The 114547-nt window shown below is 39.6% G+C and overlaps 12 protein-coding genes across 15 annotated transcripts; 3 read left to right on the forward strand and 9 right to left on the reverse strand.

The window, feature by feature from the left end:
- Positions 1-6239: 6239 nt before the first annotated feature.
- On the reverse strand, positions 6240-16497 carry LOC306832735 (myosin-IIIb-like; the record flags this gene model as incomplete). Its single annotated transcript, XM_079357650.1, has 7 exons — positions 16176-16497; positions 10787-10970; positions 9092-9226; positions 8119-8223; positions 7746-7845; positions 7045-7121; positions 6240-6389 (listed from the first exon to the last, which is right to left on the reverse strand). The coding sequence occupies exons 1-7, from the start codon at positions 16331-16333 to the stop codon at positions 6240-6242; spliced, it is 909 nt and encodes a 302-aa protein (XP_079213776.1). The 5' UTR covers positions 16334-16497.
- Positions 16498-19131: 2634 nt separating this feature from the next.
- Positions 19132-53535, reverse strand: ubr3 (ubiquitin protein ligase E3 component n-recognin 3). The gene is made up of 39 exons (XM_079356956.1): positions 53033-53535; positions 52147-52286; positions 51784-51936; positions 51239-51394; positions 51070-51107; positions 50447-50513; positions 50238-50368; positions 49772-50000; positions 49294-49473; positions 48314-48447; positions 48079-48165; positions 47917-47982; positions 47720-47809; positions 47481-47609; positions 47352-47404; positions 47121-47254; positions 45941-46026; positions 45710-45851; positions 44875-44971; positions 43864-44005; positions 43501-43605; positions 43243-43413; positions 40706-41151; positions 39284-39372; positions 37178-37327; positions 36939-37072; positions 36432-36542; positions 36001-36201; positions 35046-35182; positions 31671-31756; positions 28825-28930; positions 27012-27112; positions 25928-26052; positions 23327-23434; positions 22989-23114; positions 22615-22794; positions 21620-21829; positions 21383-21522; positions 19132-21101 (listed from the first exon to the last, which is right to left on the reverse strand). Exons 1-39 carry the CDS (start codon positions 53488-53490, stop codon positions 20984-20986), a joined length of 5556 nt encoding a protein of 1851 aa, XP_079213082.1. The 5' UTR covers positions 53491-53535; the 3' UTR covers positions 19132-20983.
- Positions 53536-54445: 910 nt separating this feature from the next.
- On the forward strand, positions 54446-57074 carry mettl5 (methyltransferase 5, N6-adenosine). Its single transcript, XM_079357289.1, has 7 exons — positions 54446-54617; positions 54702-54816; positions 54916-55100; positions 56084-56166; positions 56376-56427; positions 56498-56547; positions 56952-57074. The coding sequence occupies exons 1-7, from the start codon at positions 54518-54520 to the stop codon at positions 56991-56993; spliced, it is 627 nt and encodes a 208-aa protein (XP_079213415.1). The 5' UTR covers positions 54446-54517; the 3' UTR covers positions 56994-57074.
- Positions 56635-60689, reverse strand: ssb (small RNA binding exonuclease protection factor La). Of its 2 annotated transcripts, none has more exons than XM_079357288.1 (12): positions 60400-60689; positions 59522-59580; positions 59327-59430; positions 58926-59100; positions 58498-58605; positions 58310-58413; positions 58120-58191; positions 57977-58019; positions 57757-57897; positions 57486-57672; positions 57278-57394; positions 56635-57178 (listed from the first exon to the last, which is right to left on the reverse strand). In XM_079357288.1, the coding sequence occupies exons 2-12, from the start codon at positions 59576-59578 to the stop codon at positions 57099-57101; spliced, it is 1188 nt and encodes a 395-aa protein (XP_079213414.1). In that variant the 5' UTR covers positions 59579-59580; positions 60400-60689; the 3' UTR covers positions 56635-57098. The 2 variants fall into 2 exon arrangements, with proteins under 2 accessions (XP_079213414.1, XP_079213413.1); XM_079357287.1 differs by having other exon boundaries at positions 59522-59585.
- A 105-nt stretch (positions 60690-60794) lies between these two features.
- klhl23 (kelch-like family member 23) lies at positions 60795-64806 on the reverse strand. The gene is made up of 4 exons (XM_079357538.1): positions 64168-64806; positions 62786-64015; positions 61958-62110; positions 60795-61867 (listed from the first exon to the last, which is right to left on the reverse strand). The coding sequence occupies exons 2-4, from the start codon at positions 64008-64010 to the stop codon at positions 61557-61559; spliced, it is 1689 nt and encodes a 562-aa protein (XP_079213664.1). The 5' UTR covers positions 64011-64015; positions 64168-64806; the 3' UTR covers positions 60795-61556.
- A 468-nt stretch (positions 64807-65274) lies between these two features.
- phgdh (phosphoglycerate dehydrogenase) lies at positions 65275-72879 on the reverse strand. Its single transcript, XM_079357539.1, has 12 exons — positions 72569-72879; positions 70332-70483; positions 70191-70256; positions 70054-70108; positions 69777-69875; positions 69440-69572; positions 69186-69334; positions 68900-69052; positions 68023-68161; positions 67716-67843; positions 67405-67627; positions 65275-65655 (listed from the first exon to the last, which is right to left on the reverse strand). Exons 1-12 carry the CDS (start codon positions 72704-72706, stop codon positions 65501-65503), a joined length of 1590 nt encoding a protein of 529 aa, XP_079213665.1. The 5' UTR covers positions 72707-72879; the 3' UTR covers positions 65275-65500.
- A 1289-nt stretch (positions 72880-74168) lies between these two features.
- Positions 74169-77570, forward strand: cfap210 (cilia and flagella associated protein 210). Its single transcript, XM_079357643.1, has 9 exons — positions 74169-74369; positions 75256-75464; positions 75556-75729; positions 75807-76012; positions 76111-76267; positions 76342-76481; positions 76578-76770; positions 76896-77060; positions 77168-77570. Exons 1-9 carry the CDS (start codon positions 74321-74323, stop codon positions 77519-77521), a joined length of 1647 nt encoding a protein of 548 aa, XP_079213769.1. The 5' UTR covers positions 74169-74320; the 3' UTR covers positions 77522-77570.
- Positions 77571-78212: 642 nt separating this feature from the next.
- On the reverse strand, positions 78213-84797 carry ppig (peptidylprolyl isomerase G (cyclophilin G)). Of its 2 annotated transcripts, none has more exons than XM_079357640.1 (13): positions 84651-84797; positions 83957-84034; positions 83451-83525; positions 83240-83347; positions 83032-83076; positions 82856-82943; positions 82711-82740; positions 82487-82626; positions 82224-82389; positions 81958-82143; positions 81778-81868; positions 81476-81615; positions 78213-80267 (listed from the first exon to the last, which is right to left on the reverse strand). In XM_079357640.1, exons 2-13 carry the CDS (start codon positions 84015-84017, stop codon positions 79256-79258), a joined length of 2142 nt encoding a protein of 713 aa, XP_079213766.1. In that variant the 5' UTR covers positions 84018-84034; positions 84651-84797; the 3' UTR covers positions 78213-79255. The 2 variants fall into 2 exon arrangements, with proteins under 2 accessions (XP_079213766.1, XP_079213767.1); XM_079357641.1 differs by lacking the exon at positions 84651-84797 and adding an exon at positions 84516-84603.
- A 374-nt stretch (positions 84798-85171) lies between these two features.
- On the forward strand, positions 85172-90492 carry fastkd1 (FAST kinase domains 1). Of its 2 annotated transcripts, none has more exons than XM_079357638.1 (15): positions 85172-85497; positions 85575-86076; positions 86159-86227; positions 86538-86663; positions 86746-87144; positions 87247-87357; positions 87551-87682; positions 87771-88257; positions 88342-88456; positions 88528-88656; positions 88748-88879; positions 88969-89082; positions 89749-89893; positions 89980-90094; positions 90195-90492. In XM_079357638.1, exons 2-15 carry the CDS (start codon positions 85742-85744, stop codon positions 90288-90290), a joined length of 2505 nt encoding a protein of 834 aa, XP_079213764.1. In that variant the 5' UTR covers positions 85172-85497; positions 85575-85741; the 3' UTR covers positions 90291-90492. The 2 variants fall into 2 exon arrangements, with proteins under 2 accessions (XP_079213764.1, XP_079213765.1); XM_079357639.1 differs by having other exon boundaries at positions 85616-86076.
- Positions 90493-90583: 91 nt separating this feature from the next.
- klhl41a (kelch-like family member 41a) lies at positions 90584-93663 on the reverse strand. Its single transcript, XM_079357642.1, has 6 exons — positions 92475-93663; positions 92242-92399; positions 92033-92140; positions 91754-91939; positions 91099-91245; positions 90584-90977 (listed from the first exon to the last, which is right to left on the reverse strand). Exons 1-6 carry the CDS (start codon positions 93558-93560, stop codon positions 90866-90868), a joined length of 1797 nt encoding a protein of 598 aa, XP_079213768.1. The 5' UTR covers positions 93561-93663; the 3' UTR covers positions 90584-90865.
- Positions 93664-94578: 915 nt separating this feature from the next.
- Positions 94579-98610, reverse strand: bbs5 (Bardet-Biedl syndrome 5). Its single transcript, XM_079358373.1, has 12 exons — positions 98420-98610; positions 98074-98156; positions 97925-97990; positions 97711-97760; positions 97317-97444; positions 97095-97230; positions 96885-96980; positions 96516-96578; positions 95801-95935; positions 95289-95372; positions 95038-95061; positions 94579-94913 (listed from the first exon to the last, which is right to left on the reverse strand). The coding sequence occupies exons 1-12, from the start codon at positions 98479-98481 to the stop codon at positions 94812-94814; spliced, it is 1029 nt and encodes a 342-aa protein (XP_079214499.1). The 5' UTR covers positions 98482-98610; the 3' UTR covers positions 94579-94811.
- Positions 98611-99171: 561 nt separating this feature from the next.
- col28a2a (collagen, type XXVIII, alpha 2a) lies at positions 99172-113541 on the reverse strand. Its single transcript, XM_079358246.1, has 36 exons — positions 113526-113541; positions 113157-113303; positions 112362-112936; positions 111852-111872; positions 111662-111721; positions 110574-110627; positions 109726-109770; positions 109613-109639; positions 109495-109539; positions 109346-109390; positions 108999-109052; positions 107950-108018; positions 107771-107839; positions 107600-107668; positions 106415-106483; positions 105489-105557; positions 105316-105384; positions 104711-104779; positions 104537-104608; positions 104359-104427; positions 104197-104268; positions 103892-103960; positions 103684-103752; positions 103528-103596; positions 103369-103437; positions 103199-103267; positions 102738-102806; positions 102401-102469; positions 102228-102308; positions 102011-102046; positions 101870-101906; positions 101066-101623; positions 100644-100954; positions 100296-100542; positions 99924-100115; positions 99172-99847 (listed from the first exon to the last, which is right to left on the reverse strand). The coding sequence occupies exons 2-36, from the start codon at positions 113290-113292 to the stop codon at positions 99840-99842; spliced, it is 3711 nt and encodes a 1236-aa protein (XP_079214372.1). The 5' UTR covers positions 113293-113303; positions 113526-113541; the 3' UTR covers positions 99172-99839.
- Between the last annotated feature and the right edge of the window lie 1006 nt (positions 113542-114547).

Here is a 114547-nt window from a genome sequence, read left to right on the forward strand (position 1 = left end):
TATTATTTTCAGTTAGTTAAGTAGATGCAAATGAATGATGTGAAGTTTCTTCATGACCACAAGTTAAAAGACTTGATTATACTATATGTGCATATTCATTTAAAAAACAAGAACTTTATATTATGTGCATCTCTAAACATTTTAATTCTACCTCGTATCTGCGCCTGAGATATCTTACCTTGTGATTATCTATAAAACAAACCAAAATCCTGACGAAACTAAAACATTTTTGAAAAGTCTATTGTCTAAGCAAATAAATAAATGGTCAAATATAAATGAATCATACAAAATCAGAATCAGTTCTTAGGACTCTCTCTTTGGACTGTATTTAGTATGTCTCTGTCTACAGAGTCCTTTCAAAGCCCCTTTAGCAGTAAACTGCATTTCCAGAATCGATAACAACAGGAGAAGGACAAATGCTGGCAGTTTGAAGTTAGAGGACACTTACTGGCTGATGAAATGGCTGAAACTTCTGCACCATTGGTCTGGACTTTGTAATGTAGGGGAAGGATTTCTGAAACAAAATCATACATACAAAATTATAGAAAAACATTCTTTACTAGTCAAATGATTCAAATCACATCATAATCACAGCTGAAATTCTCAAACTTTGAGCTCTTGAGTTAGCTGACAAATGATCCCTGGCAGGCAGAGTTTGCCCGTCAGACTCCTGTGAGAATTTTTGAGACCGAGGACGAGCTGGTCTTTGGCAGCCGCAGAAAAAGTGACAAATGATAACAGCCCCTTTACTGTCTGGCAGCAAGCATCTGCCATTGGGAGCAAAAAGTTATGGGAGCTAGTTATACCTCTGTCAGCAGCATTTACGGAGGCCATCCATAATAAGGCTTATATGTTTCAAGTGAGCAGGATGACAGGAAGCAGGTCTGTCTGAGCAGAAGAAGCTGGACGGGCCTGAGTACAATCACTCTCACAGGGATTCACTTTGGACAGCTGCTTTTAACTTTTGTCACTGTCAAGCAGACACAGTGGTACAGACATTTATTAACTATGATAATTAGACTTAAAAAAAGTGTCTCAAGACTAGCAGTGAGAAGCACGGGTTAATTAGACAAAATGCTACGCCATTAAGCTATGACACCATACAACTCTTGAAGTGATATGTGGCAAAGTATCACGATGCAGTGACAAAACGATGCGATAATCGGTATATTTTAAGACAATCAGAAAGGAATATATCACAATATCTGATTAACTGAATAAAATAAAATGCCCCTATAGTGGTAACATTCAGTATCCTATTAATGTCTCTCTTTACTGCAATTTGGCGTCAGCTTCATCTCGTAGCGTGCTTCATCCCTTCTATTCTATAACTTCTATTCATGTTACCCTCATCCATGTCATAGGCACCGCCATGAGGACTCATTAAGTTGTGATCTAGCGAGTTAAATTGCCAGTGAAATCTCTTTAGAGTTTTTTTAGGTTTAAATATCGATATTTGGCACCAGCGATAAAATAATTGTATCACACAAGTGAGGACGACCATATTTTGCTGCATCACTATTTTGTCCAATCCTTTTCCCAACAATGCCCCACAAAGCAGACCCTGGGATATCAAGAGAGAAATGAGACAGAATGCCCACTTTGGATTTGTCTCATTTTACTATCACATACAAACAAGAGGTAGATTCAGCTGCGTACGAGACAACAACAATTTTGACATTTTCGTGAACACATTTCTTTTTTGTGATAGGAAGTGTTGGATGTTGGGGAAAAAAATCTGTCATTTTCCGCAGCACTAACTTAGTCGAGTCTTTGATAAGGATTCAGGCAGGCAATCCTTTCCAAAGTGCAGATCAAAGCAAGTAACTGACTGCTTCAATGCAACCTCTAATATGAGCCTGAAGACACATTCTCGCCTTGATGTCGAACCATACTGCTTATACATTACAAAGTCAATATAGCAGCACATGACTGATAACAGTGTCAAGTGTGCTCATTGTGCTAGGCAAATTCAGGCAGTTTTTTTTTCTTCCAGTATTTGTGAGTGCTGGCTCATATTGTAAACACAAATGGCTTATTCAAATCTAGGTCCAGGCTGAGCGTTTACTGTCAGACGCTCCTCACTGTGGATTGAGGCAGAATCACAGAGGTGTCAACAGCACTTGACGGCTGTAACTAAGCCGTGAAGAAAGACAAAAATCAGGCCAAGTGTAATATTTGAATAAGATACTTCTTATGCATAATTTATAATTCCTCCATTTCAAATGTGATGATGTTAAACATTGTTATTTCTCATACAAGGAAATCTTTACTGCCACTCTTTAATCCACATGGTCAGACTTCTCGTAGACATGCTTAGTTAAAAAAAAAAACTTTCAAGAACTTACTTGGAAGTTATGCTGATGAAATTGGAGGTGAATATGAGGTGAGTGAAAACAAGACTTAAAAATTCATAATAACTGAAAAAAGGTTGATGTATTTCCTTTCATTGAAGACATGCCTGTTACACAGGCTTCACAGAATGACTAGCAGGGCTCGAAATAAAGACTTTTTCAGCGAATGGACCTCCTGCTTAAAAATTCACCTCATCCATCACTGCAACCAGAGTACCAGTACTTCTTTGCGCATACATGCATGCCAAGGAGAAGTGCTACTACATTCATCATGTCTTTGTTGGAGACATTGCCAAATACTGCAGTTTTAGACACCACGCAGAAGTGAAATAACAGCACCAAAGATAAGGCCTTTTACTCATGAGTAACCTGCCAATGAAGTCTTGTCAGGTAGTGAGACATCGAGGTGTGTGATCACTTCAGTCTATTCTTCAAGCCTTTTTAGTGGAGAGAATTGAACGGTAAAAAACAACAACTATAACATGAGAAATTAAATAATCTTTGGATTCTTAAGCGACACAGCGATTTCCTAAGGGGGAATGCAGGCAGACTGCTCAGCTTCCAAACTAGCATTAGTTGGGACATTCCTACGTTTCTGTTATCAAGCTAAATGCTTTTGTCTCAATGTAGATGATACATTAAGGAATTTGGAACAATGTGGTTGCCAGGGGCTCTAATAAAAATAATCAAAAGCTTGCATCACTCTACTAACAGAATTATCTAACTGTTTGTGAATCCACCACATGTCTAAAAACCATTAGCAAAACTTAATACAAATGTTTTGGGTTCTTTAAGTTGATTTAAGTGATCCATGGACTCCCACTTTTCTTTTCTAGCCCTAACGTGGGTTGCTGTTCTGTGTTTTTGATAGATTGTCATTTAATATTCTGCAAAAATCTCATAATCTTTGGTTTGGTTGAGTCCCGATTCCTGCTAAACTAATGATCCAGCCTCTGTACTTTGTGTCTATTGCTAACTAGCAAATGTTAGCATGCTTACACTTTGTACTGACATGATAACCATCAAAGATTATGAAAATTGTACATGTTTAATATCAGCATTAGTACCAGTTCAACAAAGATTTTAGCCCCTACAAGGGGCACATGCTCCATCACCTGAGCTAAACCATTTGCAATTATTTCTAACACCGTTGCAAGCAAAGTAAAGTGACGCACCCTTTTACATAAGTTTAGTTATTTAAAATCATAATTGAAAAACTGAAACTGACTTTAATCCAGGCTAGCATGATGGTCTAGATTTCGTTCTCTGGGATGATTTGATCAGCCTTTGTTGTGTCTGACAAAGCATCATATACTTCTATAATCCAGCCTGTGACAGATGCTGCTTATGCTCGTGGTTCAAGGTGTATTCCCGTAGGGGCAGTAAAGGATTCATTCATTCATCCTGTTTAATTTGTTTCTCTTAACTACGAGGATCTGGCTGAATAAACACAACCTTGGATATCTTTGTCACTAGTCTCTAACCTTACAACACATTCAACACTCACTTTGATTTAACATGGACACTGTCCCTGTTATGTGTGTTGAGATCACTGATGCAAGCAATTGTCCTTCCTGCATATTAAATAACACAAACCTTCTTTGTTCTGAGTGTCTCTAATTAATTTTTCAGTTGATGATTTTACCACTTTACCCTCTAATAAGGCTCCATTACCTTCATCCATGGTCACTAGGGATCTGTCATGCTGTCACACTGTGCGCCAAATATCTTTCATTCATATTGTAACATACACGTTTCCTTCTTCATTATAAAAAAACAACAAGTTCACTAAATACAACCTAACGCCACAGAAAATGTAGAATGATCTACATGACATTTCATGCATGGATCTACATTATGTCACAACTCATCAAGCATCTGATATTTCTGAAGCACAAACAGACCACGCACCAAGGTGACCCTAATTCATGGAGCTCATCAGCGTCCCCTCTGACAGATATCACAGCTCCTCTTATCGTTTATAGCCTTCTGGGATGAGAATCATTTCCACCTGTGCAGCTTTTTTCCTCAGCAAAGTCAAAGTGGTGACATAATGGCTGATCTGCTGCTTGCCCCTGTTGTCAGAGTAGCTGATAGCACTGAGTGTTTATTTGGTTCTCATAAGGAAATCTTGGGCTTTCAGAGAGGTCCCAGTTCAGGGTAACTTACTGCCAACTAAGAATGGAAACAGAAGAGGTGCAGGAGGAACTGTAACATGAAAGCGGGCTGGCTTTATGGTGCTTGAGCGTGTTCTGTAACATGAGCCACAACTGGGCATACTGAGAATATATCATGCAATGGTATATTTCTTGTTTACTATCGAGATGTGTTTCATAGAGGAGGTGGAATGATACGTTGAATGAAGCATACAAGATGAACGACTGGACAGCGAACCCTTTAGCTTGGAAACACATTACCTTGTGCACCTGTAAAACATCAGAATGATAAAAATGCTTATTGGATGTTTTAGTGCTTGTGTGGTTTCATAAGACATGCAGAACCCAAGGACAATCCCTGAAAAAAAAATCTTGTGTGAATGTTTTGTGACCTGTTAAATTGAGAAAAAAGTTTGCAATCATGGAAACATGCAAAGATGAATCACTTTGATTTGACCATGAATCACTCTCACCGCCACTGAACACCCAAAGGTGAAATTTATTTCCATACAGTAATTTATTCAGGAGTCATAATTTACACCACGCGTGCCTGTGATTTTTGTCTGCCATGCTGCTAAAGTAGGAAAATACATTTGAGAAAAAGGACATGTTAACAGAATCATTTCATGGTTCAGCAAATTTTCTCTGAATTGTACTTAAACCATGAAACCTTTCAGGTCCCAATTCACACCAAAAAGGGCAAGATATCTATTTTGATTGGAATAGAGACAGAATTAAAGCTATGTCAAACTCAATCAATGTCCTAGTTAATAGCAATGTCAAAGAGTCTTAGAAAACTGCTGTTTTGAAATAGCATTGGACATGGACAAGAGAAATTCATATGCCCCGTCTTATTACGCCTGCTATTTGTTAAAAGGAAGTGCTAACTGCTTGACAGGAACCTCACATCCAGCCTGAGGTTGCACTTTTAAAAATTAACCAATCAGACAATCCCATAGCTACATCTACTCCACCAAAAAGGTAACATGCTGCATATATACATATATTAAAAAAAGAAATTCTGAATTAGTGTCATTCATTTTGCCACAGCATCCCCGCTCTTGTAATTATCTTACATTTTGGTTGAATTTGAAGATGATGAAAAGCTACGTTAGGTACATGATTCCTGCCACACAACCCATCTGCGTTCCTCCTCTAGCTTGGCGGGGAGGAGATAACATTGTGACGGGGAGGAGGTGACAGCCTCATCTCAATGTGAATGGAGCTAATCACCAAAGCAAATTGCAATCAGAAGGGCATATCTCCACCTAACTGAGAGATAATTGCGTGATTGTGCCGATAACAAAAGGTCAACCCCGTATAGCCACTATGCTCTCAAATGATCATCAGACACACACACAATCATCTCCAACAGTGAATATTTTTACAGATTAAATTACTGCATTAATATTGGGACAAACACTATCGAGTTTTTTTTTTTTTTTTAATTTCGATTTGTAACACTGATTATTCACAATTGCTACATTTCAGATGGGAAACATGAACATATAATAAGTAAAATGAACCAAACCAGAAATATCCAGTTTAACTTCACATTTCAAGATTTCAAGTGAAATAAAAAAACATTTTCTCCAAAATCTACTCGGTTTGCTTTTTGTATCACCTCTACTATCAAATTCAGTTAGCCATTGTCTTCCTAACCCAATGAGAATCTTTGTGTTTGTGTGTGCAGCCTCCAGCTGTGGGGTAGGAGTGCCCTCTAGTGGACTCACCGTGGGATCTTGAAAAGAGCTTTAACTGGATGCATCTCAGCCAGCGGGGGATCTCCGTCTGCCAACTCAATGGCTGTGATGCCAAGCGACCACACATCACAGCGAGCGTCGTAGGAGTAGTCATACTGCTGTTCACAGGCTATGACCTGGTGACACAACATAGCAGTGACCATATGAGCAACGGATTTAGACTGTTACTGACATCCCAACATCCCATTTTTTCAACACAATACAGAAGGATATCTACTGCAAGAGAAATTCAAAGTTTCAAATTGTGTCTAATTCAATTAAACAAAAGATTTTATTCATATAAGCTAAGAAATTATGTCAAAAAGCATCATATCACCTAATTTGACCTTTTAGTTCTAGTCTTCTCTCTCACTACAAAGATCTATTTTTGTGGTTCATTTAAACACTGAAATGTGTATTGATGCAGTTTCCAGAGGTAGGAGCCTTTCAATAACCATGAGTGGCACTACATTTACAGCTGAGTTTATTCTAATTGCCCCTGAGGTCCCTCCCTACCAGCACAATCACCGCACCTCATTTCTGCCAAAGAGTAAGCAGTGGGGTCTGAGACTCCCAGCTATTAACCTTGAGGCGACCTCCAATGCTGCACCCGTGGAGGGAACTATACAATGACAAAAGGGGGAGTCCCACAACTGAGCCTCTCTCCTGCTCTTTTTGTTGCATATATAACACACTTCTCTTGAATAAAATGTCACATTAAGCCCAAAAGATGTGTGCTATTTTACTGCAGCACAATAATAGATGAACGTGTTTGTGAGCGTTTCCTCTGACCTCAGGAGCCATCCAAAATGGTGTCCCGACTGATGTGTTCCTTCGTAATCGTGCACTGGTAAGTTGAGCTGAAACACCTTTAAAAAAAAATACAAATAAAATTCAGTAATCGTTTTTAATAATAACAAAGATAATCTTGTTTATCTGCATGAATTTGAAAAGAATGGGCATATAACATAGGTATGATAGAGACTATCAATAAAGAGCTATCATATAATTTAGTGTGGCAACCTGCCAAGTGGCAATAATAATGAGCTATAATCATTTCAAATTGCGTAGGACAGATTTTTATCAGCATGGGTCCACTTCATCTCCATGACACAGAGGACATAAACATGCCTCGGGGCAACTCCAAGTCATTTGCCATAACAGCTTTCTTTTAATATGCAAAGGATCAAATAACGCAATTTAAATGAGCAATAATAGCCTGAGGTTAAGGCAATGGTCCATGAAGTAAAAATATGTTGTGGTGAGTGTGGGACTAAAGTGTGGGGCACAAAAAATGCATTTATCTTCACAAACACTTTTGCAGGAATGTGCTGCTGACACTCACCAAAGATCAACCAAAAATCACTTGTTTATCTAACAATACATTTCATAGAAGGGATTAAGCAAAGGGACGACTTTAGGACCTTAAAGCATTTGTCCTTTTCTATTCAATTCAGGAATTTCATTTAATTACGTCTTTCAAAAATCATTACCAAAGTCGACCAGTTTGACTCCTCCCTCAGTTGTCAGGAGGATGTTGTTGCCTTTGACGTCACGGTGGATAATCCTATTGTTGTGCAAATGCTGAAGACCCTTTTAAGTTAAAGGACAAAAACAACACAAGGTGCTCAGAGAGAATCACAGCCCGAGTATGTCTCATTTGTCATTAGTATAAATGAGGATAGGTGGCAAGAAAAGTTAAGCAGTACAATCTACATAAAAGAACTCCCACAGCTGTTAAGATGGAGAGACATTCATTACTTGCTGCCAAACTCCCCATGCTGAAAATAAATCCTCAGCATGCTCTCTGCATGTTTGGATCCCACTTCCCTCTAACATTAGCGGCTTTGCAGCAGGCCTTCTTACCAACAGGGCACTGTATAAGATGTATGAGATAACGGGCTCCTGCAGACGCTGGGCTCGGATGAGCAGGCCTTTGATGAGTTCTGTGACAGAGCCGCCGTTGCACAGCTGGGTGGGAGAGAGAGAAACCAGAGTGACTCGTCCATCACTCACCACTCTAGATTATGATTCATTTGGAGAGCTAGCCCACACACATACCAGCAAGAGGAAGCAAGCAGAATCATATGCTATGTGAGCCTTTCGTTTCTTTAACTTTTTAGTTCTGACAAATCAAACATGGTTGTGAAGCAGTTATTCATTCAGGGTTCGATCTCCAGCTTCTGCAGCCACATGTCCGATGTGTTCTTGGGAAAGACATTTAACTCCAAGTTGCTCCAACTGCTTCAGTGGCACAAATGAACGAGTGTGAATGGGATTGGTAATTAAAAAAGTTGGACACTTCACCTCTGCCATCAGTGTGTGAATGGGTGCCCTCAGAATAAACTGTAAACCTATAATAAATACATATATACATGCAAACATATATAACTTTATCAATAATAAATATGTTGACGGTTTAAATATTTAGTTCCCTGAATGCCTGATAGGGCTGAGGTTTGTTTTGTTTTTCCCTTTCTTTATTGCTTATACTTTATTTTATGTTTGTATCACTTTATTTTAACATGTTCAATAAAATTGACAAAGCATAGCATGTTGTAACTAGAACCACTGCATTCCTCATCCTTCAAAATGTAAGATTATTCACTGAAATCTAGATCCTACAGTAGGTGGTCTGGAACTCAAGATAGATATTGCAACCCAAATTTCCGATATTTTTCAACCAATAAGATTTATTCAAGCAATAACATTTATTTCATGATTTATTTCCACCAGATGAAAATGACTGCTTTAACGATCATGCTGACACGTCTTTGTAAAAGAGTTGATTGTATTCCAGGATTCTTATGCAGAATAAAACACTGACTTAAGAGCTTACCTCAAGCACCAGCCATAGTTGTCCTCCTGATAAGTTGTCTGACTTGTAAAACATGCCGTAAAACTTGACCACATTTGGGTGGTTTGACAGGGACCTCAGGATGTTGTACTCTGCCTCGATCTCTTCATCCACATCCTTTCAAAACACAACACAGTCAATCAAAGTGAGTAAAAAGAACAAACACACAAGTAGCAAAGCAAATTAAAAAAAACACAAAAGACAGGGTACAATATAATAAAATGTTATATTGATGCCTAAATCTATCAGGTTGTTTTATTTAAACCCATAGATTTAAACCAAGCAATACAATGACTATAATCAGACTCCTTTAGACAAGGTATAAACCTTGCAACAAAGGAAGGGACGGCCAGGGGAATAAACTATTTCTGGAAGTGCTTTTCTATCAAACTAAATCTCAGAAGAAGGGAAGATCTGCAGTCAAAGAGGCAAAATGTCTCTTCCTGGATGTCTGAGTGATAGTGTCAGCACTCTAATCAGGGAGAGGGATGAGAGAGGAGGCAGCTTCATCTTCACAGCCATCAGGGGAGCCTCATGGTGGATAGCAGTGCCAGGATGGGGATTGTTCCACTGACACAATCACAGGCAGATTCAGACCAAGTCCCACTAGCACAAACGGATGCCAGTGCAGAGTCTTATCAAACAGACAAATGAACGGATATACTGAGAAGAAACATCCGATGCAGGAACTACATTCTTTGGTAAGGGTTTGTTGGACTGAAGATGACAGGAAATAAATGAAAAGGGGAAACATAAGGGGATGTATATGTCACTGGAGCAACTACAACTGCATCGAGATGAAGAGAAGAAAAAAGTATACGCAACTTACTCTGTTTGTATGGCTTGTATGCTGAGACAAGTCACATTGTTACGAAGAGAAAGACAAGGGGTTAAGTCTGATTTTCTTTTTTTTAAATAGAATTGATGCACACGTGGGTGGCATTGGCCTGGACACTTATAAGCTTCAGTGTTTAGTCAGCTCTGCATTGTGTTTTAAAACCTTTCTGTGTTATTACCTCTCTCTCTCTCCAGCATTTTAATATTTACAGTATATTGGTTTTACAACCTTCCTGGTCGTGGAGCTGGTGAATCAGTTATAGCTGAAGAAGTTTGCTCGCCTGCTCCCATCGCAGCCTCACTGCAGCCTCACCGGCTGGTAAACCATTTGCCTAACAAACTGAGGGGCATCCAAAACCTGCCTTAAAACCGCCTACCTTCTCGGGTCAAAAAATTCAGGACTGGATTCAAAACGTAGAAGGAGTACACACTGGCTGCTGAATTGTTGTCGGAGAAGTCAGCACATCAAACTTGTTTCCATAAAGTCTGATGACATCGTAAGGTCATTTCAGGATTGAATTTAGTAGAGATCTCACATATTGCTCCTTTAAATGAGCAATGAATGATTTTCTTGAAGCCCTGATGGATTACAGAGTATTACAGTACTCACACTGCATACCTTTTACAATGAAGTCCTTAATGCTCCTTCATTAACCATAAAGCAGCTGTTTCTTAATAATATTTAACATAAGTACATATTCTTTGCACATGAGACATTCAGATTGACCACAGCAACGACGTATTTCTGCATCAATCTCACCCTCAAGGTAGGTATAAATGACAGAGAATTAAAGTTAGCATGCTTTTGGGCATCATTTTTGACACGTATGCCTGACTTACATTGATAGGGTCGAGCACTTTGACTGCAGCCTGACTCCCATCCTTCTTGTTGGTCACTCTGTAGACTTTGCCGTACGTTCCTTTACCGATGGTCTCCACTATATCCCAGTTCTCTGATGGGTCGTCTAAGTTCTCCATGCCAATCATGCTCGCCTTGTAGGGATAAAGTCCATACAGTGACCTCCTGGAAGAAAAAAAAAATCCCCAATGCAACATCAATGGAACAGAAACGTTTATAAGACATTGGATACTTTCATATCGAGGACAAAGCAGAAAAAGCATGATTCTATTATATGGGAATCCACACAATAACTAAGGGTGTAATGTGAATCTTATATGTCCACTTTTTCAAATAAAAGTACTTTTCTTATTATCAACTTTATAGTTGCAATAGGTTACTGGTGTAGAATTTCAAACAGGAAATAACAAGTTCAAATAACAGGGAAGGAATTAATTAAAAATGAAAAAAAAAAAATAACCGTGTAGAGCTTTGCATGGATGGCACACAACTGTACATCAATTCCCAGAGGCCTTCTCATTGAGCTCAGTGAAAGGCTATATCTGCCAAGGGAGCCACTTAACAGGTTTAACACTGGAGAAATCAAAGCAGAAAAAAAACAACAACAGCGCAGACAGCTGGAGGTGGAGATGAAAGCACTCTACTTACATGGCAAGTGTTATTTTCTTCTGACTCATCAGGGCTGAGGAAAAAATACGGCTAAAGAGACTCTTGTGACCATAATATACTAGCTCCAATAGCAATGAAAATGGCTTCCTCGAGAGGATGGACAACAAGTGGTGTTTCACACAGACACTGAATTAGCCCTTTCCACAGGGACCTTGTCGCTGGCCGCTAAGAAGTACAATCTCCTCAAGATCAATTGGATTGGACAGAGATTAACTTGACAAGAGCAGTCCTGCGTGAGCCGTGAACCCGCATGACACCTTCAAACAAACTGATTATTATGTGGAGAGTGTTATAAGGTGATTTGTATTCAGGGTATAAGACAATTACAGAGGCTTATGATCAACAGCGGTGCAAAAACTGTCATAAATCATCCTTTTAGCTGACAAATGATGTTTGTGACCCAAGAAAACATATAAGACCAATGATGCAAAACATTACATGTCAAAGCAGCTGAGACAAAATAGCATGTCAGACAAGGCACTGATGTTGCCATGCATGCATCCTATTTTTTTTTTTTTCAAATATGACAGATATTCCAGATAAACAATGGTGGAGGGGGAATGTTTGAGTGGGATCTCACGGCTGCTCCACTCGTCATAAACGTGTTGCGACCCTGAGGGAGGGACGCCATCAGGGTAAAGATCAGGAAACTGATGCAAACAAACATGAATGATGTTTAACCCTCTGACGCTTGTGAGGACAGATTTATGAATTGTTGTGCATGCTGGTTGAGAGATGGGAAAGCTGTTAGATAGGTGTGTGGAATCTTTCAAATATGCAGCACTGAGATCAGACTGATATCCTTCACTGTGTCCTTCAGGGAGACACGTGTGATAGGAGCATCTTTTTTTTTTTTTTTTTATTGTAACAAACATAAATACTCAAACAAAGTAACAATTTAACTGCCTACCTACCAGCATGGTTCCTTATTTATGAAAACAATCCACCAATAATTGTAGTAAAGCTTATACACAATCTTAAACAGCCTGAGGATAATGCATCACACCTTCCCTGTCAATCACCAACCTGTCACCAATACACTGTTGTTGTTTTGTAACATGTCTAACCTGCTCTATACTGCTTTAAGAACACAACCATTTAACTGCATAACTGTACCAATCTTTTTTTTTGTGGCAGACACATTATATTACATTCACTCCTCGTCTTAAATGACAGATTGTAGTAATCAAATGTGACCTTTGAAAAATAAAGTTTTTTGCAATTTCTAATTAAATTTTAACACCAAATGTGCAGCAGCAAGTTGTGGGCAAATATTATTTTACAGTGAATTACTGTAATCTGCATAGACATTTTTTTTTTTCATCATTGACCAATGTCCAACACAAAACCAAGACTCTTTTGTCTGCAAGAGCTTTTAATGGCTGTTGTGAAATAGGGAATCACTTTTTTTTTTTTTTTAAGTTTTAGGTTACACAGTACAAATGAGACTTTCTGTCTGAACATTCATCATTAAAAAACGTGAAAAAACAAGTGTCTCCATCACACACAATGAACTAATTGGATCATTAACTTTTTTTTGTCTATGAATAATTAAAAAATAGTCGGAAGCATCCAGAAAAGCTTTGATCAAAAAGCCAAAAGTCAACCATACCTGTTTCTGTGAAAGTGTTCCTCTCTCCCTCAGAGCAAAACTCTCCAAACTAATTCATGCTAATCTATGGGGATTAATAATTCACCAGTAATCTGCAACGTGATCTGCAGCCGTGGTAAATATGCAGGCAGCAGATGTACCCACTCATAATGAAGGCTGAGTTCCTGATAGTTGCTAAGTTACATGACTGCAGGCTGTCTCCCCTCTTTACATCATGCTTGTTACACAACCAGTTGTTTGTTGTCTTCTGGCAGCATCATACAGATTTTTATATGCCAGGCACAACAATGTAAATGGCATGTATGTGGTGACTGTATGCTAGTGAAAGATGTAGTGAGTGTGATAAAGTAAAAGGATCCCACACCACTGAAAGTGTCCATAAAGTCAAATAAAATCCACAAGTAGAGTCACTGAAGGAGTTTATAATTGAGCCTCGAACTGGCTTCATTTTAAGTACATGAATATCAACAAAGATAGCCTGCGTGTCAAGAGACTGTGACAAAAAAGAAGATCATATTCGAGCTGAAGGAAACACAACACTGGATGCTGCTGTTGCCATGACTTTGAAGCCCAGGGGAACCAATGGAGTAAAACATGGTCTCTGGAAGCTAAAGAAGGAGAAAATATCAACAGAACAAGACAAGAGCTCAAAGTTTCAGACAATTTTAAAGGAGTGGTCACCCCAACTTTTCTATCAGGCATCTCTTTGATAACATGTACAAATGTTACACCTCCACACCATACCCCCCCCCCCCCCCCTTCCCCTTCATGGATGGGTAAAATGTTACACAACAATGCAGACAAAAAACTTACATTTTAAAGTTTCATTTCATTAAAAGTGTTTAGTCTGACAGCATCATATGTATCGAATTCCTTGGTGGAATTGTTTTTGTTGGGCAGCATGTTTTGGTTTTTTACACACGTAATAATGATCTCCTGTTATTTACAGTATAATGTCCATGAAAGCAGTGCTATATAATGTGGCTCAGGACCCCCTAAATGGGTCACAAAATAAACGTAGTTAGTTCACAGAAGTGTAAACAATTCTTCTGTTTTTAAAAGGTTTGTTAATCAAGGTTTGTATTTTTTTCTAATTTGTCAAATCCTTGTTGTCATTTGTTGTAGATTATTGGATAATTTTCCTTCTCCAGACCTTTGAAAATAATCTGAATGAGAATATTAATCCTTGGTTGACCTGGTTATAATTTGTTGACTGAAGATTAGGATGGATTCTTAAAATTGTTTTAAGGGGTCAAAATTAAAACATTTTTGAGCATTATCTTGATTCTGTTTTTTTTTCTGTTTCATTGTTTGCTCAAGTTGTGGTAGCACAGATTTTTTTGTTCTTTCTTCAGTGCTACAAAGTTGTTTGGATTCAACTCTTGTCCCTTCTACTTTTTGCTGTAGTCTCTGTGACACCAAATTTGAGAACCACTGTTTCAATATAAGCAGCAACATAAAGACAAACTGACTATGTGAAAAAACTGTTTGATAATCTTTTCATCAATCGTAGATCTGCTGCAAAAATGATGTGTTTCTTTAATGTTGCAAAGTAGAGACACATTGTGTCCTTTCAAAAGAACAGCAGGCACAGCAGTGTTGTTTTAGAACACGATACCACTGGTCCTCGATGGCAAGTCTCAGATTACCCTTTGTTTACCATCCTGTGTCAGCATATATTAAAGGGGCATTTAATCTGATTAACTAAATGCAGGTCAGTAGTTGCTCATACAAATCTCTCCAATTTTTTGAAACCTGATATTATTCTTTGGTGAAATGTTGCTTTGTGATAATAGTAAATGCAAATCACTTCTAAGATTAAAAAATGCCCTGCAACATGTAATGAATCTGCATAATTCAGGGTTTCAGTGATGGTTGGAGGTGGTATTAGCTTCAGACGATGTGAACAGCTGCAGCACACGGATCGTCTTTGACACCAGAAACAGAGCAAAGTGAGAGTGAGTAATCTAATTTTCTGCTTCCATCAAACTCACACAATCCCACCCTCTCTGGTAAATGCCTCACGGGAACTCCACTCAGTAAACCCTTTGGTAAGTCTGTGGATAGAAAAAAAAACTCTGAACTATAATCCCTTTTAAGGGGATATGAAGAGGCTTTGCAGTAAACCTCCACTTGCCACAAGCCAGACCTAAAGCACGATGCCCTTGTTCTCACCCTGAATGACCAAAGCCTCGCATAACCAGACACTAAAATATTTCTTCTCAAGAATAACACGCCGAAGTTTAGCAGTGCAGCTGCCAGATTAATAACCACCAAATGATGTAGGTAAACAAAACATCAACCTCACTGACAAGAAGCCAACATCCATGATCAAAAGAATCCATCAAAAAGCACAGTATGCCATTACTCCCAGCCATCCAATCAGAAACAACACAACTGTTTTCGTGGCTCAAATGGAAAATGCTAACTCCAACTTTCTTAGTACAAAACTTTCCATGCAAAGAGTGAAACATACATCAGCAACGTCTAACCTCTAAATTCCCACTGCACTGCCGTCATTGATTTCATGCAATGCACATACTTGTCTTTAATCACACCTTAACATTATTCAAATAGTTTTTGTTACAACATTATAGTTTTATCTGTAGCTCGGTCAACTTCAGCAGATTTACCACAAGTGACTGAAATGTTGAATGTTTGATGCAAAGGAATAAAGTGGACTTAATGAGTGAGATAAGATTTTGTTTAAACCAAAACAGGGAAACTTTACACTATTTCTACTTTGTTCTAATTTGAACTTCTTGTGCAATCTATTTAACATCCTCTATCCCCATTATTATTATTTTTTTTACACTTTTAGACTTTGAAAACAGAACTTTAACTATTTTATATTTCTAGACTGTGATACTGAACAGCTGCATGCATTATTCTTTTAGACTCTCTTTTATTTAACTTCCTCAATGCTGTTTAGTGGTTTATAAATTGCTATATATAAAATACTATTTTACTGTAAAATAAATCCAGCTGTGCGTTTAGTATTGTACTGTGTTGATTATAAGTAAAGTGGAAGAAGAAAAGTAATTGAGACAGTCAAAGCAGTTCACCTGAATAGAAAACATGTATCCTACCTCGTCTTTGTTGCCACCGTATTTCCATCTCTATAATCTGCAAAACAGGGAAAAGTAATCAGACAGCAGCTGATTTCTGTTCTGTCTTGTATCCATCTCTGTATTTCAGAAACAAAACAGCCAACACTGCAGTCAGTTATACAGACATAATACTGCATTGGCTCTAACTAACATTCTTTACATGCGGCTTACCCGCCATGGCAACATATCCGAACTGATTTGCCTGTTGACTCACTGAAGCAGTTTAATTATTAACAGTATGGACACCTGAGCAGGCCAGAAGCGCTCAGCTGACCACTAACCTGTAAAGGTCTATTTATGCTCTATGAAGCAGCAGAGAACCTACCTGGACAGGAGGTAAATGACTCAATGTCCAGTGATGCTCTCCGCAGCACCGCCTGAAACACCAACATCTCTCAGCGTGAAATGTGTAACACGAACGCTGTGCTTTTACCAGGACAGAGTTTCTCCACTGGCCCATGCTAGACTAGTTTTTTTTTTCCTCTTTGACTAATTGGTAGAAAAGAGAGGCTTTGTTCAGCCATTGGTCATTAAAAAGAGGGCCTCCCTTGTTTGTGAAACTTCAACCCAATTATTCTCAAAATGCTCAGTCACATGGGGAATGCAATTCCTCTTTTGGACTCATAGAGGGGCAGTGAGGGAGAAGGATAAACCTGAACCATGCACGCACAAATACACTGTAAACCTTTGAGGAAGTGTTCTAAAAATACACACTATTACAAAAGTCTTATTCTGTTACATTTCTTCAGTATTTTCAGCTACAGCCACTGACAAATGTCATTCAAAGATTTTTCTGATAAAGGAGGGCATTCTGATATTTCTGCTTGGTTGTATTGGAACAGATTTTTCTGTAGTTCATCAGGTCACATGAACTCCTCTATAGAGGATATGATATGATGAGCTGCAGTTAACTGAGACCCCTGGTGGACACAGTGAGGCAAATGACTGAACCCACCATTCACATTTTCTCACTACACTATGAGGGGAGAGCGGATAACAGTGAGCTATATTTGGGCTTTATAGAGCGGAATACCAGAGACTCCATCCAGCATTCATGCTAGACAGGTTTAAAATAACTGCAACCAAGTCATGCCTTACATACTTACTGATGTTCATTAAAGATTAAATAAACCCTTAAAAGTTGGGACACTGTGTAAGATATGAGTAAAGACATGTGATTATTATCAACACATTAAAACCCTATTTTTGATTGAAAATAACACACGTACAACATAGCAAATGTTGAAAGTAAGAATGTTCATGTTTTTTCAAAAACTACATGTCATGATCTGGGGTCATTAGTGCTTTCCACGTGTGTTTGTTGTCTGTGTTCCCTGTCTGTCTGCTCCTCCTGTGTTTTCCCTTACAGGTGGTTACAGGTGTGTTCTTCACAGGTGCGGATCGTTGTCATCAACTCCAGTATTTAAACCGGCGCTCCACATGCAGCTGGCGCCAGATTATTGTCTTCACCTCGTTGGTATCGTACCTAGAATCAGGCTCGCCAGTATTTTTAATATTCCCCAGTGTCTCCTTGTACTTACCCTCCTCGTGTTTTTCCCCTCGTCAGCTCCTAGTCAAGACTTACCTGCGTTCCCGTCATCCTGTCGTCCACAGCTCGTCTATCTGGATTCACCTCACGCGTGCTGGAATCGGGTTTTGGGATCGTCACGAGGATTATCGTTTCACTGCTCACTACTGAACTTGGAGTCTCGCACATTTTGTCCCTCGTGTCACCTTCCCCCTGTTACATTAAATCTATTGAAGTGCTTGCTCTGTTTTGTGTCGTGCATTTGGGTCCAATTCTGAAAACCGTAACACTGTATTCCCATTTTGAATGTCGACAACACGTTTCATAAAAGTTTAGACCGTGGCAACAACAGACAAAGTTGCTGAATGCTTTAAAAACTCCATTGAACGTCCCTAAGTTAAATCTGTTAAGTGTCAACAAGTTAGTAACATGACTCATTTGACTGAAAATAGAGAGCATACCATAGAGGCTGAGACTTGAAGTAAAGATGTAAAGTCCACTCTGAAATAGTGCAACACAGAATAATACTGTGTGCGTGTGTGTGTGTGTGTGTATATATATAAAGCAATGAATCTCATCATTTCATCATAATTCATTATAATACTTGATCAAAAAAAAAAGTTCCCTGTGGACCTCCTCAGCCACCACTGAGCTGAAACAGTGTTTTTCCTGGCATCTAAACAAAATGTAAATACATGTCAGATATGAGCTTGTGCTATTTTCAATTTAACTTTTCAATACTTCCTTAATCTTTTTTTTTTTTTTTACACATCTCTACCCACCATTCTTGTGATTTTGGGTTGTACAACAGCTGGTTTAGAACATGAAACAAAGTAGCAACAGTGCAGGAACACGTTACTTGACCACTCTCAAAACGATGCAGAGAGAAGTAAAAATCAACTTTAAAATTAACAAACAATAATCTGTATGACATTAACTCTACAACATGCTTCTTGTGTAGAAGCTTATAATAAAGGTCTACAGTCATGAATACCAGTGCAATATCACTAGCTCACAATAGAAAGCATTGTCAAATAAGAAGACATTTTCTATAAATGTCTCACTGCTAACATGTTCTGGCGGACATAAATGCATACATTTTAAATACTGTGTATTTCTCGTATTCCAAGAGTTGCTAAAGAACAAAACAGAACGAGGCTCAACTTACCTCTCCAGTGTGGGCTTGTTTTATCAGTGAGCTGTTCTTGTGACAATGACAAACAATACACTGAGATGTTAATAAAGCAACAGATTTATCATGTTATAATGGGGGGAAGCTAGTGTAGTTATTTGGGGATAGGATAAAAAAAAAAGTCAGGATCTAAATAAAAGAATCAGAAATGAATCGTTTTCTCAGGAACATCTTGCGAAAAAAACAAACAAAAAAAAAACAAAGAAAGACTAAAATCAGTGGGCTTATATTTTATTCACATATGTTACATTTTGCATTAAATGTCCAAGTCAACCTTTCTGGTCAAACTCAGAAAGTTTGAGTCAGCACCTACAGTAATGTACTGTATTCTCTCTTCAGTCATACAGGAGAACACACACAAGCTTTTCAGTTACAATGTACACCCATTTATCGTTGGCTAATTGGTTGCGGTCATTTACAAAGTGGGTACTGCAAAATAAAAGAGAAAGAGAGGAACCTCAGTAAACAGAAAAAAAAAGCAGCATGCATGAGTTCAAAGAGGAAGTGTTTTCAAGTGTTAACTTAAAGATTCCTGGATGCAGCACAACGTGGCCCAGCATTTCTAAACCAGACATCAGGGAAATCCGCAGTGTGCTGTGAAACACTCGAAAATGTCATCTTGCAGGCACGACTGGATAAATTCCTCTCTTCAAGAAAAAAAACAAAAACAAATGATAACCAAAAAATGAAGTCGCTAAGACACTTAAATAATAGTAGCTTAGAGGATGTCATGCACAGTGTATCACGGATACTCAAGTCTGATATTCTTGTGATATTGGAATGCAACTATAAATCACAACTATATGACGCGTGAGTAAGGGATAGTCATCACAATAAATGAGCTATACTGCAGTTAGGACTCGACCATTGGAAGCAGAAAAGGGGATCATTTTTTTACCGCCCAGAAAGATGGAACTAGTCTCCATTTTCTCAAACAAAACAAAAAAACAACAACTTGTAATTCATGGAGTTTCATATGCAGAGGGGACATTTCTAATGGGATCGATAAAATATTCTGCTCTCAGCTTTGCAAGACACTATATCTGTGCAATGACATTTCCTTTTCTTTAAAATGTATGCTCTTCGATTCTGTGCGCTTGACTTCAGCTACTGAGGAGTGATGAATCTTAGATATTTCATTGACCAGTTGTATTTTGCAGTTGGCATTTACGTTTTTTTTTTCCTTCAAAGCCAACCAGAAAGAAAAGGCGTGGATAGAGCAGGACTATGTGAGCGTAATGAGGTGACCGCATACCTCCTTAAACATCAAAGTAGTTTGAGTCAACATTCCCAGCCATCTATTGTAAACTCAAAGCACAACCTTAGAAAAAAAAAATAACACAATTACAATGAGCAGCAGCATTTATTTAAATATCTAAAACATATTTTTAAACAGCAAAAAAAAAAGAAGAAAAAAAGAAGGAAACGAAAAATAATTCCTGAGGATGGATTGCAACTAGACTCATAAAAAGAGTCTTCGCTTGTTTGCAAAGAAAACTCTAGTGTGTTGATAGGCTGACTTGTCCCGTCTACCATCACATGTCAGTCGACTATGAGTGCATATTGCAAAAACATCGCTACACTCATCAGGAGCTTGAAACTCATGCCAGCACAGCAGAGCACATTTTGATAAATAAGAGGGATATGCATTAACATCATCGTAAATGGTGCAAAAAGTAATCAAACTCTGCAGGGGAATTCAGCACTTGTTATACTTCAATGTTTTAATAACCCCAATAAATATGACAGGCTTCAAAAGCCTGCTCCAAACCAAATTTGTTTCTGGGCAAAGTTGTGCTTTTACTTTGATGTTTTAACGAATTCTGTTTTCCCTGCTCAAAACCACACAATAAATCACTTAAACACACACACACACGTGTTAATCTTTAGGCATGATTGTACATCAAACTTCACATAAACCAAGGCCTATGGCAGCGACGCCCTCACTGGATGTTTTTGTTTTCACCTTAAGAGTTCAGAAAGATTTTTTGATCGAGGCAGAAAAAAAAAAAAAAAAAAAAATTCTTCTAGTCATTGGTTGCTGTTTTCGGAGGACTTTGGAAGATCTTAGAGTCCGTTATAGTGAGGCCCCCAACGCTTATTGATGTGATCAAAGGTGTGCGAGACCCACTGTTGCTCCAACACTCGATATCTCTCTTCACATAAGAAAAGAGGCTTGCCACGGCTGGAGAGAAGCCAGAAGGGAAAACAAGCGTGAGAAATGTGTTTATTTTCTCTGCAGTCACGATTATTTAAAAAAAATAAAAATAAAAAAAAGAAGTATGGACTTACATACATGATCCTCATACATAAGATTTAGAATAATCTATGTGTTCAAAAGGCTGTTTGCATGCTGAGTATTGTTACTGTATGTTCTGAATTTGCTGATGTTTACTTTTTTCAAGTGATGCATGACACAAAAAGTGGAGCTCACAGTCTTGTGCGTGTGTGTGTCACGCATCTTACCGTAAATCGCGGTCCTCCTCTCCATGGGCATCAAGGTAAACAGAACCCCACAGGCAGAAACGATGTCCACGGATGATGATGATGACCGAGGCATTTATCAGTAGAAAGATGCCTGTAGCTGCACCACAATGTTGGGAGTGCTAGAAAATGACACCACAATATATTGAAGAAAAAAAAAAACTCCAAACAATTACCATCAAGCAGCTGCAGCCGTGCTGATGCAACCAAGAGACTTACCAAAACACATTCACAGATACCCTGCTGTTTGCAGCACACGCCTTTGAGACAGACAAAGGCGCCACACACAAGGCAGAGCGCGGGGTCCTTTGGCACCTTTTTGCAGGCAGTGCAGGCCTTCCTGTGATAGTACTGGAAGATGATGTTGTAGTTGTCGGGGAGCTGGAGGAGTCGGGGGGCTGCCCACTGAGGGTCCTGCACAAGCAAGCTCTACAGTGGAGAAAAGAGATAAGAATTATTCAGAATACACAGTGTTCATGTCAGAAATGTTCACCACAGTGATGATACACTGTGTCCTCAAAGTTTCTTTATGTAAAAACTATCAGCTTTCGTTTCAACACAGATCGTCAGAAGTTAAAACATTTAACACAAATATTTCAATTATTATTAGAAAGGAACAATCTGGTTGTTTTTATGTCGTCCCCGTCTCACAGATGTAATAAAACCATTTTGTCCCAAGTTAAGTATCAGCAAGGTAAATTAACATTCAAGACACTCTGTCTTTTTCACTAAATGATGTATAACATCCAAGGTTGCTGCAGCACTGAATGAGGAGGGCACAAGACACACGGTTAGTTATGCAGTCGCTCTCCTCAAGAGACACTATCAGCGATGGACCTCGTCAAGCAAGGTTGAAACCAATTTCCAAGTGTCAATATCTCCTCCAGTTACATAAATCGTTTACAGGACATCAAGTTCAAAAGACATGCTTTGAATGTTTAACTGCTGAGAAAGTTTTTTTTTTTAACTGACTGAAGCACAGGAAAAACTTCTCAAGATTCTGAGATACTTTACAAATTAGCTTTCATTTGGAAGAAATGCTGTCACCGAGTGAAATGTTAGGTCATCTTAAATTCAGCAGGAACCTCTGATATATCTGGGCAGACTTTAGGGGAAAAGACTATTAAGATAAGAATTTATATCTAAAATATACTGCACATTTTTGTAGTAAAGTAAATAAGCGTTTTCCTCTTGTTGGACATTCATTATCTTACCAATGATTGCTCCGCTTGCATCTGAGAGAGCCCAGTGACCTCAGCACACCACTGTATCACCAAGTCAAAGGCGCTGACTGCCCACGTTAGACATGAGGCACTGTGCACGATGTTTGAAGGCTGAGGGGCCGAGGGCAAGAGCCCCAAACACACAGCCAGGGACGAGAACTCCTCTTCCTCCTAGTACACGAGGGGAAAAAAACACCTCGTGAGGATTGCTTTCATGGACACAAGTGTTTCATTAGAAGTTAGAGGTTGTAATCGTTGATTTAAAAAAATGCGTGGTCAGAAGAAAGCAGTGACATTTTTGATGCAAAGACACAAGGGAAATGTAGTCTTTCCGCATCTAGGTTGTCGTATGAAATAAAACATACAAGGCAGCCCGTCAGGTTGTCTCCATAGAGATGATGCTGCAGAAGGCAGGAGAGGCGAAGGAAGGGCAAGCAGAACTGCTGGAGGCTGAATTCGATCGACTGAGGGGACCACACACTGGAGATCAGCTGGAGAGGGGAAATAACAGGAACACTTGATCAATAACCGCTCACTGATAATACTGTGATGTATATCTCCCCGGGACATGAGTAAGATATTAGAGCACTGTCTCTCAGGGTAATGGCCAATTCATGTTGAAAGGAAAATGAAAAGGGGCAGAGAGCACCATCCTGAAGGCAGTTGTGTTCTGAAGTGTTAAACAGTCGTTTTAGTGCCTCACCATCGACGTTTCCTCTGTGTTCACCTTGTAGACACTCTTGTCCTTCGAGAGCTCGCTGATAACGTGACTGAGAAGCACTTCAAATGATTTCTCGGCATTTGCGGCGTTCTGTGGAGGAAAAGTCGAAATGTTAAGAACACGTAACGAAAAATAAAAATGCAAGATTTTCCCTTTGATCCAGAATTTAATATCCTCTGACAGTCAGCAGACACGAGCTTAAATCTTTTATTTCCTGTGTGCTCAACAGGAGAACATTTTACCTTGAGTTTTTTTTTTTTTTTACCTCCCTTTTTAAAAAAGTAGTTCTGTATTGTTGCAGTCTCGACCACTGACATTAAATACTGACTTCAAAAAGCTTGAGTTTATTAATGGGACATTATGCTTATGAACTCTAACCAATAAAGCTTAGTAAAGAAATGGGGATAATCTGCAGTCTCATTTAGCCCTCACGTCTTTAGTCATGTGTCGGCTCACCACACACAGTGTCACTGCTGATAAACAAAAATCACATCACTCTCCTTGTTTTAAATCTAAAAGATAGCAATGTGACATTCTCGCTTGATGCCCTAATGTAGAGAGAACAAACGTGAAGCTCGATGGGCTGGTTGTCCTTGTAAATGCCTGAACAGCTTCAGCCTCAGACTTCTTGCCCACATTCGTTGTTTGTGCTACACGTTCACCATTTTAACCTCCTACAGCAGTAGAACAGAACAAACTGAGCTTTTTACCAGAGACAGAAAAAAAAAAAAAGAAACTGGCAAACATTTGTAAATGTTAAAATTAGAGAAGCACTGGAAGGGAAAATCAGGGCTGATGTCAATACTGACGTTTGAAATAATGATTTGGATGATGGCGGATTCCGATGTGTAGTATAAAAACTAAATACCCCACTGACATGAAATGTTTGTGTTTTTTAGATACTCGGTTTGTATGGTTTTGTTTGATCGCTTTTTCAAATAATAAATACATTTCAAGTAAAAACAATAAAAGCGACAAACATAGTGAATGTTGTAAGAAACAACAACTCTGTCATCTGCATACATCATGAATCTTTGCAACGTACAATAAGGTAACAGCTCTGAGCAACCGCAAACCAACTGTCAGCAGCAGGTCTAACACATTAATCACTACGAAGACAAAAACAATCCCACTTACCGATGAGACATTGGCTAACATGAACACAACAGCAGGCTTCTAATGAAGAAGATTAAACCCATAACATCATCAGGCTAGCTGCTGGCTGTGATTCTACGAGTCTCTCACTTGATATTCTCTTCTTTGGTGAAAACGCCGTCTATAACAAAGTGTAGCTCCTGCATGTGTTTAATTACCGCGTTTAACTGAATTATGTTGCTATGAAATCCTTAGCGTTAGTGTATGACTCACATCACTGTCTTATTTAAACCAAGGTCAAGGTGTTATTAAATCTATTTTCAGTTGTCTCGTGTTTTGAATGTCACATATCAGAATTTATAAGGCAGATCCGAGTGCTTCACTGGAGCCTCTCCCTCGTCCTCCTCATACGCCCTATAGAATATAATGAGTTACGCAGATACAGAGGAAGACGACTGTTCTTTCTGCACATCATGCGATCTGATAACGAGTATCGACATTACTGAATGTGTGTTCTGATAAAAAAATTCAACTGGTTTGCCTCCTATTTTATATAGAGGCAAAAAAGCTGCGAGCATTTATCAAGCTGAAGGTGGGGGAATATAAAACAGCAGTCTTATCTCGTCTGCTGTCCTTTGTCATAGATTTATAGGCGAGGATTTTCTCCTCCATGGATTTACTTCCTCTGGGCTCTGATCTTTGTTCAGACGGCATCTATTTTAACAACTTCAGTTTAATTGACTTGATTTTATTTCACCTAATATGGATGCCACCCTCAATGTGGATTTGAAATCCATCTCAACTGCGAGAGGCGTGTAGAGAGAGCCCGGACTTCAGTTCATGACAGTATAGTCATCCACCAAAGCATTATGGATGGAATCACCCTAAAGGGGAGGTTTCAGCTATTTGTCTTTGGACATTCATGGCAGCCACTCTCTAATACAGATTTAATAGAGTGAAGATAGATAGCCAATTAATGCAACAGACTCTCCAGCAATCACACTCCTCCAGATAATGAAGATCGATACCGTCGGCTCAGCTGTGGAAATCATGGGAATGAAACTAGAAAGGGTTCAATTCATCTCAATAATAAGTGATACTGGTAATGATTCACTGTGGCGGTAGATCAGTTCTGAGGAACAATCAGAAGATACAATCAAGGGACACAAGGAGAAGTTTAACGCCTCTTATTATTATGTCCTTCAGCAGGGAGCGCACAGCAAACAATGAAACAGTCACACGGTTTCTGATCACCTCTTTGTAATTTTAACAAAATGATTCGCAACAAACATGCTTTGCAAGACCACCAATCAGGGACAACAGGAGATTAGTACAAGCCAGGAAATAAAAGAGGAGAAATGTTCATATTAATGATGTAGTAGACTCAAATTGACGTCACCTTTGTCTGGTTTTAGGAAATAAGGAAAGTCCAAGACTGGCGATTTATTATCAATGATATGACAAGCTTTCTTCTAAAGTGGCTTTTACCTTCTTGAGGGCTCCAGCTGTGCACCACGCCTGTCTTTCCTCTGGGCTGAACTTGGATGAAATTGCAGCCAGAGCCTGTGTGTACTGCAGGTTGTACAGCATCTTCACCACACATGTGAAGTGCTCTGCATGGGGAGAAAGAAACAGCAGAGGGAACATAACAGTAACTCACAGATGAATTGATTCAAGGCATTACATCAATCTTCTATATTTTTCCTCGCCTCAGGAAAATCCTTTTGTTGATGCGGTTCGCTTTGGCTTTATATGTGGTGTCTCAGTTTGACATGGAGAGCTTCATTGAGCAGTGTGCAGGGTAATTAGCCAAGCACGTCAGGTGGAAAATACAGCTGGAAGGAAATTCGAGTTTGGTGTAAGGAAAAAAAACAAAACAAAAGAGTGCAATTTGTTTTCCTCTGCAGCAAAAGACCGCCGACAGCTCCACTGTCCTGGTCACTGTGACGAGTGCCAGTGGACACAATTCAAGAGGTAGAACTAGAAAAGGAAGCAATCACTTTATATCAATCCAGTTAAAAAAAGGAGCTCTTAAGAAGCAATCATGCCTTGCCTGTTGTGCTTCTTAAACCTTGAAATAACCCTGCACAGGTAGGAAGGTAGAAAAACTGATTTTCAGACATTAGGGATATCTATGTATGATTTAAATAAGAAGCAAAACATCCACTTTCACCAAATGCTCCTGCTAGTTGTTGTCCTTATTCAGTCCTTTGAGACCGTTTTCCCCTTTTTCTTTTTTTTGTGTGCCCCTTTTTCAAACATGACTGCAATGTGTTGGGCCATGTCTCTCTGTGTTTTCTTTTTACTGAAGACTTAAGATGGAGCGGGTGCAGCAACAAGCCACATATGAAGAGCACGGTGAGGAGGTGCAGCCCTCCCACAACCAGGGTCATGGCCTCTCTGAACCTCACAGCCAAATAACAGCAAGCGGAGAACAGATAAGAGATGTGAAATGCTCCTACGGCAGCACTCAGGCCTGATTACTGCCGATAATGGGGCTGTCCATGTGGAGCAGCCAGCGAGAGCCTGCCCACTCTCTTATAGTGCTGTGCTGCAGACGTGAAAGCCGTACCTTTTCGCAGAGGCTGAGGCATTGTTAGCACAAAGATGATAAGGAGTGATGGGACATCTCGAAACAGCATAGGTACCTCAGGCCTCTCATCCTCAAAGACACTGGAACGTGATGGGAAAAAAGATTTATTTAGTTACCAACCAATATGAAAGCATGCAAGCAGATAAAACAATAATAATACAGGAAATACAGACTTTAAGCTACACAAACTCTAAATCAGGTTAAATTGAACATGTTGGTCTCAAGTCTACTATCCCATCTTTCCTGCCAACTAAATGAAGAAGAAAAAAAAATCACAGAGACCACATGTCAACAACAACTAAATGTCCTGTCACTTAATGCTAGTGCTAATGATGGAGCCAATGCAAAATAGTTTAAGTCTATCCACGGTGGCATCACTTGTTCTCACATCTTTATTAGCAGTGACTCCTTTCATATTTCTGCTGTCGATTGTTTTCAAAATGTTGGCCAGCATTTCCTCTTTCCATCAATGTTTCATCGTGGGTGAATCAAGTCAGAAGGAACGATTGCCAAATTGAGTAAAAAAAAAAAAGTATAAGTATATAAAAAGTATATATATATATATATATATTCTTTTAGTATTCTGAAAATGGCAGCCATATTTCAAAATGAAGGTCTGAAAAGGACATAAATAAAAACAATGAGTGCAAAGGCCCTGTTGTTTAAATTTGTTTAACAAATACATGGCTTAAAAGGTCCATTCACTCAACATCCTCAATGCAGCCCTAGTTACACATTCATATTGCGTGCCATCTCCATTTAAATGTCTTCTTTTCTGTTGACAATTCAGAGAGGTTCCAATCTCCTCTCTGCTCGTGAAAGGCCTCGGGGGCTTTTCATTAAGGGGGAACTGCACTTAAAGAATAATACCTTCCATTACCAAAGCACTCACCAGTTAATTCCACTGTGCATTGAAGAAAAGCCTCAGAGGATCGAGCTTTTCAACCCTGCGTGGACCCGTGCATACAAACTATCTTTACAAAGATCTGTAAAATCTTCATACATTCCTCTTGCTCTAATAAAACTGCACAAGCAACGTTGTGCATCGGTACCAAAAAGATCTCTCTCTGTCCTATTTAACTTGTTCAGGTTGACTGCCTCAGGGCGTCAATGACAGTCCTCCCTCCCCAAACCTTAACAGAGTATTTTTAAACACCAAATGGCTCCTCTGAGATTATTTGATGCCTGTGAGCACTTTAATAGTAACAAGTGTAAAAGCTGTCTTACAACACTAACAGGGAGGAAAGGTTGTTCAAGCTCATCATCTTAAGTTCTGCAATTAGCTTCTCTGTTTGCCTGGGTTTTTGGTCTAAAATATAAACACGTGTTCATATTAATAGAATCCATGTCCAATGTATGTATCATCTTAAATATTTCTGTTGACGTACGGTGGACACAGCTGGGGACTAAGATGCGTGTCGTCTTGGTGCGGTGCAGTTTTTCCAAGTACAGTGAATTTGACAGGGTTATTTGCTCTTTGTAGAGTGCCCAGTAATTTGCCAGATGCAGCAATTATTGGTATCTATGGAAACCATGGATGGTCCTTTTTCCATTTCCACTCTTTGTGCGGAGAAAAAAAAAAAAGAAGCTGTTGGGGGCAGGAGGAAATGGTGGCATTTAGAGAGAGGACAATGTGGCACTTTGATTGCATGTTTATGTGAGGAAGGAACAGACATGCGTGTGTATGCGTGTGTGTGTGTGTGTGTGTGTGTGGGGGGGGGGGGGGGGGGGGGATGTATGAGCAGATTTATAGATTTATTCTTCGAGGGGGTACTTAAAGGAAGTCACTCACTCTGCCTCTCTGCTGTGAGTGACCTGAGTCAGCTTAGTCCAGGGGTTGTAGGCTGAATCAATGCTGTACAGACGCATGTGCATGGCCAGCACATGGAACAGCTGATCTGAAAGATGGAGGGGAAAAAAAACAAAAACATTACTATTGTTACATTTTAGACACGGTCTGACAGGAACAGAAAACAGCAACAGTGTGTTTATCTCAGTGTCTGTTGTCACACTCCAGCAGCAACCGGTCCAGATCAAATGATGAAAGCCGCGGCTAATGGTTTGGCTCAGACAAAACCAGGCCAAGCCTGATGGATACATGGTGGTGATAGCCTTGAGCAATTCTTTGGTCAGGTCACACCTGTTCACTGTGAAACTAATGGAACATGAAGACAGACCCCCCTGCAAACACACCATTTGTGAGGTACACACTAGCTTGTAACAGCAGTTCATGGCCTCCATTGTCTTTGTTCTAAATAAACCTGTTACAAGCGCTCAATTTATGACATTGCAGCAAACCTGGACAAAAGGTGGGAGGTTGACCCGCTCGTTTGGAATATGTTACCTAACATCTCAAAGTGAATCAAAGTCCTTGTCTGTCCTATTAGTCCAGAAATAAATTAACCCACTTATTCAGATCATGGACTCAATCCATGTCCCCTTAATGCCAGAAATATACAAATTGCATAAGAGGGACAGATTTAAATCACATGTGAACAGCATGAACACAAAAACCTTGTGTATAACCTAAACCTTTTCCAGTGAGCAACACTAATCCTATTGGGTTTTGTTTGACAAAGATTGTGTTGCCGTAATGCAGCAAAGTGCTTTAAATAATGAGCTCTGCATTTTCACTTGCGAGAATAATTCATACTTAGAGCAACACTGCCCTCCACAGGCAAAAGAAAACATAGCACAAAGAAACCCTTGGTTTCTTTCTTTCTTTAGTCCTATTTATCCCATTTGTCTTATCCAAATCTCGAAACCTAGAAATCAAAGGGAAGGAAAGGTGCTGGAATAAAGCCAGAGAAACTAGGGCTTTCACTTGTTTCGTAGTGTTGGTACCAAAATAAAAAAAGATGTAAACAGTTGGACATATACCAGTGCTTAATTTGTGCCTGTTTATGTAGTAGATGACTGCACGTGTGGGACAATGAACCACCATGCATTCAAAGACTTTTATGTGTTGTACTTGTAACAGTATACAGTCTGTGAAAATGATACATGTATTCTCTGAATAGTGTAGTAGAGTAAGGTCAATTCAGCCGTCAAAACTCTCCAGGAAGAATTGCAAGTCTGCAGAACTATGTGCCTTTAAATTCCCATTTAAGTAACAGACATATAGTCCCTTCGATTAATTTAAAATATATTCAGATAATAAACCAAGGACATAGTCTATACTTCATTTAGCCCGTTCCAGGGGAATGGCAGGCAGTTTGCCACCGTGGTCCATCGTATCCTCATCACTTGAACAGAGGAAGTGCCTCAGAGGAAACCGGCTTAGGAACCCCAAGAGTTCTCACAGTTGGCAAACGTCTGCCATTTTCCTTCAAAGCCATTACCCTAAGAAGAAGGAACACTAATGTACTGCAACTGAGTAAATTTGGCTGTCAGCACAGCTACATGGTTAATGTAGCTCAAAAATGGCAAACCTCCAGTGTGAAATCTCTTTTCAGCCACTCAAGGATGACAGGCCATTTTACTGCAGCACCCACAGCTTTGACAGATTAAACCAACAGAAACAGGGGGTACAGTTTGAACAACAGTCTCAAGCTTTATATACACTTTTATTTTAATACCCGATTCTTTATCCACAAATCCTTTAGAATTGATTCAAATTGAAGATGCTGTCAGTAATTGACACAAAGAAGGTTGTTGGTGGATAATTCAACGTTTTCTCGTTGCCCTTTTAAGCGGTGACACAATCAACTAAAACAGCACTTAACCCACTTGACTGCTTCATTAAGTCTGCCGGCTCTCAACAGCTCACATGGGACAGCATGTCTCCCAGCCTACCATTTATAAATCGACTGTTTCTTTGTTGTCCCCCCCCCCCCTTCTCTTTCTTTTAACGGGTCCACTGAAACAAAGAACATGGGTCTGGGTCTCAAGTCAGACACTTTATCACATAGAGGTTTTCAGGTACTGATGTACAGCTTGCTACATCGAGACACGTCACTGTAGTTGTTGAATTAAACACCCAAAGAGATCTGACATAGTGCCACATATATCTGCAATTGGATCAAAAAGTGTAATAGCAGGTCATTAAAATAAAAGCCTCAAGAGACTGTTAGAGCTAGATGTAGGTCATTTCAGCTACAAGTATGTCTGGTTTTCATTGTTGAATTTTTATAAACATCCTGCTAGTTATAAATAAATCAAATGATTTACAAAAGCAGAAAGAAAAATTGGTGTCTTTTCACGCTGACCTGTAAAAATTCTCTTCAGTCAGCGTGAGTAAATGCATCAAACTAGCTTTTGTTGTTGTTTCAGTGCCACTCCGTAATTAGCTTTAGCGTGTTGAAACGTCTCCTCGTGAATAATGAGAGCGCAGGTACGTCATCTCCCTGATTGCCATTGTTGTACTCAGCTGGGTGGTTCTTCTCGAGCAGTACAAGGCAGTGCATTTAATGTTTGACTGGACTCCCATTTGCTTTGTATTTGTATTTAATGCTTTTAAATCGAAACTTATCCATTCTAGTTTCCCTTAAAATAGAAAAAAAAAATTCTATTTGAAATGTTCCAAAGATACAGCGGTATCGTGCCATGCTGTATGTTGTTCCCCTTGAAATGAAAATATCAGAATCTGTTTTGTAAGATATCAAAAATGAAAAAAATGGTGAAGGATGAAGAACTCACTGAGACACGAGCGTTTGGCAGCAGCACTAGCACCTCCGGAGCACAAGTTTCCTCCCCGGTGCACAAGTTCCAACTCCAGGTTTGTCCTGAGGAGACACAAACGTGATTATTAAAAAAAAAAAGAAAAAAAAGAAGCAGGTTGATACATTTCAAGAAGTGCAGATGCAAATAACACATCCACATAAATAAACCACAATTATTAAAAAACATAACGCTCTAAATGATAACTCTTCCTAAAAGTGCTGATAAAGCTTTCAACGATGCTCAGAGACAAAAGATTTTCATGCTTAAATACTAAAATATTAAATACAATGTTTAGTATTATTGTATCTATATTAGATACGACTACCAATGCAACTAAAAATGAAAGGACAAACACCCGCTCAAGGAGAGATAAGACCCTAAAGTACATCCACAGACAAATGTTGAATTCAACAGGACACAGGTCGTCAGCTCGAGACTACTTCAAGTCAACATCTTAAGGTGGTCTTGTAATTTCAAATCAACTTATTCTACATTCTGTTTTTACTCAAGGGTGTTCATGTGAAAACTATTTTTTCATTTGCTCAAACCAGACAGTAACAGGTACTTGTTTTATATTACTGCTTTGCTCTGAGACTTGAACACAGCACCTTTATTTTTAGTCGCTCATGTCCTCTAAATGTATTTTCCACAGCTCAAGAATTGTGTCAGAAAGTGGTGCTAATGGTCAATGCTCGTGCGGCCCCATGTAAGGAGGCTATAGGTTCAAGTCTGACCTGCAGCTTTCCATGACTTCCTTCCGTTACCACCGTCCAGTCACATAAAGACCTTAAAGCCTAAAAATACATCTTAAAATAAAATAATGGCTTCCTAAAGATATTAACGTTGTATTTAGCAGTTGGGACGCGCTAATCACTTATTACATAACAGATCCTGCAAAATCAGCATGATGTTTATCATGTTTATATCAGCAGTATGAAACCACCTCCATGATCGATCCCCATCAACATGACATACCTGCTGCAGTCACTGAAGGCAAGCGGGGAAAATAAGTGATTAGTCATGTTTGCAGGCGCCATGAGGCGAGTCTTTGACCTAAAAGTGATCCTATTTAAGATTCTTTTTGGTGGTAGTGATATAAATGTTGGTGTCATCATATTTTGGTTACAAAGCCTGCCTCTTCTACCAATAGATCAGACAGAAGACAGATGCCGCCTACTCACGCATTTTAACGCGCCCGTTTTGGAGAGGCTATTCCGTATCAAGTAAATGAAAGCCATCAATGACAGATTTCGCACGAGCTCAAACATTAGCATAAAAGCTGTTGCCAACTACAGCTCATACATAATCCACAATGTGTGTTACCCATGCATAAGAAAACACATTTTGAATTTTTTAATTTTAATTCCCCGATATTTCCCAATAAAGCGAAACCTCTCACTACTGTAAGTGCAGAGATGGTGAAAACAGATAGGCGTCACTAAAATAAGAGTGATCAAGGCCTATTTTTATTCCTCCACTGGCCATTTCCTTCCATGGGCCAGGGTGGGGGCAAATCCTCGGGTTTAGTGGAGAAAAAGCAATTTCACATAGATAATGCAGCCACGGTGAAGCTCCATCTGGCTTTTGCTGATAAGACTGCCCCTGTGACAAAGGAATTTTCCACTCCTCAGGCAATTTGCGCTGTTCATTGAACTTCAGAGAGCCAACAGGCTCCCAGACACACTCAGGGGATCCTTCTGTTCAGGGTGGAGGCTGAGGGAACCGAGGCACTGGGTGGGCAAAGGCCGGTGTTTTTGGAATGAGAGTGGGACACTTAGTGGTGAGCTGAGAGATGGTCATTATTCTAACCTGTGTCCAGGTTGTTGAGAAGATACAAATACCCGAGAATGACCAATGAGGGATTTCATCACCAGCTGATAGGTGGAGCTAGAGAGTGGTGCAGTTAACATTTCTTTTTTGTATTATTTTAAAGGTTTATTTTAGGACTTTATTATGCCTTTATTTTTTAGAGATAGGACAATAGATAGAGTAAGAAGAGAGCGGGAAATGACACGTGGGAAAGGTGCCACAGGGTTTTGAAACCCGGGCTGCCCACCTGGACGGCCACAGCCTCCACACACCGGGCCACCGGCGCACCGCAATGAAGATTTCAGGCAAAAATCAAACTGGTCCATTGACCAACTTCAACCACCAGCATGCTCTGAGTTGCCAAATACAAAGTAATGTAAGTGAGTTAAATGAACTATGTGATGCACCATTTAAAGACCGGTGGAAAGAAAAGGATTATATCCACACTGCATCAGACCTATCAGCTAAAGACAGAGGACGTGTCAATTCCATTTTACTGAGGCCTGAAGTGCCAAACCTGCTAATGCTGCTTTAGAAAGTCACTCTGCGTGCAATACCTCCGGACAAGTATGAAGAAAACAAATCAAGAAATCTTTCACAGCTCCCTGAACAAATTAAAAAAAAAAAAAAAAAAAAGTCAAGCAATCTATATGTTTGATGCAAGTACTTTGCTACAGCTGCAATATTGAACTTCAATTTCAAGCAGTTTTTGGAGTAAAACTTTTACAAACCTACAGTGACAAAGTGTTCTTTTTGCATGGACCGTCATTGTTATTCATGCTGAGGAGCTGACATTATCAGAGAACAGAAGAACAGAGCGGTATTCATCTCACTGATCTCTACAGTCAGTGGCGCGTGCATGTTGGTAAAGCCGTGTGACGTGATGCAGAAAGAGGAGCATCAAGTCACCTCCTCCATTCATTAATGCCAGTTCTTCTTTATAGACAACATTCAGCCCATTCACACTGCCGAGTGGCTTCACATAGAAGCACATAAAATTCAATGTATCAACCTATTTCATAACTGAGCTATTCAGGTCTTGATCATGCTAGCAGCGAGTTCGACAAAGCAAAATGCCCTTCACTGCAGCTAAGTCCCTCAGCTTCTTCGCTGGTATCCTGAAACCATATCAAATACAGTTTATAAGTAAAGATGCACCGATTGCAGTTTCTCTGGCCCATTCCAACATTTCGAAGGTCTGTCCTGTCAAAGCTCATTTTTGCTGATTCTGATTTTCTGTCCTCAAAGAACTATGATTGACAGAAAAAAAAATGGTGGAAATTCAATGTAATGTTCATCATAAAACACTTACTGTTGCTCTCCTCCCCTTCACAAAACACAGATTACAGGACAGCTGATTTACAATGCATGTACTGTATGTATTGAATGCATGTACTTTAAGTAGTAAGATAGGAGCTGTGGGACATGGTTCAGGATATCCACTAATCTAAAGAAGGTTGTTGCTATTGCCGTTGTCAACACATACACAGATAATTCATGTTAAGGAGGGTTTCATGCGCCCAGTCCCTTCAAACTGCTCACCTTGCCACCGAGTACATGAAGAGGAAATCATTGTCAGGAGAGCCAGGGTTCTTGCCGTAGTCCATGTACTTCTTCTGGGTCGTATTCTTAATGTCCTTTATAACCAATTCCATCTCTTTACTCAAGTTTGATTCAGTCTTAAAAAAGGGAAAACAGAGGTAAAAGTTAGTTTTTAGCTTTAAACTTTGAGAAGCCAAATAAAATGAGAAAAACGATCAAGTCACAACATTACCAGATTTTGTTAGTAACATCCAAAACCTCCTTATGTGGACTAATTGTGACCAAAAAATCTGCAGAAGGCCTCTAACACATCCATCCATAATGGTACATAATGATTGTTAGGTAAAAAGTGAGTAAGACAATGGGACTGAGCTATAATATAGCTATAGAACATTTAGACTGCAAATTGTGATGGAAATAAATCTCATCTTGTTAATGACTAATATTACCCAATTTAAAATCAATTAGCCTTAAATATCTTAAAGAATGCAAAGCAGAAATTAGTATAAAAACAAACCTTGAAATTCATTGTGATTTAAATACACTGTTACAGAAAGGCATACACGTGGTTATAAAACTACTCATGGATTTGTAATAACTCGGGCCAAACATGCAAACATAACATTGTACTAACTTACTAAACTGTTTTCAAAAAGTGTAAAGGTGTTTAGTAAATAAAATCTAAATCATTCTGCCAAACATTAGAAAGATGGGTAAATGTGGAAATTGAAGAATTCTTCCATTTATGTCTCTGAACTGTCAGATTTGTTTGTGTTTTGCATCAAAGGTAAACAACCGTCTGATTTACTGTAGATTAAGTTTATTAGCTTGTTTTGTCTCAGAATTACTATCAATGATAAATCAAAAGAAAGAGTGATTGATCACCAGCCAGCACTGACTATGTGCTCCAAATGCAGCGGTGCAAAACACACAGCATGCTTCATGTGAGACTTACAGGGAAAAGGCCGAGTTTCTCCTGAAGATCTTCCACTTCCTTCACAATCACACACGTCTTCTTGTTTGTGGGCGTGTGCCAGGCGGCAGACTCAGTGCCCCTCCCAGGGCGACAGGGAAGGACACTATTGGCAAACTGTCGACACAGTGGGCAAGTAAATTCACCCTTGTCAACAGAGAAACCCTGGAGGACCTGGTCATTCTGGGGGGGGGGGAAAAAGGTTAGATTTGACCTTTACCATCCAAACTCTGAACAACTAACTGGCAGTCTGAGCAATAAATTCAAATCAGAATGTATTAAAAGGGTTCAAAAGAGTAATGACTTCAAGAATTCATCAACGGTCAAAAATTGTGATCGATTCATTTTCTGTCAAATAACTGCTTTAATTAGCGTAAAGACTAATCATTTAATGAGGTCAAGCTTTCACTTACCCTCAGAGACTCCATGTATGACTTATGGCAATCTATATGTAAAGTGTGTCCGCAGGTCTGGACGTAGACGCCTCCATCCCAACCTATTGACACAGACTGCAGACACGAGCTCTGCAGAATTTACAAGAGAGAAATCACATCAATGACAGTCTGTGTTCAGGAATTTGACCTCTGTGTTCTTCTGTTATTTGGGATGTTGATTAGCAAAAACATATTTCTTGACATTGTTATTAAGAAAGAGAACAACATTAATTATTTCTAACTTTATAAATATACGAGTTTAGCGTGGTACATTCAGGCAGAGGGAGGCTTCTACCAGATGAAAATGTTCACATTGCTGTGATGAATGTGGACTACATGTCACAAATTTACAGACATGATATGAGCCTAATATGAGAGCTCCTAGTGCTGTTACTAAACACTCATAACCTTGATAGGGTTCTAGGTGATTTAAGCCTTTTATCTCTCCTGTGAAAAAGTAGGTCACACAGTTTCTGCGACACCTACATCTTTGAAAAACCGCTGCATGAGCGTGAGCCGGACATCGTGATCCACTCCACAAGTGTCCGCAGCGTAGATGTGCTCGTCATCAGTAGTTGGTAGATTCTTTGCCTCTTTGCTTTTGCAGCGGTGCCCGAGCACTGAAAGACAATCATAAAATTCAGTGATGAGTTAGGTTAGTTAACTTATACAGTGTATGCATTAATAAAAAGCTCTGAGAGGGAGGTTGATGGGATATGTAGTACCGGAGGATGCTTGAAGGAGAACTACGAGGCCGGTGGGTCTGTCCTCAGTGGAAGGTCCACTCTGGCCACAGATGACACAGTCATAAAGAACCTCAGACTCCATCACTTCAGACGCTCCCAGGTCCATGGCTGCCTCTGTTTCAGGTGATTCTAGTATTTAAAAAAAGAAGAAAATCTCAATAGAAGTTGCAAATATATAAGTATGAAAACTTTCCAACTCCAAAACAATGACAATGGGATACACGGGAATAGACTAATAATTCTTTTTGATAACTGATTCAAAGCAATGAGTCAGGTCAGGGCATCGGTCAAAAAAAAACAACCTGAAAAAAGAAGCTGAAAGTCTCTTGAATGCAGCATAATACCCTTAAACTCACAACCGTGGCCCCTGGTGGCAACTGGGATCATAATGACCGATCCAGAGGATGTTCACACAGACAGAGGTATTTAGTGGGGTCCTGATACCAGCTGTTCAAACTAGAGCAAACTATCTAATTATTCCAGAAAAAAAAAAAAAAAAAATTCTAAATGTTCACTCCATAAAGACAACTGAAAGATGTTTTCAAGTTTTGACAAAGATGGATGGCTCCATAAGTGAAAATGGTGATGTTCAAAGCTAAATTGATTGCATTCCGTAATGAGATTGGCAAAGGATGAAAATAATTCTCTGCCTCATATCTGCATGACTGGAAAAAGCACTCCAGCTCAATTACTGCTGTAAAATGAGTTTTAAATGTTAAAAACGCTGTTTAATTTGAGCGGTAGATCTTGTGCAGAAATGTCAAGCTGTGTTGGAAAATTGATTCATTGCTTTTTGGAGAGATTTGTTCTCGAGAGAGGTCACCGTGTTCCTGGGGAAATGAAGGATGTATTACTGTAGATGTCAACAGCATGGCTTTAGCCCCGGGCCCCATGCAGGACATAAGCGACACTGTGTGTGTGCGTGAACTCTCGTGTGAAAGGAAAATATACAATGACAAACAAAAGGTTATTCTTTCTGAATTATGGATTATGGAATTATGGATTATAGATACACATTCCTCTTTAAAGCCTCCCTTTAAGTATAGTATGCACAAATAGCACATATAGAGGTTTTAGAGGTTTTTAATTTTGTATTATCTTTCAAATATGTGCCACCCTAATGCAGCCCTTATACCAGGTCAGATATCTACAAAGAGCTTACATTGAATTCACTCTTCAAACTCTCCCCTCAATTCTAATCCTACTCTCACACAGTGGATGTAAAGCCAGCAGTGTGCTTGAAGTGAAGTAACTTCATTTTCTGTCGGCAGTGTGTAGAAAAGGCTCAGCATACAGTCCTGCTAGAATGGCCCGTCAGTTCACAGCAGCCATTATTCATTCACTAACCATGCTGTGTCAGGGTGGGCCCTGAGAGTCCGGCCCACTATTAGTGCTTTGATCCTCTGTGCCCTCAGCCAGCAGCCACCCACATTCCCAAAGGAGCCCTCTCCTCTCAATTTCTCCTAACAGGCCTACAGAGACCACAAGCTAGGACTTGGCCAGATGTCACCTTGCCCCAGCGTAAAGGCAAAGTCATGATGGGTTTATTTCAGCCACCGGCGCCGTTCTATAAGGGCCACTGTAGCCAAATGTCCTTCAAACAGAAAGTGTGTTTATTTTGTGCATCTAGTTTGATGAGCACAATCTATTAGAGCTGCAGCTGTACACAATACAGTGTTGTCAACTTAGCGCATGTTAATGCCATAAATATCCAGAACAGTACATTTGACTCTAAATATATTTTAAAAGGTTTCGTATGGGTGCATACATTTTTAGAAGTAATTATTCAGCATGGCTCACGTTTGTCTGTGAGCATACATTCTGTAGATTGATTATGTATGTTTGGCATATGTATGTGTGCCAAACAAAGATTGCATGAGCATATACAGTAAGTGCCACTACTTCTTCTACTCATAGGGAGCGTTCTTCAACGCTTAGGCAAAAACGAACGCTCACAGAACCCTGGAAGCAGCTGCTGTGAATGATGAGTTAGTATAACTACGTTTTACAACCAAGACAACAAGTTGGAAAAAACAAACAAACAAACAAAAAAAAACACACACACACAAGCTGAACTTTTCTTACCAACATCCATGGCTGTTTCCATGAAACTCTTCTGCCTGGAGGCGAATTCAGCCAGCAGCTTCTGTTGTCTCTCTCTAGCCCTCTGACGCCTGAAAGAAAACAAGAACAAGAAGAAAAGCTGTTTCACTTCAACAAGCAGCTAGTTTTTACTTTGGTTATCAAAAACCAAATCAATAGTAACTGCATGGGTAGATCAAACATTGGAATTCCACAACGAAAAAGGGACTTCATACACGTATCAGACGCATTGACTGTTGTCAATCACTTTCTCCATTGAAGTGCTTTAACCATTGCACGTCTCCATCAAGATTTAAAAAGCGTTACTGACTGTCACGTATTGACCGATGCCTTCACCAAAGACTTACTGTATCCTGGACAAAGGGCATGTTTCCCCATGATCATCACCCACAGCGTGTGACGCAGAATCTATAAAGCTGTACACGTCTCTTTTCAAACATGGCTGTGTTGTAAAGTGTAAGGGGTTTAATCATGTAACTAACATGGTGGCTTGAGCCGTTCTGCAGAAAAGCGAGAGCTGACTGTAAATTAAGTTCCTAATAAGAGGACATAAACAAATACTGACAGGAGCGTCACAGCTCAACAGTTTTCACTGATGGCTCCAGGGTTGCTGAGGAATGGACAGCCGCTTCCCACCTCTCACTGCTACAGTGCACACGGCGCTGCTGCCTCGCGGTTGCCTTGGAAACAGCACTGGTTTGTGTGAATTTGAGATATTCTTACCTTTACCTCAGTCTGTGAGGTGAAGCCAACCCCTAAAGCAGGTAATTATTAAGTGGTTATAGCCCGTTCCATCATCATTAGAGGAGGGGAATGGGAGAGACAGACTTGTGAGCGAGTGTGAGGAGAAAAGCCAAAAAAAAAACCCACCAAGTTTCTCTGCTTTCTCTAAAACAGCCAAGAGACCCCATTTCCAAAAAAAAAAAAAAAAAAAAGAAATTTAACGGTGGGTAAAATGAATATTTAATAAAGAAGTAATGTTATCTACTTCTGTTTTGTCAGCACCTCAGTGATCATTTAGATGACTGGTTGTCACTACTCAATAGCTCCCAAAAACATCTAAACCCTTAACACTTACCGTTTAAAAGATGTCATGTGACAGGCTTAGAGGACAATGCTTCCTTTTCTCGACACTATACTTGATCAAAACCTTGTGCATTTGTGTTTATTTACAACGAGAAAAAGTGTGACTTGAACCTTTCTCCATTAAGCATCTTGGCTGTTGATGCAATAGCATACTGCACTTAATCAATCGACGACAAATGTTAATACGACTTCCTTTAAGGAAAGTTGCATGCACATAATATCACCGCATAACCTTTGTAAACATCTAATGAGCAATATTAATGCATCATAATGAGCTGTGCAAATGTTCATTCATGGGGTGAATGTGTGAACTGTTACCTCTCTTCTTTATCCATGGCTTTCTTGTCTGTGGGACTGTTCTTCTTTGGTGGAACAGGAGGACAGACCTTCCCACAAATGTCCTGGATGCTACGCTTGATTTGGCAGCTGCGCGTGGCCGCCTTGGTGAGGATGCGCTCAATGGCCGTAATGCCATCGCCGTGAGCGTGACGACTCGTGTCCATGTCCTCCAGCCACGACGCCGACAGGGAGTTGTGCTTGGACGACAACTTCTGGTGGAGCTTGATGAGGAGGGACAGCATGCTTTCCCGGATCTCCAGGATCTCCGTCACCAGCTGAGGCGGCGTTCCCGGCGGGACCCAGCGTGTTGAGGAGCTCTTGGGCCTGACAACCTGGGAGGCCTCAGTGCTGCTGCGGTTGATTATCTCCTGGAACTTCCTCCTGCGCTCAGCCACAAGACTGAACACCTGAGCTTCACGCAGGTTCTAGGAAAGCACAAAAAATCATTTCATCATTTACATGTAAAACACCCCGTTGTGATTTCAAGTGCCATCCCCTGAGTGCTGCACAGTATGCACACATCATACAGAAAATGTTCAACACAAACAAACGGCACAGCAAACAACACTTGAAGTATCAACTCCACATCATGTTAGTAAAATATCCGCACAAATAGGAAAGACAAAACCCCACGTGACCAACATTTATGCAAATTGCAGTCGCAAATGGGTGTTTTGTCAGATCTTTAAGCACCAGCATCCCATCTCTCTGCATCACCTTTAGTCTAAGTGGTTTGGATGGATTGGAGAGGTGCTCCCTCATCACAGTGAAGCAGGCACAATACACGTTAAAGTCTAAGGTAAAAGCAGTTCAAATGTTCAGCTGACGTTTCACAAACACCTTCACTGAAAGCACTCGGAGCGTCCGTATTCCTGCACAAAATTCAAATCCTCCTAATGTTAAAGCACAAAAGACATCTGAAAGATTGCCATGACCTGACCTGACAGGAGTGGACCTGCGCGGCAACGTTAAATAAACATTCATCAAATAGTCCACTCTGGGCAACATCAATCATGTTGACATGCGGTTAAAAAGCATTTCCCCCCCGAACCTGCATTACACATGTAATTAGTTTCAGCAGTCGAGAGGGAGGGGAACTGCTGAAGCACAGCATTAGACACACAGCAGAACACACAGAGGCAGACGCCCTCTGAGATTAAACAAAATAAACAAGTGCAAAGAAATACTCTTAAGGTAAAGATAAACAGTCAGATACAGTCAGTTCGACAGATGAAGATCAAAGTCATCAGCTTTTGGGTTGTTGTTTTTTTTTTAATAGAAATGATGTAGATAACTACCTCTCTCCAATTTCCTGTTAAACGCCTCGAGTTCTGTGGAGCAGGTACAGCAAAATGAACACAAATAATGACAATATGAAAGAAGAGCATGAGGGAGCAGAATTATTATTATTTTTTTTTAAAAGCGCATGACAAATAACCTGGCAGAGTAAAACATGAAAATGACTGTCAGTGTCTTTGTGCGTTCATGAAAGCATGCTTGGTACAAGATGGTAACTCATGAAAGCAGGATTAGGATCTATCCCCTGAAGACCACAAACACATGTACCAAATATCATGAAATGTATCCAATCGTTAAGAAATCTTGAATGTCAGCAAAGAATGAGTCCCATGAAATTAAAATATTATTATATTACACTCCTAATTTATAAACCAGCAGCTGTGCCAACAATGACAATGACAAAGACAATTGTAAATATTTTAAAGGGAATTTTTATCTTGGGCTTAAACTTATTTAGTGTCCAATGAGATGTTTTCTCAAAGCTTAAGTTACAAATGTAACTGCAGCTCTATGAATCCTGAATGACAATGATTCCTGTCACTCAGATTCCTTGTAAACCTGCAAAGATTCAGTAGATTCAACTCCTCACAAGTGAGATATATTTTATTTCCTGAAAAATTCAGAGACGTCCCTCACATTTTATCTCAAAGTTATTTAGAAGTATCTTGGTAAATCTGATTTGAACGTTTATTTGGATCTTTTCACAGGTATTCGGTTATGTAAGAGAAACAACAGAACTGTATCAATTTAGATACAAGCACTAAATAAGTGCGTTTTACATTGTATGTTAATGATCCTGTTTTTAAACAAGGAATTTGGAATAGCACTTTCCACATGGAACTGTCTTTACACAGCAGCAAAAGCACCATGTAGCATTTTCTGTGCCAAAATGAAAAAGAGGAAACCAAGCCTGACTGCCCAGTGCTGCTTGTCTGGATGACAAAAAGAAGCTAAACTGACAGTAAAAGAAGCCTGGCATGCTTTATGCATGTAGAGTGTTATCATCCTTTCTGGAAACAACATTGGTCTTTAACTTGTTTTCTCCTGAGGAAAATATCTAGGTGTTGGGGATTCAAATGTTCACTTTCCATTCTCAGTAGTTTAAATTCACAGTTTTATACCGACAGGCTGCAAAAATCATTATAGTGTTTAAAACTCTGCTGAAAGATGACTGTGACCCCAAGGAAAAACACAACTGCTGGTAGAGTTTCCTTTACCTGTCCATATGAAGAGGCTTCAGTGCTGGTGCTTGGAGGAGCCTCTCTCTTCACTTCAGGAGCTGTCTCAGGAACTCGAACCCTCACAAAGTTGATGACGTGGTGCAGGTTGGAGAGGAGGTTAGTGCCAGGGAACCAGCTGTCATGACAGTGCTCCTCAATGCAAGGCTCCTACAAGGACATGATCCTGTCACATTCTGGTGGACAACAGAAGTCTACACAGTGAGCAGAGTGGTACGGTAAGAAGTCGTATCTGACCTCATCCTCCTTGTTTTCTTGAACCTGGTTGTCCAAGCCCAGCTCGATCAGGTACAGCACCATGCACAGCACATGTTCGGACATATTCTGATGATCCATCCAAATCTAGAAAATATTAAACAATTACATTGAAGGCATTTTCAGCTTTTGTTTATCATCAAACTGTTTAAATGGTCTTTCGTTTTTTAATTATGCTGCAATTTTCTGCTTATATGCCAATCACCAATTGACTGAGCAATTCATATTTATGTATTAATTATATATGGTAATAACTAAAAGCACTTTCAAGGCAGAGGGACCAGACTGAGATACATAGCAGTGCTGTATTGCACCAGAGGAAACGTCATTGAAACGAAGGCTCACCTTGTAGAGGAGAGTGAATATCACAATGTGCAGCGTCTTGCAGTGCAACAGCTTGATTAGACCTTTGTAACAAGGGTGCAGAGGAGTCCGCTCCTTGTAAGGTGGCCACGGGTTCCCAGTGTGGATACCAGACTGTTTTAGACTACAATAAGAAAGTAAGAAAATAAAACTGTGTTTAAAAAAAAGAAACACCTTATGTTGTTCAGAATGAATTCACTGCACAAATTGTTTGGAGTCTATGCAACAGAACAGCCGATGGGCAGCACAGTCGCTCACTCTATTAGCGATGATGGGACTATTGTTATATAAATCCAGGCTGACAGGCAATCCATCATCTTCAAACAGTGTGAATGAACAACATGAGGCTCCGTCACAGTCTGAAGGTGACAATGGCAGCTTCGATATGTTTCTGGAGGAATATGGCTCAGTTTCGAACACCTAAACCTCCCCGGATAAGAGCGTGGGTTATGAAAGAAGCTCAATCACCTTCATCAGTGATCCATTCATACCCTGACTAATCGCTGTGCTCAGTACAGTCCCATTATAAACAGGCTATCTTCACAACTAATGTTCCACTGTTCCTTTATAGAGGCACTCAGTGATGCACACTTTCCGTTTATTAGAAGTCTTCACAGGTTGAATCTCCCTCACTTCCAGCTGACTCATTGTCTGAGGAGATGTCTGTAACACAATCAAACCAGGAACATTTCCTCTATTCTGCAACAATTTAGACTGAAATATTGATTTTTCTCGACAGCTATCTAGTTGGAACCGACTTGGCCACTCTGTTGACATGGCCTTTCTTCTTATGTGCATGTGAGAGAGGAGAGCCTAAGGCACTGAACAGAGTGATTCAGGTTGGATTTGTCCTCCTCTAAGACTTCACATTGATATTTAAAATGCACTTCACTAAAAAAAAAAAAAAAAGCAGGAAAAATACCAAATGTATTTAAAATAAATGATACTGAAATACAGTTACTTTACTACATTATTGCGACAGTATAAACTTACAATGCAGAGTATCTATCCATAGCTGACTGCACGTCACGGCGGTAAACTGTTCTGAGGACGACCATGATGGGGTCAAACTCCTTCTCCCACACCTCCGCTTTAGGGAAAAAAGACAGAAATGTTTCGTAATCTTTGGTACACCAACACATTGGTTCCTTTTCTTTTTTTCTACATTTTCACCTTTCCTATTTAAGTGGTGTAAGGTTGCCCCCAAGTGGTCAGTTGGACATACCTAAAATCTAAAAATCAACACTTACACGTTAACGCTTCACTGGTTTTACTCATTTCTTTTCTAAATTTTGAGTTGGTCTGAAAATAGAAATTGTGCATTAAGTTGATATTATGTGCAATACTAAATGAACAGAGAAGCTCACCAATAGCTACTTTAGATCAAAGATTCATATTCTATTGTTGCACAGATGTAATACAAAAAAAATACTGTAGATTTTGAGAAGATACTGTATATGTTTTTTTTAATAAAGTAGAAACGACACCATTTTCTAATGTATCAATTAAAATATCTTAATTCTTTGGTTTTATTTTCCACTATCTGCCTTGAATAAAGTCCCTACACATGCAGTCCTTGTTTCTTCTAGTACAACTCTTGGCCAATAGAGAGCGCACACCACCTCCCATACACTGTGCTATTGTGCAGGTGTCTTTACTTGTCCAGTGTTTTGGAGACCTAATAACTAACATTGACACTTGACAGACATGATTATAAGTTCAAAAGGAATCAGCAGTTTTATACAAGCTCGGCATCCACATCTCCCACTGCACTTTTTGAAAAGGCTACATGATCTAGTGTGTCTTTTGTTTTTAATGGTCGCCTTACCTTTAGGTGTATACATGCCCTGCTGCATGGAGCCTCCGGGCTCAAACACTGGTGCCTTGAAGTCCGCCACATCAGACAGCATCTTCTCAAAACTACAACTCCCTGGCACAATGCCACTCTTTGGGTTGGGGTTCTCGGGGATCTAAGACGACACTGTTTAAGAAAACATTTTCGCGGCTCACTGAGTGTAACTGCTCTTTAAGTGCACTTGTTTTTGTTGTTGAAGGATACGAGGTCTAGCAGCGCGCTGTGTGTACGGTCATTCATACACAACTGCGATACCATCTCAGACCGAAGGATCTCGTCGTCCGTCATCCCTGTTAGTGAGGAGATGAAGTAGAACGTCAACATCGCCTGATACAGACTACTGGCCGACATTAAATACCAATAAGCAGAACTCAGAGTGGAGACAGTGGGGTTTAAGGAAGTACACTGTTGTTTCTTTAAGCAAATTAAGCCTCGCCTGTCACAAGATAATGACGTTTTTCTTATGAACCGTTTTTATTTTAATGGTCGACACATCATAGTGTACGCAGAGAACAGCGTCAGTGTTAATACAGTTGGTTGTAGCAGGCACACTTTAGACAATCAGTTCATCTCCAATAATTGGAAGACACTTTAGTTGAACTCTACGTTTCAACCTGCTGTGACGTTTCATCAGTTTGATGGTGAATCTTAAAAATGTCACCAAACTGCATTTTTGCCAGTTGTCCTTTCAACAGTGATAATACGTGCCTGATCACCTGCTCATGACTCATGAAAGGAAACGCACAGGTAAGGATTAACTCTGGTTTGAATGTATTCAGGCGTATTTGTAAGCTGTGACGGTGAGCCAGCACAACAAATATCACAGGCATCATAAAAAATAAATAAAAAAGCAACTATCTGGAATGTATCCATCTCGAGAAAAGGCATCTGTGAAGTAGGCCTTCAATAACACTGTTTGTGCTTTAAGATAAAACTGGACGAGTCTGACTGTCATCACAATTCACCAACTGTCATAATTTATACTAACAATCCAGATCCTTTAGCGTACTTTCATTTTGTTTACCACTAAGAACTAGTATTACCCCCTCCAATATTTCCTATTTTAATGAATAGAATTAAAAAAACAAACCCCAGACATATGGATCACAAAACATTCACAACAGCTGTGTTACTCCTCTTTGTATTCACTTGAAGTTTCATTGAATCCTAATTCAGTGTGGTGGATACCTGAACATATTGTGACGTGGTAAAGGAAAAAATGAGATAATGGGGGGGGGGGGGGGCTGTAGCAAAGAGAAAGTAAGGAGTGTGCTTCTACATGTATGACAACATGAATCAATAGAAGAAAAGTCACGGACATGTAACCTGACTGGATTCCTTTATAGTGTAATCGTTTGACTCGTTTGTCTGTTGAACAGCTTACCCAGATGAATGCGAAGGCTCGTCAGTATGACCAAGAAGGTGAGCGCTCCTTCAAGCATCGGCCTCTCCTGCTCAGAGTCTAAAACAGCATTCTGATGCTGAGACGCCATGGTCAACAAGTCGACCACTTTGAACCTGCGAGAGGGAGGAAGATGGTAACAAGACATCTAATGTGTGTTGTATTTAAATCAGGAGAAATATTAAAAACACATAAGAAGGATTTAGAGCTCACCTCTCAAAGACACTTGAGATAAAGTAGTCAGGATCTAGTCTCGATGCACAAACCTATACAATTAATGTAAATTACTATCGTTGATCAAACACGTACATCAAATGAGCAATACTGGAACAGTGTACAAACCTGGAGCAGAAAGACGTCCGGGTCAATCATTGAGTTGCAGAAGTGTGACTGCACATAGGTCATGGCCTGTCCTTTGATCTGCAAACCATTCCTGACCCACATGTTGCTGTGGATCTCAGATAAGGACGCCTACAGCCGTACACGAGCACAGTTGTGGTCAAAATGAAGCTGGAGTCATGTAGGAGATGAAGGCATGAATTCAAGGAACACATGTGCTGTAGTGTCAGATGAGTGTTTACCTGGATTTGGAGTGGATGCACCATGATCTTCATAAGCATCTCTTGGTCTGGAAGGAGGCTGTCCAGGTCCAGGCCTTGGCACTTTACAGCCTGAGAGTTTGTTTTAATCAAGAAGGAATGAAGAGATACTGTAAAAAAAAAAATTCCCTAGAATATAAAACAGTCACGTCTTAAAGAGATAAGAGCGTCCGACATACCTTACTGAGGAACATGGCATAGTAGCGGTGCAGTGGCAGGTGAAAAGTCACTTGATTTGGAGCAGGCTAAAAAAAAAAAAAAAAAACAACGCAAGAGACATGAGAAACGAGGGGAGGAGAGAGCTCATTGGCAAAGAGAGTGAGCCTTACAATTAAGTTTACCTCATCAATAAAGCCAATGGTGTCGAACCAGATCTGCAGGGTCTCCAAGCAGTAGCGTACAACAGTTTTTGTATACTCCTGTGTCTCCTATGAAGAGACAATACCACAGCATAGGAATTCACGCAGGGTTACATGGTGTGTGCACGCAGCACGAGACGCTTGTATGATTCATTCTTTATGAACATCGGGGAAGCAAAGGGGTGTGTGAGAAGTGCAAGTTCAAAAGAGAACTTACTTTGACTTTGCAGTGTGTTAGGAGACCCCACATCGGTTGTGCGCAGGCCTCCAGCTCTGCTGCAAATGCTGCATAGTATGTCTGAGACTCGAATTCCACATGCTCGTTCAACTCCCGCTTATTCAGGTTCATACCTATCCCAGCAGGAAATTGTGTAAGGTTAGGAGTCGACACATGTTACAGGGCTTCTTTGTGCTCCTGTGATCATACATTTAAAAAAAAAAAAAAAAAATCACAAAGAGAGGGTCCTCTTAAAAAAATAATAATAATAATGTAGGCTCTTTCCATGCACATTTTACAACAGATTGTCGACGAGACATCAATCCAAAAAATCAAATAGAAACATTTAAAGTAGGAGCACTGCAGTATACAATGTAACAGTGGCACTGTGCACATGACATCAGCAAGAGGATACTCCAGCCCTCTGTGAGGGGGAGATCTATTTTTAGAGTGGTGGTAGAGTACACATGGCAGATGAGCAACACTTGACCACAAGTCTAATTCAGTCATGCACTACCTAACTCCCTTTTTCTGTGAGATGTTTTTGTTTTTCTTATCAGTCGGGGAGAGAAGAGGTCTGACTAAGCATAATGTTGATGTTAAGTCAGAGTGAATATTGGTACTGAAGCAATTATCTAAAGTGTTTCTGACGTTTTCTGGATGTCATAGTAAGTCGCCTTCCTCTGCCTGCTGGATATAGAGGAGCAGGCAGGGGAGAGAGGAGGATATATAGGAGCAGGCAGGAGAGAGAGGTGGGCGCACACACTCTTTTTGGGCAGTTTGTGATGAGGAGCTTTCAGTTCGGCTGTGAGTGACAGCATACTGCGTGGTTGGCTCAGCACCTTCTCGTCTTTGGCTTCTCTTTTTGGCAGGGTTTTAAGTTGTTGGTGAATTATTTTGGTTCAGGAAGCCGTTAAAAAGCAGCACAATGTAATGTATGCGTGAAAAGATTCTATATGTGCACTTCAGTGACGTCTTACCTTGAAAGAATGACACAAAGCTCATCCATAGCATCAACAATGAATGGTCTTCCAGGAACTTTTTTGCTACACTTTGGTGTGAGAGGATGTTAATAAAATCACTAACTAAGGGCCAGTAGGTGTTGTTCTTCAACAGAGCCTCACTGCAGTTCACCACAACGTGGCGACTGTTCTCTTCATCTAAAAAGAAACAAAATGAGACAAGAAAATTACATTTCAATTTCAGTTATTAACGATGCATTAGCAACTCACACACAGACAAATTCAAGGTTCTTCTGCTCAGAGCCCACACAGTGAGAGAGGCCAGGTAGATGAAACGTTGTGTTTCTTTTCTTCATGGAGAATGATTTTAAAAAGCTGAATAAACAGCGATGTGGTAACTTTGCATGCAGTCCATGTTTTGAGCATCTTTGGACCGCAATGTAAGCAATCGCTTCTAAAACACAACATGCTTTAAACCAAATCATCAGAGACTTACCCTGAAGTTCACTTTTAATAAGGCAACTCTCCATCATGTACAGCAGGACCGTGACCATGATGTCCAGAAGCTGACACTCCTCCGTCACGTGGCGAGCCAGTTCCTCGTTGCTGAACAGCTGCACACTAATATGTACAATGCGGTTGGACATGGTGTCTGACTCGTGGCTTTTCATCAGTGTTTTCATGATGAATGCGTAATGCTGAACAAATGTTTTCGTAAAAGTGATCTGCAAGACAAGAGAAGAGGCCAAAACACGATGAAGGCTACGTCTTAGGATGCTCTTGGCTCAGATTGGTCGTGGCCTCGCAAACTAATACATGTGACATGTATTAGTTTGTTAGTGACTAGCATTGTTGCAGTTAGCCAGGAGTTTTTATCTCAAGTGAAAAGAACTTTTATAACTAAACACCAAAGATCCATCTAGTAGTTATAGCAGAATTGTATTGTATTGTAACCGAGATACCTTGTAATCTTGATCTGGCAACATGTTAAGTAAGAAGGTGACCATCTTCTGAGGAAACTCGTATTTTATTGTCCAAAACAGCAGCTCCTCCAGAAAGCATTTATGCTTCAGTGATTCGATGATGCACGGGTCTGGGGACAGAGAGGGGACATTATAAAGAACAACAGTGCATGTTACATACTACATCATGACGTTTTCTTTACATTTACCTTTGGTACTGCTGCTCAGCTTTACCCTCTTCCTCTGTCCAACAGACAGCCCTGCATCTTGGTCTTCCTGCGAGCAAACAATAAATGACGCATTTCAGCTAACAGGACAACAAGTCCATAAAGTCCATATTAAAATAAAATAACCTAGTTATGAGGTAATCCTTTAATATATGCGAAGAACAATGTAGAAAGGATGAATCCATGCCATTCACTTATCACACTAGTTAACTTTTTACTTGTGGAGTTCAATCATTGTTAAATGGTCAATCTAATGTAGCAAAGTCCTCAGTCTATGATCTATTCAGAAAAAAAAGCTGGGACTTCCTTCTCCCAGAGCCCTGCAGACAGCATCAGCAAAACGATGTAAACAGATTCCTGTCACATCCTCGGCTCTCAAATTTGTTAATGCTTTAATCTTTTAGCTAGGTAGCACTGCAGGCAAGTTTCATGCTAAATACTCTTGTGGACGTAGTTAAAATGAGGTTGATAATCAATTCATTTAATAAATACAATTGTTTAGTACTCAGGAAAAAAGAGGCTCACGATTATGTCCTTACACAAAAGTGTTGCATTAAATTGAGTTCAAACCAGTTTCTTATTCGATGTTAGAATTGTTTACTTACCTCTTTATTAGACTCGTCAGGGCTCCCTGGTGCTGCTCCTAGAAAAGAAAAAAAGTTAATGCGAAGCCACAAGAAGACACGAGTCGTACCCTTAGACACTGGAATAACACATTCAGAAGCACACAACCAATTATCAACCCATTCACACACAGGGTCATTTCTATCTTACCCAAAAGGACTATTGCTCCTGCACCTCCTTCTGCACCAACAGTGACATCAGCAGTAGCTCCTTGAGCCTTCTCTTCCACAGACACTAGACCTGAATTTTTCAACGCTGATAAATACTTGTCATAGTTCTTTTTAGCATACACATTCTCCTCCTGGCCTGCAACAGTAAAACATGACAGAAATTGGAAACAATTACAAAGACATTTCAAGATGACCAAAAAAATAACAACTTTTTCCTCCATTTATTTTGGCATAAGTTACGGAGATAAATATCTTGCCACATTATATAATTATCTTGTTCCCACAAATTATTATATGATGGACACAATATTTTATTTTTCACTTTTTGGGACTTATGTGTACATAGGCTTTGTTGTCTCAAGTGTTGTAAAATGTTTACGGGTGAAGAAGAATCGGCCTTTTCCTCTTGACTAAATAAAGACATTGCAATGCATTTCCAAAAAGGTGGCAATAAATAAATATCAACAAAGTAACATAACAGACAAATGTCGGCAACAACAAAACAACATCAGTTTTAGTATTCACCCATGCTCAAGTCCTTAAATGTTTGCTGATTGGTTAAGATCTTTGTCAGTACAGTCCTCATCGCGCCGCCCATCTTTGTTAGCTCTTCCAGGAAGGAGATCTGAGGCTCCAGCTGCTGCAGGACTTTCTGTAGGTCTCTCTCAGTTGAGGTGTCTGTTAAAGCAAGATAAGAGCTATAAGCCATCAGACACGTGATTTTGGAAGCAAACAGTTGTATAACACTGGTATCCAGTACATGCAGCAACACCTGGCTTGCATATGATATGCAACCATAGATCCATATGACATATCAGCTGTAAACATGGAGACCTTGTACTCTTTGTTAAGAAAAGACTGTTCTCGTTGTTGTTGGGTTTTTTTTACCTGGCTCAACATATCCGTCTCTCAGATACTGTATGATACACAGGATGAAGCGTGGAAGAACCATCTCAGACATCAGGAGAAGGTCTCGAGGTATTGAGGGGATGTTCTCCCCAGTTCTCAACCGATGCCGTCTGCAAAATCTTTTACACACAAACAATATTGCAAACCAAAATAAGAATCTGGAAGCTGTCATTTTTTTCCTGCCCGCACCCATTTTGTGATCAAGAGCGTTAAAGAAAATATCACATCTAACTTCAAACATTTTCTCTTCACAACATGTTGAATACTAGAGCTATTCCTGAACATGCAAGAATATATTGTGTACACATCACCAAAGTTCCTAAAACTATGATAGTACAAAAGAGTTGCAGAGAGGCAAAATATCCTCAGGAACTGGGAGTAAATGGGCAGTCAGGTACAAGACAGAGGAATTTATGTGTTTTTTCCACAGGGATGACATAATATTAAAGACAACTTTATTTTAGCACTTTAATATAATTCAGACTTCAAAGATATGTCAGATGATGTGTTTATTGCTTTGACTAACAAGCAATTTATTCAGGCAGTATGTAATCAGTCTCAGTGATGTATATTTAAAAAAAACTGGCCTCTGGTTCGAGAGTTGTTTTGGTTAGCATGGTTGGCTAATCGTAGTTGCTTAGTCAAGGGCTTCCTATTAATAAATGACAGGAGCATCGTAACATTCAAAACAGCTTCCACTTGTCACTTATAAGTACATCTCAAAGGGAATTATCTAGATGCTGTTCCCAAACTACGCAGATCAGATAAATGTAGCGGCTAACTTTCCCCAACCGAGACCTGTCAAACCCGTTACCTGGCTCACCATCAGGAAAGCCAGCTTAGCTTGCAGCTAGCTTGGACTTACCCACTCTCTCGCATGACATTACAGTCTCCACAGTCACAGGCCCCACCAGCCTGGCTCCTGAACATGTTGAAATCATGGCCCGTGTGATCCCCGTTATTGAAACACTCAGCACACAGTGACATGCAAGGGGAGATACCGCAGGTGCGGCATCGATAAGCCACGAAATTAGCCGTCCAGACCAAACCGCACAGAGTCGCGTTGTCATAGGAGCGGACCGTTTTGCAGAACTCCTCGAAACCTTCGCCTCCTGCAATCAGACATTTACACCAGTCCAGAGCTTCTGTGTCAGCCGCTGGTTTCTCAGGATTTAGCACGACGTCAAGCAGCTCCTGAAGTTGTCGGACTCCACTTCCATTATCAGTCCGGTTTAAGTCTCCCTTCAAGTGGGCGGCTGTGGATTTCTTGTCCCGGCGCATCAGCAGCGACGCCGCCATCATGCACTCTGGCTTGTTGTCCATAAATTTATTTTTGTTGTCTTGTTTCCATGTTCTCGTGAAGTCTCGCGATACAACGCGTTGCGTCGTTTTTGCTGACGAACTTCCAACTGTGTACAACGTTGATGAGTTTTATAAAAACAATTTTATATAAGCAGTTTTTTTTAAATATATTGTCAGTTCTGACATTAATGCTGTTTTTTCTAGTTTCGCAGAAATCATGATCTAAATCATAGACTGTAAAAACATATTATTATTTAAAGTCTATTATCTAAATGCACTCATAGCTGCAGGGTTTTAACTGGAGCTGGTGTGTCTTTTGATTTAGTCGGTAAAACAATCTGATAAATCATATATTTCTCGTTTGTAATCCTTAATTTGACACTAAACTAAACTCTAATCAACAATTATTTTTTCATTACTTCAATCATATTTTATTCACAAGTTATCAGGGTTTTTTCCACCTTTTCCTTGGTTTATTGTTACATTCAGACCGATACGAAATCAGTTTGTCACGCAATAACTTACATTCCCTCAAATATTTTAAACTCAGCATAAACAAATGTAAAAATGAAAAGTAAAATAAAATTAAAATTAAGGGAGGAACAGAGACTGTGGAAGATGTTATAGACACTGTCAGAAATGTGATTTAAAAATAAGACAGATGGTGGAAAATTTTAAAGAAATTAAAGTACAATAGAATGTAATGGATATTTTACAGAAGAACTCAGAAAATGAAGGATTCAGGATTTTATTGGGTTTTCGGCGACGAGCTAAGTTGATTGACAGGATATAAGTTTTTCTTTTCCTTTCATATTATTATTTACAGAAAGTAGAACACGATTCTGATACACACTCCACACCAGTAGTTGGCGGAAATGCACCAATTCGTTATTGCTAAACGCCAAAAAACATCAGAGAAGAAGAAGAACGATGGTCGGTTGTTTTGGTTGATGCACATGTCTAGCGAAAGTAGTTTCAAAAACACACATTGACAGCGACTTAAGCTGAAAAACAGTAGTTTGGAATAACATATTCGCAGTGGCTCGTTATGAAGCTAAAAGAGTTAGAGAGTTGCCTTCAGCAGGTGGATGCATTTGAAGAGCCAAAAATTCTTCTTGAACAATATCCAACCAGTCCTCATATTGCAGGTGAGGGCGATCAAGTGTGACAACTAAAGGGTTTTTTTCGGGATTTATGACTAGTTACTATGTTGTCTTTATTTTCTCCCGCAGCATGCATGCTTTATACAATCCACAATACGTTTGACGACATTGAAGGGAGACTAGTAGCTGATCTGGGATGTGGCTGTGGGGTCCTCAGTATCGGGGCTGCGATGCTGGATGCAGGGTGAGTGCATTTTTTTGTAACCCCCCCTGATGTGACAGTGATTTCAATCATGTCAGAAGATGAGAGAGAGATAACGACTTCTTTCTTTCTCACCCTCAGGTTGTGCGTCGGCTTTGACATTGACAGCGACGCACTGGACATATTCAAAAGAAATGCAGAGGAGTTTGAGATAACTAATGTGGATCTTGTCCAGTGTGACCTTTGTTGTCTGGAGGCTGAGGCTTATACCAAGAAGTTTGACACAGTAATAATGAACCCACCATTTGGGACGAAACACAACCAAGGTGAGTGAGTGTTTAAAAAAAAAAGCCTAATTATTAAATGATCATAGATTACATAGAAAATAAAGAAAACGTTTGCACATTATCCATACAACTGGCAAATGTAGATTTCTGAGATGAAGCAAAATACATGCAAGTTTAGCAATAATGGATTAGGACACCCAAACACCTGTTCATTATTTTGTATACCTAACAAAAACTACACTGCACGAATACCCAAGATCCTTTTAGCCCCACCCTACACTCCGAAAGGCCAAAAACAGGCCAAATTCAAGGCAACATTTAACCCAGAAGCAGTTGAGACACCAAAAAGATTTTTTTGGTCTCCAATGCTTCCTAACATGCTCTTTCCAATGATACCAAGCAAAAGAGGATCAAAAACTTGTGTGATAGTCAAATAGATGAATAAACAGGGCATTTTTTTTGCTTTTTTCAGTCCAAGGCCAATTTTGATGGATTTTTTTCTGTTTTAAATCTCAGTTTGTGCAAAAACTAAACCACCTAGGCCAAAACCAAGCCTAGTGAAGATTTTGATGGGTACAGTCATTTTCAGCACTACAAAGCACATAGCCACTGAGTAAAGGCCTCCTAAAAATGCCTTCATGTAAGGGCCGATCAGCAGTCCATTGTTTTGGGGGAAAAATTGGAGTACTGTATCTCAGGAATTATACCACATACAGAGCTAACATTTTGCATACGGTCATTTCAGCCAAGTACTAACTTGTATACCGAACTTCATCGAAATCTGAGATGGTCAGGTGGGGAGTATTGGACCAATTGGCATAGAATAATCCGGTTCGTTGGCAGTCCAAAGTGAGCGTAAATCAAAGCTATCTGTTCTGCCATATATCCTCACCTTTATAACAATGTTGGATGTTTTGGTGTTTACAAACTGGATACTGTATAAGAGCTCAGCAGATTACCCCTTTAACCAAGTATAGCACTATAAATTGGGTAGTTTCACACAGATTTTTTCCCCCCCCAAGGTATGGATATGAAGTTCCTGCAAGCTGCTTTAACAATGGCAAAGACAGCAGTATATTCACTTCACAAAACATCTACAAGAGAGGTAAGTTCATTGCCTACATATATTTAAAGCAGTGTAGTATCAGACAAAGCTTTGGAGGCAAGTTTAGTCTCAATGCCCTTATTACCTACAAATCTTAATGAGATTCTACATGATCTACCACATTTTCAGGCATTTGTGTAAATTTAAGTGAGAATCTTTTGAGTTAGGTAAAAAACACTTTATTTTTTTGACAACTCATCTGATTACAGCACATTCAAAAAAAGGCTCATGACTGGGGAGTTAAGATGGAAGTAATAGCAGGTAAGCACTTGTAAGTCAACCTCTTGCCTCAGCAGATGAAGCAAACACTGACTTTGTATTATCTTTACAGAACTGAGATATGACTTGCCTGCATCGTACAAGTTCCACAAGAAGAAATCGGTAAGCTTATGTACCTATGAGGGAAAGATTTGTTTCCAGAGATGTCTGCATATGAACTACATAAACCACACTCGTATAGCTCATTGATTGGTTTTTATAAATGGTTTTATTTGCTATTCACATATTCAAACTTAAAAAAATAGCAAAGCAGTTTTCATCTCTTAATGTGTGAAATCTACAAGGAAAAACTCAATGGCAAAAACTCTTGATATCAATGGGCTTACAAAACTATTTGATGTTGCTAAATTAAATTACGGTCAAAGAGCAGATTTCTGTTTAACATGTTAAAATAAAGAGCATCTTCAGAAAGCAAAATAGTTACACAACTGATGTCAGAGGCACAACAATATACAGGGACTTAAAAGGCTGAAAACTGACGAAACACTTCTCAAAATCTTCTGTAGGTTGACATTCAGGTGGACTTCTTGCGGTTTTCCAAAGCCTGACACCTTGACTGGAATGGATTAAGTTCCCTCTGTCTTTTCAATGTTTATAATAAAGGTTTTCAAAAAAAAAAGAAAGAAAAAGCAACTATGGGTGTGATGTTTTGATTAAGATCCATTTTCAGTTTTGGCAACCTTCGCTGCAGGACCATCTGCATCTTCTAGTTCTCTCTTTGGGGCTGCGGGTTCTTTGAGGGGGAAAGTACATGAACAATTATTACAAGTGTTAAATGAAATGAATATTTGGTCAATCAAAAAAAGGAAGGCTGTAAAAAAAATAAACATACCATCATCATCGCTGTCGAATTTCGTCTTTTTGCCCCTGTATTGGTTCCTGCCTTGATCTCTGCCACCTCTTCCCCTTCGACCTCCTCTCCCTCTACCACCTGATCTTCCTCGGCCACCTTTTGAAGACAGACAAGATGCATCAGTACTTCTGTAGATAAGTTAATTAACCGTTGATGATCAATGAGCTGTAAAGTGATTTTTATTTGCCTCTGCCTTTGCCCCTGTTGTAGGTTTCCTGTTGAGCTTCGATGATCTTTTTCAGCTCTTCTTTCTCCTCGTCTCCCTCGAGCACTTTCCATTCAACGCTGTTGTCCTTGATTTTCAGTTCCCCTCCGTTGGCCTCTTTGGCCTTATCAAACGCTTCCTTTGCATTTCCATCGAAAAGGAGTGTTCCCTTGTCAAGAGAAAAATAAATAAATAACCAAACAGCTCTTTATACTCGGAACAGAAACTCGAGGGTAGTAAAGAGCCGACTTACCTCTTTGGCCCCTCTTGTAAAATCCACCCACTTTATCTTTCCATGTCCAGAAAACAATTCATGAAAATCCTCTCTTGAGACATCTTCAAGCTCTCCTGAGAACCTCAACAAGCAACCAGTCTGCTCATCCAACAGTGCGCCCTATGAGACAAAGAAATGTTCATGTGCTTGGAGTTCAGTGCAGTGAGAGAAGATTATTAGCACTTGACATAGATCTTACCATTTCTTTCTCTTCTGCATTTTTCTGCTGTTCCACCTTGTCCCTGAAGAAGATTTTTTTTGGGGGGGAAGAGGGTCAATCATTTCCCACAATATACTGTATAATACACTTTTAGGTCAAGCAGGTATTCACTGTGTACTCACTGTTTAGCTTTTGCCTTTGTCTGCGCTTTGGAGTTTTTTCTCTCCTCCGCTTTCTTTGCATGGTAGGCTTCCCTGAAAGAAAAGAGCAATGGTGATTGTTATGACACACAGGGTTGTGTGAAAATGTTTATGGCGCTCATCATTTGTCCACTTGTTGATGAATCTGAAACCCATATGCTTCACAAATTACCTTGATAGCACAAGCATCTCATTGTCTTTAAAGGTTTTAATGTCTTCACGTTCAAGGAACTGCTTCGACGCCTCTTCTGTGTCAAAACAGATAAACACTGATCCCTGCAAAGAAGTTAAACCGGTCAACAAGTCTCCGAACAATTAAATGAAATACATTTGTACAAATTATACATTCAAAACTTGTACCTTGAATTGCCTTTGCAAATTTCTCCTCATCAGAATGTTCTCGATGACGCCTTTCCCATTCAGCCACTCCTGAATCTCGTCAAGAGTGGTTTCAAGAGGAAAACCTTTCTGAAAGGGGAAAAAGACTAAATTAATATTGTCACACCAAAACTAAGGACTGAAGTCATGTACAGAGCTTGTATAATAGGCCTATTGGAAACTTGACCATCTTTTCCATCTTTTCAGGGACTAAGCCTGTAAAGTGCTATAACGCAGATGTTAGCTTGGAAAACAATTTTCTATTGGGAGGGAAATAGATGATATATTATATGTATATTTTTGTACATATTCAGTGGTTGTATCAAACTTTTAGGTCTAAATTAAAAAACACTTATTGACATTATCAAAACAAATCATTAAGAATCAGTATAAGAGACATTTTAACTCACAATGTACACAGACTTGTGCTTAAGTGCGTCTTTGTATTCATCATTCAGTTCAGGTAAGGGTTTCTCTAGAGACCTCCTGACTTTAGTCTTGTCTTCGCTGATTTCCAAGAGGCCAGTCTTTGATTTCTGGAGAGCCGCAACGATGACGCTGCTTTCAGTGGTCAAAGACTTCAGTCTGGAGGTAAAAGAAAGGTGTTCAAAGAGTTTGGATTTTGGATTTGAACTCTATGTTCATTATGGCAACCCAGTTTCCTGTGTCTTTCTAACTTTACTTTGATAATAAACTTGTTCAGCTTACCAATAGGATATAATAAATGAATGCATGACATAAAACTCTAAAATATGCATAGAAACAGCTTCAGCACTGAAAAAAATCATGTGAACGTCAAGTTATAACGGACCTGTTGAACTTCAGCATCGTCTCCAAAGTGACCCAGCCGTCATCGAGTTGCAGTTGTTCTTTAAGAAACTTGTCTCTCGGAAGATTGTGATCCCCGAAGTAATACTAACAGCAAAAGTGAAAAAGAAATATTTAGAGGCATTGTTGTTTCCAATTCTCTGACTTTCACAAAGTATGCATTTCAAATGAGAGTTACCTCAATTTGTTGAGCCACTTTAAGCTCAATTGGAGACATCTCTTGATTTTCTGCCATGTCTGTGCTGTGTAGGATACACAATTAGAAAGATGCACTTAATATTTCACACATTTTAGAAGAGCAAACAAGTTCTAATAAATTCTATTCAACAAATGATTCAAAACTTTAAAATGCTTAAGATTTTGAGCCACTCAGGTTTTTGTGCACTTATAACATTGATTTCAAGAATGCGAGACGTCAATCATAATCCCTATTATAATTAAAGACATGTGTGACAACAAAGCTTCCCAGGAAACCTTTCTGATATCCCCCTGTAGAGACACCACAGAGGCTGAATGAGGCTATTTTACTGTCTTTTATTTTTCTTTTAGTTATTTATGGAGACAAAACAGTCCCAAACATCATTCAGCAGCTGATTTTATTTATTGAATCAGCTGCCCCACTAAAAAGTACATGATTGTAATTAAAACATGCACAGCAAACTCTTCATACTGTATTTATCCTGAAGTCATGCTTCTCTACAGGCTAGCCTGGTGGCTAACTGCTAGCTTAGCTTCCAGTGTAACGCAGCTAAAACGTTACACCGGCCATGCTGCCCAAACACTCACGTCAAAATACAAATCACCCATCTTAATAGTCGCCATTAAATTTGTATCAGTGTACTATTCTATGCAAGACTGTAGATAAAAGTCTTTAAGAACAGCTTCTTAGTCGGTTTCACGCTTTTAACCCCACGTTCTGCAGACGTGCTCGGTAAGAGTGTCTACTATCATATGTGGCTTTTTTTTAAGAATATTTCCAAGGTGATTAAAACAGACGTAAACAAACCATTTTACCCTGCGTTGTAAAGATATTTTACTAACACTGGGTTGACTCACCGCTCTCTGCTGTTAAATGTGTTCAAACCAAAAGTCCTCCACTCTCTTGCACGTTGTTGAGTCAACTGCGTGCTACGGAGCGCAGCGACGACCAAAAAGGGATTGTCTAACGCTTACGCGATTGTGGCTCTCTTGCAGTGTAAATCTTTGCAGTTTATGGTGCTTTTTTTTTTTTGCTTTTTTTTTTTTTTTTTAACAAAACGGTCTGTATTGTCCAAGTAGAAAGGATGATCTTATCCGGAAAGCAGACGAACTGGGTAGAAAAACGGGACGAAGGTCTGCACGAGTATATCTGTGTGGATTTGCTCACAGCCCCAAGGTGCCGCTGTAATGCAGGACATCAGTGATACTGTTAATTAGTAAAAAAAAAACACACAAAAAAACACTGTGCTTTTCTTAACTTCTTTAAACAGACACAACTGTTTCCCCTATACAGTCTATAAGGTAACCTTTCCATACATTTGATTTGTAGTATGTTTGGATTCTTTGAGTGATAAAGTTTTTAAAATTTGATTTAACTCTAGTCACTTTGTTCTTAAAATTAAGATTGATCTAAAACTCACATTGCATATTTAGATTTTATAACAAAATCCCAATCAGATATATCATGCTTTAAATAAACTTCACAGTCACAAGTTAAACCAAACATAAGTCATGGTTGACAAAACGTAGGATTCAACTTTTCTATCCATTGTAACATGAGACCCACTGATATATTTAAGCAGGTATCACATCATGAGGGTAGTAATATATTCAACATAGGTAGGTAGGCAAGGTAGACAAACATGAAAAAAAAAAAAGTTTGGACATGTAGTCTGGATTGGATGCATTGTAAATAATGTAAATTGCATTTAAATAGCACTCAGACATGATTTTCTACTTTCTCCTTTGAGTGGTTCCTTCCATCTAAACATAAATATTATGTTACCTTAAATGCTAACCGTGTAGCCCCTGAGTATTAAGTAAAAAGCTTGCTCTTTATTACATTTAGTGTTGTTAGACCTGTAGCACTGTAAACACAGTAATCCAGTGCAAAACGTATACTTCCACATACTCCCTATTTGGTGATAGTTCACCTGACATTTAACACTTTGACATAATACAGTTAATATTTGACCTTTTTTGGCACAAATGACACCTCTGAAAAGGGTTTGACACTAAACGGTGAAAACACAGACACTCCCATGTGATCTTGACGGGCTGGGAAGAGTTCCAACAACCTCCCAGGAGTCCAGCTGTGGGTCATATTTCTCAATACTCTGCAGATAAGTCCCTTTTGAATAGGAATAACCTCCTGATACATAAATACAGTCATTTATTACCACAGCCCCACACTCCATCCTCCTCTCCTTCATCACTGATATTGATCTCCACTTGTTACTCTCTGTGTCATAGCAGTCTGCGATAGTTGTCTGCCCACCAACCAAATACAGCTTGTTGTGAAGAGACACTGAACACAGTCCGTACTCTGTAAAAAACAAGAAAAAGAAAAGAGGATTCAAATCACAGTAAAAAATTCTGTATATTTTTCATTCTGTTTCTTCTTTACATTTCTTACCTGGATGGGGACTTATTGTGAAGATACTCCACTCATTCACATCTGGTGTGTAGACCTGGATTTTGTCATAGGTGCAGTTTCCTCTGTATCCATAGTGACCTCCAGTGACATAGATTTTGTCTCCCATTACACACGCAGTGGCATTTCCAACACCTTCAAAGGAAACAAATCACAAACATGATTCAATTATACACATTAATGTCAATTACTAAAGAATTTATATGGAACACTTGTAAGCACACAGTTTCTTGTTATCCAACATATTTATAGAAACATTATTGTTTGTTTGGAGTCTTATTTTGAACATCTGGCAAGGCATGCCCATTGACAGTTTTAGATTTTTAAGATGTCCTATTAAAGACATATCAGCCCCAAAATAATCTTGAAAAACTTATATACAGTACCTGTACACAATCAGATTCTGACTTAGGAGAAAGAAGTAGAGAAAACCATCTTCCTACAAGTAACATTTAGACGCTGTCCAGGAACTTTCAATTGAATAGTAACTTTGTAATGTCATCAAGAATAGACTCTAAAACTCAGTTTTTAATCAAGCATCAAAAGGAAGACCTCAAATATGACAAAATATCGAACGTCTATAAAGCAGTGACAATTAGGCAACCATGGATGACATTGTGCCATGAAAAGTTTAATAATCTAAGTTTGAACTTTCCTTGGTGTAGTATGGAATCGTAAATGTTTAGGTTTGTGTCCCTCTGACAGTTTTATAATTATAAAAACTAAATGGACCATTTGATTCTTGAGGAGAGTTTTACTTTTCAAATTCTTTGGTTCAATAATGAATATATGACTTTATATTTTGCATACCTTGGATCAGTTTTGCCACAGGGAACCACTTCTTTTTCAAAGGATCATACAATTCTGTCTCCTGCTCTGGAGCTCCTCCTCTGTAGCCTCCGATGGCATAAATACAGCCGTGCAAAGCCACAGAGCAATGGTAGTATCGAGCTGTGATCATGGGACATCCCTCCGTCCATTCATCATAGTCACAGTTATAAACTGAAACCATGTCCAGAGCCTCCACAGTGTTTGTCCTATAACCTCCTGTCACATAGATGTTTGCTCCTAGTAAACTGACGCTGTAGCTTTCTCTTGCATGGTCAGGCATGTCTTTTCCTTGCACCCACGTGTTGCTGATGGGATCCCAAATGTGGACTTCACAGAGAGGGTGCCAGTAGTAACCACCTACGATGTACATGCTCGATGGCATTTTTCTACATGTAGACACATCCTTGCCATTGGACCTTAATGCCTGATTTATCAGTGCTTTTAATTTTCCTTCACCTTTCAGCGGACATGGTCTCTGCACCTCTAAATAAGCCTTAAAATACATCTCGTCCAAGTCCAGATGGATGCAGCGCAGCAAGTCTGCAGCATGGTGCACACGGTTATCCAAGTCATGAGTTACCCATATGGCTATAGCATCTATCAACACCTCATCTCTCTGTACAGTGAGATTCTGAGCCACCAAGACTGATGTAATCCTCTCATGATCCAGCTCTAGGAACTCCTCCTGCTTAATGAGCTCTGTGAAGCTACTCAGCATCACCCTGCGGGCCTCTCTCTCCAGACTGGGACACAAATGCAGCTGTGCAAAAGCGTACATCCCCAGGCAGTTTCCCACATCCAGGAGGCGAATGAGAAACTCCTCACATGCTTGTTTGACAGAGAGAAACTGCAGGAGGTCTGCAGCCTCCAGCAGGCTTTGCACATTGCTTTCAGTGATGTGCACCTGAGCTGTGTACACATAGTTCAGCAGAGCACCGAGGACAACGCAGTCCACCCCAGTCAGCTTTATGACACTGTTGGACCTCTCCTTCATATCAGCTGTGAACATGACTTTGAAATAGGAGCTGCGAGCAGACAGCAGAGCCTTGTGACAGTTGAACACCTGGCCGGACTCTCCACACTTTAGAGAAACGTCCGTGAAGAGGCCGTTCATGTAGAAATGCCTGAAAGCATCCAGGAGCTCTGCTGGATGGTCTCCATCACAGAAGTCGTATGTGTAGATCTCACTATGGATATGTGACATTGTATCTGCGGGAATGAAAACATGTCAGTGCTCAAATTCCATGCTCAAGAACAAAACAATCAATATCAAGGTGTCGCGTGCCCAAGTCTAAGCAATTGCAGTGAGTGCCCCTTTAATTAAAAGAAGGCTTCAATCAGCTCGGGAAAAAAGGGTTTACCTTTAACCTTGTTTCCATGAATGACCCGTGCTGTTCACACACACATTCGGCTCTGTCTTCTTTTTAGAATGCTCCTCTCCTAAACAGATGAATCTTAATTTAGCTCCTGCAGGACAGTCTCATGCAGCTCGGTCCTATTTTGGTATTCCTGCGCATCGAGCATACCCCTCCTCCCTCTGTCCTGCAGCAGGTCCTTGACAAAACCAAGCAACCATTCAGAGGAATCACCGTCAACACCGCGACGTTTTTTTCTCCCTTGGTCTAGGTCTAAATATAATCTCCATCCACACACTCACGTCTCGTGAGGCATTCACTGACGGCGCTTTAGCCTACAGTAAGCAACCGGCAGAGCAGCAACAAGAACAGAAAACGACTCAAAACTACAAATGAGCGTCGCCTTCGTTGCAACACAAGGTGAAGCCAGCGTGTCACCATTCATGCTTCCTCCTTTTCTTGTCGTTGCCATGGCATTTTGAACCCAGTTCCAGGACGGCCAAGGCTTTACCTAATCCTAACAAGGATTACCAGCACAGTGCGCAATATTCATTCATGGGCCTATGCAGGATCTCAGACCACATGAGCTGGTCTCATGGTCTTTTTTTTATTTTTAGAAAATGAACATGAAATCTAAGCAAATCTAAACTGAATCGAGGTCTACACTATTAGGTTTCAAGTTAATTATTTAAAAGGGTGGATAATGTCTTATATTGGTATAGCATATAACAAGGCTTATGTTTTAGGTCTGGGAAAGTTGTACTTAAATACTATGAGTGTTTTATTCAAAAGATTAAAGAAATGAGAATTTCAGCTGGGTTCATTATTGGGAATACAAGTATGATGTTGCCAATGCACATCCAAATATCCCCCAAATGAAATATACTTTATTAAATACATCAAATGTGAAAAGTAAGGTACAACCTTGAAGAACCTGTCCTAAAGAGATCATTATAAATTGCCTTTGAATTAAAAAAAAAAAGAGGCAGTTTTATGGACTGTTGGATTGTAGTCAAACTGCAGATTCATGTGATTATTAGTGAGATGAAAGTGTAAAGTTTGTGAAAGGACAAATTAAACTCAACTCAAAGTACTTCAGAAGTGCTCTTACAGTACTTTGAGTACGTTTTCTTTATTATTTAACACAGAACATGACAGAATCATTTCATTTTGATTACTTAAACAAAGTGCATGTTAACCGTCTAAACACAGGAATGTTATCAAAAGTTCAACTTCTAAACAAGTTGTTAGTTGTAAACATAGGGACCAAGATGGGTCATTGAGGTTAGACACTTTTGAGAATATGGAGATGTTTCCAGATAGCATTTTCCACTGTTATTTAAATGGTGAGCTGAGCAGCATCCTTCACCAAAGGCTTTAAGGCACTGAGGTCACGGAGGAGGGAGGAGATCCCCACACAGTACCACAGATCCCCGGTGCGGTCTGCAGGAGCACTGAAGGACTCGATCTCCACTCCCTCTGAGGCCAGACATCCTAAACAAAAATAATTACAGAGAGTGAACAGGTGTGATTTTAACTCCCCCCTTTAAAAAAAACACTCGTATTTTGTCCTCAAAGGTCAGAACTCCACCTGTCATCCACGTGGCAATTCAAAATGATAGTGCCTAACCACCTGAACCATAATTATCACCTTCACTTGATTTAAAGTTACACGAGATACAATTTGTCTTTGTGTTTCACTGTAACACTGAAGATAATCCCTCTTTGTCAGGTTGCAATGTGTACTTTGCTAAATTTAGTTTATTCGTGTCAAAAGAAAAATAGTACAAGAGATAATTAGTCAACACTAAAACCAGGGAAAGGCATACTTTTAAAGAAGGTAAAGAAAAAGACACAACTAGCTTATCAAGATGAAAAAGGAAGTTGCACAGTTGAGAAAAGGCTTTCTGGCTCGAGCTTCCAAGATGGCAGATTTTGAAATAAAAAGGAGTAAAAACAAAATCTTTAAGCTATAAGTTATAATTTCTTCCGTACTGTATATTGTGAGTCAGTTATCCATCAAAATGTTAGATAGACCAATACTCTGGTATGTCAATACCAGACAATTACTGTTAGTTTTGCCAACTTTGTCTCAAAGGTCCAGAATATTAGGGAAGATATGTTCTCGCTCTCTTATTTTATTCTTTGTTTTGTACTTGCAAGTGTGAATAAATGGAACAGATTTTATCAGACATATATGAAGCTCTTGTAGATAAAGAGCTTAAGAATGGTCTTTTGTTTTGGGCTCTATCAAGAATTGGCTTGAAAGAGAAGAAGAAAAGAAGAAGCACTGCAGGACGAAGTGATGACAAACATACATCCATATTTTAAATTAGTGAAAGAATTGAATGCAAAATGCATTGATGAGGGACACCAACAAGTAGTGGTGCAATGGCTCGCAAATCTCACTATTTGGATTGGATAACAGATTTTGGTCTCCGATGTGATTGGTTTTCGGACCAGCACAGAAAACATTTCTACACCTTATCTAGCCATGACTCAAACTCTAATTTAACAGCAGTAGAAATCCAATAATAAGCAGTTAGAAAACCCTGAAGCCCCTTTAAGAAAGTGCTTTTTAAAAAATTTCAGTATCACGGACTGTATATTTTATTAACACTATGACTGACAACAGTGCTCAGTTTGTTTGTCGACAGATTACAACAGGCTGTAACATTACTTATGTGAAGCTGCTGACTGATGTCACATGCAGCAGCCAGTTGCAGACGTGCTCAGATGAAACTAAGTAAAGTTTAAGCAGCTTCTGATAAAAAGTAACCCAACACTTCACAGCTCGTTTAATACTTTATTTCGAGAGAACCCCGCCTCTCGCCCAATGGTAGCTAGAATTGGCTCCTGCTCCTCACGCAAACTCAAAATGGGACGAGTGGTCCAGAAGATAGATTGATAGGTGGATATTTTCTAAGACTGAACTGTCTTCCTGTTTTGTATGGCCGGTCTTCATGGTTAATACACGCACCACTTGAACGCTGCCTTCTTTTCACTCAGACTCTTAGAAGGATTTAAGCTGCAGTACATTTTTATTACACCATGCTTATTACTTTGCCACAAATTCCAAGACATCACATGTCATCAGAACCGTGGTGAATAATGTGAACAGATCACCGATCACCTGTTATCCATTTCAACGCTACCGTCAAGTGAAATTACAAACTCAAGGTCTATGGAGATTGTTGGCTTTACTTACTTCATCCCTTAAAACACGAGAGGTTCATTTCTTACCAGCCACTGAGGAAAGGAGCTGAGGATTTGCGGAGGCCTTAAAGAAAAGTAGATTTCCAGAGAGAGGGACAGGCTGTCTGAAGACACTGTCACTCAGCCCAAGCAGCACCGGCACACCACCTTGAACTGAACCACTGGCTTTGTAGCTGCAGCCGTTTGACATGATCTCCACCTTACACACACTGCTGGAAACCTCGTCTGACGCACAGTGGCTCTGGTTTACCTGAGGAGTTAATTCACACCATGTAATTCATATCATTTCTGGATACTTGTGATTTTCATGCAATTGTGAGAAAATATTGCGGCTGTACCGTGATTCCAGACTCCTTGGCAAGGCTAAGCACATTGATGAGATTCGGGCAGCAGCCAGATTTAGGATTCAGGAGTCCAACAAGGACTGAAGAAGTCATGTAGCCAGTGGAGGACTTCATGCAATCCCCTGGAAAACAGTTCAAATGTTCACTATCGAAGTACGTAAATAAAATGTAAAAAAAAAAAAATGCAGCTGCTGTTTCACAATAATGCCACCAGAGGGCGCCATACACATTTTATTCACCCTTAAAAAAAAAAAAAAAAAACCTTTGTTAACCACAAACTGGTTGAACTAGTGGAATTTACCTTGAGTGGTGATTTTGACATGACTGAACAGTTTCTCAGGAGCAGTGCACGACTGCAGCACGGCTCCGACAGCTTCACCCAGTTTGATCAGCTGGTTTGAGTCCTGGGAGAACGTGCTGGCCAAAACCTGTGCATTTACCTTAAAAAAAAACAAAAAACAAAGAAGAAATGGAAACAAAGAGCTTTTAGGAACGGTATGTCATCGTGGAATCTGAAAGCATATGTTCACTGTGTCACAATAACTGGCTGAAACAATATTCACGCATCTGGTTTGGAAGCCTTAAAAAAGGAGATCTCTTATGTAGCCTTCAAGCCATCAAATAACAAGACATACAACACACGTTCTGCATCAAAATCCCCTGATGTATTTTGCAAAGCTGCACACTTAATTTTATGTCATTGTGTGTCTTGTTGCAAAAGACACTTTCAAATGCAAATATATTTGAGAAAACTGTGAATGAAGCAAGTTCAGAAGACCCCAGTAAGACTATGAAGATTTATTTGTCAATCCTTTTTATACTTTAAAACTTTGGTCCACTTTCAGACGTTAAATTCATTTCAATCTATTTTAGAGCCACTTTAACTCATTCCTCTTTCACTACATGAGCTACAAATTCTACCGAAATGACTCGATGTTCACATGCTTCTCTCAATCATCCGTCACAGACAGATGATGTCTTTTCCGCAAAGACAGCGACTGTCACTGTCGCAGTGACGATGATCAGCAATTTATTAACCTGCCACGTGAAAGTCCGCCACAACTATGAGAAAGTGCAGCTGTCAAATACCTTTAAAATGTTTAAAAACAATAAAACAGTAAGTCTGCAAAGTTCTTTTTGAAGCTGGCTATGGTAAACAAACTCAGAGTAGAACTTACAGCTCCAACCAGCTTCTTGCCGTTCACCATATCCACAAACTGCAGAGCAATGTCCTCCCCACAACGAGCCTGAGCCTCCTTGGTGCTGGCTCCCAGGTGAGGGCAGCTGATGACGTTAGGATGGTCGATCAGTGAACGATTCTTAGGAGGCTCCTGTCACCAAACACACACACACACAAAGTAAGGCCTGAGCTACAGCATCTCTTTTATTAATAGTAAATGCACTGAGTGAACTGTTGAGATGATTTAGATTAATTATTAGAGGACATGCTTTTTGTTATCTTACCTCAACAAAGACATCTAGCCCCGCTCCTCCACACTGTCCGGTCTGCAGCGCCCTGAGGAGAGCATCCTCGTCTATGATGCCCCCTCGTGCACAGTTCACAACCTTCACCCCTGTCTTGCATTTAGCAAATGATTTATCATTGAGCAAACCTAGGAGGGTTGGGGGGGGAGAGAGAGCCATTGAAAACCAAATCTCACATTTCTAATTACAATTGCAGTGTGCGATTTATTGAGAAGAAGCCGTGTATAACTCACCAACAGTCGAGGGCATCAGGGGAGTGTGGACAGTGATGTAGTCACACAGCGGCCAGAGCTGCTCCAAAGACATCTGCTCCACCCCCCAGCTGGCTGTCACCTCAGGAGGAGTGATTGGATCGTAGCCGATAGTCTAAGAAGGAAGAGAGAAAATCTGTTTAATCAATTTACCAAAGGTCTAAAAAAATGTTTTTTAAAAACTTGAATTTCCCTTGGGATCAATAAAGTATCTATCTATCTATCTATCTATCTATCTATCTATCTATCTATCTATGGAAAATTTTACCATAAATTAGTTAAATTGCATACCCTTGTCATGTATAATCTTATTCCTTACCCTCATGCCAAATGACTGCATTCTTGAGGCGACTTCCTTTCCTATTCTTCCGAGCCCGACTATTCCAAGAACCTTTCCATACAGCTCTGCACCCATGAACTGCAAAATGAATGGGGGGGAAAAAAAAAAAAAAGTACAAAACTGAACACAACTGAGAGGTGTCACTTCTGATCAGCAATGATGGGCAAGACAATGGAGCCAGTCACGCAACACTAAATCGCTTTGTGTGCACAGGCGTTCAAATGGAGCACAGGAACAAACTGATATCTCTGCTGACCTTTTTGCGATCCCAGTTGCCCTGTTTCATCGACATCGCAGCTTGAGGCACATGTCTAAAAACACAGAAAGGCACAACAATGACACGTCTGAGGTACGCGAATGAATACGAGGCCATGAAAACGTGACTCGTCTTGCCTTGAGAGGCTCATCAGCAGGGCACATGTCAGCTCCGCCGCACTGATCGTGTTGCCACTCGGTGTGCTGGGAAAAAACAAATCAGTTACTGAACAGTAAAAGTTACTGTTATTGTTTTTTTTGCTCTGATCACAGACTTACTTCATGACAATAATACCCTTCTTAGTGGCAGCATCAACATCCACGTTGTCCACACCAGTCCCTGCTCTCCCAATGATTTTAAGATTATCAGCAGCATCAATGACATCAGCTGTTACCTTGGTCGCAGATCTAACCACAAGGCCGTCATAGTTCTAGGATGAAGAGAAATGCAAACAAGTTAGTTCAAAGAGTCGCACTGTGATCCCCTCCATAAAATTTTGTCTCCCCCTCTCTTTCTTCCCCCCCCCCCCCTTTTTTTCCTTCTCTCTGGTTGTGTCTATTGAGCTGTCTGTGTGGATGTTTATGTAGAGCCTATGTCCCTGTTTGGTTCTGACCTGAGGTGGGCGGTGGGGGGGGAGTGGTGCGGGTTTTGGGTTTATTTACAAACTACCTTGAGACTGCCTGATTGTTGCCCCTTGCTGTATATTATAAAATGTAAATAAAAAGTGTCGCACTGTGTCCGTTGCTCAGTGGGGATATAATTGATGCAAAGTTATTGACAAACAACAAGAAAAGCTGGCAAATGAAGGATAATACTAAGAAGAAGCTCACCGTGTGTCCATGTGTCCTAGAGAGCATTATGTCAAAAATATGGTTTTGGTACTTGAAATAGTCTTACTTTAAGTGTGCACCGTCCACATTTAGATTTGTGTCAACTCACATTATCCCAAACTAAGGGTGCTTTCAGTTTAAACTATCGCTTTTGTGTTTCCTCTGACAATATTTTCTTTATTGCTTTCACTCTAACTCAAATGCAGAATTCACAATTCAACCAAAACAGCCTTAAAAAGGGTGTTCGATTTGGAGTGTAAAAGCCTCTAGAAAAAATTATAAGGCCTTTGTCAACCACGCTATCTGCTGTTCAGTGAAAGTGACCTGCTTGTTCTAACAAGCATGTGTGTCAAGTCATTAGTCAGAGAATGTCTTCTCGTGTACGGAAGTGGAGGGAAGTTGATCCAGGTTTGTTTAGCTGTTGTATCATACCTGGAAGAGAGTGAAAGGCAGAACAGAGACTCAGTGTCTCCGTGAGTAATATTATGGTTTTTATTCTTTCAATTTGTGGCAACTTCTGATAGGTCCAGTTGCAGTGAACTACTGTATCACAGCAATGGAGAAAGGTTCTTGGTCAATAGAGATTCATGCTGGGTCCTTTTTACTTGGGTTTTCCTTTCTTTAAAAAAAAAGAAAAAAAAAAAAAAAGAAAAGAAAGTAAAACAAAAATGTGTTGCACCAGAACTTAAACAGCTCTTTTCTAATGAATTATTTTGTTTTTGGGACGTAAGTGAACCAAACTAAAAAGGAATGACACTGTATGGTTTTGAATTATTACTGTGCAGGACTAATTTCCTTTCCAGTGTGCAAGCATGGAAAAAAAATGTGGGCACAAAATGTGTTTATTCTCAGGTAGTGAAAATTCATCTTTGTTCCCTTATTAACATAAATTAAACATGAACATCTCTGGATTACTGATTCAGTTTCCCTCCATACACTACATATTAGGCTACTCCTGTGATGATTCAGGGGTAACAAAATATGGGTCTTTTATTTAATTTAGACCAAATGGCTCACTTTTGCCAGCTAGCCCTGGATCTACAGCACACTTAGATTAAATGAGAACAAATCCATGTTTATTATCTTTAACATCAACTATTGTTATTGTTATTGATTGTTAAGTATCAGAATCGTGTTTTATTACCAAGTACATTTACATATACAAGGAATTAGTCTGTATTGGTGCAAAAACAGTTAACATGGGAAGTAAGGCTAAAATAGCAAGTACTTAAATAAAATAAAGGCAAATAGTACTTTCCATTAAATGCACATGCACTGCATTGTGCTGATAAAAGCCTGCAGCATGTGGTACTCGGACAGAGTGATGGGAGAATCGGTAAAGTCAGGGATGAGTTGCATCAGCTTCACAGGGGGCGGTACTAACTTTTCAAGTCCATCGAGTCTTACCCGGCCTTTGCACAACGTGTCTGGTAAAATGAGTCCCCTACACCGCGTTATATCACGCACACACCTTCAATTCAACTTTGGATGAAAGAAACGCTCAGATTCGTATTCATTCATTGGTTTTAAACATTTATCCAAAGATCAGTTCGAGGGCAAAAAAAAAAAGCACGAGCCTTTTTACAATGATGCTACCAGAAGCGCCTAAACTTTCTGCAAAAAAAAAACAAAAAAAACTGAGCCACGTTCATTATATTGCATTAGCCACTGACTGCAGATCTTACCTTTATCTCCGCGATTAGGTCCTCTTTCTTCATGTTCTGTTTCTCCGTCACTCGGATGCCATTTTCCTCTAGGATGACCCTGCAGCGGGGGTCCACACTTTCACTGATTAAAACAGTCTTGATGGAGATAGGGGCCATCTTGATAGCTATAATGGGCAAGTAGTGCTGCTGGTCGGCTGCTGATGCCTCGATGAAGCGATGTGATGGACAAGGGAAGTTATTTTCCCTCTGTTGCTTTTGAATGGTTATCTTAGATTTACGCCAGCCCCTCTCGGATTCAGCGATAGACTGTCAAAGGATTGAACCCGCCTCTCGTACGTCTCCTGCTCTGACGTCACATAAAGAAGGCCATCCCGACTGGAGACCAGTTTAAAGATACATTGCAGTGGAAATAATAGTTTCTTGTCCTTTTCTCTCTTTTTTTGCATTATTATTTGTTATTTTTTCACTGAAAATAACATAGCTTATGTGTTATTAGCAAACACATTCATAAGATTTTACATTTAAAAGTATCCATTATGGTGGTAATTGTCCCTCTCACTGATATTTTAGGCTATTATTCACAAGACGGTTGCCATTTGTCATTGGCCTTTGCAAGTAGCAGTTAAAGTCGAAGCATGGTCAAGATATTTCTCCTCAACTGACTTATTTTGTAGCAATAGTATGTATCACATTTTACGAAACACATTAGGTTTGTGTCAAACATCCCAAGGTTAATCTGTAAAGCTATGTCATATTAAAATATTGTCAAAGGCTTTTTATTTGTGTAGTGCTGTGAAATGACAGGATTAAAGAAGGTTTAAAAAACGTTAGTACGCAAATGTGTTACTGTGAGTTTCCTTGTCTGAGGTCAGGAGAGGTCAATCTGTTACTACAAATTTAACAGATGCTGTTCCTCACCTGACTCATTAGGCTGCACATGACACCCCCCCACCCCACACACACACACACACACACACACACACAGACACACACACACACAGACACACACTCACACACACAAATCTTAAATCTGAAGCAAGTTCTGTAGTTTACCGTGCCTGCTTAACTTACACCGTTAGACCCATCTGCTTCAACACTTGAATTTCAATCAAATGTTTGTAATGTTTGTGTCGAGTCTATTTAACTTTAACCAGGGGAATGACATGGAAATCCTAAAAGTTTTATCATATGTTGTTATTCACTTAACTTGTTAATTAAACGTTTCTCATATGAATCTACAGCTGGATTAAAGTGCTGTGAGGCCTCCACCAATTCCACATTCATATTCACTTTCTCTGCATGTTTGTCTTATTCAATATTAATTCATGTGGAAAAATATTTAAAAAAAACTGTAATGATGTAGGCCTAAGCTTTTATGATAGGTCGTTGATATACATAGCAAAATATTATGGCCATCATCTTTACAGGTATTTCAATATTAAAAGTAGGAGTATATTCATGATTTTTGTATTAATTACAGTTTTTGATTGTTGTAGAATTGAGGCTATGTTATGACCCGACACACAGCCTGAATTGCTATCCGGGGACAAATAAAGTTTTTTGAATTTGAATTGAACAGCGTCACCTGTCGTTCACTGTGGAGAACTGCTTATGATGGTTTAACTGTTGCTTGGATACAACGCAACAAATGTAAACACTGGCATGGCACTGTGACACCTGGAAAGACATCAAGCAAGTTGTTAGTCTGTTGTTAGGAATAGCTTCATTAAGTCGGAGAATTTGTTGACTTGGTTTTAAGGTAGTAGTGAAATGGCAGCGGAGGTCCAGCACGGTCGACGAAGAGGCTCCAGGACGAGAGGTGAGAGTTTTTGATGCAAAGCAAACACAATATTTGTTTCATACAAATAATCTAAAAGTCCAGTTAAATTTAACAACGCACAACAACAAAAGGAAACTGAAGTTAAAATCTTTCTTCTTCCAAACAAAAATAACTTTAGGCTCAAATGTCGCCTTTTATTAGCCTACTGTGCAGTGACTACTGTAGCTCATCTGTCCTGTCAAAGTCCATCATTAAATATATATAAAAAAAATCCAAAAAACTTTAGCCTATGTAAAAACTTTTGATAATACTCTGAAATAATGATGGTTATGTTTATGTTGTATTTCAGAGCTTTGATTTCTTATCTTGTTTTACTTCTCTCCCAGTGTGTTTCCCTTGTGTGTCTTTCAAAGTTCCCCATTTCAGTGAAGTGTTTCCTGTTTTAGTTTGTGATTTGCTGTCCTCGTTTCTCTGTGGTAGCTTACAAATGTATATTCAGGAGTGTGTTTTGTACTTCTGTGTGTCTTCAGTGTTTCATGATTTGTCTTATAGTTCTAGTCCTCAGTGTTGTCTTGAGTTCTGCCTCTCTCTCTGTCTCCCTCCTGTCTTGTTGGTCTCACCTGTGTTTTGTGTTGTGTATTTATGTCTTGTGTCTTTGGGTGTCTTCTGTCAGTTCATTGTCCTATGTTGCTGTAGTATGTTGTCAGTCGCAGTGTTTCCCTGTCGGATAATTATTTAGTACGTTTTTGACTTGTTTAATAAATCTTTTACGCTGTTTCTACAATTGGGTCCTCCTCTCTGTTTTTCAACGGACGTGACATACGTTTCAATAATTATTATGTATTGATTAAACGTATTGTTATCAGAATAGATTATAATCATTATAACTATGCAGATTTTTGGGCTTGTTTCTCCTTGTGTTTAGTCCTTTCATCTGACGATACCAATAAAATGATCAAGCCTGCAGACCTCCATCAAGTCACTGTCTTAAACAAATCTGAGTGGCAAAGAATTCAAGACCAACTGAACCAAGGTAATCGAGAAAAGGAGCGTTTGAGAGAGGAAGCAAAGGAGAGAGAAAAACTCCATTTGCATTCGAAAGAGGTGGTGAAGACATGGTCCAACACAATCGCTGTAAGTTGTTTGCACTGTTTTATGAAGTGCTCTTAAGTTGCAAAATACTGTACTTCTTCTGCAAGTTAACACGTGTTGACATTCATTAAAGAGTCAAAGGCAAAAAGAACTAGAGGCTAAAAAGATTCGTGAGCAGCTCCAGGAGGAGAAAAGAAAACAGATTGATAAAGAACGAGTTGAATACAGGAAGCAGTTGAGGAGAAAGGTCACCGATAAAGCAAAGGCTCAGCTGTACTACCAAACAGACTGCGTTAAAAGACTACATGTGAGTATTTGAATGATTGTCTCCCTTTTCTTCATGCTCAACCTTTCTACTATAACTCCAGGTTTCTACCTCCACAGGGTGCACTTCTGATGACCGAGGTGCTGAAGGAGAATGAGGCTCAGATTGAACTGAAGCAAAAAATCCAGAGTGCCTCCAACGATGTGGAGAAAAAATTCATAGATTTGTTGAAGACCAGAGAGGAAGAGGCCTTGAGAAAGGACCAGGAGAAAGCACTTCAGAAAAAGCTTGAAAGACAGGCTGTTGTAGAGGACGTGAAAACCCAGTTAGTCCTAATTCAGACCCCAGAAGCTTTTTATTTCATCGAAGAGCCAAGAGTCGTACAGAGTTTGGTCTCATGTGAAGATGATTTCTTCTCTTTAGGATCAATGAACATCAGCAACTGAGAGCTCAAAAGAAGATGGAGAACAATAAGGAGGAAGAGAGTGTCCAACAGCTTCAAGAGGCCTATCAGTTCGAGCAAAGAATGGAGAAAAAAAGACAGGAAAAGCAGAAGAGGGACCTTATGCAAGCTCACCTGGTAGCACAGCTTCTTTACAATGTGTATCCTCATCCATCACACATTCATACTACACTGAACTTGTGTTTTTGCAGGATGCTGTCACCAATAGGAATCTCATTAAAGCAGCGGATGAACAAAAACGGGAAGCTGAAGAGCAGCAGAGGAAAATGTATCTATCTGCAAAAGACAAAATGACGAAGCTGCGAAAAGAAAAAGAAAAGCAATTGTTTAAGTAAGAACCAGACGCACAGTTTAAGAAAATGCTCTGATATCTGTCATATACAGTGAGAATGAATGTCTGTACTATGTGCGTTTTTGTGTTCCAAAGTGAGGCCCAGTCTCGCAGAGAAAGGATCTTGGACAAACTGAAAGTCACACAGCAGGAGCAAACCGTCAGTGAAGAGCAGAGAATTGCAAAGGCTGTCGCTGAGCTGGAGGCTCGACAAGCCCGACAGGAAGAGGAAGAGAACGAGAAGAAGGCTGCAATGCTGAAGTCAATCACTGAACACAGAGAGCTCATGGTAAAACCAAACGTAAAGATGCATCTGGGTCTAATCCATGTTTGGGTTATTTTCTTCTTTTAAAAAATGTTTCACCTGAGACAGAATTTGAAAATGTGTAACAGAAACCTTTTTTTTCCCATTAGATGACAAGAAAGGAGCAGGAGGACAAGAAGGCAGAAGAAATCAACAGAAACGCACAACAGGCCAACGAAGAAGCGAGCAGAATATTCTTAGAGAAACGGCAACTCAAGGCTCAGAAAATCAAAGAGGATGGGATAAAATTACAGGATTTCTATGTAACACAAATGGTATTGTTGAAACATCCGCCACCATATCATTTGAAATCTCATGTTTTAGTTTGAGCTTGTTCTGAAAGAAAACTTGGATGTCTTTTTTTTTTGTCATTGAAAACCAGGCTGAAAAGAACGAAAAAAAACAGCAGCTAAGAAAAGAGGAATACGAGTATAGAGTGAAGCAGGCCGAACTCGCCGCTGAAGAGGAAGAGCGATTTCAGCAGTATTCCCAGCAGGTCATCAACAAAGCAGCGGAGACTCAGCGAAATGTTTTTCCACTTTGTAAAGTTGCAAAGGAAGGGGCCGGAGGAGGACTGAGGCCTGTTTTTAATGGAGTCATACCTAGCTATCTTGTTCAGGACTGCACTGGTGCTCAAATGCCCAAATATGTCTCTGGTGTTAGCGACGGTTTCAAAAAGCTGAATGAGACTGTAGATATTGAAAATACGAAGATTAGACTTGGGTTTACACAGTGAGAAGTCTTTGACAGTTCAGGTATCAAGATTAAATCCCTCAAATTCTGAACATTTCAGTGGCATACTTTATCTTTCCAAGACATGCAAGACACTACTACTTCTTCACTACATTGAACTTTAGATTGAGACCTTTGATTTTTTTCAGCTGCCATTATTTTTGCATGACTCTATACAGAAGTGTTATATATAAAGTGTGCTTCACTATCTGACTCCTATTTTTTAGTAAATACTAGAGATTATAAATGGGGAGTGACACTGCATTAACTCTGGTAGGTGTGTTCAATGAAGTGTAATTCCAAAGACAGTTCAGCTGCAGGCTTCAACACTACACATTACAGCTCAGCGTGAACAATCGCAGCAGACCGGTCCTCTTTTACTTGTACCTGCAACAATGGCAATTAAACCATTGATTAACAGTGCTTTCACCTCTTTCGGTTAAATCTAAGAAAAACCCTTGAGAAGTCTTGAGGAGGTCATCGTCAGAGAAGGTCATGGAGAGTGATTTGAAATAAATCAAACGACAAAATATCAACTCATCTTGGAAAGAGTTCGGATGAATGCATTAAATTATCCTGACCCCAGCTGTGTGACACGTTACTATTGCAGAGAACATTTACTTAATATTATTGTTTTAAGTGTTCACTACTGTCATTTTCAATATTGATAATGATCAAGCTCGTCTGTGACAACGTTTACAGAATATTAAAACCATTTTAATTCAAATCAAAGTCGAGTCTTTTGATTCGTTCTACATTGCATTTGAGTTCTTAAAATCAATTTCCACAAAACACAAATTGTTTTGTGTTGTAATTACAGCATGACATTGGCATTTGTTTACATTTAAAAAAAAAAAAGAGAGAGAGACTGAAAAAGAGATTTCTCAAATCGGGTTAACAAACTGGAGTTTACAGTAAAAGGTCAACAAAAGTCAGGGTGTTACATTACATCCAATAGGACTGAGAGAAGCATGCAAGAAAGTACAACTGTTGACTTTCAAAGTGAGTTTTCTAAAACTTTAAAAAAAGAAACAAACTGAACTTAGGCACTCGTTACCAAAACTTAAATACCTAACATTAATTTCAGAAGGAAATATCCTTAGGGCAGAAAAAAAAGAATGATTACAACCTGCTTTTTACCAACAGTTTGAAGTTGTATCTATGCAAAATAAAATTTACCAACAACACAAAATAAAGAAATACCTTCAACCTGACATGTACAGTTAAACTTTTTCTAGTCCAAACAGTAGGTCAATCTTCTTTAAGTCACTTTTCATTTTCCTTTAACTGCAGCTTCAGTTTCCCGTGACAGCGGTGGTATGCACTTAATGGAGGACAAATTCACAGCTTCCATGAAACGTCCATTCAGAACTAAAGTGAGGTCCAGAGTTCAGACAAAGCTAACATGATGCTGCAGCGTTTCTATGAACAGTTGAGTGTGATTCATCCTGTTCAGTTCTGTTTTACTCAAAAGTTTTTTTTTCTCTTCGCAAACAAAAAGGATCCAGACATAGTAGATTCTAATTAACAGTAGTTTGGGAAATGACCTTTAAAAAGGGATGTGGAGCCATCACGTTAGTGTTGACTGAACTGTAGAGTGGATTACTTAGCATTGAATGAACAATGTAGTAAGTGCAACATGGGATGGAAAAATCTGGAACTGGAAACCAAAAGTGTAATGAGTGTAAGCTAGGGTCCAACTTCAAATGCCTTTCTTTTTCAGGATACTATCTCAGGGTCAGTCGCTGTCAGAGCTGGAGCTGGAGCTGGATTTCTTCCTCTTGCTGTCGTTTCTGTCGTCTTTGCCTCTGGTACTATCTGGCCTGGACTTGGCCGGGCTTCTTCTTTCTCTTGATTTTGAGGTACTGTTTGCTCTGCCTCTTTTGGTGTCTGGGCTCTTTCGGCTCTTCCTTTTCTCATCTCTTTCGCTGCTCGAGCTGCTGCTGCTGCTGCTGCTGCTACTGTGTCTTCTCCTCCTGGAGGCGGCCTCTCTGTCTCTTTCCTTTCTATGAGACGAGCGCTCTTTGCTGTGGTCTCTCTTGGTGCTCCTGCTTCTGGAGCGTCGGCCTCTGTGCGAGTCTCTGGGCTTGTTTCTGTCTGGACTTCTTGTCCTTCGTTCTTTATCCCTGGATGAGCCCCGCTTCTTACTCTCTCTTTCGCTGTTGTGTCGTCTTTCCTGACTCCTGCTGCGCTCTCTTTCCCTTTCCTTGTCTTGTTTTTCTTCCTTCTCTTTTGATGCTGCAGCTCTACTCTTATCCCTGTTCCTGCTACTAGACCTGTGCCTGTCTTTTGTAACTAATCGTTCCTTGCTCTTTGACTTTGTCCTTTCCCCATTTCTTCCTTTGGCATCCTCTTTATTTTTTTTATCCTGACCCTTCTCTCTGTCTTTACTGTGGTTGGATTCTGATTCTTTTTCTTTCTTATTCGCACTTCGTTCTTTGCTCTTTGAGCGACCTCTTCTGTCATCACTCTTGTTCTTCTGCGCTCTCTCTCTGCTCTTTGACCGCTTGCTCTTCTCCCTGCTTTTACTGCGGCTTTGAGATTTGTCCCTTTTCTTTGCCTTGTGTTTGCTCTGCTTCTCATCCTTCTCCGAGTTGTCTTCGTCTTTGCTTTTGGATCTATCTGACCGGCTTTTCTTGTCTTTCTTGTCTTTTTTACCCTCCGCTGTGTCTTCATGCCTCGTGTCTGACGTCTTTCTCTCTCTTCTTGGAGCTTTAGCGGCGTCATCTTTGGCTTCGCTCATGTCGCCTCTGCAAAGGGAAATAAAATAGAAAATGACACAAAAACAAGTCAAACGGCATCAGGCACCGTTTGAGAATTTTCTTAAAACTTAAAAAAAAAAGTAATTTATTTGCCTTTATCTTCATGACCTTAAAACATCATAATTATTTATCATTTGCTTAAACATTCCAAGTAACACCCTTTCCAATGATAAACAGTTTAGATTTAAAGGTCCCATATTTTCCACCTTTCTGATGTTCATTCCTCAAATTCATAATAAAGTACGTTCACGATCACTAATGTTCTAAAAAAAGTGTCTGTTTGCATGTACTGCCGCTCCATGCAGGCTCTCTCATCTGCCTGCATTTGTAACAGAATAGAAGAGGGGAAAAAAGGGTCCCCATGTGCGTCAAGTCTGATCTGATTGGTCAACTGATCTGCCCTCTCGTAATTGGCCAGTCTTTCAGCTTTTATATGTCCCGCCCCTTTTACCACATTGGGAATGCTACAGCCAGTCCGAGGGGAGCTTGTGCTACAACGAGCCAATGGGATTGGATTAGCAACATCTTTGTCTTGTTATGTCACTCCACACATTTTCAACGAGGGAGGTTAGGGACAGAGCCTTTCATGTGGCTGACAGGAGGACGTGGAGAAGCCGTGTTTCTGCAGACTTTACATTTTTGAAAATAGATGTGCCAAAACATGCAAAGGACACCTGATAACACACTAAAGAGAATATATAAAACCAGAAAAAAACAGAATACAGGACCTTTAAATAAAGTGTAAGCCTTGGAGTCAAAAATGATGTTTCAAATGCTCACAGTCATCACTCATGAGAAAAGATCAGATAAACGTTGATGTCCCGAGAGGAACATTTGCCTCGAGTAAGAGAACTACGCCAAAGAGAAAACACAGCTCTGCATAACGTGATGAAACATATATTTTTTCTTCCTATAAAAGGCAGTCTGAGGTTCAAAACAAACTGTTACATTATTTTAAAATGTGCCTCGCCAAACATCGTATCTTTGGGATTTTAAATGATTTTTTAATTTTTTTTTTCACACTGCATTTGACAATACTACCTGGGACCAAAATATCTTTTCACACTGGACATTTTTACTCTTACTCTAAGTGTGCAAACATAGAAACATTTTTCTGGTTTCGAGTTTGAAAAGCACATCAGATGAACAAGGAAAACACACAAAATAAATTGACAAAATAAAAGTCAGCTCCTTACTTGTCACCCTTGATCCAGCGCTCTCCAGTGACCGCCCTCATCCTCTGACGATTCATTTCCTGACGCCAATGTGGAGGGGTTTCACTGCGCCGGAAGCGATCTCTGGATCTTGAGCGAGAGCGTGATGGAGTCCGGTACCGCTGGATGGGAGAGATGGAACGTTAGTTACATCTGTTCTATAGACCCAGACAGAAAGAAACTCCACTAGTCAAGTCATCATTGATTAGAAGTTTTTAAAGCTTAACTAACTAAAAAAACAATCATTAATATTCAAGCTCTCCTCATTGGTGCAGTGTACTTACCCTTGGACCCCTGCCTTTAATCTTTCTCCCAGACCGTGTCATCACCAGTCTTCTGTTATATGTTGACCGAGAACTGAATGATATCCCAGCACTAGAGAGAGAGAAAAAAAACAATGCATATAAACAAAGTAACAAGAATTCAATGATGGAACTCTTTTCATGTTGTTGAAGCAGACTAACCTCTCTCTCTGTCTTTCGTCTCGATTACGTTCCGTCTTTTCAGGCTCCTCCTTGGACTTCTGGACGGCCGGAGAACTCCTCCTCATGAGAAACCGGTTCTCGGGGATAGGAGGAATTTCTTCAGGACGTAGAGTAGAAGTGACCAAATCTTCCTGTTCCTTTTCTTCAGCACTTTCAGCCTCAGACCTAGAAAAGCATCGTAGCTTAGGAAAAAACAACAACAACTTGTGGTAGCGTTTATACTGCAAAATAAGACAAAGTTTTACTTCTTCTTCTTCTCCTGCTTCTTCTGTTTCTTTTTTAGCTTTTTGGCCTTCTTTTTCTTCTTCTTAGATTCCTTCTCAGACTCGGAGGATGATGAGCTATCAGAGTCACTGGAGCTACTGCTGGAACTGGAGGAGGCGCGCTCCTTCTTTTTCTCTTCTTTTTTCGCTGAAAACATTACAGAGCGGTTTAGAAGCACTTTTTTTAAAATGAAATGAAGAGTGACAATCTGCAAGTTGAAGATTGAAAATGTTTACAAACAAACCTTTAGATTTGGGAATGAGCTCTCCACAGTTCAACACTTTCACTTCAGAATATGGTCGGCTATTAGGGTCCGTTTTCTGGTTCTCCATGGTTTGAACAACCTCTTGGCCCGAGATCACATGACCGAAAACCACATGGACACTGAGAAATAAGAGGTTGTTTTGTTAAAAAGTTTTGTGAAGCAAAACACTTTGCAATCAGGTCGTTGTGTCGAGCAGCACTTACCCATCCAGATGTGGGGACGGCTTTGTTGTTCTGAAGGATCACAGCAGGCAATCCAAAAACAAAACAAAGGCCGACATCATTATTCGTACAGCTCGAGAATAAACAGTGTGTCGAACCTACAATTTGAAACAGACTTAATGCTTACATGAAAAACTGTGATCCATTAGTATCTTTGCCCCTGTTTGCCATAGACAGCAGGTACCCCTTGTTGTGTTTAACAGCAAAGCTCTCATCTGGGGGAAAAGGAGAAGATTGTACTGCCATCTTGAAGCCAACGTCGGTGTGGATAACAACTGACAGCTTTCACTGTGGCCTCTTTACCTTCAAAAAAGCCTCCATAGATGGATTCACCTCCTCTTCCGTTACCTACCACAACACAGAAAGAATTAGCAAAGGTGATGGATTTTTAGTATTTACATTAGTGATAAGTTATAAACTTCATGTTGCTCCTAAGGTTTTAGGGAGGGCGATAATCAGACCATACACGTTTGTTAGTTAAGTACACTATATAGACCAAAACATCACTTACCTTCACTGAAGTCTCCTCCTTGTATCATGAAGTCTTTGACAACTCGGTGGAACACACATCCTTTATAGTGGAGGGGTTTTTGGGTTCCTTTCCCGATGCCTTTCTCACCTTCATGAAACCCACAGAACATATTCATATTTTGAGTTTTAAATATATATATATTTCAGAGTTTTCAGATTGTATTCTTGTGGGAAGACAAAACAATATTCACCTGTGCACAGGCATCGGAAGTTTTCACAAGTTTTGGGACAGACGTCTGAGAACAGCTCCACCACGACTCTGCCGACTTTGAGGAAAGAGCATTTGTGTATCATGAGAAAAATCCTTACGATTTAAAATCACACACACACACACACATATATATATATATATATATATATATATGTGTGTGTGTGTATATATATATATACACATACATATATATATATATATATATATATATATATACACACACACACACATATATATACATATACACACATATATACACACACATATATATATATATATATATATATGTGTGTGTGTGTATATATATATACACATACATATATATATATATATATATACACACACACACATATATATACATATACACACATATATACACACACATATATATATATATATATATATATATATATACTGCTTGTTTTACAAACATAAATCAGTACTACATGTGATTTCACACTAAGGAAAGTGAACGAAAAATCTTACCGAGCACGTTACTGATACCAATGTCAAAGAAGCAGCGCGTGCGCTGAACCTTGATGCCCATGATGACCTTTACAACACCTGCGATTATAAAAAAAAAAAAAAAAACACGACACATACAGTCACAACTAAGCAATCATTTTCTATACAATACATGCAGGAATCTGCTCAAACAAATTCTACTAGTCCGGGACAGATTACTAAACACACTGTGACCCATATGCTGCAAAATAAATCATAAAAATCCAATGTGCTCACTGTGAATAGTTCCTGAATATACTGTAGATCAAATGAACACTGAGGTGATTCATTCAATGGTTCCGCTGAGAGAAGAGCCGGATTCTGTGTGAAACCGGGTCACTTGATGTTCGTTTGTTTTGCATCGCATGCTAAAGGGAGCTAACTAGCGCAGCTTTAATGTCACACTTTACCAGTAAAATCCACTGTGAATAAAAGATTAGTATCTCTAAACTTTAAACGAGCGTGCGTACTTAGTTAAACGATACTAATGTTGACGTTAGGCCCTGGCATAGACACACGGTCACACACAGCAGCTACATACATGTAGGCCTGGTTTTAGCATTAGCACCGTTAAGACAAAATGAGCCGTTTCTTCAACTTTAAAAACCTAAACCGCACTATCGCGAGACATCACTGTTTCACTGAGACATAGCACGTTCGATGAGAAGAGCCTCACCTGGATGTGTAAGGATATTAATCCATGCAGCGAGCAGTCCTCACAGACGACGAACATTAAGTTTCATTCAGAGCTCAGTATTTTCTGAAGATGGCGCGGCGGCGAGGACGCGTGCGCTGCGACTCTCAGCTTCATAACACTTGAGAGAAAAATGCCCTGAAACTTTCCTGTAAGGCAAACTTATTCGCCCCGCCTCGTACGCTTGAGTCAACCACATCTAATGTTTGCTTTCACATTATTAAGCTATTAAAGCTTCAACTTTCTACTATTTCACCAAATGTGTGAGGAGATATCAGTTGTCATGTGAAGGGCATTGCGTTAATTGTTTCCTTTAAATGTTTGCCTGATTTGAGGCCGTCACGTAACAACTTGATATGTCCAGCGAAATACTTTTTAAAACTTCAAAATGAGTAAGCAGATACCTGCTTATATCGTATTCAGTGGTTGGATATAAACTATGCCACATAAAATTCAACGTTTGAGCGCTTTAAGCGTTAGCTGCTGCCTACAAGGCAAAACAGAGGGTCTGAACGCCCCAATATCTCTTACGTCACGAGCTACGGAAGTAGGACCGTTGTAGCACACATGATGGATAATTGTGACTTTGAGCTGGTGTTTTTAATGACACTATTCTCTTTGTGTGAGATAAATTGTGTTTTAATCCCTTGAACGTGCAAACATCTGCTCAAGAATTCAATGATCAGGGTTAACCTGAGGTTGTCAACCATTTAAGTTGATTGTTTCTCCCTCCACGTGAGTATCGTGTTAGGGTGCTCCACCAACAGATGGGTGTTACTTGTTATCTATGAATTGAGCTTTTTGAGAGATCATATCATCTAGACCTGAGGTCAGTATGTCAACCCGATCTAGCTTTATGATGATCTTTTTTGCACATCCCAACACTTTAATCTTTTGTTGATACAGGTTCCTGAAGTACCATCTTACCTCATCTGTTCTCTCTCCAGACTGTGTTATGTGGACGTGACCCTTGCTGACAGAGAGTTGGTTTGACATTGAGGTGGCTGATGGAGACTGTCCTGGTCCAAAGAAAGACCTGAGCCTTTTGTGAAGTTGAGATTAGTTTGTTTAAGATGTTTCGTCTCCGATGTGTGAATCCTTACCTTCGGAGGCTCCTTCACAGTGGGTCCATGAACCGGGATCAGGTTCTGGAGCAGCTGCGGGTCTGCTCTGCTGAAGATCAGGTGTTTGACGTGGTGGGCAAGAACACGGCCAAGCTTACAGTGCACCATGTGAGCCTGGCTGTGGGGATGCTGTGGCAGTTTCAGAAAGAGAAACCCGAGATGATTAGGACTGTCGATCTGATCAAGAACCATCCACAGTTCTCGACTCTCCGTGTTTTGGCAGAAAACAAAATAGCTCTTATGGAGGATTCTGACTTGGTGGACATACTTTATAGTTTCCAGAGGTACATTCAAATATGATCACACAGTTTAAATGAAGTACACTGTATTTAATATAACATGAGATCAATCTTGTCAATCTTTTAGGTTTAATGTGGAGCACCATGACTCTCTTGTTCAGCACTTGGTTTCAGAAGCATGGCTCAGAATAGACAGGTATGATGGTGTTTTCTTTAACCAATTTATTTTGAGTTACTATTATGTAGAGCTTTGACACCCATTGTCTTTGTATTATTAGGTTTTAATGGGCCAAGTAATTGTAAAAGTGCATCCAATGTCCCCAAAGTGTTTAAATAGATTTCACAGAGACGGAAGATTACACCAGCAACTCTCCTAGTTTAACTTATATAAAGGCAGACAATATTATAAGATGAAAACAAAAGATTGTTTCATTTTCTGATGATCCATTTATATTGTATTTATTTCCAGTAGTAATAAAAAACTACAATAATGTGGATTTTTGCAGATTGCCCATGGCATCCCTATCCAAGTTTGCAATTTGTCTGAATGATCAGCAGCTTCAACACAGTCCTCTGATGGGACACGTCACACGCATTGTGGATCAGAAGTTGTCATCCATTGATGATGCCAGGTTGGTGTGATAACAGATGTCAATAACCTTTAAACATAAGGACCTTGTTTTGTGTAATTATTGACTGTCTGTGGTTTTCCAGGGTCCTCTCTACACTCATGATAAGTATTTCGTCCCTGGTGTCTCCCCGGCTTCGGGACAACCTCCTAACCCAGGCAGACCTTCTGCTGGACAGGATGGATCGTTCAAATTTTAACAACCCTCGAAGAATAGTGCAATTTCTGCGCCACATGAAATACAGCCACAGGCCTCTGCTGGAGAAGTGCAACGAGATATTGTTATACAAAATTTCCAGTATGGATGCAGAGAACATCAGCATGGTCATGGGGCTGTATCAGTCCCTGCAGTTTAACAATTGTGACTTCAGGCTGGCTGGGAAACGGAGACTCATAGAGCTGATCGACTCCAGCACCGATCCCATCTCCTTCACTAAACTGTTCGTCACTCTCACACCAATGGTCAGTCAGGAGATCAGAGAAGGGTTAGTATCTTTAACAGCTGGGTGATCCATGAGGGGAAAATCTAAATCAATTCCAAAGTCCTTGAATCTTAGACATCTCCATTGTCGATTTATTCCTTTTAGGTTGGAGAATACTGCCCTCCTGCTGGCGGATGAACTCAGTGCACATCAGGCTCTGGCTATAGGTGAAGCTTTGGAGGAGATTAAAAGCAGGAATCTTAGTTTAATCAACAAGTGAGTTCATATCTGCATAATAGCTCATGCAAAGTTTAAACAGAAGAGCCACTCTCATTTTATCAGAATAATTCCAAAACAAATTCAAGCAGTCATTATCTTGTTATTTTTCACATGAATGTAAAAGTTTTCATTTACCTATGAAGCATTTCCTAAAAATGAATTTATTATTTTTATTTTTTTATTATTTCAGAATTGCTTCAGTAATCCAAAGAAACCTCCATGTCTACAGGCCAGTAGAAGTGGCTAGAATCACGCACGCCCTCTTCGCCTTACAATACCAGAACCCTGAGCTCTTCACTAAACTAAGAACTCTTTTGGTCAAGTAAGTTTTCTGAGCTTAACAGGTCATTATTTTTCCACTTTTTTTTCTACAGATAAATCATAAGACTGTAAACGCTTTATTTTTGCAGCTTTTTGCTGAGAAGTGTCTTCCCGTATGAGGTGACCACGCTGACCCGTGTCCTTTCCACACTGCCCTGCCCGCGACTCGACGAAGGAATTATCTCCCGGGTGGATGCGATGGTGTCACAGTGCAACCTCAACGAGCTCAGTACCATTTCTTTCGCCGTCACCAAGTGGGTTCGTAACGACCCATATTACCGCCATAACACTCCCAACAAGTACGTCCTCCTGCTGCAGACCGTGAACCGCTGCGGACACGAGAGGCTGAAGACGGCCGACCGGCTCGACTTGTTGGTGGAGGAGCTCAAGTATATCTCAGGGGAGTGGTTCGAGGAGATACTGGTTGAGGAAACCATGGTCACACTGCAGAGGATGATTGACCAAATCAGCTGGAGCAACCTGCCGGAGCTTGCACAATTTCTAGCCAGAATAAACCACCTCTGCCCTCCTTTGATGGACAGACTCGCTGCTGTGGCCATTAAAGACATTGACACGGTGCTTAAACAGACATTACAAATTCTAAGTCTGACATAATAAATCTTATGTTAACCATCCTATTTTCTTTTCTTTTTTTTTAAGATTCACCACTCTGCAGTGTATGCGGCCATACTACCTTTCTCACTGCTCAATTATGATCCTGTACAAGCAGACGAATTGTATGATGTTTGCATTAAGCGCATTACTCCTCACATCAGTAAGTGAATTGATTTAGACTTTTTTTTTTCTTTGTTAAACCCTCCCTTACACATTTATTTGTGTTTGTAGACTCCTTTGACCCACACCTACTAGTCGTCCTGGCTCACACCCTCGCTGTCGCAGACACTTTTCCTGAAGAGCTGGTCAGAGAAATCTTCAACGTAGACTTTCTTGGAAGGCTGGATGCTCAACTAGAAAGTATGTCCTACATTTGTGCCAAAAATCTTTAAATTATCCAGCAGTGTCCAGTAATATTTAGATGTGAGCATGTCATTTTTACTTCCTGCAGCCCTACATTATAATCTTAACGTTCGGACCAGACAGCGTCTCATGGAGCTCAATCGTGCCGTGTGCCTTGAGTGTCCCGAGTTTCAGGTGCCGTGGTTTCATGAGCGCTACTGCCAGCAGTTACAAAAGAAAGGTAACAGATGTTGAGTATTTAATTTTGTCTGTTAAAGAAATGTTGACCAACTGTCCAATGAATTGCTGACTTCAATGTGTTTTTTTTAGGGAAAAGCAACCTCAGTCCAGCCCAACAGCAAATCCACAAAATACTTGGAGAGGTTCTTGGGGGCATTAACTGTGTTCGAGGAGCAGTTGTCACTCCGTATTATTACACAATAGGTGAGTAGTATTGATTTATTTGACACTACTGTATTAAACATGGATTTGATGATTTATTACAAGTTTAGGATCCTATTCAGTAAGTCATATGCACAAAAGATCCAACCATTGGAAGTCCCTTTACATGCTGCATCGAGTCAGTTTATATTTGTAGATTGTAATTCCTAACTAAAGGAATTCATGTATAAATTACAGTGTCCAGTCAGTCAATGTGATCTGGTATGAAAAAAAAATTGGTTATGTCTTTAGTGTTGGTCAAAAAAAAAAAATGTTTTTGATCACAGCGATTGCAAACCATAGACTGATCAGCTGATCAAATTAGATAGATAGATAGATACTTTATTGATCCCGAGGGAAATTCAAGGCATCCAGTAGCAGTATACAGACAGGCAGGACACAAGATATTAGTTACAATACACACCCGCTGTCCCCCTCCCCTCTGTATACAATAATCCCCCAAACAAGATTTAGGAGCCCCTGTGACTAAGAGTAAACATAATTACAAGTTAAGCCTGTGCAGTTAGCATTAGACTTAAACTTATATAGCATAAAAAAAATGACACTGGCACAGGAAACACATTTATGAAAAGAGCTTCTAAAGAAGGGAACTGATGGAATTTTACAGAACAGAAATGTCTGTTGTTGCCTTATCTTATGTCTTGTCAGACTTTGAATGCATGCTGGACAAACAACTTAAGGCGGTGCCATACAGCGAGCCAAGCACTCTGCAGATATCAGACGGAGGAAAGGTTCAGTGGGGAACGAGCTCACTGGAAAACAGCGTAGATGAGCTGCCGCCTGGAGCTCAGCGGTAGGGTTGACTTTGAAATATAGATTATCGTGCTTTTCATTTCTGTGAAATGTGTTTGACATTCTGTTGTCGCCCTAATCACTCAGAGTTGCTGTGGACCTTCTTGATTCAAAGTCCTTCTGCAAGAATTCGCACCATATGAAAGGTGAAACCCTGATGAGAAAGAGACACCTTGAAATTCTGGGATACCGCATTGTTCAGGTCAGAGAATATTTGTCAAGATTGATGTTGTACATTTCCACTAAAGTGTACTGAAAGTCATTAAATAAGGCATTTTGTGAAATATCTTGTTGTTTCACAGATTCCTCACTTTGAGTGGAACTCTATGGAGCTTTCAACACAGGATGCCTGGAAGGAATATCTGAAAAAGAAAATATTTCAAGAACTTTCTTCATGAATTTTTATTCATAGAAAATATAGGATGTTACTTTCAGTGAACTTTGAGCTTTGGTTTTGAGAATTTTTCAGGCTGAAAGACTGAGAAGTCTAACAACAAATCAAGTGCTTCGTTTGGCTTGAATCTACCTCATTCATGAGATTGTGCATTATCTGCTTTTGTATGAAAATAGGTATTTTAAATAAAAGTAAATCTGCTTTTTTTTTTTTTTTTTTTTTTTTTTTACTCATGTTAAAAAAACTGTTTATTTGTACTGTTTGTTACTGAAGAGTGAACAAGTTACACATAAATAATTTGTTGTCAAGCAATCCACAATACTTAATTTTTAATCAAACCTTTACCAGCTATAGTTGTAAATTTAAAAGAGGATGATTATCAAGTGATTTTAAGAAAAGTATCTGGTCCAAACAAAAACAGCTCTTTAAACATAGCGAAGACTCTTAAGAAATAATTTCAACGAGAACAAGGATTTATTGAAACTCAGAAAAAGAAGGGAAGCCTTTGTGGGACATGTTAAAGTGTTAGCCAATAAATACAGGCATCTTACAGCAGTGAAGTAAAAGTCAAGACTGTTGTTACAGTTTGGGCATTTTGGCTGCATTTAGCCTCATGGACACACAAGAGGCTCCAGCTGCATAACGCATTTCTCGAATCATACCGGTCCACTGCTTCTTGTCTTCTTCATACCTGGTAAAAACAGAAACAGAAAAATACATGTTTCCATTATATACTGTATATAGGTCATAGATAGGTGAAATGTTTGGACATCATGTTACTGCTACAAAATAATTTAAATGAAAACACATACTGCCATATGTCGATGATTTCACTGGGTGCACACTCTTTGTTCTCGTTCTCCACCATGGCGAACCCTCCCACAGCGTACAGCAAGCCCCCACAACTCACCAAGTTCACTGAACTCCTCTCCTGAGGAAACTCTGTGAAGGGTGACCACCTGAAACAAAAATGCTGCATTCATTTCATTTATCAAAAAAACCTTGAAAGTTCCTTGACTCTTTATTTCCAAAATGTATATAAAACAGTGATTCCAGAGGAGACATCTGGTCATTAGAGGAACAAAATGAAAACATGTTCTGCATATTTAATACACAACTTGATGATTTGTCATCTATGACACTAAATACTGTACATCTATTCGTTTTAAGCACTCTTAGATCAAACCACTCCCAACAAACAAAACAGCCTTAAGAATCACTGTTTTAAAGCATCCAAATAGAGCAACTAATATCATATAAAACTATTGCTATTAAATTATTCAGTGATAATTAAAACAGAAACTTACAATATAAAATGATGCATGCTTTTGCAAAGATAAGTTAACTCCCAGATCACTACCTAAGCTTTTGAATTAAATTGACCAATAACAACATATGATTACCTGCCATTAAAAATACTTTCCTAAGTTGATCAAAATCAATCATAACGACCATAAAAGCACCTACTTGTTGGTTCCAAAGTCGTAGGTTTCACATGCAGCTGTGAGGCCTTCTTCATTCACTCCCCCAGCCACAATAATTTTCCCTTTGTGGAGAACCGCACCAAACATGGATCTAGGGGTCTTCATAGAAGCCACTTCCTTCCACTCTGACCTCTTATGGTTGTATGTAAACATCTTATTGGTAGCTTTACTTTAATCAGCAAGACAAGAAAAAGAAAAGTGTACAGTAAAAAAACACATTTAGACTTGAAAAAACAAACAACTTTTGGAAATGCAATCTTACTTGTCGTCTGTTTTTCCTCCGATACAGTACACCAGTCCGTTCTCAGAGACCACACTGTGTCCGTGGATTTTCAAGGGCAACTTTTTTGTTTCGGACCACTTCATTTTTCTAAGTGTGTAAAAAAAATTATTCTAAAAATGTATCACAGACAAACATTGGTTTCAGTAACAGGGACATATATATCCATAAGGCAGGTGTACTGGACTTACTCTGTGTCATAGCACAAAACTGTATCATGAGACTCATTAGACTGTAAGTCTTTTCCTGCAATGGCAAAGAGGAGATTGTCAACTTCCCCTGTTGCAAACAAACAGCGAGGGGAGGGCATGGGGGGCAGAGCAATCCACTCAGCAGCCAGACTGTCCAACTGAAAGACACATTTATAGATATTAGGAAAAGAGATTGGCATTTTGCTTCTATGATGTTGCTGAGGTTTGTATACCTGGTAGAGGTAACACTGCAGGGGGTTTTCTTTGTCCTCTTCATCGACAAACAGCCCGCCCAACACATACAGATTGTTCTTCTTTGTTACCAGGCTGACGTGGTTTCGGGGGATCTGCTCTGCCATGGCAGCCAGAAAACACTCGTTCTCCTGGGCGTCGTAAGCCGCAGCAGCCGTGTCACTGATCATCAGGACCATGTCTTTTGCATACATACCATATCTGCGGTTATCGTTCAGATAGCCTGGCAACTGTCCCTCCTCTCCTTCCTCACCATCTTTTCCCTTCTTCTTCTCAGGCAACTTCCCCGCAAAGGCCTCCTTAATTGCTTTAATTTTTTTGAGAAGCTCTGGATCTGCCTTTATCAGCTCATCCTTCTCCACCTTCTCCTTGAAATAATTCTCTGGGAGCAAACGGAAGCGGATGCACTCAAAGGCCTCCTCTAAGAATTTTGCACGCTTCTCCTTGTCTTTCCTAATCCACCTCATGAGGGACTCAAACACCACTTCCTCCTTTTCTACGTTCAGTGCATCAGCTCCAATAATGGCAAAGACTTCAGGTGGAGCGAGCTCTAAGAAATCCTTTTCATTGGCTATGGTCTCAAAGTGATCTGCGACGCAATCTCGAGCTGCCACCGCCAACCTGACAGAATTCAACATCAGGCCCAGTCTGTAGAAAGCAAGGCAGTTAGTCTTTGACAGCCTCTTCTGAAGATAATTCACACAAGCTGTGAACACTGACGGGATCTGAAAGCGATTTGAAACAGCCAAAATGTCCTGCACATTATTGTCGTTGATGTCAATCTCTGCTGAGTACATGTAGTTTATAATTGTCTCCAGAATGTTGGGATCCAGGTTCTCCAGAATGACCTCCTTTTTGTCCACTTCCTTGCCATCTGCTGAGAAGAAAAGCTCCCTGAAATAAGGACTGCAAGCGGACAGAATGAGGCGGTGACAGGGGATGCTTCTGTCCTCAACCTTCAGGATACAGTCGATCAACTTGTTCTCATTTAGAAGCTCTTTGAGTCCGTCCTGCAGCAGAGTGGTCTGAAACAGACGCAGATCTTCCCTCAAGCCCTGGGGATCCATTACTAGAGATCAGGAGGTAGCTGGAAGCTGGGTAATGAATGAAAGAGTGTCCTAGCTGGAGAAGACAGAGAACTATAGGCAGACAGGTCTGAAGTGGGTTCAATATAACTGTGTCCCTCTAAATATAGACAAACACACTCTCCATGAAGAATTCAGGTTGGCCAGATCAGAGAGCTCACACAGCTGTCATAGGACAAACACTACTGTGGGGCCTTGTCACCATAGTGATTTGTAATAACATTGTAGTGTCTACACAGAAATAACCAGTGATCTTCTCATGTCATTTAACCTTTACTTTCTATAGGGTGAGGTCTAGGTTAACAAGAAAAACTCACCTCCTAAAAACACAATAGCAGACCCAGTGCCTTTACTCTATGTTTTCAAAGATATGCCGTGACACCCAACACTACTACGGTCATGTTTGTATTTAGGGATATGAACCATGATTAACCGACAGTAGTGACCACATCATGACAAATTGATAATCTTTGCGTGTGAGGCATCCACACAGGAGGCAGAACTTAACCAATCAGCAGACAGGGTCAGTGAACAGCTGCAGCCTCAGGAGTTGAACGTTTGTCCTCTCATTACATTTTTGAAATACTTCAGTGACCTTAGTGGTTTTGCGTTTCGCCTGAGTTCATTGTGTTCTTTCCACGTACAAATTAACTATGTTGAGATACATGGCATTTTTGTGTGTGAAAGTGTTAAAAATTTACTCATTATCCTTTTAAGTTGAGTTTTTAGCTGGTTATGAAACACACTAAAACAAGTACTGATGCCTCTTTATGACATGAACATGACTATCAGCATAAAGACGGTCTCTGATTGTAAAGATATTTTTCATGTCTAAAAAAGCTAATAAAGGAGGGGTAGGTGTCAGAAGAAGTAATTAACTGCACACAAAATACAAAAAAAAAGACAACTAACTTATGTTCAGGACAAAATCATCAGAGTTCAAAGGTACCAGTTAGCCCTACCGGGGGCGCCACAATCAACACACAGAAAGCTCCTCAAAGCAGCTTTAGTTCATTTTATTTGACCGATACAAACTGAGATCATACAAATTCTCACTCGATATACAAGAAAACTTGTTTCATTAAAATATTCTCACAATCAATACAGATCTAGTTTATTCCTCTCATTAAAAATGTATCTGTGTAAACTGTACAACTTTCCATCTTACCTACAAATAAATAAATAAACTGTAGTTTTATAATCATTACATCTAAATACATGTATCACATTATCTCAGCCCATGACTTCCCATAGTCCCTGAAGAGTGAAGCCATCCTTCAGTTTTTCCACTGCCAGCCCCAGCTCATCAGAGAAAACGGGCTCACGGTCTTGTTGCTTTTGAAGACAAGAAAACAAAATGCTCAATAATGTTATTGCACAAAACACTAAAATAAAATGAAATAATAAAATTATGCTAGTACTATAGCTGGTGTCAGAATAAATAAAATTATGATTTTACCTTATTTCCATCAGCGAAATAAGCCTGTGGGTAAAAACACACACAAATGATAAAACATGTTGTAAATAGTAACAGGTTGTTGATGTGATAATAGCATCTATCTCTATAAACATGAGCACTAAGCAACATGAATTCATGTTTGTTCATTCTGCTGAAGGCCATTGACTAGTAGCTATTCTGAGAGTTTGAAAACTAAACCACTGACTCCCAGCGGAGTGATGAGTTTCAGGAAGGCCAACAGAAACACTCACAGTGAACGCATCAGTCTGCTCATCCGGCTCTATTTCCACATCATCAGGAGGTTGTTCCACTGTGAGCTCATCCAACGGCTGGGGCTGAATTATTGTAGGAAAAAGAAAAGACCTTATGACAGATTGGCTGTACCAGAGGATAAGACGGGTGCAATGGAACAATAAACCTGCGTGTGTTGACAATCATTCTGTAATAGATAAATGTAGATTTCTTTCAGAGTTGGTTTAAAAATGTTAATGTTATAAGATCACTGAGTTTATAGCTATTGATTATACATCGATATATTTTTTAAGATGTATTTTTGGGCCGTTTTTTGCCTTCTTTGGACAGGACAGCTGAAGAAAGACAGAAAATGTTGAGAGGAGACAGTCGGGGATGAGATGCAGCAAAGGGCCGAGGTCAGAGTCGAAGCAATGGCCACTGCGACAAGAACTATAGCCTCTGTACACGTGACATAATCACTCGGCTATCTGGTGTCCCACTGATCATACTTTTGCAAATGAATGCTTACCTTTTCTTCCATTTCATAGTCCACTCCAAAGATGGGGTTTGCAGAGTAAACCTTATGTAAGGAGTTGATTTCTTTAAGTGCATCTTGAAGTTTATCCACAGGGTCAATCTTGAACCCGAGCACATAGCCACCACTCTAAAAGTTAAAAGCACAGCCTTTACTCGTGTATCACGAGCAACACATGTTAGTCTTTTTTCATGAAATGTGTGGTGGAAGTTTTTACTGAGAAAAAAAAAAAAAAAATCACTGTAAATTTTTCTTAGTGCTCACAATGGATTCATGCTCGGCGTTTGAAGATAATATAACAAAGAGTATTGTCTTTTTCCTTCCCTTTTGTAATATAATATGACAAAGAGTAAGGTATTTTACTTGCTTTATGTAAGGTATCTTGAGATCAAATTTGTTGTGAATTTGCAATATACAAAGAGCAGTCACACAAACACAAAGTAAGCAGACTGACTGATAAAGATTCTAACACTTGTGGCATATCATGTCGGACGATACGGCCTTGTCTTTTAGCAGCTGTCATAAGCCTGTGGGAGGAAGATGCATCCTGGCTGGTCTACCTAGATAACAAACAGAACACTGCTGTTCTGATAAGTTCACATGGTGATCAATACTGATACATGTAAGAATGCATTTCAGATGGTTAACTTTAAGTTGCTTAAACAAGAGAACACATTTTCCATTACATACAGTATGTAGATCAGCTTACCTGGCGAGAACTCTCAATCACCAAAGCCAGGCCGAACTTTGAGTCTCTTATTCTGATCGACCACTTTGGGGGGAAAAAAGTGAAAAAAAAAGAAAACACACAATCTTACACTTTAGCAGAAATAACACAAGATGTTACAACAGAAATGAGGTCATGAGATACATGGGAGGATGTGGAGGATTCTGTGACTGAAATGGAGCTAGCTTAGTTAATAAAACTTAAAAGAGTGAAATGTAATATTTCCGGGCCTAAACAAAGACACATGAAAACTAACTCCATTAAAATAGCTGTCCAAACTTTTAGTTGTGAATTAATTTAGGAAAATTAGTGAAAACAAGTTTCGAGGTAGATATTGAGAAGTGCACTTACAATCTGAAGGTAAGGAATGCTGACATTGAAGCTCTCATTCATATTGGCATGCCACACAATGCGAACATTGGTGATGAAGAAGGTGCCGAGGTTTCCCTTCAAGGAAAAACAAACACCATTGAAGGAGGAACACTCAGTCAGTCATCTTACCTCATTATCTATCAAATTAAACAGTGTCGTGTAGAAATACATTTTAAAAGACGTGCTTACCTGATCACTGGATAAATTCCAAACTCCATTGATTTTATCATACACTTGTTCCCGGGGCAAAAGTCTGAGCTGCTTGTTCTGAATGAGAGCAGCTCGCAATTTCAGATCCCTGTACATTTTAGAAGTCTCATAGGCCCTGAAACAAAACATTTAGATAAATGTACAAGGTTCTACATTTTTAACTAGATGATAATTTTATTTTCTTAAGTGTGTTGTTTTTACCTGTGTACAGCGATGACAGAAGTAAAGAGCCTTGGACTTCCAGGTACCACATTTGTGAAGATGAACTCAAATCGTGTGTTGTTTGACTTTGTCAGGATGTAGAGTGCTTCAGTTTGACCTCTTAATTTCTGTAGTATTACAGTAACAGATTAACACCTTAATCAGTCTTTTATGTAATTTCTTACGATTCTCTTCAAAAGGATGTTGAGGCTTTGCCCTTATGTTAGATTGTGAACTAAAAAAAAAAAGACCCTTAACAGTCACAGTCACACAAGCTTTTTGTAGAAACTAAACGTTTGTTTTACACGATTCCTGGAAGCTCTGGATGCCTACAATTTTTTTTTTTTTTTTTTTAAATGTTTAGGTTAAACAGATGAAAAAAAGGTGAACTTACGGAGTTAGCTGTCCTTGTTGTAATGTTTATGATGGAGTTGTAACCCACAGCTGCAAAATATGACAGCTTTATTTCAAGGTAAGCCATTGTCATAACATTTTAAGAAAGAGGCTGACACATTTGGATGATTTGCTTCCACCTGAGAAATACATAAACATACTAGTATGCCTATATATAATATAAATTATATATTAGTATTTGTAAGTCTACTCACACAAATTGACCCTTGGCAGAGCCAATGAATGCCAAATGATTCTCAGGTTGGTTACCAAGAGTCGTCCTGCAAGTTTAAATAAAAGATTATTAGTTGCCAGAATAATGAGCCTTTAGTTTGAACATTCATGACAGTTAATCATACACTACCTCTGTCCCCGTTATTTCCTTTAGTGTCCTCTATGGAGTCCAGACAGTCTATTAAAACTTCTCCTGGACGAGTTTTCATCTGCCTGTGAGATGCAGTGGAGTGATCACAGAAATATAAAGCACGAAGTTTATTATGATTTTTTTTTTTTTACAATGCTTACATTCAGAAAGAATCAAAGTACTTGTCCTGTTTAACTCACCGTCAGTAAAACCTTACAGTTAAGAATTAGCAGCAGGAGAATTACTTTATCTGCAGTGACCTAGCCAGGTAGCACTGCTGAGCGAACAAGCTTTTACATTTGATACAATATTCCCGAGATATTTTAGTGAACCAGCGTTTACTTACTGTGCTGTTATGTCGAATCGGACGTCTCTGTCCTCCCAGAGAGCATCTAAAACCGATGCCATGATTGCAGGTTATCAACTCAGCTTTCTTGTTCAACCCTGGGTGGACGAGCTAGCATAGATGCTAATCTGAAAATCCGAGCAAGCGTCACAATTACCATGGCAACTGACGGCAAGCCAGAGAGACAAAAATAAAGACGTGTTTTTTAAAACTCAAAAAATAATCTGAGAATGTGTACTTTAATCTGTGTGTTTTCCCTACCGTTCTGATTGCCCTGTGTCGTGTGTTCCTCTTGTATTTAAATCTAATTGTTCCTTCCCTCTTGTGGCTCCTTGTTTCATTTTTTGAATTTTGTTTGCCTTTTTTTTGTTTAATATAATATTTTGTTTTGGTATCATGAATTAGTTCCAGTTCTTGTTTTCCACCTCATGACAGTTTCTTGCCCATTTGTGCAAGTTCTGCTTGTTGCTGTTGTGCCTTTATGGGCAAACTTTTAAGATGTATAAGGACACCTGCACTAATGTAGATTTATTTTTGAAAATTCAACAAATATTCATAAAATACAGGACCCTGCTTAAGGTGAAAATATTTCCCTGTTGTGAGTTAAAACTGTGACACTGTCATAAACCTGTGATGTAGGCATGTAGAAATGAATTTGTAACTCAAAGGTTCTCATAGATTCATATTTTATTATTAAAAAACATACAAATTACATATACACACGCTGCCTGAACAGACAGGAATTTAATGGATACATGCAGCATACAGACATAAATGGCTTTCTTACAGCTGCCAGTTGTAACCCGAAAGGAGACAACAATAAACAAACCTACATGATGTACCAGCATAATTCAGCAAATCAAAATTTAACAAACATCTTATTATTGCTATCTAATCGGAAATATATATTCAGTACATGTAAGGAAAGTGGCTCATAGAGGTACAAGAAAAATCTTCAGAGTAATTTAACATTTTAAAAACATTTCCGTAGTTGTCGTTTGAAGCCAGACTGTGCGCTTTATGAAATTAAATCATTTTATTATACAGTCAATGAAACTTTGGAAAGCCAAACCCTGAAAGCAAGGAATTCTCCTTGTGTATCAAGCAAGTTTTTTGAGGTATAAAGTTTGTTTATTTGTAGGTTAATCGAAGTTTAGTGAGCCTTTCATTAGGGTGAAAAGAGTACCAGGTCAGCAATTTTAAAAATTAGATTAATTTAGTGGAGTGCTGTTTTCTGATTCAGTCAAATTGGCTTTTGTTTTGTCTGAGGACAAATGTGTTAAATAAAAGTGCATGAAATTTTGAGAGCAAAGATTCAGGAATTGGTCACTTTAAAATAAATTGGCAAAATTAAAATCAAATTAAGATAAGTCAACCTTGTGATGGCTTCATCTCACTTCTTCTTCTTATCACTTCTCGTTTATCCTGCTGGAAACAAAGAAAGCTTTTTTTAAAAGAAAATTAAAATAAAAAGTGAATGCAGCTAAAAATTCTCAAAGCTTACCTGTTCTGAATAGAACACAAGTCTTCTTGCATTCGTCTTCTGTTTCGTAATTGTTGTCATTTCCACCGCAGCCTCCATACCAAAACTGTGCACAGGCGTTGGCCTGCTTGTCATAGTACCAGCGGATGCTGTAGTTTCTGCAGGTGCCTTGGCTCAAGGTGAGGAGACAGCGAGGATCAAGAACAGGGGCCTCTGAAGAAGAAGTAGTGTGTGAGATACATGCTTTCCAAAGAATATTTATCTATTAATAGGCCATTTTAACAAACTTCTCACACTTATCAAACACTTGATTTTTATTAATAATATCTGTACACTTTTATAGTTACACCCGCTCTATGAAATATGCCTACTGTGCAGCAGCCAACGACCCACCTTTAGGCAGCAATTGATCAGAGTTTAAAGATGAATCTGAGTTTAGAGTTGACGTAGATGTTACAGATGAAGTCGAAGATGACGTTGAAGATGATGAAGATGATATGATAGCCTTGTGGAAGGCGGAGCTTTCCCTCACAGGTGACAAAGATGTCTTGTTAACTACAGCTACAGTACTACTGCCCCTTGATTGAACACTCAAGTCTAAGTCTTCACCCTCATCATCATTATCATCCTCATCCACCAGCTACAGTAAAAAAAAAACAACATTGAAATGTGTCAGTATTGAGAAGAATTTTGGAAGGAAAAATCATCATAAAACATTTTAAATGAGCTTTTAGTTGAGACCTGAAACGGGAGAGGATCAGCACTGATGGGCAGTGTGAAAGTGTCTCCACGACCTCGGCTGCTGGTGTGTCTTGGATTTTCTATCTCCCCTTGGTTATTGTAACCGTTTCCTGTGTTTTCATATCCATTGATTCCAAAACCATTATTTCCATGGACGTTATATACATTGTTATTCTCCCCATTTCCATTGTTTCCATTAACACCATGGCCATGCCCATTGTTGCTGTTCCAGTGTCCATTTGTAAGACGATTGTAGATAAGGGCGCCATTTTCATCTTCACAGAACTGGCTGACCAGTTTAGACTCCAGTGCTAAAAAAAAGATAAAGAATTCAGTTAACTTTAGCCACTCTCAATTAAAGGCACTTATTGATTTATATTTCACTAGCACACAGTCTGACAACCTCTGACTGTGATTGTCACCTGGTAACGTATTGAAGTCATCAATGAGGTACATGTGTTCACTGTCAGGATCAGAAGCAATGAGGTTGAGCTCTCGCAGGAACTCAGCCTGTGTTGGATCAGAAGAATTGACGATCCCCAGAGCATACATCTCAATGTTTGCAGCGTGAGCCTCCCTCACAGCTATATCGAGTTTTACAGGCTCTCGTTTGTCAGTTTGACCATCAGTGATGACGATGGCTACTTTTCTGACCCCAGGCCGAGCGCTGAAGAACGCCTCCTGAGTTGCTTTTCTTATAGCGGTGCCAGTGTACGTGCCCTCGCCCATATAAGGCATTTTCCTGACTGCCTGCTTGACGTCCTGTTTGTTCACGTAGCGAACCAAGTTGAACTCCAAGTGAACATCCAGACTGTAGAGGACCAGTCCGATTCTGGTGGCATTGCGTCCAACTGTGGTCCGCTCCACCAACCTGGTGACAAAGTCCTTGATGATTTCAAAGTTTTCAGGGCCGACACTTTCTGAGCTGTCGATCACAAACACAAGTTCCATCGGCGTTTCTTTGCACTTGACGCCACATCCTGAAAAAAAAATTAAACTTTTAAGACAAAACATGACAGGCAAATAAAGTGCCGCTACATCTCTGATGATGTGTTAATTCTCTAATCAAATGTCTGAACCAAACCAGAGATGTCTGTCTGAGTCAACACAAACATTATTAATGTCTGTCTGAAACACTGGACAATAAAACACCTTTGGCTAAACATTCATGCCATGAAGATAACAATCATATATACAAATAAACGTGACTGGGCCGGATCTCTTACCACAGATTTCTTTGATCAGCTTAATAATGTCTTCTCTCTGAAAATATTACAACATTTGCATTATTTTCTTAACAATATTTGTGAGATATTCAATGATTGACTGTTAAACTGTTTAATGATTAGTTGAATTGACGGACTCACCGTGAGGCCTGCTTCTCCTTTTGCTCCTGCCCTCCCCTAGGATTTGAGAAAAGTTGCAAACTATATCAATGTTTCTTGTTAAAATAGTCTTTATCGAATATAATTGTGAAATAAGGTTTTTACAGCAAACCCTGTTTTAATTTTTTCTTGATTAGTAGTTATATGTAGAGCAGTGGAGACTTCAATGTATTCATTAGAGAATTTCTCTTTTGCTTACAGCTTCACCAGGGACTCCAGGATCTCCCAATTCACCTTTTGAACCTTTCATTCCCCTTTCACCCTGTAATCCACGATCACCCTGCAACAAGAGAAGAGGTATGCATCAATTAGAGATCATCCAGTTATAAGATATCAATGGATTTTTTAAGCCGATATGTGTAAATGTATCACCTTCGCTCCAGGAAATCCATCCCCTTGAGGCCCCCTTGGTCCTGTCATACCTTGAGACCCTGGCTCACCCTGAAAATGAATTATATTTCATGTCAAATTCTTACAAGAACACTCCAAAACTGTGATAGATTTGTTTTCATATCTGTTGTAGTTACATGATCAGGCTGTTCCAATATGTTACATGTCTAAATACATTGTGACACTATTCCTTGAGATGAACCAAAAAATTATGAATGTGAATCAATATTAATCATGGACTGATTGATGGTTAGGCAGTTCTTATGTGTATGAATCTGTAGTGTCTTGCCAACTCTTATGTTCCAGGGTGAAGATGTACCTTTGGGCCTTGAATGCCTTCTCCTGAAGGTCCAGTTGGACCAGGAGGTCCTGGCCTTCCAACATTACCCTTCAAATAAATCAGACCACAGGTTATCACAGTATAACTTCCAATCTCTTGTCACAGGTTCAATATAACTTTGAGCCATAACTCCTAGCTACACAGTTGTGTATCTTATAAGTCTCTCAACAAGAAGACTGAGGGTTTGACCCCCAGCTCCTACAGTCATGTTGAGTCCGAAATTGCTCCTGCTGCGACCCAGGCAAGCATACTGTATGAGTGTGAGTGGAGAAGAACGAATGGGCACTCAGTCTCTGCCATCATGGTATAGATATGTTATCGTTTGATGTTAATGTCTCATGTAGTGTTGAAGCACAAGTTGTCAGAAGACTAGAAAAGCAATATACAAGTACAGGTCTATTTACCATTTTACATTTTTTTTTTTAAACACTCTTTCTTACTGCGGGTCCTTGTAAGCCTTCTCCAGGTGGGCCAGGCAAACCTGGCAATCCTCTGAAGCCGATGTCACCCTAAAACATACAACATTTTAAAATCATGGTTAACATCTTTATACTTTCACACGCGCAAAAAAACCAGACCAAGTCAACACAGATATCATTAAGACACAAACCTTTGGACCAGGAATTCCTATTCCTTCTGGGCCTGGCTCTCCTTGTAAACCTGGCAATCCTGGAGGACCCTTAAATACGTAGGGAAAAAAAGCTTTACTCACTTGCACAGGAATTACCCGATTTAGAATTGAAGTGGACAAAATGTTAAATGTACAAACCACAGGTCCGGGTAAGCCTTCGCCTTTTGAACCAACTGGACCCGGTAAACCCTGATGACCACGATCTCCCTGGTTTAACAAAACTAAGTGTTAGTTGTGTGTGTGTTTATTTAAGAAAATACACCAAATGACGTGAAAGAAAAATACAATTTTCACCTTTGGACCAGGTAATCCATGACCTGTTTCTCCAATTGGCCCAGGAGGACCAGCAGGACCGAAATCCCCCTTCAGATGGGACAATGAAGTCACAGTGTTTAAAAGTGGAGATAGTTTTGACATTTTGTCTGGCTGCCTGCTTCTTGTCTACCTTTGTGCCAAGATCGTTGTGAGGAGACAGTTTGATGATAAGTTGTTATTTATGTACCTTTGGACCTGATATGGATCGTCCTGGCTGCCCTGGCATGCCCTGCTGGCCCGGTATTCCACGTTCACCCTGGAACATAAGAGTTGGCAAGCCACTACAGATTCATTCTCTTCTTTATTTTGCAATTACTTGAGCTGCCAACAACCTGCTGAGGACTTGTTTTTTGGCTTGATTCAAAGGATTTGTTGTGGTGGAATTAATCTTCAACAGGAACATATTCATTGGTGAATGAAAAGAGGCTGCTTTTACCACTCAATCAGGAACCAATCCTGTCACAATAATCAACTTATTCCATTGATTCTCACCTTCGGTCCAGAGGGTCCAGAGATCCCAGGAGGCCCATGTAACCCACGAATGCCCCTCAGACCCTGGTCACCCTGGAACAGATAACAAAACATATCATCTTATCAGCATTTTTTTGCAATATGAATACTAAAGTACACAAGGACAAATAATCTAAAACGTACTTTTTCTCCTTGTGTGCCAATTCCTTGTGCCCCCTCAGGACCTCTTAAACCAGGTAAACCAGGCTCCCCCTAACAAAGAAAGATAAGTGAGAGAAAGAAACCATCACACTTTTAATCCCTAGTTGCAAGATTTTTTTAATATTCAAGATTTGCACAGAGTTTGCTCATTGTGTTTCACCTTCTGCCCTGGAGCGCCGTCTTCTCCTGGAAGTCCAGGCAAGCCACCCAAGCCAGCTGATCCAGGCTCTCCCTATAAAAGCAGAACAGTAGTAGATTTGTTACATTGGTACTCCCTCATGTGCCAATAAAGACTCACAGTAAATTAACTTATTTGGTTGATGGTATGCCTTACCTTTGCACCTGGCTCTCCAATGCCCCTTTCTCCTGAAACTCCCTGCTCTCCTGGTAAACCTTGGTCTCCCTAAAATGAGAGGTAAAAAAACCCCTGAAATAATACAATGCTCTGTAGTAACCTGGTGTTTAGCCTTGTATTATTTGGGATCATAAACATGGCACACTAGAAACCATACTTCTAAACATGATTTCAAATACTTTGTTCTGTAACAACAAAGAAGATTGTGTAACCTGAATGAAGTGTTTAAATGCAGTTGTATCCTGGTTCATACTGGAGTAGTCCCAGTAGAAAACCCAGGTGTGTCGAAAATGAGGATGATAAGGATAATGACAAATGATAATGACATATAATATAAATAATTATAATTATATATATATATATATATATATGGTTATAATATTTTATATATATATATCATAATAAAATGATAAGGATAATGACATCTATATTTTTAAAACCAGGACAAACAGTACAACAGATGAAGCAGTTGACTTCAAATCCAGTCAGGACCAGGATATCTGAGCACATGTGTGAGAGGATGATGTAAAAATGTAAAGCCCCTTATATATTATTTAGACCCTTGTCTGTTAGTGTCCACAAACCTTAGATCCAGGTAAACCCTCTCCTGGAAGTCCTCGGACTCCTGGAGGACCTCTTGGACCTTCAGTGCCCTACGATGTAATAAAGATAATGTGTTTTTTTAATACAGAACATCATCCTCCATGATAAATATATGTCACAATTTAAAAAATATAGATGTTGATGTTTTATCAACCTTTTCTCCCTGTATGCCCACTCCTGTCTGTCCAGTTGGCCCTGGAAAACCTGGAGGCCCCAAATCACCCTGAAAGAAAAAAATAAAACATTGTCAGTTTGATAAATCAGCAACATTTCTGAGAGACTCCATCAGCTACATAGGTGTGCATGTCACTTCTATAATTTAGCAACAGAGATTAAATAAAATACAAATATAAAGGCCCTCATAATGTTGAGTTTTCTCACTAGGTTTAATAATGTATAATTTTAGTAGGGGCTGTCAAAATTAACTAGTTAATCACAATTCATTCAGGTTTATAAATAAATGTGCAAAAAAAACAATAAATAAGTAAATGAAAAAAGTTTCTCACTTGTGTCAAAATAAAATAATAGGGTTGAATTTAAAGAGCAAGTAAAGTGCTCTAAGCTTGAGACAGTAAAATAATTCAAAATATATTTTTATTTTTAAATGCAAAATAATGGAATTTAAAATGTTACAATCACAATCAACTATTGAAACTTTGGGGACAATCGTGATTCAAATGTTTTTGTTTGATGGCCCTGATAATACAGTATATGAAAACGTAAAGTGACCCAATAGAATTTCTTACCAATAGGGGTGCTGTAGAGCAGGGTTTTTAAAATACGTAGGTCCCTGCTCTTTATGTCTCTGGATACCAGTGCATGCACAAGTGACAAGTAACACAAGTCAAGCTTATGGTTTCAAATAATACCACTGATAAATGATAGCTGTAACCCCCACTGGCTAAAAACAGATAAAACATACATTTGCTTCTTTGAAAGAAAAAACAAACACTCAAATTAAATTAAGATCTTCATACAGTACATAAACTCATCTACATTTAATTTTACTTAAGAGTTAATAAGGGTATAAAAACATGTGATGCTCTTTTTCTCTTGTTAGGTATCAAACACATAACCTACCCTTTCCCCTTTGATTCCTGCTCCCTGTTGTCCCCTCGGTCCCCTCGGCCCATGAAGCCCTCGATCCCCCTGTGGAACAAAATCAGGTCATCTCTGTCAGTTTCATCATGGACACTTGCTATTGGGTCTCAGCCAAGTCTTCAATGTTCTCAGTTTGGAGAGTATGGGAGAGGAGCATGTTGGCTCCTGTTTCCCTGTTGTGATTGATAAAAAAAAAAAAAAAAGTGATCCAATGCTCTAGGAATGGAACCGTGTTTTCCTGTCTTCTTGGCACTACATGATTCTTCAACTTTTCCATGTTCCTGTGATTTATGAAGGGAGGTAACTCAAGACAGCAGCACAAATGTAAAGAATGAAGAGTCGGGCCTGATTAAGTTGTTCTTATGTTTGTCTGTGAATCACCCTGATCCCTTTTTACAAGACAAAGAAGTCAGCACAGGAGTAAAACAGATCAAAAGTAGGAAGTCTGGCACTGAACCAAACAGATGTGTAGTTACCTGAGGATATTTTTAGAGTACTTCTCTACAGGGTATTCTAAACAACCACATAAAAGCTCCCCTCCAATTGTCAATTTTATCTGCATGTCGGGTCTTGTTAGAGGGATCTGATGCAATTTCTTTAACCCTGACGTTGTTATGCATTCATTTTAATTGATCATGTCGCCTTTCAGTGTATTCAAACATGTTTTAAAAGCCGCTCTTTCTTATATTCAATATCTCTCGTTATCCTGGTCTGTTTTTAAAATATGACTTACAGTGGGAACACAAAACATCAACAACAGATTGAACAGTAATGCTGGAGTGAACATCTGAGAAGAGGTGCACTGATTCACTTTTGTGGACGCTTCTCCAGATCAATCTGAATGTCTTCAAACTGAGACTGTGTGAGCGGAGAATGTGTAAAGTGCACAATCATAGCACTTGATCGGTGACGTGGATCGTCACCATCAGTCTGATATCTGATACAACATCTCTACATCTGAGTTCTGAATCAGTGAGCTTGAACAGAGTAAGATCAGGGCTGCAGAATGACAGCCTACGATATCTGTCTCCTGTTTTAAATGTAAACTTTTATCCTGCCTCTCCCATTAAACGTACAGCATTTAATTTGTTGAAATTGAAGTACTCAGTCGTCTGTATCCAGACAATGTTACTACGCTTTGGGTGAGTGAATTTGAAAAAGTACCTTTGGTCCTGGAAACCCCTCCCCCATGGGTCCTTTTTCCCCTTGAACACCTTGTGGTCCTTGAGGTCCCTTTAAACAAAGCCAGAGTGCACAGTGTATCATCCAAACAATGCTAAGGTCACAAAAAGCAACAATATTTTGTTCTTTTTACGCTGTGTCTTCTTCACTTACAGGAGGTCCGTGTTCACCAACTCCAGGAGGACCAGGAGGACCTGATCGGCCCTGAAATCCCATGTCACCCTAAAGATTCAAAGAGTGAATTTATTTTCTCAGGGCATCCCAGACATAAATCTTCTCAACAAGCGATCAACAGTGTGAGCAAATGTTTAGAGAATAATCTGTAACATTACTTTTGGTCCAGGAAGTCCAATTCCAGTTTCCCCTTGAATTCCTGGAGGACCAGCTGGACCACGTTCACCCTGAATTAACAAACATAATAACTCTTAACAACATTTCATGATTCTATCATTGCAGCAAAAAGACCTGCTCCATTAAATCTCTAGCTGTTATTTTTTAAATTCTCTTACTGTGGGCCAGTCTACTCTGGGCATCGATGATTTAAATGAGTAAAAAACACTGAAAAGTCAAATTGAACTCCACCCTGTCTTAATATGCATACATACAGCACATGTGTACGTACGTTTCTTTGAAGCTTAACATAATGCTGACAGAAATTGAAGGTAAGTGGGCAAGATATTTGATATCTTCCTGCAGGCAAGGATAAATAAGAGCTTAACTTGAGCCCAGTAATGCCTCAGAGTTCAGACAACCCCAAACAACAGTCTCTCAGAAGTGAAAGCACAGCTGGCAGCTTTCTGTATCTCAGAGTTTGGTTTAAATTGCAAATGTGTCTTCTGTAACTTTTATCCACTTAGAAAGGGTAAAATAGAAATACAGCTTGAAATTTAAAGATACCAAATCGTTTATCCTGCCTTTAAGAGAACATTAATTTTTGTTTCAATATTACATTTCAATTTGTGCCACTTGACTGTATTTTATATATTACAAATCAAAATGAAGTTTTTCCTGAATGCTGCACATGGTGAAACACTGAGCGTTTTTTTTTTTCTTGTTTGAGACACTCGCAATGCTGTAGGCACCTCAAAGCCTGTATTTAGACACAGGATACAAGTCATTAGGTGCGACCGTAGTGGGATTTTTGGCTGATGGTTCATCCGTATATGCTTGTGAATCACAGTAATGATGGGGATGACTTTGGCTCACTGCCAAAAGCTCACATAGGGGGTTTATTATGAAGACAAACAGCCTTCAGTGTCTCATGTTTAAGACCGGGGTACGAAAGCCCCAACCTCTTGTTTAAACTAATCATAAAAGGAAATGTAAAGGTCACAGCAGCTGTTCACCATGAGGTAAGTTAAGTTGTTCAAAAGGGGCTGACCTGCTTTCCCTGAGGGCCATCAGGTCCAATGTCTCCATGGGGTCCCGGTAACCCCTGGGTAGAAATAAACACAGTATATACAGATGTACACACTAAATGTTTCAAATAATGCAAAACTTTGCAAATCTAGATGGGTAAACTGTACACGTTCATGCTTGACCCTTTTCTTTCAAGATAAAAATGTCATCTAGTCTGCTTGGCTAAACCATATAAAGTGTGTATGATGAATCTATAATAAATAATAATAATAATTCTTTACATTTATATAGCGCTTTTAGAGGTTTAAAGCGCTGAACAGAAAAAATAAAAGTAAGATGAACATTTAAATATCTGTAAATATTACTGACCTGAAGACCCCTGGGCCCTCTTGCTCCAATTAAGCCCTCTGGGCCCTAAAGCACATTTTATAGGACAGGAAGAGACCATGAAATCAAACTCACTGTGTACACAAAGGAGATATCAAATCGTATCTCTAGTGTCTACAGTGTTGCTGTACCCTGTCTCCTTTGATTCCTGGAGTGCCACACTCACCCCTCTCACCCTGTGTAGAAATAAACATTAGTTGAACTGCTTCATAGAAAATTAAATCATTGTTATAAATCCAAATCACATACCTGCTCTCCCTTGTAACCAGATTTTCCCTGCACAGAGAAAAAGTAAGATGCCTTGCGTGAACAACCTACAGTGACAATAATGTACTTTCTATTTTTTAGGGATTGGCTTTTACCTCAGCGCCCTCTCTCCCAGGTAGACCACTTAATCCTGCTTCACCCTGATATGATTAAAAAATACAGAAATTATTGAAGGAATAAGGACTTGTCCAGAATGATGTAACGTGCATTCTTAAATGTAGGTGTGAACAGGTTTAGAAAACAAAAAACATGTCAAATATAAAAAACACATTCAAACATTTTGAATTAAATTATTTCAGTTCTAAACAAAAGTTACGTTTCTTCAATCGTGAAAATGAGGACTACAAAAAGCAGCCAGAAACAGCCATATTGAATTGTTGACACTTAGTTAAAGTAATGACTGAGCGAGATCACTTTGAGATTAAATGTGTGGAGACGAAACACAGGTAGTCGAAAATATAAATATTGACAACAACATGCAGTACATGTGGCAACTAATGTTGTTTTTGATGACGAGATATTTACTTAACATACAACAACAAAACAGTGCTTTACCTACTGACTGATCACTAAAACAGCCTGTCAGCAGCTCTGTCTGATTAGACTTAAAGCACTTTGTTTGCACCGACTGATGTTGTGTCTTCCTCTCTAGATTCTTGCTCGTGTTGTACATACTCTCTGATGTCTCTCCGGACAAAAGCGTCTGCTCTAAATTGCAGAACCGTTAAAGTTCATATTCATTCAACAGCCGATTGATAAGTACGAATGGCTTGTTCTCTCTGAAGGGAGACGTTATGTTAGGGTTAGTTCAGGAAGCTTGGTAACCTCTTCTTAACTGACACATGCGGGTGTTGAGTACTCAGAAGGTATTGTTTGTTTGACTTGTGAAAAAGCCTGCCAGCTAAGAAATCTATAGTCTATATGTCCATCAAAGAGCATGTACCTTTTGCCCTTTAAGCCCTGGGGCTCCATCCTCTCCTGGTCGACCTCTCTTCCCCTGGAGAACGAAACATAGTATAGACAAGCTTTGTTTAAGAAAGCCAGAGGGGGGGAATGTAACTGGGCTGATTGGTGAATTTCTGTTGAATATCTTGTTACTGACACAATGGCTGTATGACAGTGGGCATGAGGAGTCTTGTCCAGAGGGTCAAGGGTCATTGTCTTGAGCTGCACCTGGACAGCATGTGTCTGCTGCTATTCACCAGAAATCGCTAGTTTGTGACCACTAAACTAATGAGAGCAATTATGAGAGCCTCTTTGTCTGAGTGTAAGAATTTAAAGAATCTCTCTGAGGAGAAAGCACCTGGTTAACAGCCATGCAGCTGTCTGTCAGCAACACGATTATCTGGAGTCTTGTTTGAAAACTTTGGCATCACCTGAGCAGCCTGTTTTCTGAGGAGGAATTGGGCCTGAGTGGAAGTTTACACTTGAGTAAAATGTATGATGAGGTGCCTGAGCGACTAGGATCACCTTCTTGTCGTGTCCAACAGAAAGAAAGTATCATATCTTGTGCACAAAAACTGCAACGTCTCTGCTCCTGCACAGCTGACCATCGCAGAAGAGTCTGTAGGTGAGATTTATGGTCACCAAAGGTCCAGTTTTATAGGGAGCTCTGCCCTCAATGTGGTGCCTCTGGTTTCCATGGGAGACGTTGTATGTTTCATGAAAAATGCACCAAAAAAAAAAACTGTCGAAGCGAACACAGAGTTACAACAAATATATTTCACTGGAATGGCCGTCAGCAGTCCCTGCACTCATTTTCCTGTTACCATAGATTTTCGAACAGAATGTGGGACAGGACCACCTATCCGCTTACTGTGCTTGTGCAAAAACCTGCAGGCTATGCTGAGGGGGTCAAAACAAATAATTATCCTGATTGTTCAAAACTGCACAATTATCATTCCTAAAATATCAGGATCATGTTTAGATTTTAGATATCCTTCAATCTGACAACCGGATTTTTCACGCTTCAAAAGAAATTGCTCGAGGCTTGTGGGATATTTGAAAAAAAGTTTGAAGCCAAGTACTCACCGCTGGCCCGCTTGTGCCCCTCTCTCCTTTCTCACAGGCACATCGCTGAGCCAGAGGGCACTTCAAAAACAAGAGACATGTTTGCCTTACTGTCATGGATGTAATTCTATGCGGTATAAAAAGGCTCCTTCACCATCCTTACACATCATTTGATTTTCAAAAGATACTCTAGAAGAGTTGTCTGACTTACTCCTTCATCAGCCATGCCAACCTGCAAAGAGAACAAAAGCTCATTAATATTAGAAATAATGTCAACTGTAGTAATAGTCCTTTGCTCCAATAGTCCTCATGAAAGTTGTTGATTTAAACCAATACAGCTTTCCTTCATTAAGAATGCTTTAGTGGGTTTATGTTTAGTAAATGTCTAAATGTCATTTGTAACTGTAAAAAAAACTGTTATTCCAGTTCTTACCCCTTAAAGAATATAGTACCAGGTAGCAAGACAAAGTTAATCCTGTGGGTATGCTCATGCACATGTCCAACATGTGTTTTTCTAAAGCTGGTTAAAAAGCTTCAAACTGAGAACTGTCACACACACATTCTTTCATTTGTTTCTCTAGAGAATGATCCTCATTCCAGCTCTGAAGCAGAACCTGAACAAGCCTGTTCATGTGCCATCTCTAAAAAGAGGCTTATTCAAAGCAAATATACGACTATTCTTCTCAGGGCTGTCTGCTGAATGACATGGTATTATACTCACAGTCTGAGTGACGATTTTTTCAACAATGTCTTCATCCTGTAAATTATGGAGGAAGTGGGAGGCCGGGGAGCTGGCAAGAAGGCGGAGTTGGGCGACATTGGCTGGCTCGTTGGCTGCTCGGGTAATACCCAAAATGAAGAATTTGATGCCCTGGTTTTTGGCATCAGCAACAGCAGAGAAAATATCAGGGTTTCTCGGATGCGAGATACCGTCTGTGAGCAGAATAGCTACTTTGATGCTGTTGTGGCTGGATTCCTCCAGGTAGATCCTGGTCATGTTGGTGATGGCGTATGTGGTGTAGGTGCCATGTCCGATGTAGACGATGGGAGCTATGCGGGCCTTGAAGTTGTCAGTGCCCCTCCATTCGCTGAAGGTTTGCTCTGTGATGACATGACTGCTGTACTGCAGCAGAGCCACCCTCAGGCTCATGCTTCGGCCGGTCTGCAGCCGCAACCCTTGGAGTCTGTCCACTACGTTCATCACAAACCGCTTCTCCTGCTCATGATTGTCCTTGGCACTCTCAGAGCTGTCCAACAGGAAGGAAAGCTCCACAGTGCAGTCCTCATCTAGAATGGCTGCATGCATACATGACAAGAAATTGAACATGCATTGGCCTGTCTATAAATCAAAGCTTATGACTACAACTGTGAAATGCACAAGATTAAGCTTGTAATGTTTTGGTTTGATTGGACAATTAAATGAAAATATCACACACAAAACACATTCAGACTGAATACAATACTTTAGCAGCATAAAAAAAATATCTGTCATTATATTGTTACTTTAATGTCTTACCTTGTCCATCATGAATATTTGCAACCAGAGGTTTGGATGTGGATTTCCTGATAGATTTTCTGTCTTCATAATAGTCTTGGGCAAATACACTGGTCAATGCTGTGACCAGCAGCACTGATGTAAATGAGAGGAGCATCTCTGGCCCAGCTTTGGAGAAAAAGCAAAACAATTATTATATGGTATTTACAGGTATTTTCTGAAAAAAAACAAAAAAACCCCCAGTGACTGTCTGTGCATCTATACATTTTTTTTTCTTAAAAGGCAAATCATGTTTCAAAGAGTCAAACAACATTTCTACATTATTTGTTTTTTGTTTTAAATTGGAGTATATCCTTCAAATAAATGCTCATTGTCTTCATATCAACTTACAGTCCAACCTCTTTTGGAAAAGCTGCAACTTCTAGTTTGTGCAGCCTTGGAAGGAGACTTGTAAAAGGTAGCAGGAACAGCAGAGAGCCCCTGTTAGCTCATTGATTTTGCAGCAGCAGAAGAAGAAGCAGTGTCAGTCATCCTGCGGAGTAGAGAGTGAGAGACCCTGAGACACTCCTCTTTTATAAGGAGGAACCCACAAACCAGATCCCATGGAGCCTTGCCAAGCCTCCTGCTCTGCCCTCAGGGCAGGGGAAGGCTTCTGTGATCTGTATGCGACTGTGAAGCAACCTTTTGTGGAAATGTGCATTTTGATCACTATTACAATTACATTTACCATGTAAATGTGTATATAGAATGGGAACTCATTTTAAAATGGAATAACACTATGTGGGTTGTATTTGCACTTATTTTTACTGAAGTTTATAGAATATTTTACACTGATAGATACTCCAGAACCTTTGCAATCCCCACAACAGGTTAAACAGTTTGAGCATGTGATTCACTATGTTCTATGAAAGGATACAGAATCTGTATTGCATTTCTTGAAAGTCTCAGATACAATAAATGTGAGTTATTAAAGCTTGCATAAAAATGTATGCAATATGCATGTCCCACAGCAAAAAGGATGAATCTACACATGTCCATGTACACACAAAAACTGTAACATTAAAAAGAAGCTAAATGCTTTTTTAGAGAGGTGGTGTAAATGGGCATTGATGCCAACATAAATTCCACAGGTAGCAGGGGTTTAAAATTTAGAGGCCCTCATGGCAAGGGTCTGCTCACCTTTGGTCTCTCCTCTGGACATTGGAATGACCATAACAATCCTGCCTGAGGAAAAGGGGTTAAAAGGTGTTACATGTTTAAGTTCATCATTAGATTACCTGGCAAAGACAACTATTATAAAAGTACTAGAAAAACACGGATCCTGATCTTGTTCTATTGTGATTAGCAAGCAAAGAACTTCTTAAGACAAATCCTAACAAACCTCAAACAAGTTCTACCAATGAGAATCCACT

Source organism: Symphodus melops (genome assembly GCF_947650265.1).
Source record: "Symphodus melops genome assembly, chromosome: 12".
Classification (NCBI taxonomy): Eukaryota; Metazoa; Chordata; class Actinopteri; order Labriformes; family Labridae; genus Symphodus; species Symphodus melops.

Bases quoted from the DNA above. Each gene is read 5' to 3' on its own strand.
- ubr3 (XM_079356956.1), bottom strand. From the start codon at position 53,490: ATGGACAACAAGCCAGAGTGCATGATGGCGGCGTCGCTGCTGATGCGC. The intron at 47,405-47,480 runs GTTTGTACACTG...TTAATTGTATAG, and splicing joins CGGACGTCTTTCTGCTCCAG to GTTTGTGCATCGAGACTAGA. The intron at 44,972-45,709 runs GTAAGGCGACCA...TTTTCCCTAAAG, and splicing joins GGGCATGTATACACCTAAAG to CGGAGGTGTGGGAGAAGGAG.
- mettl5 (XM_079357289.1), top strand. From the start codon at position 54,518: ATGAAGCTAAAAGAGTTAGAGAGTTGCCTTCAGCAGGTGGATGCATTT. The intron at 55,101-56,083 runs GTGAGTGAGTGT...TCCCCCCCCAAG, and splicing joins TGGGACGAAACACAACCAAG to GTATGGATATGAAGTTCCTG. The intron at 56,167-56,375 runs GTAAGTTCATTG...ATCTGATTACAG, and splicing joins ACAAAACATCTACAAGAGAG to CACATTCAAAAAAAGGCTCA.
- ssb (XM_079357288.1), bottom strand. From the start codon at position 59,578: ATGGCAGAAAATCAAGAGATGTCTCCAATTGAGCTTAAAGTGGCTCAA. The intron at 59,431-59,521 runs GTAACTCTCATT...TTTTGCTGTTAG, and splicing joins AAGTGGCTCAACAAATTGAG to TATTACTTCGGGGATCACAA. The intron at 58,020-58,119 runs GTGAGTACACAG...AATCTTCTTCAG, and splicing joins ACAAAGGCAAAAGCTAAACA to GGACAAGGTGGAACAGCAGA.
- klhl23 (XM_079357538.1), bottom strand. From the start codon at position 64,010: ATGTCACATATCCATAGTGAGATCTACACATACGACTTCTGTGATGGA. The intron at 62,111-62,785 runs GTATGCAAAATA...TTTCCTTTGAAG, and splicing joins TGTGGCAAAACTGATCCAAG to GTGTTGGAAATGCCACTGCG. The intron at 61,868-61,957 runs GTAAGAAATGTA...TGTTTTTTACAG, and splicing joins CACAATAAGTCCCCATCCAG to AGTACGGACTGTGTTCAGTG.
- phgdh (XM_079357539.1), bottom strand. From the start codon at position 72,706: ATGGCCCCTATCTCCATCAAGACTGTTTTAATCAGTGAAAGTGTGGAC. The intron at 70,484-72,568 runs GTAAGATCTGCA...TCTTCATCCTAG, and splicing joins ACCTAATCGCGGAGATAAAG to AACTATGACGGCCTTGTGGT. The intron at 67,844-68,022 runs GTAAATTCCACT...ACTGTTTTCCAG, and splicing joins TGTCAAAATCACCACTCAAG to GGGATTGCATGAAGTCCTCC.
- cfap210 (XM_079357643.1), top strand. From the start codon at position 74,321: ATGGCAGCGGAGGTCCAGCACGGTCGACGAAGAGGCTCCAGGACGAGA. The intron at 75,730-75,806 runs GTGAGTATTTGA...CTACCTCCACAG, and splicing joins ACTGCGTTAAAAGACTACAT to GGTGCACTTCTGATGACCGA. The intron at 76,771-76,895 runs GTAAAACCAAAC...TTTTCCCATTAG, and splicing joins CTGAACACAGAGAGCTCATG to ATGACAAGAAAGGAGCAGGA.
- ppig (XM_079357640.1), bottom strand. From the start codon at position 84,017: ATGGGCATCAAGGTTCAGCGCACGCGCTGCTTCTTTGACATTGGTATC. The intron at 82,627-82,710 runs GTAAGTGCTGCT...CTTATTTCTCAG, and splicing joins CCGTCCCCACATCTGGATGG to TGTCCATGTGGTTTTCGGTC. The intron at 81,616-81,777 runs GTAAGTACACTG...TCTCCCATCCAG, and splicing joins TTAAAGGCAGGGGTCCAAGG to CGGTACCGGACTCCATCACG.
- fastkd1 (XM_079357638.1), top strand. From the start codon at position 85,742: ATGTTTCGTCTCCGATGTGTGAATCCTTACCTTCGGAGGCTCCTTCAC. The intron at 86,077-86,158 runs GTACATTCAAAT...TCAATCTTTTAG, and splicing joins ATACTTTATAGTTTCCAGAG to GTTTAATGTGGAGCACCATG. The intron at 87,145-87,246 runs GTTAGTATCTTT...TATTCCTTTTAG, and splicing joins AGTCAGGAGATCAGAGAAGG to GTTGGAGAATACTGCCCTCC.
- klhl41a (XM_079357642.1), bottom strand. From the start codon at position 93,560: ATGGATCCCCAGGGCTTGAGGGAAGATCTGCGTCTGTTTCAGACCACT. The intron at 92,400-92,474 runs GTATACAAACCT...TGTGTCTTTCAG, and splicing joins TGCAGTGTTACCTCTACCAG to TTGGACAGTCTGGCTGCTGA. The intron at 90,978-91,098 runs GTATGTGTTTTC...TGTTTTTACCAG, and splicing joins GAAATCATCGACATATGGCA to GTATGAAGAAGACAAGAAGC.
- bbs5 (XM_079358373.1), bottom strand. From the start codon at position 98,481: ATGGCATCGGTTTTAGATGCTCTCTGGGAGGACAGAGACGTCCGATTC. The intron at 98,157-98,419 runs GTAAGTAAACGC...TGCATCTCACAG, and splicing joins CGATTCGACATAACAGCACA to GCAGATGAAAACTCGTCCAG. The intron at 96,579-96,884 runs GTAAGTGCACTT...TTCCCCCCAAAG, and splicing joins GCATTCCTTACCTTCAGATT to TGGTCGATCAGAATAAGAGA.
- col28a2a (XM_079358246.1), bottom strand. From the start codon at position 113,292: ATGCTCCTCTCATTTACATCAGTGCTGCTGGTCACAGCATTGACCAGT. The intron at 100,955-101,065 runs GTGACAATCACA...TCTTTTTTTTAG, and splicing joins TGACTTCAATACGTTACCAG to CACTGGAGTCTAAACTGGTC. The intron at 100,543-100,643 runs GTCTCAACTAAA...TTTTTACTGTAG, and splicing joins CTGATCCTCTCCCGTTTCAG to CTGGTGGATGAGGATGATAA.